General features: G+C 32.6%; 16 protein-coding genes and 3 long non-coding RNA genes across 24 annotated transcripts in view; 10 read left to right on the top strand and 9 right to left on the bottom strand.

The window, feature by feature from the left end:
* LOC11429256 (secretory carrier-associated membrane protein) overlaps window positions 1-2,185 on the top strand; it is a 5,485-nt gene extending 3,300 nt beyond the window's left edge. The window contains exons 8-12 of the mRNA XM_003593427.4: window positions 711-756; window positions 848-915; window positions 1,387-1,435; window positions 1,665-1,730; window positions 1,853-2,185. Coding sequence (XP_003593475.1) covers window positions 711-756; window positions 848-915; window positions 1,387-1,435; window positions 1,665-1,730; window positions 1,853-1,942 — 319 coding nt within the window. The 3' untranslated portion in view covers window positions 1,943-2,185. The remainder of the gene's footprint in view (window positions 1-710; window positions 757-847; window positions 916-1,386; window positions 1,436-1,664; window positions 1,731-1,852) is intronic.
* A 623-nt stretch (window positions 2,186-2,808) lies between these two features.
* On the top strand, window positions 2,809-4,861 carry LOC11434352 (NDR1/HIN1-like protein 13). Its single transcript, XM_003593426.4, has 2 exons — window positions 2,809-2,903; window positions 3,938-4,861. The coding sequence occupies exon 2, from the start codon at window positions 3,976-3,978 to the stop codon at window positions 4,771-4,773; it is 798 nt and encodes a 265-aa protein (XP_003593474.1). The 5' UTR covers window positions 2,809-2,903; window positions 3,938-3,975; the 3' UTR covers window positions 4,774-4,861.
* Window positions 4,862-20,451: 15,590 nt separating this feature from the next.
* On the bottom strand, window positions 20,452-21,162 carry LOC11434351 (keratin, type II cytoskeletal 1). The gene has a single exon (XM_003593424.4). It carries the CDS (start codon window positions 21,057-21,059, stop codon window positions 20,580-20,582), a length of 480 nt encoding a protein of 159 aa, XP_003593472.1. The 5' UTR covers window positions 21,060-21,162; the 3' UTR covers window positions 20,452-20,579.
* A 1,149-nt stretch (window positions 21,163-22,311) lies between these two features.
* On the bottom strand, window positions 22,312-27,246 carry LOC11424246 (PAP-specific phosphatase HAL2-like). The gene is made up of 3 exons (XM_003593423.4): window positions 26,379-27,246; window positions 23,755-24,442; window positions 22,312-22,917 (listed from the first exon to the last, which is right to left on the bottom strand). Exons 1-3 carry the CDS (start codon window positions 26,785-26,787, stop codon window positions 22,614-22,616), a joined length of 1,401 nt encoding a protein of 466 aa, XP_003593471.1. The 5' UTR covers window positions 26,788-27,246; the 3' UTR covers window positions 22,312-22,613.
* Window positions 27,247-32,238: 4,992 nt separating this feature from the next.
* LOC11423600 (lysine histidine transporter-like 8) lies at window positions 32,239-37,060 on the bottom strand. The gene is made up of 6 exons (XM_003593419.4): window positions 36,741-37,060; window positions 36,137-36,535; window positions 34,570-34,703; window positions 33,819-34,246; window positions 33,596-33,727; window positions 32,239-33,080 (listed from the first exon to the last, which is right to left on the bottom strand). Exons 2-6 carry the CDS (start codon window positions 36,517-36,519, stop codon window positions 32,595-32,597), a joined length of 1,563 nt encoding a protein of 520 aa, XP_003593467.1. The 5' UTR covers window positions 36,520-36,535; window positions 36,741-37,060; the 3' UTR covers window positions 32,239-32,594.
* A 5,111-nt stretch (window positions 37,061-42,171) lies between these two features.
* On the top strand, window positions 42,172-51,047 carry LOC11425151 (60S ribosomal protein L26-2). Its single transcript, XM_003593413.4, has 2 exons — window positions 42,172-42,209; window positions 50,416-51,047. Exon 2 carries the CDS (start codon window positions 50,425-50,427, stop codon window positions 50,863-50,865), a length of 441 nt encoding a protein of 146 aa, XP_003593461.1. The 5' UTR covers window positions 42,172-42,209; window positions 50,416-50,424; the 3' UTR covers window positions 50,866-51,047.
* LOC11419817 (endonuclease 1) lies at window positions 46,001-49,547 on the bottom strand. 2 transcript variants are annotated; one of them, XM_003593416.4, is made up of 9 exons: window positions 48,630-49,529; window positions 48,023-48,203; window positions 47,827-47,919; window positions 47,646-47,701; window positions 47,482-47,565; window positions 47,244-47,339; window positions 47,073-47,137; window positions 46,890-46,963; window positions 46,001-46,384 (listed from the first exon to the last, which is right to left on the bottom strand). In XM_003593416.4, exons 1-9 carry the CDS (start codon window positions 48,762-48,764, stop codon window positions 46,260-46,262), a joined length of 909 nt encoding a protein of 302 aa, XP_003593464.1. In that variant the 5' UTR covers window positions 48,765-49,529; the 3' UTR covers window positions 46,001-46,259. The 2 variants fall into 2 exon arrangements, with proteins under 2 accessions (XP_003593464.1, XP_024633128.1); XM_024777360.2 differs by lacking the exon at window positions 46,001-46,384 and having other exon boundaries at window positions 46,890-47,000; window positions 48,630-49,547.
* LOC120578111 (uncharacterized) lies at window positions 50,907-54,739 on the bottom strand. The gene is made up of 3 exons (XR_005644046.1): window positions 54,375-54,739; window positions 53,943-54,017; window positions 50,907-52,975 (listed from the first exon to the last, which is right to left on the bottom strand). It is a non-coding gene; the product is annotated as an uncharacterized lncRNA (long non-coding RNA).
* Window positions 54,740-55,142: 403 nt separating this feature from the next.
* LOC11424245 (quinone oxidoreductase PIG3) lies at window positions 55,143-59,870 on the top strand. The gene is made up of 6 exons (XM_003593411.4): window positions 55,143-55,460; window positions 57,654-57,833; window positions 58,038-58,119; window positions 58,262-58,369; window positions 58,511-58,669; window positions 59,510-59,870. The coding sequence occupies exons 1-6, from the start codon at window positions 55,170-55,172 to the stop codon at window positions 59,704-59,706; spliced, it is 1,017 nt and encodes a 338-aa protein (XP_003593459.2). The 5' UTR covers window positions 55,143-55,169; the 3' UTR covers window positions 59,707-59,870.
* Window positions 59,871-67,749: 7,879 nt separating this feature from the next.
* Window positions 67,750-72,548, top strand: LOC11446943 (quinone oxidoreductase PIG3). 3 transcript variants are annotated; one of them, XM_039830239.1, is made up of 7 exons: window positions 67,750-68,357; window positions 68,867-69,046; window positions 69,207-69,288; window positions 69,425-69,532; window positions 69,679-69,837; window positions 70,767-70,972; window positions 72,411-72,548. In XM_039830239.1, the coding sequence occupies exons 1-6, from the start codon at window positions 68,106-68,108 to the stop codon at window positions 70,961-70,963; spliced, it is 978 nt and encodes a 325-aa protein (XP_039686173.1). In that variant the 5' UTR covers window positions 67,750-68,105; the 3' UTR covers window positions 70,964-70,972; window positions 72,411-72,548. The 3 variants fall into 3 exon arrangements, with proteins under 3 accessions (XP_039686173.1, XP_024638292.1, XP_003606006.2); XM_024782524.2 differs by lacking the exon at window positions 72,411-72,548 and adding an exon at window positions 71,483-71,500; XM_003605958.4 differs by lacking the exon at window positions 72,411-72,548 and having other exon boundaries at window positions 67,752-68,357; window positions 70,767-71,284.
* On the top strand, window positions 72,323-73,251 carry LOC25492180 (pathogenesis-related protein 1). The gene has a single exon (XM_013600250.3). It carries the CDS (start codon window positions 72,338-72,340, stop codon window positions 72,896-72,898), a length of 561 nt encoding a protein of 186 aa, XP_013455704.2. The 5' UTR covers window positions 72,323-72,337; the 3' UTR covers window positions 72,899-73,251.
* A 2,509-nt stretch (window positions 73,252-75,760) lies between these two features.
* LOC11419815 (transmembrane protein 184A) lies at window positions 75,761-79,214 on the top strand. The gene is made up of 4 exons (XM_003593404.4): window positions 75,761-75,924; window positions 76,114-76,534; window positions 77,270-77,560; window positions 78,672-79,214. Exons 2-4 carry the CDS (start codon window positions 76,148-76,150, stop codon window positions 78,882-78,884), a joined length of 891 nt encoding a protein of 296 aa, XP_003593452.1. The 5' UTR covers window positions 75,761-75,924; window positions 76,114-76,147; the 3' UTR covers window positions 78,885-79,214.
* Window positions 79,215-80,989: 1,775 nt separating this feature from the next.
* On the top strand, window positions 80,990-82,478 carry LOC120578110 (uncharacterized). Its single transcript, XR_005644045.1, has 2 exons — window positions 80,990-81,821; window positions 82,134-82,478. It is a non-coding gene; the product is annotated as an uncharacterized lncRNA (long non-coding RNA).
* Window positions 82,479-83,269: 791 nt separating this feature from the next.
* On the top strand, window positions 83,270-85,669 carry LOC11424243 (G-type lectin S-receptor-like serine/threonine-protein kinase At4g27290). The gene is made up of 8 exons (XM_039830337.1): window positions 83,270-83,387; window positions 83,470-83,626; window positions 83,926-84,035; window positions 84,384-84,508; window positions 84,599-84,718; window positions 85,055-85,146; window positions 85,256-85,406; window positions 85,541-85,669. Exons 1-8 carry the CDS (start codon window positions 83,270-83,272, stop codon window positions 85,667-85,669), a joined length of 1,002 nt encoding a protein of 333 aa, XP_039686271.1.
* Window positions 85,670-98,988: 13,319 nt separating this feature from the next.
* Window positions 98,989-100,497, top strand: LOC11434841 (uncharacterized). Its single transcript, XM_003593401.4, has 2 exons — window positions 98,989-99,536; window positions 99,807-100,497. Exons 1-2 carry the CDS (start codon window positions 99,050-99,052, stop codon window positions 100,160-100,162), a joined length of 843 nt encoding a protein of 280 aa, XP_003593449.1. The 5' UTR covers window positions 98,989-99,049; the 3' UTR covers window positions 100,163-100,497.
* Window positions 100,498-103,546: 3,049 nt separating this feature from the next.
* LOC11434840 (pre-mRNA-splicing factor SYF1) lies at window positions 103,547-110,057 on the bottom strand. The gene is made up of 5 exons (XM_003593400.4): window positions 108,269-110,057; window positions 107,951-108,135; window positions 107,678-107,848; window positions 104,434-104,886; window positions 103,547-104,346 (listed from the first exon to the last, which is right to left on the bottom strand). Exons 1-5 carry the CDS (start codon window positions 109,797-109,799, stop codon window positions 103,909-103,911), a joined length of 2,778 nt encoding a protein of 925 aa, XP_003593448.1. The 5' UTR covers window positions 109,800-110,057; the 3' UTR covers window positions 103,547-103,908.
* Window positions 110,058-120,064: 10,007 nt separating this feature from the next.
* On the bottom strand, window positions 120,065-121,979 carry LOC11424242 (syntaxin-124). The gene has a single exon (XM_024776282.2). The coding sequence runs from the start codon at window positions 121,334-121,336 to the stop codon at window positions 120,422-120,424; it is 915 nt and encodes a 304-aa protein (XP_024632050.1). The 5' UTR covers window positions 121,337-121,979; the 3' UTR covers window positions 120,065-120,421.
* A 408-nt stretch (window positions 121,980-122,387) lies between these two features.
* Window positions 122,388-123,235, bottom strand: LOC120578109 (uncharacterized). The gene is made up of 2 exons (XR_005644044.1): window positions 122,859-123,235; window positions 122,388-122,755 (listed from the first exon to the last, which is right to left on the bottom strand). It is a non-coding gene; the product is annotated as an uncharacterized lncRNA (long non-coding RNA).
* A 305-nt stretch (window positions 123,236-123,540) lies between these two features.
* Window positions 123,541-133,491, bottom strand: LOC11434350 (B3 domain-containing protein Os07g0563300). 3 transcript variants are annotated; one of them, XM_039830237.1, is made up of 14 exons: window positions 133,188-133,491; window positions 131,513-131,594; window positions 131,294-131,392; window positions 130,151-130,487; window positions 129,702-130,041; window positions 129,477-129,573; window positions 128,239-128,413; window positions 127,338-127,417; window positions 126,750-126,794; window positions 126,399-126,662; window positions 125,722-125,771; window positions 125,163-125,276; window positions 124,815-124,885; window positions 123,541-124,685 (listed from the first exon to the last, which is right to left on the bottom strand). In XM_039830237.1, the coding sequence occupies exons 1-14, from the start codon at window positions 133,367-133,369 to the stop codon at window positions 123,916-123,918; spliced, it is 2,706 nt and encodes a 901-aa protein (XP_039686171.1). In that variant the 5' UTR covers window positions 133,370-133,491; the 3' UTR covers window positions 123,541-123,915. The 3 variants fall into 3 exon arrangements, with proteins under 3 accessions (XP_039686171.1, XP_039686172.1, XP_024632048.1); XM_039830238.1 differs by having other exon boundaries at window positions 130,160-130,487; window positions 133,188-133,490; XM_024776280.2 differs by having other exon boundaries at window positions 123,541-124,682; window positions 133,188-133,489.
* Window positions 133,492-142,650: the final 9,159 nt, after the last annotated feature.

Below are 142,650 nucleotides of genomic sequence, written 5' to 3'. Positions count from 1 at the left end.
GAAGACGACGTTGGTCATAGTTAGATATTCCTTAATATCTATAGTTAGGTACAGTACAGGATCAATAGTTAGTTAGATTAGAACACCTGGTTAAATAGAGAGATCGGAAGGATGAATGTTTTGCTTTTATATAATAGGAGTCGAAGGGAGCGGCATTTAGAATTATTAGCATTGAGAAAACTGAGCAGTGACCCAGTTGTTGGGATTTAGATAACTTTTGTGCCAAACCATTAAGAAGGATTTAAATTTAATTAGTCTTCGTTATTGGACAGTTTATGATAGCCAACTCCACCTAACGGAAAATGGCTTTTGTTGTCATTACTTTGAAAAATATAAGTTCATTGTTTTCTGATAGAATCTTTACCCTTCCATATAATTTTTTGGTTTCTCTTAAAATCAGTTTATGGTTATTCTTGAAATTTTGCATTTGTTGGCGCCATCTATAGTCACCATATCCCTTCATAAAAAAAAACTATCTAGTGACCTTGTTGAAATGCCAGGCTGATAAATAATACCTTCTGGCAGCATTAATGAGAAAAATAAGTTAATATAGATACATGTTACGTTATGGTCTAGCGGGTCACCCCCTCTGGTGTTCCCCTCCTTTGGGCTTGATCCTCGATGTAGCAAGATTGTGCATCCAGCCATTGACATGCTGATTTTTCTGATTTGATCTTGATCGTGGATTTGTTGCTTTGTTACTTTTGCAGGACTGACAGTGCTATTAAATTTGGATGGTTTTTTCTGTTTTACCTGGTAAATTGACAATTTTGCTTTATGCATATGTTAGCTTTGTTTTGCATATTGGGCAAAAAATAATTAGCCTCATTTCTTTTTCTGCTTACAGCTTCACCTTGGGTTCTGTATCTTAGCTGCTGTTGCCCCTCCTATAGTTTTCAAAGGAAAATCCCTGACGTAAGTTGACTTCATTTATACACAACTCATTTAACTAACCACTGTTGTTTATTCTTTATTGCTTATACATATGGCTTTATATGTATAACCTGGAGATTGAGAAATTTAATTTGTCTATACACAGACTTGGTTTTTAAAACAATGGTGCTATATGATCCATGTACTCAACCCTATTTGGTTCGGAAGTACATTTGTTGATGTTTCCTAGAATAGAAGTGAAAGAAGAATTTATGAAAAGAATTATAGAATTTGACATGAATCTGAACCTAGGATATGTAGATAATTAAGTACTTCACACAAAATATACCTGAGCTGAAGTATTACATGATTCTAGAATAACTAAGAAAGTCAGACTGATGCACATGTTGGTAAAAGTGGTAAAATCTAGGATATAATTTTCTATATTTTCAAGAGCCTCATGTTATTCTCATTTTTTGGTCTAATGCTTGTGATGTTTTCTCATTGATACAGGGGAATTCTGTCAGCCATAGATGTGATTGGTGACTATACTATTATTGGGGTAATTATGCCTGTCCTGAAGTGTTAACTATTCTTGTGCTCTGTTTCATTGCTATGTCTCGAACATTTCCAATTTGCTTAGGCGGTTTTATACTTGCTAAGCCAGTTTATAATTTTTCACACGAGCCACATTATAGTTCTAATGCAAATACTGCAAAACCTAAGCAATGAAAAGTTTTCTGCTCCCGAACAACTGATAAATGGTATATTTTTTGTCCATTTGCTTGTAGATTTTCTACTTCATTGGATTTGGATTGTTCTGTCTTGAAACATTGATCAGTGTCTGGGTTATCCAGGTTTGATTATAGTTTTCAATATTTTAACCTTTTCTTAAAACGGATGTGCATCTATCATATAGAATGCACACAACCAAAAAGTACCTGTAACCTGTTAACTTCTTTGCTCTTGTCGCATACAGCAAGTATATATGTACTTCCGTGGCGGTGGTAAGACTGCTGAGATGAAGAGGGAAGCTGCACTGGGAGCAATGGGGGCTGCTCTACGATGAAGCACCTTCTGAAGGCAATATGAATGTCTTGTATTTAAATGTGTTGTAAATTACTTGCCATAGAAATTGTGTTACAATATTTCACCGAGATTTTTTGTTTCTGTTTCTCTCTTCTTTAACATGCTACCTGTTATATGTGGTTTGTTAATGTATATTATAAACAGAAAATGTAGACATTAAAGTGATTGGTTAAAGTATGCTACATTTTATTGAGTTATATACATAGTTTTGTAATTTTGTTGACTAGTTCTGTCACCTTTTTTTTTGGACAAATAAGCTTACACACATGATGATAAAAGGATTTAATTATGTGAAATTTGAAACACTGAATGATAATTTTTTTTCGGTGATTAAACACCGAATCTTGCTCTCTCCATCCTTAATTATAAGATCATTTTAAAAAAATGTCCCACAAAATATAAGACCATCTATAAATTTTTAAATACATTTATTAATTTTTTTCTTTTAAGTATAACCTTCATTCCTTTTTTACTCTCCACCTTGATTCAATCACCAAGAGGAATGAGATTCACAATCAATATCAAAATTACTAGTATCAGTTTTTTTTACCTTTATCATTATTTCTGCAGTTAATTAATTCACCTGATTTTTCTCCCTTGCTACTTGTCAGATCCAAATGTTATATCCAAAACACTTTTAATTTTTTTTGACCAATTTGCTTTAACATTTATGCTTCCTTGCCTTTTTTAACTTTTGCTAGTTTGGAAAGATCCCATATTTCCTTAATTTAATTATTTGCACGATATTATGTTTACTTTATGTTTGAACAAAAATTAATGCTCATTATACAATTAATATCACGCGTTCTTATATGCTTATAAAAAAAATACAATTGTCCACTCTTCTCCATTATCCTCATCTCATACCCTCTTCATCCCTAGAAGAATCTTGGTGTTGCAGTAAAAGTTTATCTCCACTCTCTATTCATTCATTCATTCATGTAAGTTATTGTTCACTTTTGTAGTTTTGATTCATTTTTATCTTTCTTTAACATTTTCTATGATTTTCCATCGATTTCAATATTATTTAGAACATAAATTATTTATAACAAGTCAAGTGCTAAAACATATGATTTTTTTTTTGAGCAAGTGCTAAAACATATGATTAACAATAATGAATTGGGCAAAAGTTATGTGATTTTTTATGTTTTCTGTGTTATTCATTACTTAATATTCATGACTACTTGTGATTTCCTTGAAGTATGTTTCTAATATAAAAATATATTATAAATGAAGAAGAAGAATGTCATAAAGAAACACATAAGTTTTGTGCTAACAAAATTACCTAGTAATCATGTTGGAATAGTTTTTTTTTTTTTTTCCATATCTAGCTAGTTATAATAGCGTTGTTTTTTCTATCAATATAGAGAAAAATCCATCCTCAATATTGCCCATACGGTTTCATTTCAAAATTGAAATAATAATTGAACGCACAGAACATCCAAATACAAACCATGTTCTCAAATTATCAAAATGTATATGATTTCTTATGATTTGATGGTGTTTATTAGAGTTTACTTATTTGTAGTATTAATATATTTTCTTTTGATACAGTATTAATATATTAACTTTCCCAAATTTGTTAAAAATAAATATTAACTTTACCAAAATATATCAAAAAACAGACTCTATTAACGAAAATTAAGGGTCGTAATTTTTTTTAATTAATTTAAGGAGTGAGTGTAAGATACATTACACCTATAATTCTTTAACCAAAAGAATTAAGAGGCGCAATTCTTTAATGTATTTTTTCTATTAAGGATCGTTATTGAGCCCACATGCTACAAATAGTTCGAGAGAACTGAGTTTGATTCCCGTGTAAAACAAATTATGTTGTGTCCAAAAACAGACACACCTATACTTGTGTTGTGTCCAAAAAAAAAAAAAAACATGTAATTCTTTTGTCGTGCATTGTATGATTGTATCATCTATTCACGATTTTTCCTTACAACTTCATTTGCATTTGTATTTGCAGATAAATTTAGCTTCTTTGACTCTTCACTCACACACTCAATGGCTGACCCAACTCAACCCCACAACTCTCCACCAACCAAACAAGATGATGCCGTGGCTCCTAAGCAAATTCCAAAGCCGTTGAATTCTAAGCTTAATCCGCCGCAGAGAGCCCTAGTCATCAAAGCTCCCAAGAATCAAACCTTCAGTGTCTCTCCATCGGAGAAAGCTCGCCGCTACCAAGAATACACTCGCCTAAGACAACGCCCTAACCGGCGATGCCGTTGCTTTTGTTGGTTTATGGCATTAACCTTCCTCCTCATCGTGCTCCTCGGTATTGCTACTGGCACTCTCTACCTCATTCTCCGTCCCAAGGCGCTGAAATACTCTATCCAAGACATCAACATCAAAGGAATGAACACAACATGGCCATCGTCTGAGGCAACCATATTGCCGAAGTTTGACCTCACTGTTAGGGCTAGTAACCCAAACGACAAGATTGAAATCTTTTATGAGAAAGATAACTCTGCTGAAATATTTTATAACAACGTGAAGCTGTGTAAAGGCGTTTTGCCAGAGTTTTATCAACCATCAAATAATGTGACGGTATTAAAGACGGTGTTAGAAGGGATCAAGCTAGGAAGAGAGGATCAAAAAGCGTTGGTGGAGGTGCAGACTGAAGAACAAGAAGTGTTGTTGATCACTAAGCTAAGATCATACGTGAAAATAAAAGTAGGGTCTGTTAAAACGTGGAAGATGGCCATTAACGTTGATTGTGGTGTGACATTGGATGGACTAAGGGAGAATCCTGAGATTGTTTCTAGTAATTGTGATAAATTTAGAGTGAATATTTTGTAATGGAAATATGAAATGTAATCCATTAGAGATTTCATTTTTTTAGAATATTACATTTGCTTTTGTTTAAATCTATAATTTTAGTTAATTAGACTTTGAATTGTAGTTCATCAAAGGAGAAACATTTAGAGTAAATCATATGATTTGACGTGGTTATGACCGTTTCTGTGATTTTTGTTGGCTGTGTTAAAAAAGAGAATAACGGTAGACACTACCCGTAACATTTTATTGCGGCCACTTTCATAGTAAAGGACAGGTTTTTAGAACCTTGGGAAAATACAGAATAAATAAACAATGTACCAGCTTGTCTTATCTGATATGGATACTCCTTGGGAAAAAAACTTGAGTCAGACTGTGTAGCTCCTAGCTCCAAAGCTTGCTCCAGATTGAAAAGGAAACAAGTATTTCAATAAACAACACTAGGATAAATTTTCATAACAAGCAAGACAGGACAAGTGGAACTTGAACCATTGTAGAATTAAGACCAATAGGTGATATAAAAATAAATTGCAGGTCCATCATTAACTATAGCTTCAGATCCCATTTCTTCATCATCTTTCTCAAATAACAAGCTTGCAGCAGGAGCTTACCAAGGCTTTGGGAATCATGCTCCAAAGATGGAATGTTAAAGATGTGCAGCACAATCTATCCTTATAGTTTAGAAACAATGACCGAAACAAAATACTTATAGTAATGAGGTTGTTTTAACACAGCTGCAAAAGTGCTTATTTGAAAGATTGAATAAGTGATAGATATCTGTAAGGTAAACAATTTAGTAAGGAGTAATTCTACCAAGGGGTTAGAATATGTCGGATTGAGTTAGACTATGCTTGATCTAATTCATCAAAAAATTTACGAACTAAACCCGTCTTGTATTGTAGTCGCTCATAAACTTATATTTTAGGTCCGGAGTCAAACTTTTTGAAAGTATATATATATATAGGAGGACATATGTATTGAGAATGAGTAAGTTATATAAGAATGGTGAGAATACTTCTCAACCCTTAGATCAAAAATAAATGATTAAGATTAAAAAGACTCACATATATATAATATGAGAATGCTTATCAACCATTCGATCTAAAATAGATGGTTGAGATTAAAAATAGACACATGCACCTTACCCTATTATATCAATTCTAATAAACTCATTTCCCTTTTCATCTTCTTTCTCCCCCCACAGCCCTTGACTCTCTTCTTCTTCGTTCATATCCCTTTCTTCTTATAAACGCCATCAACATTATTTGGAATATCCACTAAACCGATTCCAGATTCTAGATTACATTTATTTGAGAATTCTAATATTTTATTTGTCTTGCCCCTTTTTTATATTTCTTCCTGTTGAATTGAAAGTGTATATGTTAGATATACTTGATGTGACCATTGAAGAAGAATGACGGAAACTTACTCTTTCCGAAGTTTATTCGATGAGGGCTTAATTACATTTTTAGTCCCTTAACTAATTATGTGGTTTCATTTTGGTCCCATAACTAATTAACGTTACAATCTAGTCCCTCAAGTCTTCTCCGTCCATCAATTAAGTCATTTCCGTCCATTTAAAATTACAAAACGTTAAGTTTTTGTGTTAGGTTGTGACATGGCTCTTTTAGATAGATTTGTAGAGAGAGAAAATCACTTCTTCATCTTTCTCTCTTCCTCCTACGTTCCTTTCCTTCTTCCTTCTTCCCAAACTCAAATTTCTTCTTCCTGAATTCAAATACTCTTCACTAAACAAACCCAAATCTTGAAATTACCTGAGATCCCAAAACTTTTTCAATCCACACATTTCAAACCCAGATTTCGAAACTCATCATACCCACTGTTTCCCAGAATTCGAAAACCAACTATATGCAGCAAAGTGGAAACTCGTCAGCTTCGTGTTATGGATCTATTCTCAGGAGAAGATCATTCAGAGACTGTAGATGTGGTGAAAAACAAGTGTTGAGAACTGTTAGTGATGTAACCAATCCGAATTTTGGAAATTTTTTTTGGGGATGTATCAATTATAAGAACCAATTTGATAAAGGTTGTAACTACTTTAATTGGTTTGATGTAAGGGATGATATCATTGATGCAAAAGATCACGAGATTGAGAAGCATAAGAAGAAAACTGTGAAGTTGAAGATTGCATTAGCTCTTTCACAAAAATGGTTGAAAATATCTATTGCATTTGGAATTGTAAGCTTTGGGATTATCCTAGTATTGTTAACAATATTGTTGTGTAACAAAAACAATCTTTTACGTCAATTGTATTTGAAGTAGTTTAAGGAGTTGTGTGATGTAACTGTGTTGATGAATTGTTATCTGAAACAATGTATGATTATATTCTAAGTTAATGTATGATTATCCTTTGAATCAATAAATGGTTTCATTCTCTAATTATTTGCATTTAATAAGCTTCTATGAAATGGATAAACAAGACACTTATAACATAAAATGAGTCTTACATTCATAGTTAAATAGAGACATATTGTCAAAATAAGGTAACCAGAACATGAAATTAGTCTTACATGAAAATAAGGTAACCATGACCTAAATAATCTTTAAAGTTATACATCCCAAAAAAGGTTACCATAATGAGTCTTAATATCAAAATACAAACAAGTCATACATGACCAAAATGACATTAACAGAAACTAAATTTAAACATAAACATAATTCAGGTGTTTTGTGGCTGAGTTGATGTTGATCCCTTCTTCTTTCCAAGTGATGTTTTTTTCTTCTTTGTTGTTGGTTGACTTAAGGAAGCCCTTTTTGGTGCCTTATCATTCTTGCTCTTCTGAGATGGTTTTAAAGTAGTGCCAGACCTCATAGAATGAGTACTTGCATTTCCAGTAGCTGCACTAGTAGTAGAATTTCCACCAATTGCATTTGCAGTAGTAGTAATAGTTGCAGCAGATTGTGCAGAAGCAGAAGCAGCTGCACCAGTAGTAGAATTTCCACCAATTGCATTTGCAGTAGTAGTAATAGTTGCAGCAGATTGTGCAGAAGCAGAAGCAGTTGCATTAGCACCAGTGTTGCCATCTGTAGCAGTTGCAGGTGGGGGTGGTGGTAGCTTGCAGGTAGATTTGTTGTGACCCTCTTCCTTGCACCTACTGCATTTGACTCCATTTTTAGACCTTTTCAATTGTTGTTCATCCCTCTTTTCATCTGCATCCTTTCTTCTTTTTTTCTTTGGCCTTCCAGCCTGCCTCTTGATTGGAGGTGGCTGAAGATCTGCATACTCAGTCCTTCTCCATAGAGCCTGCCCATTAGTTGGATATATGATAGACCTATAACAAGCTTCATAATTCTCCTTCCTAAAACAGTCTGGAACATATTGATCAATATCAATATTCTGGCTTTTCATGCTTGCTATAGCACGACAGCAAGGCAACCCAGTTATGAGCCATTTCCTGCAAGAACATTCTCTTCTCAACAGATTGACAACAAAAGTTTCTTCTCCATTCCCAGTCATTGAAAGATATCTGACCTCATAATCAAATTCACTACCACGCCTGTCAATAACATTATACATAATCAGAAAATAAAGGTGGAAAAATATGCAATTTGCATTCCTAGACATAATTGGCATAGATGAAATATAGTATGATTTTACCTCACAAGTAGATTGTTGGTGTAACTGGACTCTTTAGCAAGTATTTTTTTAATGTTAGGTAAAATGCTATCTTCATAATTAGCCCCTTTCTGTCTGTTTTTTTCCCACCTTTCCATCAAGTAAACTCTAAGTTCCTCAAGCATTGTAACCACAGGTTTCTCTCTTGGACCAACTATCACTGAATTGAATGCCTCAGTCATATTGTTTACTAATGTATCACACAATGGACCATTAGTAAATTTTGACTTGCTCCAAACTTTTGCTGGTGTTTGCATTAGATGGTTGTATGCTTCTTCTGATATAGCCTTTATCTCATTCATATGCTTCTCAAAAGCATTTTCATAGGTGGCTTTGGCTGCTTTCCACATAAGCTCCTTAAGTTTTTTTCCAGGATACTTCTTTCTAAAGTTGTTGTACAAGTGCCTTACACAAAACCTGTGTTCTACATCAGGTAATAAGTCTGCCATTGCAGGAAGCAAACCCTGCATATATATATGAGTGTTTTAAATTGAAAATATTAAATGATACTTTAAAATGTATAATGAAAAAAAAAAATATTAATAGATTTTGAAAGTATTAAATTATACCTTCTGTTGGTCACTTATGAATGTATAAGTATTGCATACTCTTGCACCTCCCAAGTCTGATATTAGTAAATCCAAAAACCAAGTCCAGCTTTCTTTGGTCTCACCCTCAACAACAGCATAAGCTATTGGCAACATCTGGTCATTAGGGTCTCTCCCAATGGCAGTGAGTAATTGTCCTCCATAATAACCTTTTAGGAAACACCCATCCAAACCTATAATCTTCCTACATTGCTCAAAACTATCTTTGCATGCTTTAAAACATATGTAAACCCTCTTAAAATGAGGAGAGAAAGATCTGTCAGTGTTCTGTTCCTCACCTTCAACACCTTGAAATGGCTGAGTTTGCACCCTCACAGTAGAGTTAGGATTTGAGCTCAAAATTTCATGACAGTAATCATACATTCTAGTGTATTGATCCCTGTATGACCCATCCACTACATCAATTGCATAGGACTTAGCTCTATATGCCTTTGTTTTGTTGATTACCAGGTTCCATTTCTGTTGTGTCTTTGTCATTATTTTGTTCAATTCAATGCCTGCATTCTCCCTCACTGTGTTGTTCAGCTTACCACCTAACCACTTAGAAGTCAACATCTTAACTTTAAATACCCTACCACAGTTGTGATCATCAATAATCTTCCTGAGTTGCCAAGTTTCTTCCCCATCTATCTTTGCACAGAATGCTTTCCATGGACAAAGTACTTTCTTGCAAACTACTCTCATCCTCTTCTTATCATTCTTTATAAATTTCAAGTCATAACCATTATGCACGGCATATGTTCTAATCCCATCTTGAAAAGCCTTTTTAGTCACAAAAAAAGTACCAACTTCCCATTTGTAGTCACACATTGAATCCAGTAACTTAAATGTTTGGAATTTGGTCTTACTTTGACCATTATCACCCTCAATATCACAATCGCTGTTCAGCTGGTCACTATTGTAATCCTCAGCATCACTTAACCCAAATAATGGTGCCTGACTAGACTCGCCATTATCATTATCAGCACCTGCAGCCTCTTCCACTACAACAATTTCAGTAACAATATTTTTCCTTGGTCTTCCTCTCTTCTTTTTGGGTTTACTTCCACTAGCAGCTTTTGAATTAGTGTTCGAGGAGGGTTCATCTATAGTAGGTTGAGTTATGGGACGTAGAGTTGAGGGGATGTCAGTTTGAAAAGTTTGTGAGCCGATGTCTGTTAACACAGTTTGTGAGTTGGTATTAAGGGAAGGTTGAGGTTCAGGTTCAGGTACTTGTGCAAAATCATCAAAGTAATCCTCTAGTGCAATTTCATCTTCTGAGTCAAAAGTGCTTCCCAAAGCACTATCCTCATCACTGTTATCTCTTAATTCAGCATCTACTCTCTCAGTATTAATTGCATCCACACCCTCCCCATCATTATTAATTGCAACAGGTGGGATAAAAGCATATGAGGGACCACATTCTTTTTCCACCACATTTTCCCCACTATCCTTATCTTCCACAGTGTCATTAATGGGCCCATTATCCACATCAACAATATCATTGCTTGGCCCAGCATCCACAACATCTGGCCCAACATTACCCCCTGCATTTGGCCCTTGAATAAAATTACATAATGTTGGATACTCCTCAACAACAGGTTCTTCCATAGTGTGTATCACATACAGATGGGCTTCACCCTCATCATAAGCAATGTTTTTAATCCTATTTGTACCTACATCATCTCTTAGCCTAACTATTTCATCCTCAAGCACAGGGTCATAATACCATAAAGACTCTAAGTTATTGTAGCCCATTTCTTTCAAATCCCCCAACACTCCAAAATAGGACCACACATTAGGGTCACAGAGCCAACTGTCCCGAAGCCCATAGTAACTTGAGTGTGTAAACCCATCAAATTCTCCATTATGATGTACCACAACTTCGAATTTTTCTTCCATTACATTCAAATCAGAGAATATTCAATACCTAATAAACAAATGTCACGCACACAATTCAACAAAGTGAAAAACGACAACAGAGGGAACAAAGGGACCACTGCAACTATACAATAATACAATATTCACATACAAATTGGACCAAAATCTTATCACTTTACAGTTGTTAAACCATCAAAGACTTTATAAAAGCATCAAACTTCAAACTTTTAAACACAAAAACCACCTAAAGATAGAAACCACAGAAACCCTTAAACAGCAGAATCGCAAACCATAAAACAACATAAACAAATCAGACAACAACATCAATACAAACCCTAACTCTACAATAGAAATAAGAAGAATACCTAACCTTAATCTCGTTCAATCAATCGCGCAACAATAACTTAGAGAGGATCGCAGAATCGCAGCAGAATCGACGGAATCGCAGCATCGCAACAGAGCCAAGAAGAAGAAGAAGAAGAAAACAGCAGAATCGCAGCTTTTTTCCTTCAGTCAATCTGATCGCATTATTGCAGGAAGGAAGAAGGAAAGGATCGAAGGAAGAAGAGAAAAGAAATTTTCAATTGGGGAAGAAGGAAGTAGGAAAGATTCGACGGAAGAAGAGAGAAAGATGAAGTGATTTTCTCTCTCTACAAATCTCTCTAAAATTACACTTATGCCATGTCACACCCTAATCCCCAATCCACAGTTGCCACGTCATCTGTCACATAAAAACTTAACGTTTTGTAATTTTAAATGGACGGAAAGGACTTAATTGATGGACGGAGAAGACTTGAGGGACTAGATTGTAACGTTAATTAGTTATGGGACCAAAATGAAACCACATAATTAGTTAAGGGACTAAAAATGTAATTAAGCCTTCGATGAGAAGTGTAGGTAGGGACTCATTTCATCATTCAATTTTGCATTACCCTTTGCATAAAAAAATTCTAGAGTTTTACGATGATAAAACCATCATCTTTTTTGTCTCGTCTTAGATTTGTAATTGTGTGTGAATTCCATATCCAATGAATGAGGATTGATTTATACTTGAGTTGTATTGTAGGATATCATTGAGGTTATAAATATGGTCATTAATTCTTTCGGCACTTACTTAAAGTACTATTTCCTAATAAATTACAAGTAGAAAAAAAATAAATACATCCTCCGGTCACAAATATAAGCAAAAATTCATGTTTTAGATTCATTCAATAAATGATGTATGTAGACTTTATTGTAGACAACATACATCATTTATTGAATGAATCTAAAATATGAACTTTTGTTTATATTTATGACCGGATGGTGTATCAAATTACCACCATTTTGTAATTATCATGATACTACCACTCTTTCTTTTATTGACTTTTATACTCCATCTGTCCCAGATTAACTGAGTTAAATGTTCATTTCACACATATTAAGAAAAATGTATAACTGAAGTAGAGAGAAAAATAATTTTAAGTGCTTTCATTAAGTATTGGTGCATTCTTCACTATCATAAATACAAAATGGAATATAGTATTGAATTGTGAGTGATGAAAATAATATTAATTAGAGTTATAAAGGAAAAATAATAATTAATATTGTATTGGAAAGTGAAATGACTCAGTTATTTTGAGATTTTTTTTTTTGCAATTGACTCAGTTATTATGGGACGGAGGGAGTATGTGTTTAGTCCTTGCAAATAAGGGTCATTTCAAATTTGGTCCTTGTATTCGCTAATCCTTGTTTTTTGCCACTATAAAATTTAATCATTTAAAATTTGGTCCCAGAGCCCAACTAATTACTGCCACATCACTGATTAGCTTATGTGGCAGTTCTGATTAGCTAATGTGGCAGTTCTGATTGGCTTATTTCATGTGAGCGGACCAAAGTATCCCTGATTAGCTAATGCCTGCATCCTGATCAATAAGAACATTAGCAGATTTAATATCTCTATGAATCACAAGTGGGTTTGATGAATGAAGAACATCAATAGCCTTAGCAGTTTGCAAAGTCAAACAAATTCTTCTACCCCAGTTTAAGATTTCTTAAAGAAGAATGATGAACATCAAAAAGTGTACCATTACACATAAAATCAACAACCAAAAGCCTATATTTCGCACTAGTAATCTCAAAAATCCAAAGTACTTTTGAAAAAAATGGGTAAAAATATGAATTTAGCTTCAGTAATCGTGTTTTGTTCAAGCCATAATCACTTTTATATGGAAGTTTCTTATATGATAATCGCGTTTTGTTTTAATGGAGTGAAATGAGAATATCCAAGATGGTGTTGGTGATGGTGGTAGCAGTAGTGCTGGTGGTTCGGAGGGAGGAATGAAGAGAGGAAGAGACAGCGGCGAAAGGAGGTGTCAGAGGAAGAAAATGGGTTCAGATCTGGAGGTTGGAGAAATATAAAAGGTGTGGAGAATGAGGGAGGAAGGCAGGGGTATTTTTGTCCATTTGCCACACCTTTTGCTGACTCACCCACCCAACTGGTCAATTAACATAGCCACATCATCAAATTACTGATGTGGCAGTGATTAAGTGGGGATAGGGACGGAACTCATGATACTGACGTGTCATTTATGTAGACTATCAAACTAATAAACCAATTAGATTAAACTCTATTTTAATATTTAAAATGACATATTTAGATTTATAAAATTTCAAAAGATTAACGTAGACTCATAAACTTTTAAATGTCAAAAAAGGTTAAAAAAATTATTATTTAATCCAAAGTATAAAATTTAATATAATAATAATAATAGTAAAAAATATTATTCATATTTTCTAAAGCAGGATGATTTGGTAGGTCATAATGATTTTTTTTTTTTTTATCTTTGGCCCTATTATCTGTACTATTTTAGCTAAATATAGACTTTTTAAAAGTGAAATGATATTTGTACAATTATTTAGTGACAATTTTCTTTGTCATACTTACATTATTATTTTATCCTCTCTCTTCTCTCTATTATTTTTTACCAATAAAAAAAAAAAAAAAAAGTTGCCATACAAATTATCATGCACAAATATCACAACACCTAAACTTTTTCAACTTAAACAAAAACACTTGATGCTTGAGCCTAACTAACTTACCCACACATCTAAATTTACAATTATGGCTCTCGCTTAAAACTTCTCTAATGGTCACTTTTTACATAACTCATTTTAGGATTCTTATAATACCACATCATAATAATAAAGCAATGCCAATTACACGTATTTTGGTTTCCGTGGTAAAATAATTAAGCCAAAGACTCTTTTAAATAGTTTTTCTTGAAAGAAAATAATTTATTTTGTGTGGTGAATTTTATAAAAATAACTATTAATGTGTAAAATATGATTTGTTAGATACCCGAAAAAAATATTTGTTTTCAACTATTTCCAAATAGAAAAGAAATGTGATCAAAAGAGGTCCAAAGCATGGGGATTGCTCTTTGGATAATGTTTCATGAACACCCTTTTCTGCATACACACTATGTACCACTCCCATGTGAGAGTGTGTGAATGTGAGTTTCTTGTGTATGTGGGGACCACATGGACACATGTCACAATTGTGTATGAGTGTATAAGTGGTACATGCCATCTAAGGTGGTCTATGTATCACTACTCTTGCTCTTTATACAACTAGCAATTGTTCCCAAACATCTAACATATACCCTCCGGTCACTATTATAAGCAAAAATCTACATTTTAGATCCATTCAATTAAATACGTATATTGTTTTTATTATAGATCACATACATTATTTAATAAATGAATCTAAAATATTGATTTTTGCTTATAATAGTGACCGGAGGGTGCACCATTCTGTATTTTTTTTTAAATTAATTTAACCGATTTAAAAGCGTTCAAATGATTTTTTTTTTTTTTTACGAAAATAAGCTTATAGCTTTTCTTTATTAAATAAAGTAGAGATACAAGATGGCATGTTAAGATAAAGCTGGAAACTAGCATGCCATGGTGCGTCCTTTGCTATACTATGAGAGACACCATTGGCTTGTCTTCGAATGAACTTCACATCCGAGTTCGATAAATCGGTGTCTAAAAAGTGTCTACAATCATTGATTATTGCTATGAAATCTGAGACACCATCACTACTACTGTAAATGCTATCTGTGGCCACTTTAGAATCTATTTCAAAATCCATATTCACCAAGTTAAGATCCCGTACCCAAAGTAATGCAGAGAGGAGACCCATGGCTTCACCTATATCCACATCAAGTAAGGGTGTGATCCATTATGTTTTTGCAGCAACGAACTGCCCCTTTTCATCGCGAATACAAATTCCAATGCCTACTCTATTGCGTGAGTTGGAAAAAGACGCATCCGCATTGCATTTGAATCTGCCTGCACTTGGCTTCGTCCAATGTGCTGCATGGTACTTGTGACCCCTGAATTTCGTACCTCCTGTGCATTACCCCAGCTGCTCAAAAAGAATTCGGCTCTTTCACAAATCTGCTGGATTGTTTCCGTAACATTATTCCACACTATTATTTCTATGCTTCAATATACTTTTGTTTCCCATCAAGCTTTTGCAAAATAGAAAAAACATTCGTGGAGCAGGAAGACCAATACTCTGCCAGCAGCCAACACTCTTTGTGCACTCAAAGAACAGGTGATTACTGTCTTCATCATGATCATTGCAGACTGCACACACAGGACAGTAGGACAGGTTACACCACGGCTATGTAACCGCAGTCGAGTTGGTAGGTAGACAGTTGCTTGCGGCAGATACGCCAAAGACAGTTTTTCACCTTCGGAGGGAGTTTGAATTTCCAAATTAAATGAGACTCCAATGACCTTGTACACAGTGTTGCATAATAGCAGCATCATTTGATCCAATGTGATTATTGTATTCACTTTAAAAACCCTTACTTAGTGCTCACTCTCCATTCATATTCCCTTTAGTCTGCTTACTTTCACTCACGCTTCTCCTCACCACTGTCAGGCAAACTTTCGTTTATGGTCTGTTATTCTTCCACAAAACATTTTCTTTTTGGGAATTCGATCTAGATTAGTGTTTATACTGAGTTACGGTGGTGTGTGTTTTCACAATTCGGTATCTTTCTTTGACAGTAAATAATATAAATGATGAAGTTATTCAACCAATTGATCCCTAATGTGCTTTTGTACTTTTGCTTTGCAGTCCAAATTCCTTTAGGCTTTGTTTGAGATTTTGGAGGGGAGAGGAGGGGAGGGTTTTGGAAAAAAAGAATGAGCAAGGGGAAGAAATAGAAGACATTGCGAGGAGATGGTTTTGGAGGTTAATTTTTTACTCATAATAAAAAATCCCCTTCATTTGGGGAACTCAAAAATTGTATTAGGGAGGATTTTGGGGGCTTATAGAGGGTTTATATGAATTTTTCAAATTCAATCTATGTTGTTATAATATTCTTAAAATTAAAAGTATATTAATCATAAGTATTAGTTTGTCAGGCTTTGCCAAAACTAGGCGATCGTTTCTTCAGTTAATCTGGTTTTTGACTACTTGGGTGATTTGGAGTGAGCGTAACAATCGTTTGTTTAAAAATGTTGTAACCGAGACTCCTAGATTGCTTGATAAAATTAAGTTGTTATCGTTAGTGTGGCGGAAAGCTAAAAATGCCACTTTTGTTTTTGGAACTCAGATGTGGTGGTCAAGTCATTTGGCTTGTTTGGGCATTGGCTAACCACCGGAGGGTGTTTTCCTCTTGATTTTGTTTCCTTGTATATTGGTAGTAGTCTTTTAAGCACACTTTGTGCTAAGAGATTGCTATTGTTTTTGGTAATATAATTTCATTTTGGCTTGTTTAAAAGAAAAAATCTTCTGTAAAAAATTATTCTTTCAAAAAATGTGAATTTTTTGTCCATTTTTTTATATATTTCCAACCCCAAAGTCTTAGCAGTTTCATGCATTTTTTTTTTCAGTTTAATTAATTAATTTATTTTATTTTGTTCGTATTGACTTATTTAGTTTTTCAATTTGGATTTGTGTCATTGCCGTTTCTCTTCAAACTTCAAATGTTTTATTGGTTTTTTTTTTTGTTGCTTTTCAATCGGAATATAAATTTCTTGTATGTTAAGTTGATTTTGTTTTATTCTTGCTTATTCAATTGGGTTAATTATGTTTAAGGTTCTTATAAATAAGCGAGCTTTTAACATTTGACCCTATTTAAATTTTATTAAATTTTTCATCCCCAACATTTTTTTTTGTTTGTAAGTTTGGTCCTTGCCGTCAAACTGTGTTGACTAGGTTAACAGAATGCTGACTTAGACATGTCACATGGACATTTCAAGTGACATGGCTGCCATGTGGTAAATGACATCATATCTTTTTGGTCCCTATAAAATTGGGATCTTTTAAGTTTAATCCTTACTTAATTTTAATAGTGTTTTTAGTCCATATAAAAAAATTATGCACTCAGTTTTAGTCCCTACTAAATCTAAATTTGTTTAACTATGCATAAAGTTTTAAAATTTTGAACAATTTTTTGCACAAGTGTTAAGAAAATTCTAAATTTTAGTAAATAAACCTTTTGTAATGTTCTAAACTTGTATCAAAAAATTCGTTAAAAATTTTAAGAGTTTAAGGATAGTTAAAAAATTTCCCATAATATTTCATCCTACAAATATTTCCGGTCATTCCTTGAATTTGCCGGAAAAAAACCAGATATGTGTCTTTCTCTTTGTTACTACTTCGCTCTCTTTAATCTTCTTCGCTCTCACTCTTTGTTTTCCAATCCGAACCTTGAAAATCGAATGGTTCCGCTTCTCTCTCAAAAAGGTTGTTGCTGATTTTTTCAATGGTGAAGATCATTGAGTTTTTGTGTGTTGAAGTTGACGTGTGATTAAGTTGTTGAAATTGATCTCTTAGATGAATTTGCAAGTGAAGGTTAGAAGAGCGTCGGTGACGTGAACGAGGTGGTGAAAGAGTAGGAGGAGAGAGTTTCAATTTTTCACCACCTCGTTCACGTCAGCGACGCTCTTCTAAAAACTCTTAAATTTTTCAATGATTTTTTTGACACAAGTTTAGAACATTACAAAAGGTTCGTTTACTAAATTTAGAATTTTTTAACATGAAATAAATTAAATATGAATTTTTTTAAAAGACAAAAGTTCAAAATAAAAGTAAAAAAAATCTAGACGCAGAAATAAAATTTTGAGATTATTTTTTGCAGATGAACTTTTCGTAATGTTCTTAACATTTGTGCAATAATTTGTTCAAAATCTTAAAAGTTTAAACATAATTAAACAAATTTAGATTTAGTAGAGACTAAAACAGAGTGCATAACTTTTTATATGAACTAAAAGCACTATTAAAATTAAGTAAGGACTAAACTTAAAAGATCTCAATTTTATAGGGACCAAAAACATATGCTGTCATTTACCACATGTCAGCCATGTCATGTCACTTGAAATGTCCATGTGGCATGTCTGAGTCAGCATTCTGTTAGCCTAATCAGCACAGTTTGACGGCAAGGACCAAACTTACAAACGGAACAAAACGTTGGGGATGAAAAATTTAATAAAATTTAAATAGGGATCAATGTTGAAAGCTTGCTTATTTGCCGGGACCTTAAACATAATTAACCCTATTCAATTTTGACATGTTGAGTTGAATCATTCACTCATAATCTAGGAGTGTACCTGCCACATTGCTTAACCTTAATTATCACAAAATGGACATGGTTTTAAATCTATCAAAATCCAAAGCAAGTAATTAAGCAGGGTTGAGTCTAACAGAATATGTTAGATTTTCAAAACAAATCATTGTTTGAATCTTAAATAGGAGATGAATCCACATATAATATTTAACACGTTTGAATATGATTATATCTTTATTAATTATTAATTATATCTTTAAGAATATAAAATTGTACCATAATACCCAAATTACCCTTGTATGTATCCATTTATATCTCAAAAACTCGTTGAATTTCACTTCTTTCACAAAAGATTCAATAAGCTAGATGGAAGATTAAAAATTCAATCATAAGTTGCTCCATTAGTATTTGCACAAACAAGTAATTTCTGCATTTTCATATTTTCATATGAATTTTTCTTTTGTTTATTATTTTCTTTGTCTAAACTCAGACGGTTTACGTGAATTAATTTAAGAGTAAATTATTAAATTAATTTTTGTCTTTGTAAATGATTCTTAAATTAGTTTATGACTCTATTAATATTTTAAAGGAGAAAACTTAGGTACAATTCCATAGCTGCTTTTCGTATGGTTCTTAACTAAATTCATTATGATTTTCTCAAATCCATAATTTTCTCAAAGTTTGTTATATCCAAAAAATATGTATTTTTAGTTAAGAACCATACGAAAAGCACCAAAAGAATTGTACCTAAGTTTTCTCCTATTTTAAAATAGTTCATATCTTTGTCAAAAGTTTCTCAATTAAGTCACTTGTCATTGTCATGTGAAAAAACAAAGAAACATGGGTCTAATTGAGAAACTTTTGACAAAACAGATACTATTTTGAAATTTTGTTATTGGTTATACTCATGTTTTTATTTTATTTTTTTTTTCTTCACTCACCGAGAGACTTAATTGAGATTTTTTTTCAAAGAATGGAATTATTTTGAAATATTAACTGTGTCAGGGATTAGTTTGAAAATTACTTACAAAGACAAAGACCAATTGGCAGTTTAACGTATGTTTTGTTCTATAACTTATAGACAACGTGAACTTTTTTTAGGTTCTTCTAAGATGACATTTAATCAAGAAAAAGGAATAATGGAAGGGACAAATCCGATTAATTAATCAAGAGAAATCTTCTTCTGTGCTCCTTTCTTCTCATCATTGAATTATGAATTATTTTATTTAATAATTATCAAATCAAGACCAATTGAACTTATTTTTCTTATGTTCATCGCTTTGGTGTCAATAACAACTGCAACTAATAGAAACACATAAGAAGCTTCATGTAGTTTCGTATCTCAAGGGCATTTCTTACCACAAATCCATAGTTTAGTTATTGGATTCTCTTCTTTTGTAACGCCACATCACCCTTCTTCTTCTCTTATATTTTTGTCACTCTGGTGTAACTGGATATTTAATGGGTGTTGCTAGAAATAAACTCTAGTTATTTGTGATAGCTTCATTTGTTAGGTGATACAAATAAATTCGTATCTCAAAAGTGTGGTAAACGTTTTAAATTTGTATGAAAAAACGTATTCCCTCCTTTTTTTTTTTTGGATAATATTTTCTCTTTTTTTAAGCAAAAGGGTGATCGGTTCATATCACATCTACTGACCTAAACTTTATTTTGTCACTGGTCGGTTCATATAAAAAATTTCCTACCGAAATTAATTGCATTTCCACCAAAGGCTAATTAATGCATTCAAAGGAAAGTTACCAGACTAACCACATCTTAAAATGCAACGCCGAGTAATCATATAAAACTATATAGTAGTATTTTTTTTGACAATATATAAAACTATCATATCATAGTCTATATTAAGCAAAAAATACACTCCACAATATAATCCTCTCAACCATCAAGAAGCATCCAACAATATAATGCTCCCCAGAGAAACTCAACTAGTCTATGTGGAAATCATGTACTATGTTTATTTTATCTAAAATATTGATCAAGACCATATATTATATAAGATGTTGCATACTCATACATAATAATATTAATACTAGTACCATAGTCCACTTCAGTAATAGACACAACAACTTTTTTTTTTTTTTTTAAACAACAACAACTGTTACCATATATTTATGACTAATGCATGCACTTCATTTAACAATAGGCACTGCACTTCTTTTTGCAATCAATGGTACAGCCACCACCACCGCCGCCACCGCCATAGCCCTTGCCAGAACGGCTGAAAGAGGAGAAACACTTAGCTGGACATGTCAACTTTTTCTGGTAACATGGACCTTTGTCTTTGCACACAACAGTAGGTCTTACTATACCATTTTTAGAGTGTCCTCCATTTGGACCTCCATACCCGGATCCATATCCACCTCCAACTCCATTACCAAACCCATTTCCAAATCCTGGAATGTTAAACCCTCCTCCAGGCCCAAAATAGCCACCTGGAATTCCACCAACACCTGGAATACTACCACCACCACCTCCTTGGTTGTTGTTTTTGTCCTTAGGGTGTTTGACTTGAGTAGAAGGAGAAGATCCAGATGAAACGGGTCGGGTTGCCAAAGAGGATGTAACTATGAGCAGTAGAGTAGTAAGCAAGAGAAAGGTGGTCATAGTTTTCATTTTTTTGATTAAGGGAAAATATACTTATGAGATAGATGTGAGAAGAAGGTGAAGATAGATGATATAGCTAGAAGGGATATGAATTAATATTTAAATATGTTAATGGAATGTAGATATATTCATTTATTAGGAGGGTGTGGAGGACAGATGGGGAGATTAATTATGATCTTTAAGTCGGTTGCCTGCCTCCATTTATTATACTACTATGCATAATCTTTTGAATCCAATGACAATTTTACTTGCATGCACAAGCACAACCCCACTAGTGTGTCAAATTAAAGACTCATGTGTTTTGTTACTTGTTAGTTACATATCAATTTGAATCAGGTCTTCTAAGAATAAGTGTGGTTTTTATTACTAATTAAAAAAAAAAAGTGAATATTTGAGTAAAAAAAGTGTAAGTTTGTTACCAATGAGGTTGATTCTAGGGGAAGAAACTAGACTGCAGTAAAATTGTTTCCGATGGAAGTAATCATCATATGATATATTGAAACAAAGTTCGAATTTCAACTAAGAAATTTTTTTACATTTAATATGTGATATCTTTTGAGTTCTTAAGATGTTTGTTATTAAAATGATGTGGTTACGTGAGACTCTTTTCAAGAATAGAGTGTTGAGTGCGCAGTTTATTTAAGAAGACAGTATTAGTTTTTTTTTTTTTTTTGAGCAAAGAAGACAGTATTAGTTGTACAAGCGTGAGGACCCACAATTTTTCCTTCTTCAAGTTAACTTCTAAACAGGTCAAACTTGTGGTGCCAAAAAATCAACAGGCTATTCAATGCAATAAATGAAGTTTCTGACTTCTCCAAACCGATGTGTGCACAGGTCAAATATCTTGTTGAACTTGCAGCATCAATGCTCATCTTACAAACATCTCAATGTGACATACACATTTGTTCTGTAACCCCCTGTCCCCCCTGCCTATTACTGTATTACATTTATTTACATGTGTGATATGACACATAACAACACATTTCTATTCTACCCGTATCCTATGAGGGATTATTAACATGAACATGATTGAATTGACCGTGAGTTTTTTAAATCACAATGTGTCGCTGTAATTTTAATAAAAGTTACACTTTAAAACCTCAACAGAATCATAATGTCACCAAAATTTCGCCAAATTCACTGTCAATCAGAACATGCATTTAATTTAATATAACATTATCAAATATATAAGTGCTTTGATGGAGCTGTTGAACTGGTCCTCATAAGCTTAGTTCAGTTGATAAGGACAATGCATAAAATATGCAAGGTCCGGGATTCAAATCCCGACCAAAAAAACTGGCAGTATACTTATTCAAAATGAATTGAATTTCCAAGCAGACTCATCTTATAACACATTCCTGTTCACTTGCTCACAACCAAAAAATGGAAGTTTCCTTTTTCCAATCCTGACTTCCCACATGTATCTGGAAGTATACTTCGAAACAAAATTATGTTACCAATATGTCAATGCATATAGTATTATGCAAAACCAAAACTTAGAGTTGAAAATTATTAACATTAATTGTTAAGTATATACATTTATATTTATGGTTAGAAGCAGCCTCAAAGGCTGGAACAGCCCCAGCTAGCATCAACAGCATCAATGATCTTTCCATGCAATGAGGCTCCAGAACAAGCAATTATACCGCGATCTAAGCCTTCTAAATATAATCCTTTTGAGAAGTCTAGGGGACACCCTCCAGCATCTGTTACCACTCCACCAGCTTCTTGTATGATAATAACACCTGCAGCATGATCCCATATTTTCTCCTTGTAACCTGCCCTTGCAAATTTCATGAATACCTCTGCATCTCCACGACCTATTGCTGCATATTTTACCATGCTGTATACTCTTAATGGTTGTTTCCTGCACACACCAGAAAAAACAACTATATTATAAACCTATAATATACTTGGGCTCCGTTTAGATAAGCAACTTAATTAAGCGCTTATAGCATAAGTGCTTGTCGTTTAAGAGTTTATGCATAATCTATTTCTAAAGTCAAATTGTGTTTTCACATAAGCTATCCTGGACATATCATGGCTTATTTCCATAAGCTATATCCCAAACACTCTCATAAATGCTTATTCTATTTCTAGTAAATAAACACAAATAAGTTATTCATATATATCCTCAGTGGCACATTTATGCTGTTTTTCCAATGATTTCAATTTTTCAATCTTTTTTACAGATGTTAATAGGAATCTAACTAGTTAAACCATACATTTAGGTGTGGAATATTTTCTGTCAAAAAAAAAAAAGGTGTGGAATATTAAACTACACATTACAGTTTCTGCTTTCAGTTTTATTTAACAACCTCTTTATCTCAAGAGTGCCAATTTAACAGGATTATTCGACCTTATTCATGAATTTTAAATTTTAGAATCTATCTGGTAGCAATTTATCAGGGATATTTAAGAAGAACAAGAACATCATAATAATCCCGTGCTAATATGATCGTGTAAATAAGAATATCATGTAACTACGAGTAGAATACCCTGTAATTATTTTTAGTAAACTTTCACAAACAAATTTAAGTCTATATGAAGAATCTACGTTGGGTAGTTGGAACACATGGTTCACCATATGCCTCTTGTTTTCTCTTTTTCAACATCAATGATCAAACAACAAAGATCAAGAGGTGAAAAGGGAGAGGCAGTGAGTAATTGATATCGAAATGAAATTGAAAAAAGATAAATGTACCTGAGACCAACACTGTGAGCAAGTCCTGCAGTAAAAGAATGGCTTGAATTGGCCTTCTCAACTGGTTCACAAAAAGTGGCCAAAGCTGGATTGTCAATGTTAGAGACAAAAATTTGTATTGCATGGTTTGGCCACACAAACATCTTATTCACATGTAGCAATGGTTGCATCCAAGCCTTTCCTGTACCCTTTTTAGCATATAGCACACAACCTTTGTTCCAACTTTCAGAAGTTGGAGGAGTCAACTTCGATACAATCCTATGATACCGGTGTTGATAACTTAACCATTCCTTCCGCATAGGGTAATTTGGACAGCCAAGAACACCAAGCACTACTTCTCCATCCTCTACGAGCGCTAGAGCTACAGCATATTGATCGCCACGAACAAACCCGAGTGTGCCATCAACAGGATCTAGTACCCAAAATCTTCCAGATGGACCACCGGTTGAGTTGCAGCGACTTATAATATCGAGAACTTCTGAATTTCCAAGTGGTGATTTTGGCTTCTGAACACCAAATCGAGGCGCTTCAGCTAGGCAATCATTCACAGTTTTAACCACAGAGTCTAATAGTTCAGATGCATTAGATTTGGAGAGAGTTTGAACATCTTCTTCAGCTACAATTGAGATATTTTCGCTTCCTAGACACTCAGATAATATCCAGCTCACAACTGCTTGGACACTCCAATCTATTCAAACAGCACAATGAAGTTTTATGTACAAAACTCAAAATAGCTTCAACCATCATACAACCATAGTATAGAAATATAAAACAGGACACAGCAAAAATTTAATCATAGATCTTTGCTCAAGTTAAAGTAACTTATATGTGGTCATAATTGGAACTTTACAATGAGAAAGGAGATTATGGTATGTAATAAATTAATTATGAAGATCATGATTCCAATTATGATTGCATCTTATTCAATTCAATGCTAATAGCAACACGTAAAGTTGGAAATGTAAAATGAACACTGGAAAGGTCTAAATAAATTGAAAAATCACCTCAACTTTTTCGTTAGATAATAATATTTTTCAATCTTTTGGAAAACTTGTATTCTTTCAAAAGCATAAATGTGCTTCCTAAGTCCTAAGTACAGCTATACATGAGATGCAATCAAGCAAGGTGTTACTAGGAAGAGGACCTTTTCCTACTGGAAGTTAAATTTTTAGGCTATTATGTCTAATAGGATACTTATCCTCCTCATTTATAATCATTCTTTTGTTTCAATAGAATTTCTTATTTTGTCAGCAAAACGGTGGACCTAGATTCCCTACTGTTAGGAAATCCTGCAGTCAGTGCAGTCGAGGTCATTAATTGAAATAAGACGCTTCAGTTTGAAACTCGATAAATAAATCAAACAAATTTTAAATCACTGATCCAAATCGGATGACTGTGCCGTCATTGGTTGACCGCAGGGAATGCATTTCCCGAAAAGGTGAAGAAGTGAGTTTCAGATATTGTGTTTCTTCTTTCCAAGAAGGGCATGAGAGATGTAAACAACTCAAGAGAAAGCCAATATATCTGTGAATCTGAATGATGCAGCCAGAATTGAGGCAAAATAATATTTCCAGGTAAAAGTTCAGTTCAGGTAAGACTCGTTTGCTTATGAAATAAGATACTGCTATCGAAATCACTGTATGAATATTGCAGAATGAAAACTAAGAGTGATTCTGATGGCGGCAATAGTGTTACAACATGGCAGAATTTGAACAAACAATTGTTGTTGGGCATTACACTATTTAGTACAAAGCGTTGTCAAATAGTGGCTATAGCGGCGCTATAATACTAAAGTGTTTTGAATAAACCGCTATTTTCCGCAATCTACGATGGACAACACTATTACAGATCAACCAAATTTTCCTTAAACTAATCCCATGCCCTTTGTTTCCTAAGTAGAAACCAGTAACCACGACCCAAAATAAAGAATACTACTGTGATTTTCTTCAGTTTCACACATTATTTGCTGCAATGAAGTATATCACTGTACTGCCATAGAGTTTCACCAACCATTTTTTCCTTTTCTAAGAAACGTGAAAGTTTGAAAATCCACCAACCCTCCAAACTTAATCCTCACTTTTCACACCAATGATTTTGTCTTGACTTATATCCAATTTAGGAAATAAATATTGGTTTGATTAAGTCCTTTTGTATGAAACAAAGTTTATATTCCTCTCTTGAACAAGCCACTATTCATAATTTGACCGCATATAAAAATGGAAACATAGACAAAGACTCCACTAGTTTGTGGTGTCTCCACTAAACAATTTTTTAAAGGCATCTTTGACTGGAGTTTGTATAATTGCTAAGCTCACTAAATAAACCTCTACTACAAAAATCTGCGTCCCAAGTAAGCAGCTCGGTTGGTAAGCTAAGGGACACCGGAAAAAGTATTCGTTCGAATACCGAAAACTATGGTAACAACTAATATACTAACATTTCTAGAATTTGATGCAAGATAGTATAATATCCAATTCCAATGCAGACATCCAAATAAACCCATGTGACAAAATCAGAAAAGATGTGTTTTTTTCATAGACAAACATAAACCCATGTGCAAACAATGAAATCAGAGCAAAAATAAAGAACTATATGAAATGACCCAGTTGAGTTAAAAGACTAACCAGCAACAGTAACAGGAGAATTATCATCCTTAGACTGAACCTGATGATTGGTTTTGGAAATCAAACTCTCCTGCACTCTCTGACAAAGTGAACAAGCCATTTGCACTGCTCTGACAGCAACATCCAATTCCTTGGAATATTCTTCATCATCTTCTTTTTCTGATTTGGAGAAAAAACTAAACTTTTTCTGATCCTCATCCTCCATGATAGGTGAAGCAGAAGAACAGGTTTGGTCGAATTTTGAAACAAAACCAATGTGGCGGGTCGTTGAGAGTGAGAAGGAACAAGAACCTCGTACAAGTGGTTGTGGTTGAACAACGTGGGAGAGTGTGAATGCATCATTGTTGTTGAATCTTGTTGTTTGTCCCAACAACATACGTGGTCGGATTATTGTGCTAGAGAAAGACATAATTGTGTGTAATGAATACACACACGCACGCACGCACACAACAATTTCTTTCTCTTTCACTCTTGTACTTTGATAACAATATTCAATGTTAATAGTTACTTTATGTTGAAAAATTGATATTGATATTAAAATTGAAAGGGAGAGAAAGAGAAACAAAGAACCAAAACTCAGTGGCAGCTGAGAAATGCTAAAAAATCAGACTTACTTACCTTACCCTAATATTTCATTGTTTATTATATATTTATTGTATATAAAAAAATTAGAGGGACAAAATCATGCCTCAATCAAAGATATAAAAGAATCAAACAATAGTACTCAAATGAGCTTTCAACAAAGAGGAATTGCAATTCGGTGTAATAATTCTTGGTCAACTTATTCACCATCCGATCAAACTCCATGTTATCATACTCTTTTCCCCTGAAAACCTACATACACAAAAATTGAAGACATAAAAGATTTTAGGACTCCAAAGCACTTACAAATTTACATTTATTTCCTCCGAAACCACTAGCAAGCTTGAGTTAGACTTTTACTTTTACGTTTTATCGGATTTTACTTAGGTGATATTGGTATTATTAATGCATTTTAGAAAAGAGAATGACGAATAAATGATTAAAATATATTATTTAGTCAAAAGAACTATTTAAGAGAGTTATGTCACCCAAATGTTATCCCATTATATCTTGTTATCACCATAGTCTATACAAATCCTTAGAGTTATCATTATTTATTTATTTATTAACCTATTGTGATAAAATGGCATTGAGGTCCACTCAATGAGATTTAGAGTCACTTTTTTCTTAAATTGTTTCGGGTATTGAGGTGGAGATGAACTTTTGTTTTAATTTGTAAAAAAAATAAAATACCTATAATATGGGGATATCAAATTTTTTCTGTCCGTAAGAGAGATGCTAAATTTTGGTGCATTCCTTTTTTTTTTTTTTTTTTTTTTCTTTTACTCTTTCATTCATTTGAACTATCTTATTTTTAATTTTTTTTTTTTGTCAAGTGGCTAGATTCACACACATTATATGTGGAAAATCCGGGTTCGAACACCGATCCCTGCACCAATTATCTCTGATAGCTACCAACTGAATTATACTTACCGGACAATCTCATTCTTCTTTATGCATTAAAAATAACTTTTTTCTTTAAAATAATTATGCTATAGTTTGTATTAAAAAGAATTCTGTCAAAATTAAAGAAACCAAGCACCATCTCACGGGGTAAAAGAAAATAGAGTTAAACAGTGTTTCATCCCCTTGCTATTTAAGCGAAGCGAATTGTGGTTTATATTCTGTAAATTTTCTTTTTTAATTACAAACTTGTAATTTAAAGATTTTTTTTTTATCTTTGTGATATTAAATTTCAAAATTTCATGTATTTATGCCCGATTCCTAAAAATAGGTATCCACGTCCGATGACATTTAGGCGAATTCTAATTTATCCCCTCTCATACATCATCTAATAGTTAAATTTTACGAAGATGTAAAAACAAATAATCTTTATATTACAAGATTGGAGTCTTAAAAAAAATATTACAGAAGATAAACAAAAATTCGCTGAAATGATATGAAGAAAACATCATCTAACCCAATAAAATTATCTAGAAAAGGAAAGAAACAAGGCAGAATTGTTTGTAGCAAAATAAAATAACAATTTAGTAGGTATTGTGTGCCAGTTAAATTTTATCGTTAGATTGAGTCCTAAAAACAACAAAAACTTATCTGAGTCAAAATAAAAAATCGTTGGGGAATATGCTCATGTCATCGTCTACTGAAGTTATTCTCCTACTGGAATATTTAATTATCTTTACCTACTCCTTTTTTTAATAGATGTTTTCTTTTATTTTTTTAATTCATTGTAAATATGATTCTTTGTTTGAGTGTCTAAATTTGATTCACCATGAGACCAATCATCCATCCACTTAGACATTCATTGTTTTCCTCTCCTAATCACGTCCTTATTTTTTCCATCTATTGTAAACGGATTTGAATGATCTCGTGTGTAAAAGAATATGAGAGCTGTCTTAATCATCTTACAATTAAAATGCATTAGACGGTTGCAACTTATAAAATTATAAGTGTGGTCTAATATATTTTAAAGAGTAAATAGGCAATTATTTCCCTGAAATTGTAAGTTTTCAATAATTATTTTTCTGAAATTAACAAAACTTTAATTACCCCTCTAAAATTGCACAACGTTAATCAATTTACCCCCTCCGTCAAATTCTTCTATTAGTCAACATGACGTTTTGCAAATACCCCCCTGAAGTTTTGCACTTATGTGCAAAATGCCCCATGAACTTAAAAATTTATATATTTTTTTCTTATCCTTAAAAGTGACTGCATTATCACTGAATTGTGGAGCATATTAGTTAAGTTTTAACGATATACAACCATATATGTTCCCTGAAACGACCAAACATTAACCATGTATTAGAGGCATTTATATTATTGTTTGTTTACAATAAAAAAGTATTAGGAACTCTACTGTCATTTTCAATACATGTATGTTTTTTCCTAAGAATATATGCCTGGTGGAAATAAGTATGACTTTCTGCATATACAAAAGGTTGTGCTTACTCTTCCTTATTTGCATCAAAACAACATTATACATAGAGACCTCAAAACTGTAAATCTTTTGATGGATGAGAAAGGGGTAAGTGACTATTAATTTGCCATTTCTTTTGATTTTACAGGTTCTTGTTCTTAGTTAATGCTTTCAAATCATACTATAACAATATAAATCACTCTAAAACTCTAGTTGTGTATATTATGAAGATTTACAGTGAATAACATGTGAACTTAAGCCAATGTGAATATCGTTCAAAAACTTATCAGATAGGTAGTGAAAGTTTTGCACTTATGCTCCACAATAATGTAGTCATTTTGAAGGATAAGAAGAAAAAAAATATAAATTTTCAAGTTCAGGGGGCATTTTGCACATAAGTGCAAAACTTCTTGGGGGTATTTGCAAAACATCATGTTGACTAACAGAAGAATTTGACGGAAGGGGTAAATTGATTGACGTTGTGCAATTTCAGGGGTTAATTGAAGTTTTGTTAATTTCAATGGGGTAATTGATGAAACTTACAATTTCAGAGGGGTAATTGCCTATTTACTCACATTTTAATAGTAAGAACATTAACATAACTCTCTTTTTTTCACACATGAGAGGATCTAAATTTCCCATGAACATTTTTCAGGTTATTAAGTCATATCAGGCTTTCGAAAATAAACCTATGATGTATAATAGATTAAACTTAAGGGTTAATTATGTTTTAGGTCCCTATAAATAGGTGCGTTTCCAACATTAGTCCCTACTTAAATTTTTGGTCCCCCAACGTTTTTTTCCGTTAGCAAAATAGGTCCTCGCTGTTAATTGTTGCTGATTGAGCAAACGGTGAAGCACGCATGGATGCCACATCTGACTTTTTTTTTTGTTAAATATGTTTTTAGTCCCTGTAAAATTGAGGCATTTTAAGTTTAGTCCTTACTTAATTTTAATAGTTGTTTTAGTACTTACATAAATACTATGCACTCGGTATTAGTCCCTGCTCAATTTAAATTAGTTCAATTTATGCTTAAATTCTTGTATACTGCCACTAGTTATGATAAACTACGCCTTCTTTATTTTGAAGAAATGGGCGGAATGACTATCCCAATGCCAAAAATATTCAAGATTTTCACTATCTTATCGATGACTTCTCTTGCATTGTCGGGCATGACGGATTTTTGTTCTGGACTGGCCAAAAGGACCTTTAGTCCATTTACTTAGGCCCAACACAATCCAAAGCCCAAACACCACGTTTGACAACATTACTTGCGACACACCCCCTTTCCCACAAGGGAGTGCACAGAGCGAGCGAGACCGGTTCAAACGAGCCACAACGTCTCTCTGCACGTTCCCGCAATAAACTCTCTGGCGGTTACACTTCCCACGATTTCATAACCATGAGAGTTAGGTGTGTCATTACAACGGCTCTACAATCCTCCACCTCTATAAATATGGGACTCATAGCAGTCCCCAAGGTAGAATCTAACTCTTCCTCTAAAACCTCACTCTCTGATCTCTACTTACCCGAGCGTCAGAGTGTTAGGTACACACCCTCCATCTGCTCAGAAAAAGCATTATGACGCATTCTACCACCACTAAAACCACCGCATTCAAAGTACTGGCAGTCACCTTTTGATTAGGTACGATCAGTTTTGTTGCCTAATTTATAGTTTTTTTTGGAATAATTACTAGTCAAAAATATCTTTTCATGATGAAAATAATATCATAACCAATATTGAGTGCATAGTATTTTTGTAAGGACTAAAATAACTATTAAAATTAAGTAAGAACTAAACTTAAAATGCCTCAATTTTATAGGGACTAAAAACATATTTAACCCAACAAAAAAAAGAGCGATGTGGCATCCACGTGTGCTTCACTGTTTGCTCAATCAGCAACAATTAACAGCGATGACCTATTTTGCTAACGGAAAAAAAACATTGGGATAAAAAATTTAATAAAATTTAAGTATGAACTAATGTTGGAAACACGCTTATTTATAGGGACCTAAAACATAATTAAACCTAAACTTAAACCTTAAATTTTTTAATAAATCAAGAGATGTGTTATTTTTATAACCATTTGAGTGACAACCACTAATTTACAAAGGAAAGTATATAGTGACACATAAACCAAAGTAATAAAGAGAGAAAGTACAAAAATAATATGAATATGAGAGATAAAGTTGTCACAAAATAATTATCAAAATATCATTTCTCATAAATCAAATATAGGATTTACAAAGTTTACATCGACTGAGTGTATTACCACCTTTGTTCACGAGTCTTTCCTTGCTACCGTGGACCCATTTCTATCTCCTTAGCCTTTCTTCAATATATTTTAATTAATTCACACGTGGCACCATAAAAACGACTTATTTTTCATTGGTAAAATAAATGGAAAAAGGTCAAAGAAAGAGTCCAAACAAACAAGTGGCATGCCGAATACTCTAGTTTAGTTATAGTACTGCTATAATTGACCAAGTCGTGGGGCAGTTTAGTAACATGGTTCCAATGTAAAAAATATCCAAACGTGTAAGCTAAATCTATATATAGTATCTAGAAACAGAAAACAAACAAACAAACAAACTCAGAGCAGCAGAAGAAAAGCAGAGCATCTTTCTGTTCAACAAGAGCAGAGGACAAAACATAGAGCAAAACAAAGAGAAGATGAATGGTGGTACAACTCCAGCTGCAATCATGAAAATCAACGGTGGAAGAAGGATCATCTGTGGCCGTCCGATTCCGAGGCGGGGTCAGGTGAAGCTTGGAATTGTGTTGGGATTAGCCAACTCAGTTGTTTGCATCTTCACCACATCATGTGCTGCACCTTCTCATCTCACACATTAAGCATAATGTAACTAGATTAGCAATAGCATAATTAGTTCTGTAGTCCAATCAAATTTCCTTGAGGAATTTTATCTTTCATTTCTCAAACTCATAGAGGTTACAAATTGATACATTTTTCTTCTAAAGTTCTTAACTCTCAACAAATATGAATACAAATATAACAAACAAACTTCCTAGCTATAGCACTAAAAAATAAGGCATGCAATTAGCATATTATAGTTCATCTAGCCATCATGTAGATTTGCATGACATAAATGACTATGAAGCACAAACACTGACACGTGGACATTAGTAATAATTTGAGAAAATAAGATAATTGAATGTAACCGCATGTGTCAATGTCGGACACTGGACACGCCTTCAATCCAAAGTGTCGATGTAGCACATAATACTTAAAACTTAATTGGGCTTGAAGAATTTCAACTTGAGTCCATCATTGACCATACTCCAAATACCTCCAATGGAAAAGGCCAAACTGAAAGCAACACCTAACCAACCAAGAATCCAATTGAAATACCAACTGAAGCTATATTTTGTTGGCTGTTTAATAAGAACCCACATGAAACAAGGATATGCAAAAGTGACTGGAAGAGTGAGTCCTCCTAACAAACCAGCAAGACTTGAGAGGAATGGAAGTGCCACTCCTATGAAGAATGAGACAAATCCAAAGAAAACTCTAAAACCTGACCGAACCCATATCGAGCAAGGACGGTTTGTTCGACTGGTGTAACCAGCTTCAAAACTGTCGAAAGCAGGCATTGAGTATATCTGAAAACTGCTCAAACAGCTAAATACTACAAGAAGGAATGCTAAGGCTAGAATTCCTCTTGAAATGTCATGACTGTGAAATGCATATAGAGCTGTCAGAATCCCTCCATTAGGCATCTGTTTCAAAATCATAATACAAAAATTAAGAATGCTGCAACACAATTATTTCATTTGATATATTACTTCAATAAAACCAACATCATATTAATACTAACTACAATTAAGAATACAATTGTTAACAATATGAATATGAAGGGCTGAATTGACTTATTTGAGTTTATCCGCTCACATAAACATTTGTAAGACTATTTGGGAGAACTTGTGGAAATAGCGTATAACATGTCCATAAGCTGATTTCAGCTATTTTTGTAAGTTCTCCATGATAAATTATGAAAACAGCTAATAGATTATATAAAAATAGTTTGACTTTATTTTATATTTTGCTATAAAAATAGCTTATACATAAGCAGTTATATGATAAACATTTATGTTTTAAGCGCTTAATAAAGCTGTTTATCCAAACAGGTCGAAGTTTTGTGAGAATTGAAACAAAAACAAATTTGTATCTTTATAAAGTATTCAATAGCTGTGCCTCCTCTCTATCATTCCAGTACAGTATTCAATTTACTTACTTGGTTCCCGTAGGCCCAAAAGCCTCCAATGGCCATAGGGAATAAGCACATTGCAATAAAGAAATAAGCAACCTTGGCTCCTTTCCACATTGGCACACGAGCCGGGTGCTTAAACGTTGACGGCATTGTGGCCTGCATGAAAACAAAGTGCATATCTTTAATACTGTAAAGAGATTTTGAATTAAGGCAGCACATGAACAATTTCTGGGAAGATCATTGATACCTGAATTTCTAGGACCAAATTGTGACCTCTAAAAGAAAATGCTACAATTCCAAGTGCATTCAATGCTAGAAATAATGAAGAAGAAGGTTTTGCCAGCGATAAGGGTTCATAAGAGATAGAGGGTGGCCTCTGTTGGCTCACAGAGAGCACCCAAACCATGGTGGAGTAAGTAATGGCCGTAACAGCTCCTATCAGTGACAGTCCTGCAATTGAATTGAGGTTTGGAAGCTGAGAAAGAACAATAGATAGAGAAGTGAAAACCAGGTACCACTCCACTGTGGTTAAAGGATTTGAGGTACATGTTGGACCACAAACTATTTGAAAGAACAGTTTCATGGTCTCCCCTCCAACAAGAATCAAAGCTGTTGCAGTTCCTGCTGATAAATAAACTGTTGGGAAAAGAGCTAGCCATACTCCTAATCTTTCCCCTGCAATACAAGGTAGAAATTATAAATGAAACATTACTACGCCACAAAGATAGCATGTGTTAGAATAATAACGCTGGTTCAAAAGTAAACAGATACGATAAACGCAAACAAAGAACACGAGATTTGACCGTGAAGTACAGCCAATTTTGTCTAGGTTTCTGAGTGACTAACATGTTCTTTGAGCCATATAGGAAACAGTTTTATATGATATATGTCACAAAGCAGTTTTGCATCGTTAATTAGGTAACTCTTTATGCAATGTGAATATGTGATACCAACTAGCTAGAAAAAGTAATTGATGGCATGCAAGTAAACAAACTTACCAAATGCTGCTTGTGCTAGCTCCACGTATCTGTTGTACCTTTTACCTGGAACTGCTTCATGCAGCTGAACCAAAATCCATAAGGTGTAAAGTTGCCAACAGTATGCCACGGTTAAGGAAATAATTCCCCAACTCCTGCAAAATATTTGGATACAACATTTCTTAGTAAGATGACAAGATTGAAATGTTTTTCGCACCACATCACACCATACTAACTTTTCTACTCAGTTCAATTGGACAAATTCTACATTCGATTGGATAAGCAGCTTAATTAAGTCCTTATAGCATAAATGCTTATCATAAAGCATATAGAGTTTATGAAAACAAATGGACATGTCATATAGTAAAAAAACTTGATGAACAACACAATGTAATAGTAGATAAACTCAAATAAATCAATTGAAATAAGCACATAGTAAAAAAAAAAAAAAAAAAGCTTGCATAAAAGGCGCTACTAGAACAATACTAGAAATTATGAGTAAAAGATATACTAGTAACCACTAAAGCAATTTGATGGCCAACACAATGGTCCCTTTACCAATATCAAAAAGAAAAAATATGGACAGAATTAAAAAAGTTGCTTAAAGCAAGGAGCTAAATTAGCTTTTTTGAAACTCAAAAGATAAAGGGACAAATTAACAAGCCTTCTCCCCATCTCTTTCCATTGAGGCAGGCTTGTTAATAGCTTGTCCCGCATTTCAAAATCCCTTCCTTTTATGTCAAATAAAGGACAGAACAACGTGATAGTTAACATTTTTTTCAATAGAATATGAAAGTAAAGTTTTTGCCAGAAATGAATTAAAGAGACATCTCAATCTCATACTTAATTCATATTTACTAATTATTACTGCATAATGTATGAATAGTGTCCACCGAAAGCACCACTAATGAAAAACACAAGATATTTCGTCCGTCCCAAATTAGTTGAGCCATTTTTTCTTTTCGCACGTATTAAAACAAATATATAAATGAAGGAGAGAGAAAAATGATTTTAAGTGATCTTGTTAAGTATTGCTGCATTCTCCACTATCATAAATGCAAAGTGGAATATATTAAATTGGAAGTTGTGAAAGTAGTATTAATTAGAGTTACAAAGGGAAAAAAGTAATTAATATTGTATTGAAAAGTGAAATGACTCAGTTATTTTGAGACACTTTTTTTTTTGCAAATGGCTCAGTTATTGTGGGACGGAGGGAGTATAATAAAATAAAGTAAAAGGGACATTTAAATTCTTGTTAAAGCTATTTTAATATTTTTTAACATTTTAATTAATATTGTTCACAGTCAATAAAGTTTCCAAATGATACTATATGTGATAAAGGCACTGTTTGTAAAAACAGCTTAATAAACCACTTATAGCATAAGTGCTTTATGTATAAGCTATTTTTATATCAGAAGATAAAATAAATTCAAATTGTTTGTATACAAACTATAGTACTATACTATAAGTTGTTTTCATAAATAAGCTGAAAACAACTTATGTAGATGTCTACGCAGTTTCCATAAACTAAAAACACATCAATTATTGTAGAAGGGTGCTGTAAAAGAAAATGTAAGACAATGATTACCAGCCAAGATAAGCGAAAGCAACAGGCAAAACAAGAGCCTGAAAACCAACACCAGCATTGAGGTTATGAAAAGTAGAGTAATGAGCATTTCCATTCCGAGACTCGGTAATTGGAAGCCATGCATCTTGAGGATTAAGCTTAGTAAGATGGCCAACATCTTCCAAATAACCCTTCATGTTTATAAGTACCCTTTTCATTGGTGTCCCTATAGGACTCAAAAACCTTGGTGATATAAAAGATGTTGGTGTCCATGCATTTGATGATTTAGCTTCCTTTGATCCTTGTCTTGGTGACCTTTGTCCTGATGGTGTCAGTATCTCTGGTGTTGACACTCTTGGTGTTGCTGGTATTGATATCAGCTCTGTCTCTGGTCTCTCCTCCATCACTAACTAAAATCACCTGATCCAAAAAAATATAATCAAATTTTTAGATTTCATTAGCGAAACTAAATGCATGATTGATATTAGAGTGGATACGTTAGACCGTGGTTTTGCAAAAACTACATAATATCTAACTTTTACAAAATCACGATGGTTCGTCGTGATTTTGAAACATGTCGTGATATATACAAATAAAAAAGACACTTGAAAATGAAAGCAAATACCTTGGAATATAGCAAGCAAAGTAACAAGGTTGGAATGAGAAGGAAAAAAATGAAGTTAGAACATAGTAAGAAGAAGATGTGAGCTAAGGTAAGACTGTATTTTTTGTTGTTGAAAATATTAAGGTAGCACTATACTAAGATGTTATGAATTATTAATGGTGTATTTAACATTGGAACTAGGTACTGATGCGGTTTCCTAGTGTTTGGTCGACAAGTGTGGGTATATAAAATGATTTGTGGGTACGAGAAACCATAATGATATGTATGACTTTGTTTACTTTCTTTGAGGTGGAAAAGAAAAAGTAAAAAATACTCTATTTGTGTGTCTATGTCTCTGTCTTACTCAGTTCATTGCTTTGAGCATTGCAGAGACATGTTGAGTGAGTGTGTGTTAGTACTTGTGGGTCTCTATGGTAACAAAAGTAGCCGAAAGGAATGCAATGCATGAAGAGGGATTGTGACCGTTGATGAATGTAGTGGTGGGCCATGTATGACATACTGAATGGTGGTGATTGAGTTGTGAGTGTAATTTGAGAGATGATTGTTGGGGTCATTAAGGGGAGTGGAGAGTGGACAATGATGAGACTTGTGATGATACATCAAAATGGAATAGAATAATTAATCAATAAATCTTCAAAATTGTTTAGATGCATGCCTAAAAAAAAATATTGATTGGGTTGGGTCCATTGATAATGATTCAGATTTTGATTTAGGACTATTTTTACCTCACAAATGCTTTCTATCTTCCAAAATCTTATTATTCTTTGGGATTTTTTTTTTTTGTGCTAATGAAACTTTTTTTGAAGCAATAAAAAGAAATTTGGTTATTAAAAACACAAAAAAAGAGACAGAAAAGAAAACAAAGATGAAGAAAAAGATATGGGAAACAAAGCGGCGTTTACGGTAGAAGAGGGCAATAGATCCCCTACCGTAGGAGATCGTATAAAAAAGTTTTTTTTTTTTTTTTTTTACAACTAAATTGACATGTGTTTGTTGGTGGTTGGCACAATAGATACTAGTGTTGTATTTTTATTTTTTTTTAGAAATGATGCATCCTCCGGTCACTATTATAAGCAAAAATCTACATTTTAGATTCATTCATTAAATGATGTATGCGGTTTATAATACAGACTACATACATCATTTAATAAATGTATCTAAAACGTTGATTTTTGCTTATAATAATAACCAGATGGTGTATTTGTACAACCACTTTATGATAGCTTTTTAATAAGCTTCTCTTTCATACTCACGTTATACTCTTATTCTCACTCTTTCTTTTTCTCTCTCCATTATTTTTACTAATGAAAAGAGAGAGAAAATAAGTTGTTTGTCTCAAATGGATGTATTTTTTTTTAGGGAGTTAGCTGCATGTTAGTTGTATTTAAGTAATGAGAAATAATATTTAAACAACTATTTTTTGATAATTATTGTGACAATTTTCTCTCTCATGTTTGCATTAATTTTTTATTTTCTCTCTCTATTGTTTTTGTGTCAATACCTCATTTTCTTTATAAAATTTTGGTTGTCTCAAAAGTTGTCATATAAATGGATGTTCAAATAACACAACTCTTAAATAATTCTAGAGTCAATTTTGTGATTTCCTTCTTAAATAAAATAATATTTTTCCACCTAGAGTATATAGACAATATTTTCCAACTCGTTCAACAATAAGACATTAATATAATGACTTTATATAATGAGTGGTAGTTGAAAATATATTAACTTTTTTACTGTAGATTGAATATGAGTTTTTTTTTTTTTAATGATTGAATATTATTAGGTTTTTTAACAAGCAATGACAGGGTAATCTCCTTAGCACAAAGTGTATAAAGGAAACCACATATAATTACAAGCTGTCAATCCAGGAATACACAAAAAGGTTAATCGATACCCAAGCACCTAAACGGGTTTAACCACGAGCCATAAACAAAATTCACTTTATTAACTTTAAGCCACAATAACAATAAATACTTTACTTTTTCTAAATGGTATTTTCTAAATTTGTAAACAATACTTTTTCTAATAACAATAAGTATACCATTGTGTTCGTTCCACACAATCCAAATATTATTAGTTGAATGGTCAATAGAGAGGAAGGTTGAATAAGTTTTTAGTCCCAATAAATATACCGAATATTGTTTTTAGTCCTTAGAAGAAGAAAAAAATTGACATGTTGGGTCATATAATTTTTCCAACAATATCAAAAACACCCTTTATTAAATGTGATTCCAAAATCAATTGAATTTTTTAAATCATTCTATATGTTTAAAAAATAGAATTCTAGTGAATCACATTACCTGAAATTTCAGGCATTCAAAAGCTTCATCCTATATTCAATGATTGATAACTATTTTTATTTTTTTTAAAAAAAAAAATTCATTTTACAAAAAAAAAAAAAAAACAAGTCTCCTACGGTAGGAGACCTAAGGAGGTCACCTACCGTAGCCTTGGCCGGAAACAAAATCACAACCCATACTAAACAAATTTAATTTAATGGTAAGAACTTGGCTCTCTAATCTCAATATGTTGAATTTGATTCATTATTTTGAACTTACATACCACTTGAACGGGGATAATTTGACATTCTCTGTCACCTGCTCAACCTCCATTGTTTTTTTGGAGAAGGTAAGATAATTTCGATACTTCCAAAAGAACCACACGACATATTGCTACATCGAGGTCAAACTTATCTTGGTCTTAACTCTATCTCCTAGAGATCCAAAAATAAGAAAAATGACCATATAAGTAAAAGCACAAGTGACGAAAATGTGACTCCCCAATTCAACTCACTTCCCAAATAAGACATAACCTGCGTCATTAGGGTCAGAAATGATCCTTCATCTAAATGGGTTATGACGGGTAAGAATCTTATCTAAAAACGGTTGTCAAGAGAAGACAATAACCTTAGATGAGTCTCAACTCCTCAAAACATTTGGTCATAATATGGATCTCATCCTCATGTTGTTTTCCCTCCAAGATAGGAGCCGCCGAAAGGAACGAATATGCCAAAACTAACAGAGTAAATTTCGCCCAAGTCAAACTTCCAAGACCGGAAGTCACTATCTTGAGAACACCTACAACCAATCCAGGGCCACCATAAGAATTTCAAACCTATCATGTCCCCAAACAAAGCTCTCTCCAATAAAAGATCCCAAAGCAAATCACACCCTCATTCCCACACCACGTACTCATATCAGCAACCATGAAATATTTTTTATTTAAGACATGGTAAAGTTATCGAAAGCTTTCCCTTAAAGGGACAACATAAACCCAAGGATCGTTCAAAAATTAAGTGGTACGGCCATTACAGGCTACCCTATATACTCCTCTATGAATTGGTCAATCGTGGAATCGGCCTTATACCCAAGTAACGAAATCTCACTCCACCAAGACGACATTGATCTGAAATCTCTAACCATAACGAGTTTTAACTATCCTCGTACGTAGCAGTAAAATTATCCCTCCACATCTTTGGAAAATTTATATTAAATGACTTGAAAGCTTAAAAACTTATTATTTTTTCAATACAAAATTTATATTTTAATTCTTTTTTTAGATCTTTAACTTGTATCCGTAGGACAATTATTAGTTAGTATGACCCATAAATAAATATATATTCAAAAGTAATTGTAAATATATAAAATACTACATATGATATGAAACTGTATCTGACAATTTTAGACGTTGCGAGAGATAATTGGTCTTTATTTATATTAATATATGCTTGTCAACTTAACATCAGTTCCACATTAGCATTATTGGAAAACTTCAAATTGTTTTAAATCAAGTTTTCGGGTTCAACACTTGGCTGTGGAAATGTATTAAATTTGTATACAATTACTATTGTTTTTACAATTTTATCCTTAAGAGAAAGAGTTAATTTATGTTTTCAATATAATATTTATTGTTGATTGAAGAAAAAGATGCAAAATAATTAAGGATATGTTGGTAAAGAAATAATTAATTTACTTAGAAATATCAAAGAGGTCTTATAAAAAGGGACAAATTATTTTTTCAAAAGGGTCTTATAATTAGGGACGGAGGTAGTAGTACTTTGTTTATTTATTTTGTTGAGGGATTTTTTTTTAGTGTTATTTTGTTGAGCATTCGTTACTCTCGTTATTATAAAAAGGATCCTGCTAACCATTGCTCTGATGGTTTACATTGGAAACAACAATGGTTAAGGTAACCAAAATTAGTACTTTTACATTAGAAACAATAATTTATAAACTTTTTACAAGTTGATTTGACTATTTTTTATCATTTTCCAACACAAAATTTCTACTCCCTCCGTTTCAAAATATAATCAAAATTCATTTTTTAGGTTCATTGATTTAATGATGTATGTGGTCCATATTATGAACCACATACATCATTAAATGAATGAACCTAAAAAGTGAATTTTGCTTATATTTTGAAACGGATGAAATATTTTTATTCCTTTATCCAATACCCCAAAGGCAATGGTTAGCATTTCCCTTATAGAAAAGGCGCATGTGCATTTATTTTTTTTTGGTCAAGGCTCATGTGCATTTTTTAAAAGGAAAAATAAATTATATTTTGATTATACTTGACGACTTCATTGAACTAAATTATAAGTTATTTTACTTTGTAATTTTACGGAGTAAATTAATTTTCGCTAAGCAAATTTAAGTTTTCTTCGTCAAAAAGAAAGTCAAAGTTTGTTGAAGTTGCCTTACTTCGTTAAGTAAATTTTATCTCGATAAACAAATTTGTTTGATAAAATCTAACGGTGTGTTTGGATTGAGGGTTTAGGAAGGAAAGGGAGGGGAAGACTCACTTTTATTTTTTAAATTACAAACTATGTAAAATGTTTTTCTAAAATAAATTTCGTGTTTTTGAAGTATTATATGATTATTTATCATGTTGTTAATTCAATTTTCTAAGAATCATTTTATAACGTTCGTAATTTAAAAAAGACTTTCTGACTTGCATTCACTCAGTGAATTGATTCTCTTTATGCAAGTCTGTGTCATCAATTATTCGAACAACACTTAGGCGACATTGTGGTGTCAATGTCATGTGACATTGGTCAACTACAATGTTGACAAGTGATTTTCTTCTCTCTTTTACAAGATTATTATTCTTTTAAAATAAAGGGTGACACGTGACACACTATTATTTTATTGAAATTTGGTTATTAAAAACAAAAACAAAAAAGAGACAGAAAATAAAACAAAGATGAAAAAAAAGCTATGGGAAACAACAAATCCAAATCCAACACCACAACAACTAGACATAACAACAATTTTCTAAAGATATCAATGAACTAATATCCTCACCTTATACTAGTCATCCAATTGTAAAATTTAAGCTTTCAACTCTTCAATCTTAAGATCCACAGATCTCCACAAATAACCTTTCTCCTTCTACTACTTGACCCATTACTGCAATTTCTTAGATTTGGTTGGGGTCGAATAAAGAGGAATTTATAGAGGGAGAGAGGTCGAGTGGAGTTAGAAGGGTGTATGTGTATACATCTTCATCAAAATCTCTCTGGTTATGACTTGGTGAGGCTTGTGGTGATTTTTGTTTTGTGTTCTCCGAGGACTAGAACTCACCGGTGGTGAGAGACTCATCGAATGAGACTGCTCATGCGAGCCAAAAGAAGAAGAGGAACAGGAAATTGAGCTTGATTTGTTGCTTCTGTCAACGACAACGACGACGATGACAGTAGCAGAGAGTCCTATAGGGAGGAGTTTGTTAGAAGAGTGAGTAGTTGGTTAGCAGGAAATGAAGCAAAGGTGAGTAGTGCGCAGGTGATGGTGGAGAGTAGTTTTGGATTTAAAAAAAATTGTGGTGATTAGATATAAAGATTTTGGTTGATTTGGTTTAGGGAGATTGATAAATTGTGTTGTTTTGATTGAAAGGGATATTTTTTAATGGAAAAATTGGTTATTGATTGAGTTATGAAATTATTATGTTTATAGATTTGATGAAGATGTGATGAATTATTTTTTTTCTTCTGGATTGATGTGTTGATGATGATAAAGATCATGAAGAAGATGATGGAAGGAGAAGGGACCAAAACAGGTAACGGAGATAAAAATAAAGTAGTCAAATAATTTTTTATTTATTTTTTAGTTAAGGGACCAAAGCGATACCAAATAAATAGTTAATGGACCAAAAACGCATTTAAGCCATTTTGAAAATAATAAGTTTGCGACAAATAATTGGTTTTTATTTATATTAATTTATGCTCATAAATCAAACATCAGATCCACAGTAGCGCAATTATCAAACTTCTAATTGTTGGAACTAAGTTTTCGGGTTTGACTCCCGGCTGTGGAAATTTTTATTCAATGTTTTAATTTTAGTCAATAAATGTTACTTTTTGGTTATTAAAAAAAAGGTCTCATTTCCCTCACAAAAAAAAAAAGAAAGAAGAAGAAGGCTCATATGCATGTTTTTAAAATGAATTTTTTTAATTATACTTCACGACTTCATTGAACTAAATTAAAAGTATTTTCTATTTGTAAAATTTGCTTGATTCCTCTTGCTTGGTTTTGGGTTTGTTTTCCAATTTCTTTTAGAGTGTGTTTGGATGAGGTAATTGAGAAATTTTAAAGAATTTAGAATTCTAGGAAATTTAAATGATTCAATTAAATTACTTTTATTTCTAAATACTTTTGTTTGGATGGAGTAATAAAAAAAATTAATTGTCATTATTTTTGGGCAACTTTTATAAATTTTAATTTTTTTGGGCCAAATTTGAAAATTGAAATTAGGGGTCAAAATGTAAATTTCAAAAAATTGAGGGACCAATTTGCAATTTTTTGAAATTTATTGGGGTCAATTTGAAATTTTTGGAAAATTTGATGACCAAAATGCAAAATATGAAAAATAACAACAATGAAGAAATTTCTTAGCTTTTAGGTGTCATTTGAAATTCTCTAAATTTAACTTGAACAAAATACTTCATAAATTTCTATCATTTTGAAAATGCTTGAAATTATTATCCAAACAATGGAATTTACCCCAAAGTATTTGAATTTCCTCAAAACAATACATTCCCTCAAAACATTCCTCCATCCAAATACACTCTTAGAGAAATTCTTTGGTTACCTAAAGTTTATTGGATACCAATACTTTGTAGAAAACAAATCAAAATTTAGATTCACTTTAAAATAATTAAATTAATGTGATATAAAAATTTGTAAAAAAAATGTTAAAATTTATGAACAGAATGTTCACAATCTTTTTTAATGATCAATGTTCACAATTTTTTTTAATGATTATTTAAACCAAAATTTGAACGCATGTACTTTCAAATGATGAATTTTTGTTCTTAAAAAAAATTGAAAGAATTTTTTTATGAATGAGGATGGAATTATATTATTTTTTTACCAAATGAGGGAAGTAGGAACCGTCAAACCTTGTAAATGTGAAGGTAGGGCCGTAAAGAGTAGTGATATTTGAACAATTATTTGATACAACTTTTGTGACAACTTCTTTTTTCTCTCTTTTCATTGGTCAAAAACAATGGAGAGAAAAAAAGGAAGAGAGATAATAAAAGAATAATGTGAGTATGAGAGAGAAAATTGTCAAAAAGTTATCACAAAATAGTTGTACAAATATCATTTCTCGGCCCTAAAAAACATGAGAATAAGAAGAAAAACAATTTTGTCGGATATTACAGACCCCCTACCACCACGTGTCTGCCTGCATTTGTTGATTCCCGTTGACCATTTGACCATACTTGCATCTTGTGTTATGATTTCATTTAAAATTATTCCTTCAAGCATGAAACCAATATCATCATTTTGTGTGTTTTCTCGATTTATATCTTTGTGATTTAGATGTGTAACCATCTTCAACACTGATGTCTTTGAGGTAGATTTATTATCTAAATTACCTTATCCATACATTAAAAAATTGGATTAGGACTTATTTTAAAAAATGAATAATATTATGATTTGAATTATTAGCATCAACAAAAACTAAATGCACTATTTTGGTTGTAACACTTACATTACTTAAATAAGACATATACTCGGACTCAAAATAATCATGACTATCGGATACTACTTCAAACTCTATAAAATTAATTGATTTTTATTTTAAATGGGATGCCCTTTCTTTTGCAAGAGAAGAGGAAATGATCTCATAGCGTGGTTTCACGGCGACAGTTGCAGAGGTAAACTCACATTACAAGAGCAAATGAGAGGAAGTCTCTCATATTCAAGCTCAATTTAAAAAACAACAACCTCTCATTCAGTCATGATTTACTTATGCAATTTTTATGCGACATCAATGTCAACAAGGACCCTTGCAAAATGGTTGAAATCTTCATCTCTCGTAGCCGTATCTAAAGGAATTACCCTTTCCAAATTTCAGCGACAATTCGACTAATTGAATCCAACATTGAACATTGATTTATCTTTGTTTGCTCGGACTGAAGTCTAGAGTGCACCGGAACAAACACAAGATATCATAGAGGCAATCGTCACACCAAATGGGATTTGTTACATAATGCAGCGTGTAATAGAAGAGAGTTAAAGAAACTTTTTTATTTGTGTTGATCAATGGTACTCTGGCCTGTGGCTCAGCTCATCCTGTCTCTCTTCTTTAAGTTGCTTGTATATCAAGCTAACCACACTTGTTGGTTATGTTTGTTTAGTTAGTTACAACTAACTTACTCCTTTGTGTTGGCCATAATTTTGAATAAAGAATCAAGTTGAAAAGTCAGAACAGTCAAATTGAATAGAGTGAAAAACAAGAGAGGAAAATTTCTTATAGTGATCATTCATATGTTTTAATCTTTGCTCAATTAAATTGCAATCTGAAATTATCATCTGTTCATCATACATCTGGTGACTTAATCACAACAATTTGACAATACAGCTCGGTCTTAGATTTCATATTTAGTGCTAGAACATAGTACATTCCATAGTTTGTCAGTGTTGCATTACCTAAATGGGTCTCTTGTCAAAGTCTTTTCTCCACCAGGACTTGTTCCTTTCATATAAAGGGCTTTAGTTCATGAACTACTTGTGAGTTACAATGGCTGTTCTAATTTCTAGTTGGCTCACACTTGCACATTACTTGTGAGAAGCAACCATTCATATATTGTTGTTTTTTTTTTATTTTTTTTTTATTAAAGCCATTCTTATATTGTGATAACAAATGTGCACACTATATACCTGTCATGTTAATCATGTCTTTCATGAGAGAACAAAACATCTCAATTTGATTCAGTTGATTAATTTCATGCATAAATTGTTTGAGTCATACTATAATTACGGACACCAAAGTCATAACTGATGATAAAATATTTATACATATGTTGAGTAGGCTTTTTGCATGTGTTTCCAAGCTTAACAGTGAGAAAGTACTAACAATTTTTTGCTTTTGATCAACCAATATTTGGTGAGAGAGCAACAAAAAATCAAGCAGGCATTAACAATTAAGAAGAAATGGAGTTAGACCCTATGATCAATGGTTATTGACAAATTCAAACAACTAATTTTCTGGTCACTGTGTTGATGAGTTTGCTTAAGTAGCTGCTACAAATCCTTCTTCAGAGTCTCCAAACACTTGGTTCAAAATCATGGCTAATCGAATTCCACCTTGAGCAATTCGCTTCATGACATATGGCATCCTTGAGTCAAAGTATTTTTCTGCAAAAACCACATGCGCAACAAAATCCTTTAACATGCAATGAATGATGAATATGCCAAATTGATGCTAATATATATGCAAGTATTGTGAACCTCACACAAATTAGTCATGGAGGTTGTATTTCACAAATTTTCTGTTTAGCTTAAGGACCAAAATTATTTGTTGTGTCCTTTAAAGCAAATGTTTTAGAAATAGTAGCCAATTAAACCGGTTGAACAGGGAACTGACTGGTTTCTCCGTTGGTTTGATCTCGGTTAGACAATTACATTGCAGTATGATTGAACCGTTTCAACCACGGTTGGTTCAATATATTTTCATTTTTATCCATTTTAATACTTATTTATTTATTTGTCATCTGGTACACCCGTAGTTGAATTGATTAAAACAATTGAATCATGGTCCATATGTCTCGTCGGTTCGATCTTCTACCAGGTTTTTAAAACCTTGCTTTAAAGAAACGCCTATCAGTAAGTGGTTGAATTTATAGTTTGTGACTTGAGTTACCTGATAGAGTCATTCCAGATTTAACTCCTTCATAACCCCATTTGCACGCTATTTGTATGCTCTCTTTAGCCCAACTACATGATTAGTTCAAAACAAGAAGCAAAAAGAAATCTAAACATTAATTAACATTTGGAGGCAAAAAGAGATTGCTGAAATTGAAAGTGGAAGAGAAAAGGTGCTCACTTATTTACACAACTAGAGATATCCTTGCAATGTTCCCAAGAAGCAACATCATCTGACCAGATTCCCTGCATACAAGAAATAATAAGTTGATTTTATTTGGAGCCAATAAAAAATCCATGTGTTCATTCAATCTAGGAAGAGTGACAGAAAAATTTAAATAATGTTACTTACATTGGTATAGTTTTTCTCAATGTCTTGGAGGAGGAGTGTCACATCTTTGTCATAGTAATCTGCTAATGCTGTGAGAATAATTTCTCTGTCCCACACCTTATAAGCATAAACAAGAAAAACAAAAATGTCACATGAAGAAATTATATCTGACTCAATTTCCTTCAGCATGAAGAATCTAAAATTCGCTTAACGAAGTTGTTTTGTAAATCTGTATGCTAGTAACATATTTTTTGCTTACATGATGCAGATTAGATTTGTGCCGATACCAGCGTAGATCAATCGTGTTTCCACCTTTGTCTGAGGTGAATCCAACGTGCATCGGCTGATATGAAATGAAAGATATCTATGATAAGACAAAGGGAGTAATATGATAAAAGAAATTTTAAAAATCTTTAGACAAACCTGGTGAATATCTCCCATGAAGTGTGACAAGAACAATAATGCCTCGGTCATATTATCTGCAATATCTCCAGTTAATAGTATTTTTTTTTTTTAACAAAATCTCCAGTAATTAATATCATGAAGTAAAATAAGTCTAAAAATTTCTGAAAGGGAAAAAAAATGACAGACATGAGTTCCTTACATCTACGATCAGATGTTCCCTCTTTGTAATGAGAAAGTTGAGAAGTGAAATTTTTGATAGCTCCTGCAACACACATGTCCTCAAGGCAGTCCCCTATGTTTGTTAACAGCAACAAAATGTTGCATTAAAAATAAATATTTTTGAGATTTAATATGAGCACATGACAAAAATAACTACATATACAAATAGTGCTTACTTGAATATTGAAAACCACATTTTTCATCTGGTGTGTCAATGAAATGTAGTGGACTTGTCCATCTATATTTGTACCAGTGCCTAATTTGATCAGGCCATACACATAAGGCTGATAAGTTACCATTGACATGGGGAGGTAACAAATGATGAACTGCTTCTGATGCCTCAGGCTTTAAAAGTGCCTATCAATCATATAGAAATCATCAATTACTTTATCATAATTATGATTCCAATAATACCCTTCAAGAATAACAGTTATTTGAATTAGCCCTTATACTTATTCATAACCAGCATGACAATCATTTGATACATTAGCTATGTATATGTTTGGTTCACATTTGTATTTCTTAGAATTGTCAATTGTTTTTAGGTTACTGAAACGTGATTTGACTATAAATAGTTATGTTTCGCTTTGGATTTTAGAATTGATTTTAGGTTAGTGATACGTGATTTGACCATAAATAGTTATGTTTCGCTTTTGATTTTAGAATTGATTTTAGGTTAGTGATACGTGTCTAAACCTTTCAATCTAGCCATATCTATCTAATGTTTATCGCATAACCAGACACACTATGTTTGTTAGCTGAGGGCTAGGGTTTGAACTTTACCTGTGCAATTAGACATGTCATCTCATGACCCTCTTTGCTCCATCCAATGACACCAGGTACTATGCTGAAAGTAGAACACAAAAACAACACAAATCCAAATGGAAGAGACAACATCAAACCTTTCAATCTCGCCATATCTAATATTTTTCAATCACACTATATGTTTTAATTTTGTTTCCTTGTGAAGGGTACGTAACATTTATAGAGGCAATTATAACAAAAATTAGGTTGAAAGAACACGTTAAGGGGCATTGTTGAATGTTGAGTACAAGATTGAAATACCAATGTGTTTAAGTTAACTTCAAAGTTTAGTTGACCTTAACTAACATTAAGATGGCATATTCTGGTATATACAAGGTAGCAATCAGCAAAGACATGATAATGATATAATGAAGTCATGTGAAACACTGTTGTCAATTAGTTGTTGAGTAAAAGGAAACAAAATTTGAGTTCTTTGCTTATGGTACACTGTTACCTATACATGCAAATGCAACTTGCAAGCAACATGTTTGTGGTCTCCAGGTCACGATTTCCACGACTAGGTGATGCAATTGTAGTTGAAAAAATGGCTGGTATTAGGAGCATTAGTTTTTGCTTCTTAGACCACACTTGCTTAAATTGGGCAACACATAAAAGAAATGAGCACAGGTTATGCTAGGAAGAATTGTCACATGATATAGAAAGTTTATTTATTTTTATCAAATTATAAATTAAAGGTTAGTTTCAGCTGAGATAAGTCAATTAGGTTGCTCACTCTTTAACTAAGATGTCTCGATCTTTTACTTGCCAGTCTCTCACTTTTTTTTTTATTTGTCCACCTTGTATTGAGATTCTCTATTTTTTCGGTCACGCCCATGTATTGAGACTTTAATCACAAATGAAATGCACAAATTTGTTTCATTTCAATATCATTTGATTAATTAATTTAATTTATATATCTCTGCTCAAAAAAATAAAAATAAAAATAATTATATATCTAAAAAAGTATGTATAATTTACTACATAATCATGTGCTTTATGGGGGTTTTGATAGCTCAACGATTGGAACAAAGGGTTAAGCAGTTAGAAGCCCAAGATTTAAGTTCTACAAAGGAGAAAAAAATTAAATCTAGACCACCAAATCTTGATCGAGGCTACAAGCTTGCTCACTCCATAGTGATCGACCGCACTCATTCTTGTAACTTTATATTTTTTTTTTTAAAAACATTCATGTTACTTGATGTTCATATTTATCTTCACCTCTAAAGTCAATTTTATAATGAGAATTGCTGTTGACACATTACCTTTGGCTGAGAAACACTAGTAATTTACCCAAATGCCCTTCGGTAGTTAACTGCCGAATTATGAAACCGGCTACAGTTAACTGCTGAGGAAAACTTCGGCAGTTAACTACAGCCGTATTTCTAAAACTTCGGCAGTTAACTGCCGAGGAACATTTGAGTAATTTACTCGTGTGGCACAACCAAACTAAATGTGGGAACAACAATTCTCTTTTATAATTGCTAGTTACTACCGTAAAAAGTCGTTTTTACAATATTATTTTCACCATATAGATAAATTTGAGAGTGACAATATATATTTTTCTAAAACAAAACAATTGTTGTGGGTATAGACTTAACAATTTTCTTACCCTTATACCCTCAAAACCCAGTATAGTTTAAGCCCAATAGAAACCCAAGAAGCCCATAAACCAAAACCCTAATTACCCAAACCCGAATACAATAAATACAAGCAAAAAATCAACACAGAAACCCTAGCCAACACTAGCAGCAGCTGAATCTGTGAGAGAGCGAAAATGAAGTTCAACCCAAGAGTCTCCAGCAGCCGTAGAAAGAGCCGTAAGGCTCATTTCACGGCGCCATCAAGCGTCCGCCGTGTCTTAATGAGCGCACCACTCTCCGCCGATCTCCGATCCAAGTACAACGTCCGTTCAATGCCTGTTCGCAAAGACGACGAAGTTCAGGTTGTTCGTGGAACATTCAAAGGCCGTGAAGGTAAGGTTACTCAGGTTTACCGTCGCAAGTGGGTGATTCACATTGAACGCATCACAAGGGAGAAGGTGAATGGATCCACCGTTAATGTTGGTGTTAATCCTTCAAAGGTTGTTATCACTAAGCTCAGATTGGATAAGGATCGTAAGTCGCTTCTTGATCGTAAGGCTAAGGGTCGTGCTGCTGCTGATAAGGAGAAGGGTACTAAGTTTGCTCCTGAGGATATTATGCAGACCGTTGATTAGGGTTCTTCAATCTTAATTTCTGTTTTTTTTTTTTTATTATTATTCTGGTTTTGGAAAACTAGTATATCGAAATTCTGTTTAATTTTGTCCTGTTTTAATGTTAAGCAAACTTTTTGATATATCTATTAGATTTTATTATGTTGTTTCTGATGAATGAATTCATAATGCCTAGCATATATATATATAATTCTGTGCAATTTTGTTTTTGGATGTTCTATGTACTTAGTTAAATTGTGGATGCGAATTTGTGGATAATTTCGTTTATGCTATTTAGATGCTGGTGTTCAATATAATTAAGTAGATTTGTATCATCTTATTGTCTGCTCAATGCCATAGGTAATGAAATTATCAATCAATTTAATGGTTATCATCCCTGGCATGTATATATCCTTTTTATATGATTATGTTTATTGCATAAAGTAATAGTTTTTGTTCACACAAGTTGGAACTATAGGTGGCAATTGTAGTTGCAATCTTTTCATGTTTTTCTTATGATTCTGGTTTGCATTATACTCAACTAGGTTGTTTGATAGGGTCTTTGTAACACAGACAGATTAGGGAGCGACTTGTTTTCTTTCATCTTTTGTTTATCACTGTAGGATTGTGATGGTGACGTACCAATCATTTCTGTTTATTGATTTTTCTTTCTGCTCTGGCTGAGATTTACAAATTTACAGTTATCCCTGGCTGATTTAGTTGATGAGAATTTAACACCTGAGAAAAGGCACTAAATTATGCTAAAACATTGTGCTGATAGCTTATTTATAGTAGTATAATTGTACTCATAATTATATCCTTTTAGGGGATCATGATTAGCCAATAAAGTTTAATCGGTTTGTTTGTAAGCAATGTTGAATTCTTTCGTCTGCCTACATGATGTTTTCTTTGAACACATTTATCACTATGTTTAATCTTACGTTTGTACCCCTCAAAAGTCACTATTTGACCATAAATTATCATGTGTGACATCCAATATTAGTATCCGTTTGTGTCACTTCTGAAATAAACAAAATACATACAAGCAATTTTTTTAGATCTAGCTATAAAAGCAATTTCTTTGAACACATTTATCACTTGCGTTGAATTCCCTTTCATCCAAAATATTTTAAGAGATTAATTTGGACAATAGAAGGTTAACACCCTTCTAAGATAATAAATGAAAAATGTAGGATTGCAAAATAAATCCACTACTCTCACACAACACAATTAGGAGGTAAAAAATAAACTAACTATCTATGTAACCAAGTACTACCTAATATACTAACTAACTTCCCTAAAAAAACAAATACTAACCAACTATTATAATTTTTTTAACCAACTAACTAACTATTATACTTCTAATATCCTTCAAAGCTCAATCTAATATAAACCTCTTAATATTGGTTTAAAGGTAGACATTTGTCATTTTTAGTAAAAAATAAATTTTACGATAATAAAAAATGAAAAAAAAAGTTATTAAAATTTACTAAAAAAGCAAGGTTGACATTTGCAGTCCACACTAAAAGCCATCATACTTTAAATTTGTTTATGATTTTTTTTTTTTGACAGATTAAATTTGTTTATGAATAAAAGTATGAAAACTTAGATTTCAAATATGAATGTAAAGGCAAAATAAATCCAAATTATAAATTTCTGAGTTAAAATAATTGTTACCTGATACTATATCGACATTATGTACAAAACACTACTCAAGAGCTAATGTTAATAAATATAGAACTAATAGAACTAAAACTTATTATAATAGAGTAAGTTTGAGCTTTCCATAGGCATCTGTTGCTCACAAACACACAACCCCTTGTGAGGAGATGATAAATAAAAAGGAGAGTAAATTGAAATTTAAACAAAGGAAGAAACTCTTCAACTATCAAGTCAATTTCAAGTTTCAGTTAATAATCTCTATTAAACAATAGCCAAAAACCATTTAAATTTGAGATATGTAGCCATTGTTTGCTCAGAGAGAATGCAGTTAAATAGCTACTATAAATCTGAGGTAAGTAACCTTTAATTCTCAAACCAAATGAAAGTTCCTCTTGCATAAGATGTAGCTGTTCCAATTAAAGTTTGTGCACATGTATGTTAACTCCAATAGCAGTTTCCTCATTCTCCACCCCTAAATGAATAAAGCAGAACACCAAAAATTGGACATCCTTGTAAGTAACAAACCAGCTGCCTTACAAACCAGAAGCAAATTAGCAAAAAATACATATGACAGGGGGGGCACAAAAAGCAGCTCTCAAAAACTCAGCAACAAATAGTTTTTGACACACATTAGTTAATTTATATTAAATAATGAGACTAATGAAAAATAAAAGCCAACATCGACCATGAAACCTGAAAAGGATGAAGCAAACATATTCCAAAACATTTCAATTAACACCATTTATCTCAACTCCTCACACACCAAATCAAAATTTAACTCAATTAACACAATTAAACCTTTGAACCATTTCCAAGTATATCAACTATATGTTTAACAATGCGGGCAGACTTATGCCTAACTAACAAAGCATAAAAGGAAAGCAATTCAGTGTAAGTGTGTGAAGCATTTAAAGAGAAACTATAAAAAAAATACATTTAAGAGTGAAGACTACATTGAAGAAAGAGATATAAGTTAATGTTATTGAAAAAAGTTTCAAACAACAAAATTCAAAGAACCCCGTAACAGGAAAAGAAAAAGACTCAAAATAAAGACCTGGATTTAAGAGAACAACAATCTTATGTCAAGTATTTAAGAGAACAACTACTTTTAAACCCTTTTTGATTCAGTAATAAAAGAATATTCAAGAGAACAACAATCTTATGTCATTGACATTTATCCCTGTAAGAATAATTGCAACGGTATTTCTAATTTCTCATTTTCACATATAGTCAGCTTTTCATAAATCTAAGTCCAATTATTATAGGAAAAAAAATAAGTATAATGACATACTTATAACATGGTAGAAGCCCTAGTTCAGAATAATAAAAACTAAAACAATGAAATCAAACATAAAGCCATGTAAGCCATGTCACTATTTAGTTTCAGAGATGTAAAAACAAAAAAACAGTAAATAAAATAGACATCAAACATAACATACATATAGGTTAAAAAGCTGGTCATTTTGAAGCTTCATTATATGTATGAGATGTCGATCCTCTAAATCCAAGCAAACCTGCAAATCAAATCAATAACCAATCAAATAAGTAGCCAATATGAAATTGTAACCATCACATTTCTCAAGAATGAAACCCCTACTCACAAACATCAACGAATCCTTACAAACCCAGAATTGTTTCTTCAAAACATTCAAAATTTTGACAAAATCAAATAAAAACTTAAACTAAAGATAGCCGTTGGTTTAGATACTGTTAAGGTCAGAGGCCTTTTTCTCTGATTCTACCTGCACCTTCACACTAAAACTTCAATGGCGCAACACAACACAATAACCAGGAAGAACAAAAACAAAATACTAAAAACCCTAAAATTAGAAATGGTGAAAGGAAGAAGAAATCAAACCAATAACAATTACCATAAGAGAAAGTAGTGATAAATGTTCAATCTATAGGTGACACCGTCAAAGAGGCGTTCAATTTCTCTTGAGAGTGAATCATGCACAGAAAAATGGAGAAGTGAGAGGATGAGGGGCGATTGTTGCAAAGAGGAGAGGGTGGAAAGGGTGTGGCTGATTTCGTGGAGGTGAAGAAGGGATTCACTGTGAGAGAGAGATAGAGAGCCGAGAGGTGAAGAGAGAATTTGGGGGAATGGATGGAGTGATGTTGGTTCCCGAGTAAGTGATGAGAGAGAGGGAGAAATCTTGACATAAGGCATCGCTTTAGGAAGATGAAAAGAGTTTGAATCATAGTGTAAAAGCAAATTTTCTGATTGATTTATCTAGGTACATGAAAGGTCATGAAAGCAACGGCTGAGATTTAATGTGTGATTGGCAGATGAGATTAACATTAAATGCGTGTTAGGGAGGGAAAATGAGGGATGATTAGGGCAACACTGCCAGCTCATCAAGTCTGGCTTTAATAGTAAAGGATTTGTAGGGAATGGTCATCATATTATCTTGTAGGAAACACACTAGTTTTTCTACTGATAACCAAAAACATGTAATAATTGAGATTAAAAATTAGCCGTAACTTTTCACCTTATTTATTCAGTGGTCTCATAACAAAATGAGATAGTTTTTCTTCTCATTTTTAAAAACTTTTACAAGACATTCTTTAAAAAAAAAAAAAAAAAAAAAAACTTTTACCTTTGGATTATTAAATTACTATAATAATCGATTAACCTTAAATTAATTCAACCACACCTACCTTTGATGAGTGTGAGAGAGGAGAAGGAAATCAAAGCAACAAAAATGAAGGCAATTGTAATAACAAAACCAGGTGAACCTGAAGTTCTACAACTTCAAGAGGTTCAAGACCCTCAAATCAAAGACGATGAAGTCCTCATCAAAGTTCACGCCACTGCCCTTAACAGAGCTGATACCCTTCAGAGGAAAGGCGCTTATCCTCCCCCTCAAGGTGCTAGCCCTTATCCAGGTCTTGAATGTTCCGGAATTATTGAATTCGTTGGCAAAAACGTCTCCAAGTGGAAAATTGGTGATCAGGTACCTATATAGCTTTTCCATTATTCTAAGTTTTTTGAACAAATCCATTATTCCAAGTTTAAAATCCATTATTTTAATATTTTTGAAGTGGGTTTTTCTTTATTTTGAAAATTGAATTGTGGTTCTATAATTTTAACATGAATTTTGCAGTTTTATAATAGGTAGAATATCACGTACCTTTGATTTGAATTAGCTACTCAACTTGATTATAAAAATTTAGGAAAATTACAATCTTTATCATGAGAATAAGACTATGATTTGTATAAACAAATTAATTAAGTGCTTATAGCATAACTGCTTATTATACAAGTGTTTGTAGAAGCTATTTTTTATAACAAAAGATAAAATAAACTGATTTGGACAACCGAAGTATTTTGATAAGTTATCCTAGAGAGGTTATGCAAAATAGTTTATAGACATGTTATAAAAACAACCGAAGTATTTTTATAACATGTCTACAAACTTACATAAGGCCTGTTTGTACTAACTTATCCGAGCTTACACGTAAACACCACCTATTGAAACTGTTTGGAAGAGTTTATAAAAACAACTTATAACATGTCTATAAACTATTTTAAGCTGTTTTTAGTTTATAGACATATTATAAGTTGTTTTTATAAACTCTTCCAAACGGTTTCAATAGGTGGTGTTTACGTGTAAGCTCATATAAGTTAATACAAACAGGCCTTATGTAAGTTTGTTGTCCAGTGATTATAAATGTATACAACTATGATTTTGATAACCAACTTAGGTACCGTTTGGCCAGACTTTTTTTCGGTCTAAAAGCTACTTTAAAACAAAGTTAAAATAAAGCTCTTTAAGGAAAAAGCTAAAACTGTTTGGTTTCTTTATTTTTTTTAGTTCTAAATTTATTTTTAAGTTAAAAGTTGTTTGGCAAAATATTGCACAAAACTTTGAATTTATTATTTTTTTTGGTGGTGTCCGGGATTCGAACCCGCGACCTTGCATATATTTATACATTGTCTATATCAACTGAGTTAAGTTAGAGAATAATTTGTTTTTTCTTTTCCAATTATACTGTATAACAAATTTTGTTATAAGAATATCATATTTTTGGTGTCATTTAAAAAGATAAGAATTTATATTATATGATATTATATTTGTTACATTGTTGGTGTCATTGAAAAAGATATGTTTAGTTTTTTTAATAAGAAAAAGATATGCATAGTTTGTTACGATATAAATGTGTAAAATATATATAAGTATAATTTTTTTAGGCATCTATACTAGTCCTTTTAATTAAAATCAAAATTTTATAAAAATAATAATTGTACGCATTACGCAACACTGAAAAAATTATACGCATTAGCGTAACAAAAAAAAACAAACATACAGACATAAAATATTAATCTAAACGCTAATGTGTGTGTATATTTGTGAGGTTGAAGAAAGGGAATAAAAATATTTGGTGTCATTCAATCACAACATGAATAAAAATATTTGTGAGGTTGTGATAATTAAACGATATTAAAATTAAATATATAAGTGATAAAAAGATAATAAAATTCCTTCAAAAATAGATAATAAAATTAAATTGATCCTCTTTTATAAAAAATTATATGGACCGGTTCAAAAAAAAATTAAATGGAAGAAAAAACAAATTGAAATATAATATTAAAAAATAAAAGATAAAGTTGCATGCGTTAGTTGAAGAAAAGTGCTTGTGAAATAAATTACATAGTAGTTTTTTGAAGTAGCATTCAACAACTTTTGGCTAAAGCTCATTCCATTCAATTTTATGTATTCTTAAAAAGTACTTTTTTTCGAAGGTACTTTATTGATATTAGCTTCTCCTTAAAAATGTAGAAAAGCTGGAAAAAAGCTGGGCCAAACGGTACCTTAATTTAGTGCTTGTAGCTTAAACACCTATCATATGAGTGCTTATCGAGTTATCTATTAGTCAATTGTTTTCATATATGTAATAAGCTGTTTTTATAAGCTATCTTGGAGAGCTTCTGGAAATAAGCTAAAAACAACTTACAGACAGACATGTCATGAGTTGTTTTCATTTGCACAAAAAAATGCTATTTTCGACGTAAGCTCTTCCAAATAGTTTGACAAGTGTTTGTGTTGGTAGATAAGCTCAAATAAGTCAATCCAAACAGCCCTTATGTGAGTGTTTGTCATGTGCTCATGAATGGATATTATGATATGAGGTGTGTGGCTTCACAGGTATGTGCTCTTCTAGCTGGAGGTGGATATGCTGAAAAAGTTGCTGTTGCTGAGGGACAAGTTCTTCCGGTTCCACCCGGGATTTCTCTGAAGGATGCAGCTAGTTTTCCTGAGGTTGCATGTACTGTGTGGTCAACTATTTTTATGACAAGCCGGCTATCTAAGGGCGAAACCTTGTTGGTAAGTCCTATGATTGTAATCAGTTCATCTTTTCAGGAGAAAAATATACAATAATCTGCTCTTTCCAAGCATGGAAATTGGGTATTTTGTCATTGATTCTTGCCATGCTTTTGATCTCACTGTATAGTTTTCTTCCTGGGTTATTTTATTATTTGGTAGTAAGTGTTGCCTATTAGTTGATGTATTAACTTTATTAATTCTCAGATTCATGGAGGTTCAAGTGGAATCGGAACATTCGCAATTCAGATAGCTAAGTACCTAGGATCAAGAGTATTTGTTACTGCAGGTTCCGTACCACTTTTCATGTTATTAAACTTCTAGTCAGTTTCTGTCTGTTTAGACGTGAAACTGGTACTATTTCCAGTTTCTCGTATAATCAAATTCCAAGCGATGTTTGCAGAAAATTTATTCTAGATATTGCTTAGCAGGAAGTGAAGAGAAGCTAGCTTTTTGCAAGAGTATTGGAGCTGATGTTGGTATCAATTACAAAACAGAGGACTTTGTAGCAAGGGTAAAGGAAGAAACTGGTGGACAAGGTATTGCCTATATGAAGCATGATGTGAATTTCAAGCATTCCACAAACATTATATGATATATAGCGTACCGCTTTGTATCTTTGTTTTTTAATTGGTTGCTTAGAGATGCATCGGGTAATGTTATCATTGACGTGGTGGCAGGTGTCGATGTTATTCTTGATTGTATGGGAGCATCCTACTATCAAAGAAATCTTGCTAGCTTAAATTTTGATGGAAGGCTTTTTATTATCGGCTTTCAAGGAGGTGTTTCTACAGAGCTAGATCTACGTGCTTTATTTGGCAAGCGTCTCACTGTACAAGGTATTGCAAATTTTGGATTATACCCTTTTCTAATAGATACTCACTCCTCCTCAAGTTTAGTTTTCTGCATGTAACTATTTCCCTGTACGCGTGAAAACATGGCTTTACGTCTTATATATTAGAAGATGAAGAAATAAAAGTAAATAGCCAGTTACTGACATTAGTAATTAAACAATACAACATAGTTTATGAAATTTCACTTAAGGTTGGGTGAAGAGTAAAATGAAACAACTTAAAATAGTCGACCAACTTACAGGTTTTATTTTGCATATTCGTGACCTTTCTTGACTTTTGCGTTGGAGCTTCTTCTGGTTCTTTGTGCACACTTTTATATCACTTTTAATCATGCAATGTATTGATTATGGCTATATAGGGTTTGCTTGTGTACCCATTTTTGTCAACTTCAGCAGACATTTCGCAACATTGCCTATCATGCAAAGAAACTAAATTCTTGTGTCTGGCCCTGTTACTGGAGTGTGCTATCATGTGAAAGCATACACTAACCACTGAGTAAAGTGGGTCACTTATAACAATCCAATTCTTAAGAGTATACATATTTTTGCTTTTATACTGTATCTGCCAAAGAGTAGACACGTCCTTTCTTAAATATTAGTAATTAGTTGTTACTTGTTAGTAATGTTAGTGGGGTGACTTGAACCCACATTTCATCCGCAAATCACCTTATCGCTTCTGCTTTTGAATTTCTTCTTAAAAATAAGTTTTGTATGAGGATACATTAGAGGGCCAGCTTTTCCACAATTCAAATGGGAAGTTCTTTTATTAGTGTGGTTATGGTATATACCTATCATTCTTTAATATTCAATTGTGGGGTATGTTCAGCGGCTGGCTTGCGAAGTAGAAGTCCTGAAAATAAAGCTGTGATCGTTGCTGAAGTGGAGAAGAATGTTTGGCCTGCAATTGCAGAAGGTAAGGTTAAGCCTGTGGTCTACAAATCTTTCCCCCTTTCTGAAGCTGCGGAGGCTCACCGGCTTATGGAAAGCAGTCAGCATATTGGAAAGATATTGCTTGTGGCATGAAAACATTGTAAATACTGATCGATGTACTCGACATGACACACTTTTGGATGATTTGAGTTTAGACCTTCTGTGTTCTAACCTCTGTGTTGAATAAAGTTGTAGTTTACAATTACATCTAAATGCGTTATTAATTGTGTACTAGTAGGGATCATATTTTAATTTCATTCTTCTGCTTTGGTTTATCTTGGTTGTTTATATATCTTTCACTACTTGAATGCTTTGGTAGCAAAATGAGCGAGAGGAAATGAAACTGGGAAGTAGAATTTCGCATACTGTTTAGACATATGGTACAATTGGGAAGAATAAAAATGGCATTTTCTTAGTAGTTTGGGAATGATTGATTGAAAAAACCAAGGATCATAAAAAAACTAAAATGATAGGTGTGCTTCTACACGAACCAAATTGTAACAAAATCTATTCTTCAAATGTGCACATAGTCACAGATAAAGCTAAAAGGAAGTTGATTAAAATCTTCATCACTTACTCCAAATGACATTTGTGACCGATTAACTTGTCACGTCTAAGAACCGAAAATCACAGAAGTTAATTACCAGTTAACCTTTGAGATTCAAGCTGAAGTTATTGAAGGAGGAGCTAGAAGCCTGCAAAGTGGAAACGACCACCAAGATAGGGATGTTCATAGTTGTGTTCATGGTTTGGTGTTGTTCATAAAAAAACATTTTAGTAAAAAAGTACTTGTAGGACTAACACCAAAAACCGATATAATTGTAGGGATTGAAGATCATATTTAAACCTATACTTAAAAACAATTTTGGTCCACCTATTTTTCTTTTTTGTAAAAAATATATATGAAGTTTTGGTCTTTATTACCAAAAAAAATATATATGAAGTTTTGGTCTCATTTTTAAAATCCGTTTTCTTGGTTCCCCTAATTTATTTTTTTGGCATGCTGACATTTGAAACTATATTTTTGAATTTGCAAGGACTGATCACATAATAACGATGGATGATTAATGAAGTGAAACTATATTTAGGAAAAGACCTCTCGTAAGTAAAATCTGATAAAAAATAGTTATATTTAGGAATGTTGTCCTAAACAATTTGTCTTTAATGGTACTTATTAACCATTTGAGCTCAATTGTTTGGTTTGAGAATAAGAGAGGGAGGAAGTTTGCATGTATGGAGTACTTACTGTGAGGGAGAGGGAGGAAGTTCTTCACTTGTTTATTTAATTAATTAATCTGAAACTCAATTCAAATCAGTGAGAGTGAGAGGAAGATGCATGCATCTTGGTTCAATGTTGAGAAATACTAGTATGTTATGTTTGGTTGATACTAGAATTTTTTATTATTATTTGAATTGAATTTTCTGATATGATATATCCAAGAGTAAATAGTCAATTTCCCCTCTGAAATTGTAAGTTTCATCAATTATCCCCTTGAAATTTTACAACGTTAGTCAATTTATCCCCTCCGTCAAATTTTTCTGTTAGCGAACATGACGTTTTGCAAATACCCCCCCTGAAGTTTTGCACTTATGTGCAAAATGCCTCCCAAACTTAAAAATTTATATTATTTTTTTCTTAAAAACAAACAATTAATAGTTAAATATTAAAACTAACTATTAATTTTGGAATTTGGGAAAACTACATGCATATATACATCAAAATAGGCTCTAAAATGGGAGAAAATATGTATTTTTTAAAGTGACAATAATGGGATGATTTGTGGATTAATATTGGGGGTTGTGTAGTTTAAATGGTTTGAGCAAATTGTTGAAAGAGTTGGAGGAGTTAAAAGACTAAGATGGTGAAGGAGAAAATATAAATTTAAATCTGATTATTAATTTGTTTATAAACCTCTAAAAATAATAATTTGTCTATTAGAAATAACCATTATTGTCACTTTAAAAATACATATTTTTCCCTATTTTGATGTATATATGTATGTAGTTTTTCCAAACTCCAAAATTAATAGTTAGCTTAAATATTTAACTATTAAGTTTTGGGGGCATTTTGCACATAAGTGCAAAACTTCAGGGGGGTATTTGCAAAACGTCATGTTCACTAACATAAAAATTTGACGGAGGGGTAAATTGACTAACGTTGTGAAATTTCAGGGGGGTAATTGAAGTTTTGTTAATTTAAGAGGGGTAATTGATGAAACTTAAAATTTCAGGGGGAAATTGACTATTTACTCTATACCCAGAGAGAAAACATCAATTAATTAAGGAAAATGTTAACTAGTGCCCCACCCTGGTTAAAGACTTTAAATGGTAACTTTTCATTAAAGTTGTAATCAGTGCATTGGAAATTGAAAAACTTTGATATTTTAAATGAATAATTACTTAATTTATCATGCTTAAAGAGTGCCCCGGGGGTACTCGTTAATGACACCCATTAATTAATAATAGAATGCCAAATTATTGTGTTTGTAGAGTTAAATGGCCTCATGATATAATTATAACCTCAAAGGTAGAGGCCTCACAACTTTTCTGATCAATGATCACAAAGGCAAAATATGAAAATAGAGTGGACTAAAGTCACCGATTATGTATATGTCATTCATATAATCAATTTTCACCCATATTCCTAATCAAGGAAGGGAAAAGGAAAAATATTTACAAGTGCGAAAAATGCCTATTGTTATAAATGTCACTACCAAATGTAAGTCTCTCGCAGCTGCAGGTTTATAGACCATTGAAGCTAGAAGTAACATGCAAAAAAACATCTTCTGTGCAAGGAATTGTGAGGCCACCCATTGGATGATCGTATCCGAATTCTTCCTCTGCCCGACTCAGCAAGTATTGAAATGAAGTTTGGTTCAAGTATGACGTAGGGATCACAAACCGCTTCATTTCCTCTCCAACGTACACCGCAAGATATCCCTTTGGCACATTTGCTACTTTCAATGACGTTTGGCTGCTGCTAAATGTCACCCTTCTTATAGCTGCAGGTAAACGGAAGCCCATTCTAAATTAAATGCGTCAAAGAACAAGCTAAAGCTCTCGATTAAGAAAAAAAATATTTATCTTTTGATTATCGAGTATGTGAATGACTTGTGATGGTTGTGAAAGAATGTAGTGTATTTATAGTCTTCAAGAGTTTCTTCAAATCCATTTCTTTGATAAATTATTGTTAAATGATGGGCTCCACGATATCAAGGATCAGCAAGTTCAATAATGGTGCATATCTACCCCACCCAAAGAATGAAAAGCCATCAGATTACCCTTAAAAGTCAAATGAGATGGCTAGGTTAAACTTAATGTTTGATTTATAGACATGCATTAAACATTTCACATGTTCTCTTCATATTATTAACACGGCTCAATGCCGACACATAGCTAGCTACCAATCCAATAATTCTGCTGTAGTGTGAATTCTAAGGTAGATAATGGATAGTTGGCTCATAAATGTTAGGAAGCAACGTGGAACCTTTATCAAAGGCTTGGTCAGCAGTCAGAAGATAGTAGTACATGTTTGAACCCACAGGTAGCAGAAATGCTGTACTGTGAAAATTGAATTTTTCAATTTCAGTCTTTTGAAGATAGTAGTCCATGTGATTATGGTCTCCTCTAACTTCTTCAAACATTACAAGAAGAATCCAACTTAATAATTAATTGTTAAGAACTAAGACGTTTTATCATGTCATAAATTCATTTCATCATCTTAATTTAACTTCTACTGACTTGTTTACAAAATTCTCTCATGTGTCTATCAAGTTGAAAATCATTACAGGTTAAAGAAAGGTTTTTCTGTAAAGACTTGTTTGTTTCGAGTTTTGTTGTATGTAATAGACAGTGTCCATTAAATCAGTGTATAACTTGTGTTTGTGCAATGCAAGTATTTCAGGTGACACAAAAAACAAAAGATAAATTCACAAGAATATAGTTTTGTACGGTTCTCATTTCTGATTTCCACTCAAGAGGAAACATCAAAATAAACAAAAGAAATTTGTGATATGCACAAAAGTTCTCTCAACTAGTTAATCCTACTGTGTAATGTTTTCGTTCATATGACTTTTTTGCAGTGTGGATTTAATTCTAGGCCGTTCAACTGTTCAAGCAGAAAGTTGTATGTAAAAATAGCCATTTGGGGCTTCCTCTTGTTTGCTAGATGATTGACTTGCACTAAATGATGATCGTCTAATACCAGGTAAGCGAAAACCCATTCTTGTTTGTTTAATTTGAGATTAAATTTCTGATAATGGAAGATGATGACATGAATACGGTAGTTGATCATATGTATTCAAAAGATTTATTGTTACCTTAAAGCTTGAGCTTGTTGCATGAATTATATGAGAGCTTCGTTAGTACTTCTGTGTATCAGGATAGGGGTTGAGACCCTCTCCATTTAACGGACACTTCCATTTGAAGAGAGATACACATAATGAATATAATATAATTCTAAAAATAATATTATTATGTTCAATGAGTCTATCCCTCTCCAAATAGAAGTGTCCATTAAATACAGGACTTGTATCCTGATCATTGGCTTGGTACAATTGTTTATACGTTTTGCATGGAAAATAATCGCAATTCATAAGGAGTATTTGGTAGGAAATGTGGATCTAATCTATTAGGTTTCCATCACAAAGATGAGTGGTTGACACCTTACCTCTAATTAATTTGTATCTCCTTATAAGAAATGTACTTGTCGAAAAAGTACGGTAAAGAGAATTAGGGTTTTCTCAGTATATTAGGGTTTTAGACTGATTATTGGATACCTGAGAGTGTTCTCAAGGGTGGTATTTATAGCCTTCTATGGGCTTGGGTTTCGGTTGCTTAGTCTCCAAGTAATAGGGGTATTTATGTATTTAGGGGCGGTTTCTAGAAGATTCTAGAGATTATTGAGGCGGCGCCGTGGGTAATGCGCGCCCGGGGCCCTAGGGCTTCTTTTAAGGGTGTTAAGGCCTTCTTGAGGGGTCTAAAAGCCCTTTTGGAGGTCTTTCAGGTCCTTAGGAATACTATGACGGTCCAAGAAACATCAGATGCCAATCTTGAATATCAACCAAAACAAAGCTTTGGGTTTCTATCCTCCATTTCAATCTCTAATAAAAATTGCAGTTCACATGTTTCAGGGGATTAAATTCATGACAAAACAGAATCTGCACAGAACATATATTAATTAAAACAAATATAATCTTGGAATAACAGTTGTTGCTAGACTTTATTCAAAAGACTGCAATTATTTAAAACAAAACATATAGGACTTTTGAAATTCAAATATTCAAAATAGCATATTTTTGCTATTTGTAGTTGTGAGTCGAAAGATAAACTACTCTCTTTTGGATTGCTGTCCAATTGCTATCTTCTTTTCACCATACTAATGACCAGTCCCTCGTTATTGGTTCCCTGTTGCCTCCTAACATTTATGATTTGTAGCCAACTTACCATTATCTGCCTTAGAATGCACATTGACAATAGAATTTTTGGTAGCTAGCTATGCATTGGCATTGAACTGTGTTAACAATATGAAGAGATAATGTGACATGTTAGTGCATGTCTACGAAAAATGAGTATCCATAAAGCATGCATTAAGTTAACTTGGCCATCTCATTCGACTTCCAACTGCGTAATATGCTGGCCTTTCATTCACAAGGTGGGGTATATATGCACTCTTATTGAACTTGTTCGTTGATCCATTAAGTTTTATGAGTAGTGGAGGCTTCTAGGAACTGGGAGTCAATGGTTGCCACGAATTTTGCGCTTTCTGACAACAGAGAGATTCAGTTAAGTCATTGCAACGACATGGTTCTTAGCTTATGTGTTCTGCCTAGATGAAGATAGATTCAGTTAATAGAAGCATAAGGCATATAACAGTTTGTGAACTTAGATTCAAATAAGCTATAAGTGTTTTGATAATTATCCTAGAGAGGTTATGCAAATAAGCTAAAAAATAGTTTATAGACATGTTATAAGTTGTTTTTATAAACTCTTCCAGATAGTCTCAATAGGTGGTGTTTACGTGTAAGCTCAGATAAGTTAGTACAAACAGGCCTTATGTAAGTTTGTTGTCCAGTGATTATAAATGTGTACGATTATAACCAACTTAATTTAGTGCTTGTAGCTTAAACACCTATCATATCATATGAGTGCTTATCGAGTTATCTATAAGTCAATTGTTTTCATATAAGCTGTTTTCATAAGCCATCTTGGAGAGCTTCTAGAAATAAGATAAAAACAACTTATTGACATGTCTTGAGTTGTTTTCATTTGCACATAAAAATGCTATTTTCGATGTAAGCTCTTCCAAATAGTTCGACAAGTGTTTGTGTTGGTAGATAAGCTCAAATAAATCAATCCAAACAGTCCTTACGTGAGTGTTTGTCATATGCTTATGAATGGAATGGATACTATGATATGAGGTGTGCGGCTTCGCAGGTATGTGCTCTTCTAGATGGAGGTGGATATGCTGAAAAAGTTGCTGTTGCTGAGGGACAAGTTCTTCTGGTTCCACCCGGGATTTCTCTGAAGGATGCAGCTAGTTTTCCTGAGGTTGCATGTAACGTGTGGTCAACTATTTTTATGACAAGCCGGCTATCTAAGGGCGAAACCTTGTTGGTAAGTCGTATGACTGTAATCAGTTCATCACGGGTTATTAGGTATTTCCAAGCATGGTTATTAGGTATTTTGTCATTGATTCTTGCCATGCTTTTGATCTCACTGTATAGTTTTCTTCCTGGGTTATTTTATTATAGTTTTCTAGTATAAATTTTCTGCAAACATCGCTTGGAGTTTGAATATACGAGAAACTAGAAATAGTTCCAGTTTCACATCTAAACATACAGAAACTGACTAGAAGTTCAATAACATATGCTAGTGGAGGCTTCTAGGAACTGGGTCAAGGGTTGCCAGTTGCCACTAATTTCGCGCTTTCTGACAACAGAGAGATTCAGTTAAGTCATTGCAACGGCATGGTTGCCAGCGTGTTCTGCCTAGACGAAGATGGATTCAATAACATATAGTTTTGATTTTGATGCTTGAGTAAGCCAATGACTTTTGATGGTTGTGAAAGAAGGTACTGTATTTATAGTCTTCATGACCAGGAGATAGTAGTAGTAGTAGTGCAGGTTTGAATTCTAAAACAAGCAGTAGTCCATCATGCATACTGGACTAACAAGCAAGAGACCGTGGCCATGTTTGGATGATTTTCTAGCTTATAAGAACTTTCCGACTTAGAGTTTCTTAAAAATAAGTTTTGTATGAGGATACAATAGAGAACCAGCTTTTCCACTATTAAAATGAGAAGTTTACTTTAAGTGGTTTTATGGTATATACCTATCGTTCTTTAATATTTTATGGTGGATTATTTGCAGAGGCTGACTTGCATAGTAGAAGTCCGGAATGTGTCTTGGGTCAAAAGTAAAACCAAAACCTAGTGATGGATAAAGCTAAGAAGGAAATTAATTACTAGAATTTCTTATGGTCCACTTTTCGTGCACCTTAAGGTTCTATAATTTTACCTTTATAATCTAAAGTGTGTTTACATTGTTTCGGATTATAGAATCCGAATGCATGTTGTTTTCCTTTCTAAAGCTCTTAATTTGAATTTTAAGTTTAAAATACATTTTAACTCAAGGTAAACAATATGCATTCTAATAAAATTTATGACCTTTATAATAATAAATTAAGAGCTTTAACTAAAAGTTATGTTTTCTCTTTTAAAAAAAATTCTATTTTTTTAACAAATTTGTTTGATGGTAAATTTCTAATAAAATTCTTTTCTATTTTTTGCACAATTATTTTTTTGAATAAATGTAATATAAATTCTAATGACTGGATTATTTTCAAAATGAAACAATTCTTACAAAAAAAAAAAGAAGATATATATATATATATATATATATATATATATATAAACCATATATAATCAAGTCAAATAATTAGTTAAGATATATTTTATAAACAACATCTTAAATAGCCTTTGTAATTTGAACGAAACCTGAAAATAGTCCCGTGAAAAATGTAAACACAGATTTAGCCCTTTGTTTTCAGACTTCCCTTGAATAATAATTATATATAATTTACAAACCCAATTGCATGATATTGTTTATGCTTTTTGTGGTCCCTTCTGCTTGATTATTCATTATTGGTTGAAGAAAGTGATGAGTTGGGTGACGTCACATCCGACAATTGCTTTATATCTAGTCCTTCTCTCATGCTGAAAATGATGATGATATAAGTATATGTTCTGTTCTCTTTATATACAGTTTAGGGACTATTTTGTTGTTTTTCATCAATAAATTTTCCGAACCGGGACAATGTCACGAACTTGGTTGTTGACTTGTGAAACAAACAAGTTTATAGTAATTAATCATCACTGAATGTTCAAAGATTCAAGCTTTCATCTATTGACTCGTTAAACAAACATCTTTCTTGTTTTATACAAACAAGAGAAGGAAAGTGGTTGAACAATTCCAAAGTAAAAGCAAAAGAAAATGAAGGCTATTGTAATAACAACACCAGGTGGACCTGAAGTTCTACAACTTCAAGAGGTTCAAGACCCTCAACCTAAAGACAATGAAGTACTCATCAGAGTCCATGCCACTGCCCTTAACAGTGCCGACACCGTTCAGAGGAAAGGCTTTTACCCTATCCCTCAAGGTGCAAGCCCCTATCCAGGTCTTGAATGTTCCGGAACTATTGTATGCGTTGGTATAAACGTTTCCAAGTGGAAAATTGGTGATCAGGTATATAGCTTTTTCATTCATTCTTTTTTTTTTCTTTTTCCCAATTGTGTTTTCTTTATATTCAATAATTGAATTTGTGGGTCTCTAAAAAATTTTAAGCTTTTCCAGTTCTATAATAACTAGAACATCATATATATAGTATATACCTTTGACTTGAATTAGCTTGATTATTAAACATGAATAATTACAATCTCTAAAATATCACTCTTTATTTCTAGAATAAGGTTCTGTTTGGATAAACAACTTGATTAAGTGATGATAAGTGCTTTGGTATGGGCTATTTTTATATTAAAAGATAAAATATGTTAAACTGTTTTCATAAGCTATCTTGAAGAGTTTATGAAAATAAGCTAAAAACGGCTTATATACATATTATAAGCTGTTTTCATAAGCTCTCCCGAACGGTCTCAGAAGTGCTTATGTCAGTTGATAACTTAAAAAGCCAATCCAAACAACCCTATGCGAGTGTGTTTCCTTGTGATTATGAATGGAGGTGTGTGGTTTCACAGGTATGTGCTCTTCTAGCTGGAGGTGGTTATGCTGAGAAAGTAGCAGTTCCTGAGGGACAAGTTCTTCCGGTTCCACCTGGGATTTCTCTGAAGGATGCAGCTAGTTTTACTGAGGTTGCATGTACTGTGTGGTCGACTATTTTTATGACGAGCCGGCTATCTAAGGGGGAAACCTTATTGGTAAGTCGTATGATTGTAATCAACTGACAACTTTTCTGGAAAATACATAACATGCTCTTGACATGGTTTTGATCTCTGTTTAACTATCTTCCTGGTCTATTTTATTATTTGGTAGTAAGTGTAGCCTAATAGTTGATGTATTAACGTCATTAATTCTCAGGTTCATGGAGGTTCAAGTGGAATTGGAACATTTGCAATTCAGATAGCTAAGTACCAAGGATCAAAAGTATTTGTTACTGCAGGTTCAGTACCACTTTTCATGTTATTCAAGTCAGTTTTCGTATGTTTCGATGTGAAACTGATGCTATTTCAAGTATCTCACATCTTGAAATTCCAAGCGATGTTTGCAGATATTTTATTCCAGATATTTCTTAGCAGGTAGTGAGGAGAAGCTAGCTTTTTGCAAGAGTATTGGAGCTGATGTTGGTATCAATTACAAAACAGAGGACTTTGTGGCAAGGGTAAAGGAAGAAACTGGCGGACAAGGTATTACTATTACCTATATGAAGCATGATGTGAATTCCAAGCATTCCTCAACATTATATGATCTATATTGTACCAATTGATATCTTGTTTTTTAGTTGGTTGCATAGAGATGTGTTAGGTAATATTTATCATTGATGTGGTGGCAGGTGTTGATGTTATTCTTGATTGTATGGGAGCATCCTACTATCAAAGAAATCTTGCTAGCTTAAATTTTGATGGAAGGCTTTTTATTATCGGATTTCAAGGAGGTGTTTCTACAGAGGTAGATCTACGTGCGTTATTTGGCAAGCGTCTCACTGTACAAGGTATTGCAGATTTTGGATCATACCCTTTTGTATATTAGATACTCACTCAGTCACTCCTCTTCAAGTTTAGTTTTCTGCATGTAAGTATTTGCGGCTACAAGTACAAACGCGGCTGGACGTCTTATATATTAGAAGATGATGAAATAAAAGTAAATAGCCGGTCTCTTACATCAGTAATTTAATTAATACAACATAGTTTATGAAATTTCACCAAGGTTGGGTGGGGAGAGGAATGAAACAGCTTAAATAAAATAGTCGACTGACTTCTTACAAATTTTGTTTTGTATACTCGTGATATATCTTTCTCCATTTTGCATTGAAGCTTCTTCTGGTTCTTTGTGCACATTTTAATATCACTTATAGCTCCATGAAAAAAAAATCCTACAATAATGAATCTCGCAATGTATTGATGATGACTATATAAGGCAGCTTGAGTAACAATTTTTGTCCGCCTTAGTATATATTTTACAACATTGGCTGCTACACAGAAATAAAATTCTTGTAGTAGGCCTTGTTCCTGCAGTGTGCTGTCAAGTGAAAACAATACATTAACTACCGATTAAAGTTGGTCATATTAGAATATAGTGTATAAGCTCACTACAGTCCACAATAGCTTACAACCTATCGAATGACAACTTTCACAAACTGTTATACTCGGCGTAACTAACTAGAGATCTCTAACTAATTGCGTCAAATCAGTTAGAGGGATCAAGAGTTCTTTGACCATTATAAATACCAATCACCTTTGTGGACCTTCTGTAGACACATCATTTTTAGGCATCTGCTTTTGAATTTCTTCTTTATAGTAAGTTTTGTATGAGGATATGTTAGAGAACTAGCTTTTGCACAATTCAAATGGGAAGTTCTTTTATTAGTGGTTATGGTTTATACCTACCATTCTTAAATATTTAATTGTGGGTTATGTTCAGCGGCTGGCTTGCGAAGTAGAAGTCCTGAAAATAAAGCTGTGATCGTTGCTGAAGTGGAGAAGAATGTTTGGCCTGCAATTGCAGAAGGAAAGGTTAAGCCTGTGGTATACAAATCATTCCCTCTTTCTGAAGCTGCGGAAGCTCACCGGCTTATGGAAAGCAGTCAGCATATTGGAAAGATATTGCTCGTGGCTTGAAAAACCATGGTAAATACTTGATCAATGTTTGCGACACAACATACTTTTGAATAATTTGAGTTTGGACTTGTGTGTGTTCTAACCTTAAATAAATTTGTGGTTTACAATTACATCTAAATACGTTATTAATTCTGTACTAGGGATCATATTTTAACTTCTTTCTTCTCTTCAAACTCTCACTAGCTACTTGAAACTTTAATGTTCTGGTAGAAAATTGAGTGAGAGGAAATGGAAGAATGAAAATGGGAAGTAGAATTTCACATATTGTTTAGATATATCATATATGTTTAAACTAGGACGAATAAAAATGTCATTTTCTTAGTTGTTTGGGAAAAAAGCTAGGATCATAAATAAACAAAAGTTGCATGGCAAGTGCTTCTACGTGAACTAAATTGCAACAAAATTTAGGCTTCAATGTGTAGCTTGTTTGGAACAGAAGGAAAACCAAAACATGCCCGAATCATTTAAAATTCAAATCATCTGAAAATTTTAACTCACTCGGTTTTTTTTTTCATCCAGATCTCTAAGTCTAAGAGGGAGGGTATGTAATGAAAGAATGGAGATATGCTAATCAGAATCAATTTGTAATATTTACGGCTGTTATATAATTCTAATTTATTACAAGATCAAATATGATCATGCTTGATATGGAAACACCTGATAGTGTTTGATTTTTGAAGGGGAAAAAAATCGTTCTTTAAAGTTAAAGTTTTATTTGGAATATCATATGTTTGGGGTATAGGTATAGTGGGGGGTATAAAGTAAATAAAATTCCTCTAAAACAAATAATGGCTTAAAAAAGATAAACTCAAACACAACAACTTCGGCTGAAAAATTCTTAAAAAAAATAAAAAACTTCGGCCGAAAAATGTTAGATAAGATTTTCTTTTATTACAATTTTTAGAGCATTCGTCAACTAAACTCAAGTAGTCCATCAAAAAATGTTATAAACTCACAAGAAAATTGTCAAAGTCAAATATTTGAATTTATAGTCAATAGTTTACATCTAAATTCAAATACATAGTAACAAATAAAGACACTTTTTTGTTTCTTTAGGAGACATTTTCTTTTTATTGAATAGTCATAACAAGATCATTTGACTCAATAGACCATATCAATGAACAAGAAAAAAACAACAATTTCTTAATCAATCAACACTAAAAGTCAAAGTCAATGTCAATGTGCCCTGCGTGAGGATTACGTTACAAGTGAGGAAAATTGGCATTTGTCTTTCTTACATAATTAATAATACTAACCCTTTTCTCATATGGAAGTTTTTATGTAATAAAATCCCAATAAAAATACACTACAAGAGCTAGCCCTGACAATTTTCATCACACACCTACCATACCATTTATATTTAGCCATATATACATGGTAGTAACAGAAATGAGTTCATTTTCTCTATTGTGTATCTTGGCCTTATTACTCGTTATTGGTCATGTAGCAAATGCCCAAAACTCACGAGCAGACTATGTGAACGCCCACAACGACGCAAGACGTCAGGTTGGTGTTGGAGATATTGTTTGGGACAATACTGTTGCTAGTTTTGCCCAAGACTATGCTAATCAACGCAAGGGTGATTGTCAACTGATCCACTCCGGTGGTGGTGGCCGCTACGGGGAAAATCTGGCGTGGAGCTCTGGCGACATGAGTGGCTCAGATGCAGTGAAGTTGTGGGTGAATGAGAAAGCTGACTATAATTATAATAGTAACACATGTGCTTCTGGTAAAGTGTGTGGCCATTATACTCAGGTTGTTTGGAGAAACTCACAACGTGTTGGATGTGCCAAAGTGAGATGTGATAATAATAGAGGAACATTCATTACATGCAATTACGACCCACCAGGCAACTATGTTGGTGAAAAGCCATATTTGTTAGAACAACCACTCACTTGTAGTGGTAATACACGGATTATACTATCACTCACATGAGAGGATTGGAGAATGAAATAGTTTTAGGACTTAGAGAAATGGATTCAATGGTCTATCATATTTTATTGAATGAGAAGGTATATTGAAATACACACTGACCAATACATTTGAGTCTTAGGTCGTTCTGTTTCAAGGATCTGAAGAAATCCTTCAGCAAAAGCCTCAAGGCAAGAGGATATGCATCTTTGATTTTTTCTTTTCCTTCTTATTTTGTTGTTTCATGAACTGGTCAATGATTCCTTTTTCTTTTTCTTCTATTTTGAGTGAGATGGATGCTAAGATCAAATCTATCTCAGTATCTCTCTCCTAAACGGTTAACAACAAAAAAATTGATTAAATGTGGTTTTGATTTTGAATCGTTAACTCGACTTCTCTAAAACAATTTATTCTAGAAAGAGATCATCACTTGGTAATATTTCTTTAAGCTGTTTTGACACTTATTGTTGGTGTAATCCTATGAAACATAAATACTATAAAATAGAGACATATCCGTATAAAAAAAAAAAAAATAGAGGTTATCTGTATCATATATTAATAGTCCACATATACTCTCGTATACACACCACATAATTATCACAATTTTTTTTTTTTTTTTAATTCTAGTGATATTTTATCTAATATTTATAAGTTAAGAGCTTCACATACACATATCCTAAAAAAATTAAGTGTATAAAATTCGTGAGACAAGATTCTAAAAATTCAGTGGATATATACATCATTCAATTTAAAACGTCACAAGATTTCTTTATTAAGGGATGAACCGAACTTAAAATTCATATTTTTATAGATGATGAAAATGATATAGAAGAAACTTAACCAATCAACATTAGACAAAACTTATTTGCGGTTCTTTTAATGATGTTTTTATTATTGAAGGGTTTAATAATGCTTTTGTTGATACCCTATAGAGATGAAAACTCTATACTTGATCCCAAGTATTATTATTATTTTTTAAAATTGTGAACATTAAAATTATATATAAATGAAAAATGATCAATACATATTTTACACGAATATAATTAAGTTTTATTTATAAAAAGGTTGTTAACATATTTTAACAGTATCATGTCGTAAATTTTAAAAGCATTCATATATTGCATCCAACTCAAACTGATAATGTGTTGGCACAATAAATTTTGGCCTGACATTATTCAACAAAGACATGCTTTCTATTTTATTTTATTTTGAAGAAAAAACATGCTTTCTATTATTGAGCTATGTTTGATAGAAGACAAAATCATTTATGATATACAATGCAACAGTTAACCAAACGCAAACGCACACCTACCTTTTGGTATGATTTTTGTTAAATGAACTTGGAATTTTATTTTGAAAGTTAGTTTAAAGACTCCTTGTCCAAACACATATGTACATCTAATAATTCATGAACTTAAGTAATGTTATACTTCAAATAAACAATCAACTTTAATATTCACCCTCGCATTTAATGTGTGCTGGATTTCAATTTACATATATAATTTTAATCCGGCTCTTATACTATATTAAATGAGTTCAGACACCCTCATCTTTTGAGCCACAAGTCCGTCCATATCGTTTCTTACTATGCTAGCTATATATGTTAATGCGTGATTTTACGAAAAACGTGTTTTTTAACAAATTTGTGTACGTAAGGGGATGAGTACAATCAACTTCTTCTATGTTTGTTCAAGAATTAAATTCAAGTTGGTGAACTTATTGATAAAAAGATCATTGAAATGAGAGAGAGGGGTTCTGGAGAGGGTCAATTCAGAGATGATTGGCTGAAATTTTTCTAGTTGGAAGAAACTTATTTTAAGCAACTATAAATAATTCAATATATTTTTATTAGTTTGCTATACACTTTCAAAATAAGTATTGTTTAAGATTTAATACTTAAGTCTCTTCTCTCATTCTCTCATTTAGATCAATTATGTACATCTTCACTAATTTCTCACATGTATCCTAAATTTATATTATAAGCATGTATATGCGAGTATCTTTAAAACATCATTTTTTAACTAGATATGCTCCACACGCAATTGTAGATATTAATTTCTCGAGTCGGGTAGAACCTCTATGTATGGATAACAAAACTCTCTCCGAAGAAACTTAATCAAGGTGGATTCGATTCCATGACCTCCAGTTAAGTTAGAAGAGATCTATTATCATCTCATTCAAATGTTCTTTAACATCCTTGAAACATCTAACATGATTTTTATAAAATATTTAAAAAAAATAAAGAAATAATTTTGATACTTCTTGGATGCCTGTCCACGAATTAAAGTATCAATATCTAATGCGAGGCATCGTAATATGATATTATATTATCTGATACATCTCTAATTATAGAATATATGAGCTTCATGAGAATATAATACTTACCTTATGAGAATCATTTGAGCATAGTATTTAGACATATATGCATAAAAATATAAACCATTTAATTTTTATTTTCTTTTTATCTTTTTAAGAAGTTTTCTTTTTACTTTATGTCAAATATGTTTGTGTGGTCAAACAATGTGATTAAAAAGATTGTGACCATATAAAACTTTGTAGTAAATTACTCAAAAAACCTACTATCTCCGTTCTTAATTATAAGACCCTTTAGAGAATTTTTTTTGTCCCTTTTTATAAGATTTTTTTTCTGTTTTCAACTACATTAATTATTTCTTTACATACATGCCCATATTTATTATATATCTTTTTCTTTAATCAGCAATAAATAGAATGTTGAAAACATAAGTCAACCCTCTTTCTTAAAAGATAAAATTGTAAAAACAATAGTAATTACAAACATATTTAATATAAATATCCACTATCTTAATTCCGTTATTTTTTCAAAATAATTAGGGACGGAGGTTGTATATAGTAAAATATAATGATTGATTGTTAGATCTGATTGGTACAACACGTGAGTTATTATAACTTAGATTATTGTTAGAGTTGAACACCAACATTGACCATTTCACTCTTTGGCAGTGCCATTGAAACAAAACAACGTTGTGAGTCAAACAAGTTTGCTTCACCTCACCGGCGATTACATTAAGGTTTGTTTCATTCAATCCAATCATCTTTGCTTTTTAGTTACTATCATCAGTTTTTCCGAATCCTTATTTCTCACGAACTATGTTATTGTGTTTTGAAACAAAACAAAAATGTTTTTTGTATTGGTAAACGAAATTATAGTGACCCAATAAGCTCAAACGAATTAATCATCATTCAATTTTCTTTTTCAGGTTCAAAGATTCAATCTTGAGTTATTGTGTTGTGATGGATCTAACTCAACTCAATCCTGCACAGATTACTGTGTATGGATCTGCATTTTGTGTCATGCTTTCTATGCATTTCACTTTGCAATTATTGTCTCAGCATCTTTTCTATTGGAAGAATCCAAAAGAACAAAAAGCTATTATCATTATCATTCTCATGGCTCCTATTTATGCTATTGTTTCCTTTGTTGGTCTCTTGGATATTAGAGGAAGCAAAGAGTTTTTCACTCTTTTGGAGTCTATTAAAGAATGTTATGAAGCTTTTGTTATTGCAAAGTTTTTGTCTTTGATGTATAGTTACTTGAAAATTTCCATTACTAAAAATATTGTGCCTGATGAAATTAAAGGAAGGGAAATTCATCACTCTTTTCCTATGACACTTTTTCAGGTATGCTTTGCTTTTTTTGTACTGATAATTTTGGGGGGAATGAATCTTCGTGGAATTTTTCGTATCTTTGATGTTCAGTTTGTACAAACAAGTGAATAATCAACAATTTAGACTCTATTTGGACAATCATCTTAATTAAGTGTTTATATTATAAGCACTTATCATATTAGTGCTTATACTATAAGCTATTTTTGTAACAAACGATAAAGTCAAACTGTTTTCATATAAACTTGTGAGTTGTTTTCATAAGCTATGCTAGAGAGTTTATGGAAATAAACTGAAAACAGCTTGTGGATATGTTATAAGCTCTCCCAAACAGTTTCTTAAGTGTTTATGTTCGTAAATAAACTCAAATAAGTCGATCCAAACAGACCCTTAGTTCATAAAATTGTGTCGGACAATTTGGCCTCTTAATTATTGAAATCTCCAAAGAGTCATTGAAATTGAATGATCAAGTTAGTTCTTTTGGGTTGGTCGATTAAGACCATGATGTTGTCCTGGATGAACTAATGTTAATGAGTATTTCAATTTTACGGATTATTTTTGGAACTTGTTGATTTCAAGGACTGAGGGACCAAATTGTTTGATGCCTATGTTTTCAAGGACCGAGGGACCAAATTGTTTGACGCCTATGATTCCACAGACTTAATTGAGTATTCGATCATTAGTTGTTAACATATAAATGTTATTGAGACAATGGTATATTCACACTAATGTAAATTGACTCTTTTGCAGCCTCACTCTGTTCGGTTGAACCACCATAATCTGAAGCTTTTAAAATACTGGACATGGCAGTTTGTTGTCATCCGTCCAGTGTGCTCCATTTTGATGATTACACTACAGCTAGTTGGGTTCTATCCAAATTGGTTGAGCTGGATAATTACCATCATTCTCAATATTTCTGTGTCCTTGGCATTGTATTCTCTGGTGATATTTTACCATGTCTTTGCAAAGGAACTGGAACCACACAAACCTCTAGCGAAATTTCTTTGCATCAAAGGAATCGTTTTCTTCTGCTTTTGGCAGGTAAATTTATTATCATTTATATACGTATAGGACAAGCTGAATACAGTGACAACATATAGAAAAGTTAGAAGAAAAAATCTTCACATATTACTTTCTGTTAGAAGAAGATAAGATTTCAATTTTGAATAACCAAATTTTGAACAATCAGAAGATACAATATCGGCCACTGTGGAGTTTTTTCTTTACATATTTACTGAAGTTTATGAGGGAGAATTTAAGAGAAATAATAGGTTTAGAATGAATCTGAAAATGTGAAAAATGCTATTATCTCAGTTTGAAAACTCAGGTTTATATAGTACAAAAAGTTGGTTGGATTGCCTAACTAACTCGCAACTGCACTGCTAACCGATAAAAACAACTATAGAATTTAAGTGGACAAACAGTAAAGCGAATGCAGAAACTACTGATATATACAGAATCAATCCAATTAATTAGCCTGTCAATTGATTCTTAACTTCGTTTTCTTTAACGTTTTTGTGATTCTGGCCCATAATCTGCATGGTCTAAGAATCTTTTTCTTTTGAGACTAATGGTGATACAATCTGGAGACTGCTGAAGTTGTCTGCTAGTAATGTCAAGCCAAAAATTTTAACTGTTTTTAGTGTAACTGTTATCTGAGTGTTACGAAAGATTTTGTTAGGAATAGAATGTCTTGTGTCTCAAATTTTTGATAGAAAAAGCAATCAGGTTCAAAAGAGTAAAGAAACAATAATAAGCAGGCCAACTTTGTCTATGTCTCCGACGACATAGGTCCCTTGTATTATCAGTAAAAGATTATGGATTACGATGTACAACTTGTATTTAAATACTGCAGTCCAAATTGGGGTTTGCCAGTAACTATGAGCCATACTCAACAATTTTAAACCCTAAATAGTTATGAATTTAAATGTTGGTAATCTACTAGTTACATTCTATTAAGATTTTTCTGATGGTAGGGTCTTTACATTTTCAGATATGGCAGTTGTTGCTAATCCTATAATAGGTTCTTAACTTTGTGTTTCAAATTGTTTGATTCATTCATTTGTGTCTGTCTTATTACATTTTTTTTCCCTGAACTATGTTGTTAGATTATTATTGTTAATATGTGATCGCTTTGTTTGGCTCTATTCAGGGGTTGGTGCTGGACGGTTTAGTAGCAGTTGGCGTGATTCAATCTCGTCATTTGAAGTTAGATGTAGAACATATTGAGGAAGCAATGCAGAACATTTTGGTTTGTATAGAGATGGTGGTATTTTCCGTTCTTCAACAGTATGCTTATCACGCTTCACCATACAGTGGGGAAGTTGAAAAAATGCTTAAACAAAACAACAAGAAAAATGAATGATATGGTCAAAGATAAAAGGCTCAAGCTACAGAGATGTATTTAAAGAGTTATTCATTGTGCCACCAGAAACATAAAAACATTCGATGTTGTATGTTCTTTTGATAAAGAATATTATTATTATTATTATTATCATTTGTATAATTGTAATGTAGTAGGCTGTCCATCATCCTTTACCGCCATAAACTCACCTTATTGGTGACTGTAATTTTCCAGCTCTACCTACAGAAACTTGGCTTTTATTTGATCACTTGATGTCTACTATCTAGTCTGTATCATTTTGCTTAGAATGATAATTGTTTGTGATTTTTGTTAGATGTGTTTATGGTTGAATCAAGTGAATAATCTATCAATAGATGAATAAAAGTGCTTTTTACTCCAACTTGGGGTTATGTTGTGTTTGGAGTTTTTGTATTTCATGCTTGTATGGATCTAATGTTGATATAAAATTAGCAATGGTAACCTCGGCAATTTTCCAACTCAGGACAATTTGTAATTCTCGTAGTTATGTTATTGCATATGTCTGTGTTGATTTTGTCTGCCGTGTATGTTTGTTTGTACTAGTACTACTAAGGTTTTATCACTTCTAAACAAGAAATTGGTGGTACTATTAACAAACTCAATATAAATGGTTAGGGGTGGACAAAAATAACTAAAAATTTATCCATAGTAATCACAACATTCTACCAACAATTTTGAAAAATGAATGAGATATATTCATAGTTAAAGTTTTTCTTTCACCTTCACAGGGAGTGATATAGTCAAAGACGAGTACTGATGTGGTCGTCATTCTTTATATATTAGAAAATATGTTCATCTTTTTCAAAAAAAAAAAAAAAACATGTTTATTATTTTCAATGACACCAATAATATAGAAAATATTATATCTTTCTTTTTATCTTTTTTACTATCATTAACAAGAGAATATTATTATAAGAAAATTAGGTATAATTGAAAAAATAAAAAATACATGTCTTCTTTTAAAAAAAAAAATACTTGTACGTCTACATATATAATTACCTAGATGAACAATCCATATTAGTCTATATAAAATACGAATAATAATTTTTAATTTGATTAAAATTATAAATATAAATATTTTCAAAAATATTTTTTAAAAAATAAAATTATAAGAATAGATATTCTACATTGTTATGATGTACTCCCTCCGTATTTTTTTATAAGCAAAATTGATCATTTCACACTTTTTAAGGAATGTGATTATTGTTATTTAATTTAAACTAAAATACCAAATTTGCCCCCATGACACTTCTTGTTGTCCAACCTACTCATGTTCTTTCATTAAATAAAGTGCCTAGTTTTACATTTTTCATGTTATTTCATTAAAGAATGGCGTTGCAGAATGCAACAGATAATTCAATTGCTTTACACTCTTCCACTTCCCAAACCTTTCCATTTCGGCGCAAATTTTTTCAGACCTACTAACTCCCTCCATGTCAAAATATAAGCAAAATTCAACTATCTTGGCTGTAACAAAATACTCCTATAATAGAATTTGACTTTATTCCTCATATTCAAATACTCCCTCCGGTCCTATTTATAAGAGAATTTTGGGTCAACAAAAGTTGATGTATCTAGTTAAAAATTCAGTCCAAATACATTCACTTTTGTTGACCTAAATTTCTCTTATAAATAGGACCGGAGGTAGTATAGTATACTAAATATGCCCTTCCTTTAATTCTCCAATTTGCATACGTGAGTTTTTCACACACTACAATTTTCCACACATGTATTAATTGAAGCTGCTTCTTGAAATATGAAGCACCTCTTTGATTACTCTCTCTTCCTCTATAATTTCACGAAGCAATTAATTCCACAAGCCCCCAAATGCATTCTTATAAAAAAGTTGTTTTAGTGTTTCTATTCTTCTGCATAATTTTTAAAAAAATGGCTATAGAAGGAACACCTAAGAAAATGGCTATAGAAGGACCATCATTTAGTTTGGGAATCGAATCAGATTCTGAGGATCTATTAAATCGCATTGTTGAAGACTCACTAGAGATCAAAGACTGCTACGTTTGTGTAGAGGTATATCACGTATTTTTTCGATATTGTGGTAGAAAAATTAATAAGGAGTTGTTCAACGGTTGTCTTCTTCATATCAAGTATCAATAGATGTTATTTATTCGATTTGGAGGCAAACATGTTTTTTTTTTTTTTCTTTCTTTTTCTTTTTCAGTATTGGTAGCGAATGAAATTAGAATGACCCAATCATTACTGAATTTTCTTCAAGCTTGAGTTGTTTGTGTTCACAATGAAAAAGAGGAGAAGTAAAACAATGGCAGAAGCAGTAAAATATTTATATTTACCGGATGAAATCTGGGAATGTGTCTTCAAATTCCTTGACGAAGGCGATGACTATGATCTTAATTGTTGCTTGAAGTCTATCTCCCTCGTCTCTAAACAGTTCTTCTTCATCACCAACCGTCTCCGTTTCTCTCTCACTATATTTTTTCCAACAATCCCTTTCCTCTGTCACCTTTTTCATAGATTCAAAAACCTTAGACTAACCAATTTCCTCAAGAATGTCAGGAGCATATTTTTGATGAGTAATAGCCACACCTATCTTAGACTAAGCAACTTCAACCTGCAAAAAAATTTTGGTGGCCCCAAATCTTGAGTCTGAAAGTGTAGAGACAAATGTTGTTTTAGCTTTAGGATGCCTATTTAATAAACACTAACCTAGGAAGTTGTATATTCTAGGAATATTAATCTAGGAGGTTGTACAATTAAATGATTATAGAAAGATTTTCTTTATTCTAACAAATTTCAACCTTGAGAACAAGGTTGTTTGTAACGGGGGGTGGTAATATTATGATTCAAAATTTCAAAGTCAACAAATAACCAATTTTGAAGCAGCAGGCCATCTGGCAGCAGAGTCAGACAAAAGGCTCATCATCCGGATGTTTAGGAATTAAGGTGGGAAGTTTGTTTGTTGAATATCCCCCCTGTACTTCTCTCTCTGACAGAACCTTCTATTCCTTCCTATATGTGTATATGTTCTTCACTTGTCTAAAATGGATTTTTTTTCTTCTTCTTCCAGATATGGCATTATTCCTATACTGGCTTCATAACTTTGTTCTTCAAATAGCCTGATTCATTCATTTGTGTCTTACTTACATTTTTTCCTTGACCATCCTTTTAGATTATTATTATTATTATTATGTGATAACATAACATTGGCCAGAGCGATTTTGTGGATAATAATGAACTTTCTTTTGCCTCGTACAGGGAATGGTGCCGGACGCTTTAGTCATATTGAAGTTAGATGTGGAGCATATTGAAGAAGCAATGCAGAATATGTTGATTTGTTTAAGAGATGGTGGTCTTTTCTGATCACGGGATAGTGGGGAAGTTGAAATAATGCTTAAACAAAACCAGAAAATTGAATCATATGGTCAAATATAAGTTATTTATATTGGCACTAGATACATGAAATGATTTTATGCTATGTGGGTGCGTTCCTTGATAAAGAATATTATGTGTATAATTGTATTGTAGTAGGCTGTCTGCCATAAACTCACCTTGCTGACTGTAATTTTCTATCTCTACTAATGAAACATGGTTTTTATTTAAGAGTGGTGCTATTCAGTGCAACCGATTTTTCACGAAAAACTCAGGAACAACTAATGTAATGGATTTGGCAATAAAATTGTGTGTTTTGCTAAAATCACAGTACTATTGCTAAATTTACCGGATAGCACGTTGCGTTCGAAAAGAAAAAAAAAAAGATTACAGGGTATACCCATTACCCACATGGTGTAAAGTAGTCATCTTTACAACAGAACTTCCTATTCCACCACTCAACACTTCTGCTCTATACTACTCCGTCATTAATTTATTCTGATGATTCCAGAAAAATGAAAATTTAAAAACTCTGCAAAACCAGTTTCTACGTTTAACAAAAACTTCTTATCCTGGTAATTCTTTCTGGGTGTATTTGATTCAAAAAACTAAGGCTCAATCCAATGTCTTATTGTTTTGGGGATATTTGCAATGCAGTGTAACTAGTTTTTTTCAAATTGATAAAGTTTTCAAATGTCACATCCTAATAGACTGCTCTCAACAATTAAAATTAGTGAATTTTATAATAACATGACTTATTGACTTGTTAGTTGTTTATACCATCAGAAACCTTTTATTTGTTTGAAACTCATATACCTCTCTCTTTATAATAGACATGGTATTAGGATGTAAAAACTGCAATTGCAACGTTGTTCTTCCAATCAAAACTGTTTATCAAATTTTATGAAGAGGAGAGTGGTAATTGTTATTTTTGTTTGTTTGTTTGTGTTTGTCAATCAATCCTTCATAAAATATCAGATCAGTTCAAGAGGCACTTGGTGGCTGATGGGGATATTTGTAACATGATATGGTCTACAAATTCATCAGGATCAATTCAAGAGCCACTTGCAAAAATGTTAGATTCTGGAAACTTGGTCTTGAAGGATGGAGAGATTAACATGATTCTTCTAATTGCACATGGCAAAGCTTTGATTGATTATCCAACAGACACAATGTTACCGGGGTTGGGATAAAACCTCAGGTCTTAAATTTGATCATATAGAGTTTCCAGAGTTGGTGATTCGCCAAGGGATTTGGAATGGCGTCGCTTTTAATTCCGATGATTGGACATCTTTTACAGGAATGGCCCTTAGGCCACAACTTTCAGTAACCAAGAATGAGGTAGTGAATTGGGATGAACCTGGAGATAGATTGTCAAGGTTTATGATTAGGGATGATGGATTGTTGGAAAGATATATATGGGACAGCAGTATCGTTAAGTGGACTAAAATGTACGAGGCAAGAAAAGATTTATGTGATAATTATGGAGCATGTGGGATAAATGGTGTTTGTAATATTGATGATGTGCATGTTTATTGTGATTGTTTGAAAGGCTTCAAACCTCGATCACAAGACGGATAGGATTTGTTTAATCGCTCTTGAAGAATGTGCACGGAGAGCTTGAAATATTGTTCTTGCACTCAATGCACTGCACATGCAAACTTTTTCATAAATGAAGGGCCTCATGGCTGCTTGATTTGGTTGGGAACTTGGTTGACATTAGGTTGTTTATAAGTGAAAATAGTTTACAACTTGATCTTTATGTAAGGTTAGCTGCCTCAGAAATAGGTATGCACTTAAATATGACATGTTTTGTGAACTTAAATTCTGTTTTTGTCTTAGAATGAAAGAGAGAGAAACATACACTTCAGAAATTTGTGCTCCCTTTGAGGTCTCTTTCGATCATAATGTCATGCAATTCAACTTTTATTTTATTATTATTGGTAATATGAAGTTGATTTTTTTCATCCATAAGCATTTTCACATCTTTGGTTGATCTATCTAGATGTATACTCTTGAGAAGAAAATTAAAAATGAAAGTAATACTAGTTATAGCTAGTCCGAGAGACAACATATCGTGATTTAAATTTCTATTCTAAGCTCAAGCCATGTGAAAATTGTTTTTTCTGGTAGCAGGACATAGAAACAAGAATGAAGAACAAGCGTCGCCTCTTTTTGATATAGATACCATTTTAGCTGCTACAGACAGTTTTTCTATTGAGAACAAGATTGGTCAAGGGGGTTTTGGTCCAGTATACAAGGTACTATAATTCCTCTTATTCTTTTCCATTTAGGAGTGAACACCTATTTTTAATTCCTCTATCAACTTGACTATTTCCACTAAAATTCAGGGTATATTGGCTCAAGGGAAAGAAATAGGTGTGAAAAGGCTATCAAAAACTTCAAAACAAGGAGTCACAGAGTTCATGAATGAAGTTGGATTGGTAGCCAAGCTACAACGCCGCAATCTTGTGAGTGTTTTGGGAAGGTGCACTTATGGAAATGAAAGAATGTTAGTCTATGAATACATGCCTAATGGTAGTTTGAACCACTTCATTTTTGGTAAGACCACCAATACAAAACTTGTAATACTTTGAGCTTTTTCTTCATTCAGATAACATGTACTGTAATGGCTAAGTGAGCTATCACTGTCCTTCTTTAGATCCTGTACAAGGGAAAATTTTACAGTGGAGAAAACGATATGATATTATTACGGGAGTTGCTCGAGGACTGCTTTATCTTCATCAAGATTCAAAGCTCACAATCGTTCATAGGGATCTGAAAACTAGTAATATTTTACTTGACAGCGAATTGAATCCCAAGATTCTGATTTTGGTGTGTCACATATCTTGGAAGGAGATAGTTCAGCTGTAACAACGAATAAAATTGTCGGAACAATGTAAGTTACATGACATGATGGACCATTGTGATTTATTTAAGATACTATAAAATTTTATAGGATGGTGGATCGTTCAACGGGAATCTTGTTGTTTGTTGATAATGTGCAGTGGTTATATGTCTCCTGAATATGCGGTAAACGGACTACTGTCCCTCAAGTCAGATGTATTTAGTTTTGGAGTTATAGTGTTAGAGATGTTGAGTGGCATCAGAAATAATCACTTCAAGAATCAAGATCATCCCCATAACCTTTTGGGACAGGTAACCATAACCATCTCACATGCAACGCAATGTAACATTAACTTTACATTAAAAACAAATTCATGGTTTAACCATCTTTTTTAGTTTTTACTATTTTTAACCTTTTTTAAACTATGCATGTATATTGGACAGAGGGGAGAGCATTGGAATTCATGGATGCTAGCATCCCATCTGAATTACTAAGGTGCCTACAAGTTGGCCTTCTGTGTGTTCAAAAGCTCCCTGAAGACAGACCCGATATGTCTTCTGTGGTCTCACACTAGTTTATGATATGTTCTCACATCATTTATTAAGTTCATTTCAACACTTGTTAAAAATTCATTAAATAAGGTATCAATATAAGATTGGATCTGTACAAAATGAATGTTAACCGTCTCAAAATTTGCAACTGCCACCAAACCCTTTACAGAAACATTTTTCCATGTTTCTGGGACTATACAAATATGTTGGATGATGTTACGCTTCTTTCCCTACCTATAATCTAGCAATGTGACTGTGACTTGGTTCACACTCCATCCTTCATCTTTGCTTTCTTAAAGAGGAATCAGTCTCCTAAGGCCTAAGGATCCTTTGACCTTCCAAGGGAAAACCCTGGACTTCTAAGTTCTGGCATTAGTGCAGTTTCACTGCCTTCCAAGATAACTTATGAAAATAGCTTATACTTATTCATAAGCTGTAATCAACATATTTTCATAAGCTCTCCATGATAGCTTATGAAAACAGCTTATATACTAAGCAAAAAAAAATAAAAGAGCTTAATCATACGCGCTTCTGCTATAAGCTGCAAAATAAATTGTTTATGCAAACAAGGCTTTATGATACAAAATGTTAAAACAAGTTGCTGAATAAAATGGAATCAAGGCTTTACACCACACATGAAACAGGGAAATGCAATCTTAAAAAAAAAAAAAAAGTTTATGTAGTGACTCAATTGTATGGTATAGACGGAATTATTTATTATGTTCTTATCTTTTTTTCAATTGTTTTTAATTTTGGAATGTGAATTCTTATTGAAAACACAATTGTGTTGATGTAATCCATGCACTCGCAGTGGGTTAAAATCACTAAGAAAGAAAAGAAAGGCACGGATCGCACAATGATATTTCGAGAGCCAAAAATATATTTAAACAACAAAATGTATGGTATCACTGGATATACATTAGCAATAATATATAGTATTACTAATGCCTTGTTAGTTCTCTGAAACCGTGTAACAAAACTTAACAAAACTGAAATACAGAGGCTAATAGTCCTCACTCCTCTCCTGATTAATAGTCTTTATGCCAGTGTCTCTCCCAAATTTCTATAGCCCAGTCAGCAATGTTTGTGTTGTGATTCCTTGCTAAGTCTCTTATCTTTTGTAAACCATCGCAAATTTTCAATCATTTTAGCATATATGTCCACCCCTATATCGAAACTTTTTGTTTTTCCGTCAAACAAGAAATGTTCCAATCCACGTAGACAAACTTCTACTAATATTGGATCATTGTTGCTCAAGTGGGCACATAGTGCCTCAATGCACTCTTTACACGGTAATACCTATAGAAAGTCCATCATTAACTCATAAATTTAGATCATAGGCAAAATTTTAAGTGATGAAATATGTATTTAATTATATAAAAAATAAACAGATTATGGTCTAACCCTTAGATTTAACCCGCATAACCCACGTTCGAAACAATTCGACCCACATGGATCAAAATATAGATGAACCAAAAAAATTTGATCTTAAGCCCGTGCAGTGCAGGATGCAGGTTAAATGAGTTAAGCTCGTGTGGGACGTAAAAAGGTTCTTTATTTGTGTGTAAAAAAGAAAAAAGAAAGGAAATTTTTTTCATTAAAGTTTTTTTAAGAAGCCAAATAAAAAATAAAAAAAAAAAACAAAGTGCATACCAAGTTAAGCACAAATTTGCCTAACAAGGAATCAAAGTAACATTCTCATAATACGACGGAATCATAAAATAAATATCGAAAGAGTTATGCGTATATACATCTTAACAAGCCACCACCATGAATTTTCAACTTTTTTTTGGTAGATAGACGAAATGATAAAGCCATTAAAAACTCACACACATAAGTGGAGGTACCGGGGTTCGAACCCCGATCATGGCATCCGGCCTAACAATTTCGACATTTTGCTAGTTGAGCTAGGACTTATGGATGAATTTTCACCCTTTCTACCATATGATCAGAAATAATTATTGTTATTGATGTTGCTCGTTTATTTTCAAAGTGATAGCTAACATGATTTACAATTTGTCTGTAAAATAATAAGATGTCACCAAAAAAATTGCGATTATTTTTTTAAAAAAAAAAATTGCTATTTGATAGATAATAGATAAATAAAAACAACGGTTAAAATTTACAATCAATTTGTAATTCTAACATATATAATATTTATTCTCACATGACATGTATGACTCATAGTCATACTTAATATATGAAAAATGAGAAAGATATGCATTGTATTATTCAGAAGAAGTATTGGTGGTTTGTGCTTTGGTGTTGTTGTTTGTGATTGAAATGTATGACATCAAAGTCATGTTCAATTCAAGAGAATGAATTTTGTATGATTTATCTAATATTGAAAATTGATTTTTAATTTAAAATTAATGATATATTAATTGTGTTTTTATCTTTTCTTTAGTTGATTCAAACAAGTTATGAATCAGTTCGCACAAAATAAAAAATGTAATGGTTGGCTTACTTACGTTGTTTACATTTAGTTGCTTATTGGGACTGAGGTTTGGTCTATGTTAAAAAAAAAAAAAAATTTGTTTGTGGTGTTATCGTATGTTGTTTATTGTGACGTTTCTTATATTTATTTTTTTGCTACGCATTAAAATGTCTTCCATATTTTGACTGGTTGTACATGTTGTCCTACTAGTGTTATATACATTAATGAAATTCCTTTTTTTTTTTACATGTTAGGTTTATATCCCCTCAATTTTTTTTTCTTTTTACATAAATGAACTCATAGATCATAAAAATAAAATAAAAATCATTTTAATATTTCTTTTGTAACTTAACCTTTTCATCTTCACTCTGACACTCTATGTTTTTTTTTTAAGCTCCGCCACTATACACATAAAACAATTTTCATAATATGATTAAGGAAGACACTAGTATTTTAGTTGGTTCAAGGCACCAAAAACCTTAGAGCCAAGTCCGACTCTACATAATGATAAATTTGTTTGTTGTGGATTAACTCTTCAGCAAAGACATAATGGTATGAGCGCACCATTTTTAAAACTAGTATACCTTCCCATTGTGAAATCACAGACAATATTACATAATGCCCTTAGTGCCTACTCGATACAACAGACATTGAAAATGTGTAAACAAGCAACACACACACTGTACAAGCCAACTCTTCATATTTGAAAACAACATCAACATCTTAAGTTAATTCAGTAATAGGCATTAAAACTTCTACAAGTACATATCAACAAGGATATACTTTCAATCATATTAAAGTTACATACTAACCTAAGGTACATATACTTGCAATCAAAATTTTCAAGTTGCAGCAAATTTTGGAGATCCTTCTATGTATTGTAATAGTAGTCTATGTAAAGGATGAGCTAAAAATTTGATTTATGGATTGAGGTTTTCGTTATTTTAGTTTCTTAAGTTTTCGGGGCTTCAAAATTCATAATTAATTCGTCTTTCATTTAAAAACTCTAAAATATTTATGTGCTAGAGGTTCTTATGATGTTCTAAACATGTCTGTGAAATAGGATAACTAAATTGAACCTATGAATGTATGCTTAGTTGGAACAATATTGTGATTTTGCATATTTTGGTCAAAAATTCAAAATAAATCAAGGTGTCGTAGAAAAATTATGAAACTTTTCAGATATCCTTTCTGTATATATTGTATAGAGATCTCTTAAAAAAAATTAGCTCAAAATTCAACTTCTAATCGAGGTTTCCATTATTTTATTTTTTGTGTTTTTAGGGCTTTAAGCATTTATAATTAACTTGTCTCTAGAAAGTTATAATGTTTCGTGGGAGGTCTTATTTTAACATCTTAAATATAGTTGCAAAATATAATGAAAAATTTCTATCTTTCGGTCATCTTTCTAGACTTTATGTCCATATGAAAGAAGAAAAAATTCTTCATTCAATTTCAACCAACACTTGTTCAAAAAAAAAAAATTCAACCCAACAATTAATAATATTTTATGCAAGACAAAAACTAAGGCAAAAATATATATGCCACGTCATAAAAAATACATGTTGCAAGATTCTCTGTCATGTCAACGTCTTATGTATGACTAGACTTTTTTTTTTTTTTGACAAGATGTATGACTAGGTACTGTTGTAGGGCTAAAATATGAAGAATTTAAAATTACATAAATAAATTTTTTATTTTATTTTACATGAGCTAGCTATTTTTAGATTTCGTGTATATTTTAAGGATTTTTTAAACAATTAACCTTAAATAAATTGAAAATAAATTTTGCTAATTTTTTTTATCTGTTAAAGGACTACATTGTCTACACATACTAAAATAGACACATACGAAAAAGAGAAAAATGTGGTGACTCGGATTCTAACTCGAAATTCCACATAAAATATCATCTGAGCCAAACCACCCACTAAGATGTTACAACAAGGATAAGATTTATTTAAGTAAAATCATATAACAGTTCGAGACTAAAAAATATGGTTTTTTGTTTCTATATTCTCGTACTAATTTTACCAGCACAATGTTTTTATTTGAAAAAATATATATAATATACAATTTGGTTTACGTTTTTTTTTATGATAGTTTAAGGATATTAAATTTAGGATGCTTTCATTTTATTTGATGCATACACTAAACAAATATAAAGATGTGTAAGGAGAATTTAATCGCTAATGGAAAAGATATGAGATCATTATTTAGAAACTTAGAGCATGTTTGGTGTACATGATAGGAAGATAAGATATGATAAAACGTTTCAATTCGCCGTTTGGTGCATCAATAGGAAAGGATAATTTAAACTCATTTATAATCATATCTTATTCTTATTTGAGTAAATTACACTCCCCTCCCCTCAAAGATGCTTGAATTAAATTCTTCTTCCCTCTTATGTTAAAATATACACTTCCCTCTCTTGAAAAGTAAAATTTATACTCCCCTCCCCTATAAGATGCTTGAATTACATCCCCCTCCCTTAATAATTAAATATGGACTACACTTTAATCTATTTTAACATAAATAACTATTTTTATGATATATTTTAATTTTGAAATACCATTTAAAAAATATAAATTCGTTTATTTATAATCTAAATGTTAAAGACAATTAAATTTAAATTTTTTGTTATTAATTTTATAATTTAGAGTATAAAATTCACTTTTAAATAACCATACTTAATCGACTTTAGTAATTTTATTAAATATTTTAATTTTATTTTGGGTTTTTCATATTTTATAATAGGTTTTAAAACTATATGTTAATGAAATTTTGAATAAAAAATAGAGAAAGATATGTATTCAAAATTTGATTATATTAAAAAGAACCCGCAGTGCTATTGTTTTTTGAAGTGTGTTAGATTATGTATTTTTGCTAGATTTTAAAAATAAAAAAAAAAATTAGTGAGGGACTAAAGCGTAGATTTTAACTTAAGAGATGAGGGGAATGTAATTCAAGCTTCTCTCAAGGGAGGGTAATGTAATATTTTCTAATATGTTTTGAATAAGATGGAAGGGGAGTGTATATTTTAACATAAGAGGTGAGGAGAGTGTAATTCAAGCATCTTTGAGGGAAGGGAAGTGTAATTTACTCTTCTTATTTTTATCCTTAATTTTTGGTAGGTTAGCAACATGATAGCTTAAAGTTAACAAACGCGGATCCTCTATTTCTTAGAAGACCCTGCTTCGACTCCCTCTAATCTACGATTTTCATGTTTCGTGTGATTGATTTTCTCCAATTGATTTGCTTTCCAATGTTATGTTTTGTGCAATTGATTTTTTGCACATCAACTATGATTTTCTTAGTAATTTTCTTCATAAAATAACAATCGACATCAACTCCAACTGTTTTCTTTCCAATCTTGTTCACAATTGATTTAATTATGTGTGTAAAATTTAAGTTATGCAGCGTTGTTTATTTTATCAATGTCAATAAAGTGTGCACCAAACAAACAAATGATAGAATAAAATAATGCTATCTTTTTTCTTATCATGTATGTACCAAACATATGATAGGATAAGTCTTTATCATATTACTATCATAGCCTATCTTTATCTTTTTTTTTTTTTTTTGAAGAAGTTAAAATGGAATATATTACTGAACGCCTGAATATTTCAGCACAAGAAGTGCTAAAAACCCAGCTGAATAATATCAAATACAATCAAAGAAATCTGGGGAACAAAAACAGGAAAAAGCAAAAAAAAGAGCTACCCTGTTACATAATAATTCTCAAGCAAGGTAAAGGATTTAACCACCAAGAATGGTAGGAGAAAACAAAACTAGGACGATTAGCTTTCAGCCACCAGTAAGATTGAAGCTTAACTTTATCTAGCAATTGATTAATCGAATGTGTCTATCATATCATGTGGATCAAACGGGCTCCTATATTCAACCATTAAACAAAGTAATGTTTTTTTTTGAAAGGTTAAACAAAGTAACGTTCTTGACAAAAAAAAAAAAAAAACAAAGTAATGTTTTTTGTTCAACACACAAACTAATGTTTAGCCGCACTTAGAATTTAATGAAAAGAAGTAAGATTATCCCCTCAACTTACAAAAACAAAAAAAACAAGTAAGATTAATACAATTAATTAATGCAATTCATACGTCACAAACATGTGAACGTAAGGATCTTATCCATAGAAGTGTATGCACTTGGGACGTAAAATTGATTTTTGAACGTTTGACATGTTTAGTTGGTTTTTGGCGGAAGTTGATTTTAACTTGAAGTTAAAATTTAAGGTTAAATATATTTTTGGTTCCTATAAAATTGGGATCTTTTAAGTTTAATTCTTATTTAATTTTAATAGTTCTTTTAGTTCCTAATTTTTTCTTCCGCACTAAGTATTAGTCTCTCCTCAATTCAAATTTGTTTAATTTATGCTTAAACTCTTGAATTATTGAACAATTTTTTGCAGACGTGTTAAAAACATTACTAAAAGCTACTCTGCAAAAAATTGTGGCAAAATTTGATTTCTACGTCCAAATTTTGTTAATTTTATCTTTAACTTTTGTCGTTTTAAAAAATTCATATTTAATTAGTTTTATGTTAAAATATTCTGAATTTTAGTAAATGAACCTTTCATATTGTTCTAAACTTGTCTCAAAAAATTCGTTAAAAAATTTATGAGTTTAAGGATAATTAAACAAACTTTGTTGTAACAGGAACTAAAATTAGAAGTAATTTTTTTTATAGACTAAAAACATATTTAACCCTAAAATTTAAAACTTTTGATCTAATTGATTTTTAAACTTAAAAGTATCGTAAACAACTCACTTTTGTTTAAATTTATCCAAAGATAAATTATTACATTCTATTCATTTTTAGTCGATTAAATTTACATAATCAATTCAATCAAAATCAATTTTTTTTATCGTTATTTTAAAAGAAAAATGGTAAAACTGATTCATTTGTCATAAGATTAATGCAACTAATGCAATTCATACGTCACAAACATATCAATAAGAGGATAGTAGTGTATGCACTTAGGAGGTACAATTGATTGTAGATGTGTAGGACTGGATTTTGACATGTTTGGTTGTTCTTGAGTAGAATTTGATTCTAACTTAGAAGTAAAATTTAGAGCTTTTGATTTTTGGACATAAAATTAGTGTTCAAACTCACTTTTGTTTAAATTTATCCAAACATAAATTATTGCATTCAACTCATATTTAATAAAAAAAAATTATAAAATCATTTCAATCAAAATCAAATTTTTCCATCGCATAACGAATCACACATAAAAGAAAATAACATCCATGTATGTTCGTAACCATAAACCTTTTTCGAACTTTCTCTATGCATGATAATTCCAACTCACCTAAATATAAATAAATTTGTCAAAAGTATGGTAAGAAGGAAGAATATTAAATCTCTCAAAAAAAAGGAAGAATATTAAAGATATTGAAGTAAAAATGTAGGTGTTAACTTAATTGATTATTTAGTGCGCATGCCTCTACGTGCGAGGCAGATTAGTCGTCCATCTTTAGTTGATCGAAAATCGATGCGAAAACAAAAATAAAACTTAATTGGTTATTTAACCTAATGGTACATGGTAACGTTGGCTGAGCACCCACATTCCATCCCCATGCCATGCTAGTGCTACTAAGCCTGACATTTGTGCTTCACCTCAGCAATGGGCGGTGCATACAACAAATCTAACGGTTTACAGAGTAACTATCTTTCTTTGACTTCAAAACGTGTTCAACCATAACGGTTAATACCGTTAAACTTCCTTATCCTTTTATTCCCCAATTTCTCTTAATCAATAATAAATAAATTTCTTCAATTACCAAATCAAAGACTTTACACTATATAATTATCTATTTAATAATCAAACACTTTAGTGAAAGTTCTTGCTTGCTATAATATTCTGGATATGACTATGAATTTATGATGTATACATAAAGTTTTTTTTTATCTGAACGACAACGTTACTAACTACCATTAATTTACCAGCCAGATAATAGAGTTAAGTAACAAAATGCATGGGGTCTACAGTAGACTTTATTATCCATATACTTCCAGATTTGACTATTAACTTCATGAAAGTATGACTTCTTATCTTTATCCTTTATGTATGGTTGTGTGGTCGAATAATATTACTTATTTGTGGACGTTCAATAATTCCTATATCTGTTTCATTTTGTGAATTGTAGAATTCAAAGAAAAAATTACGAACATAGAAGTGGCACTCTTGTATCATCTGTTACTTTTTAATTGTTACATTTGACTTTTTACACAAACCAAGACAACAAATACTTTTATTACTTTTAATACAACAATTTATCTTTTTCCTATAATATTCTTAATCATTTAATACTTCATTTCATGTATTTCTCTCTACAATAAATATATTAGGGTAATATAGGTAAAGCCACATTTAATGATACATTAAACTTTGAAAATGATAGTTAATTAAAAACAAAATTTTATGCAAAAGTGACAATTATAAAGGGACGTAAGGAGTATATCATAATCTAATGGTGTGAATTAAAGTTAATTAGATTAGAACTTAGAAAAGTCAAGCATTCAAAGGATACGATTAATTGAAAGTGAGTTGGTTAATTGGCGACACATAACAGTTGGAATTTCACCTATTTTCCACCAAATACTTGTAATATCTTCTTTGTCTTATCTAAAGAAAAATTTGTATCACTCCGATCACAAATATAAACAATAAAAAAGTTAAATAAAATTGACATAATAGTTAAAAATTTGAACAAAATATATAAGTTTTTGTTTGACTTTTTCTTTTATTCTTATATTTGAGACCAGAGTATACAGTAACAAACAAAATTTAAATAAACAAAACAACCCGTAAATTCATGGTAATTAGTTTATTAAAATACTTTTATAAAGAAGCAAGATATTAATCCTTTTCTTTCTATTGTTTTAACAAAGGTTATTATTCATTAGGTTAACAGTAATATTAATTAGGTTTATAAACTATTGACATTATGTTACAAGTTTAGCCTTCAGGATTTGGGGTACATTGATAACAAAATAATTAATATAGTTGGAATTTTAAAAGAAGTCTTATAAAAAGAACAAAGATATTTTTTTGAAAAAGTCTTATATTTAAAAACAAATTTATAATACTAAATATCTCTGATATTCTTTTTGAAAATTCGACACATGAAAATTACAAAAAATATGAGTATCACATATTTTTTTAATATTAAAGTGTATTGCAATTTCAAATATGAAAATGAAATCAAATTTATAATATTATAATATTTGGAATATCAAAGATCTTATTATTGAAAGTTTCCTATTCTTTGCCAGGAGAGCTAGCTAATTTCCTCCATTCACACTTCAATTTTTGTCTCGACTTTTTCATGCAATTGCAAGTCGATTTCGTCCTCTAGATCAACAAGACAAGACAAAGTTATAGATAAAATTAATAAAACTATTTATAGTAGCTTTTTGTTTTTTATTGAACCGACAATTTTATCTCTTAGCTAGAAAGACCAGATGGTATAGTTAAGATATGTGTCTTTACAAGTGGGTATCCAAACGGATCTTCTTGTGGTGTTTATACTTCATCCAGAAAACTCCTAAAATTACGGTTTGAAAAGTCCAAATATAAAGAACTTGTATTTTATTTCTGGCCTCTCATCATCAACCAGTTAAAACGTCCTTTTCTGATAGATAGATATTACTCACATATGTAAAGTATTATATTTATCTTCTTTGCTAAGATTTGGTAATTTCATGCACTTTACTAGTGGTATATAGTATATATATACTTTTCTTTCTCGTATCTAGACTAAAAAGTCCGTGCTTGGATTCTTTTTAATTTCTTTTAGGTGATGTTGTTATAAAGATCGATGGTCCACATGTCACCCAAGATTAAGATAGTTATATAAGAATATGATATTGAGTGCCATGTACATAACAAACATGTATTAATGGCTACAGTTTAATATATCCACGTGTCTAAGCCCTTGTTGCCTCACCAAAAGTCAATGTTATTCCTTCTGCTCATCTTCATTTTGCATTCAATTTACAAGAGTAATGATAATTTTTGTGACAATCTTATTTTTCTCTCTTTTTATTGATTAAAAATAATAGATAAAAATAAAAAAGAAAACGAAGGAAATTCGTTTAAAAGTTATCACAAAATAGTTGTACGAATATCATTTCTCAATTATAATGTCATCCATGTCCGATTTTGTTAGGTCAGAAATGTTTAAGGCTTTACGCCATAAATGAAAGAGGGAACGAAATGCAATCTTCAAAAAAATTATATATGTAGGGAATCGATAGCATTGTATTCACGGAATTGATTATTTATTATGTTCTTAAATCTTTCTTTGATATGTCATAGATATCTTCTTTTATATAATAATGTTCGAATTCTTAATTATAGATAGATATAAGAACAAATATCTGAACTTCACAACCGTGTTGATGTAATGCATGCAATTGCAAAGTTGACCCCTGCTAATTTTTTAAACCTTTGTAAACAATTAAAAAGTTTTTTCTTAATGAATTTAATAGATATACACTAAAACTTTGGAAGGGGGACTTTGAAAAAGAGAGAAATGAGCAAATGGAAGAAATAGAACACTTTAAGATGAATGCCGTTAAAATAATGAAGACTCTAGGATGAGAGGGTTTTGAGGGTTCATTTTTTTCATAATATAAAAATCTCATCATTTGAGATAACTAAAAAATTGCATTGGAAGAGGTTTTGAAGGGTTTATATGAATTATTTAAATTCAATCTATATTGTTATAATATTCTTAAAATTAAAAACATATTAGTCAGTATAGCATTTAATCTATCATTCTTTAAAGAAAAATACTCTTTTAAAAAATGTGAAAGATTTTTTATTTCTCTCAAACTCCTAGGCTTTGTTTGGGAGTTTGGAGGGGAGAGGAGGAGAGGGTTTTGAAAAAAAGGAAGGAGCAAGTGGAAAAAATAGAAGACATTGGGAGGAGAGGGCTTTGAAGGTTAATTTTTTACGATCATAATAAAAAATCCCCCTCATTTGGGGGAACTCAAAAATTGTATTGGGGGAGGTTTTTGGGAGTTATGGAGGGTTTATATCAATTTTTCAAATTCAATCTATGTTGTTATAATATTCTTAAAATTAAAAGTATATTAATCATAAGTATTAGTTTATCATTTTCTAAAAAATTGTTCTTTCAAAAAATGTGAATTTTTTTGTCCATTTTTCTATATATTTTCAAACCGCCAAAGCCCTTCCTTTCCTTCCCCTTCAAGCTCCCAAACAAAGCCCTAAGCAAAACCTAAAGGATAAGAAATAGTGAAGGATTTTGTACAGGTTATCAACTATTATTTCTACACTTTGGGGCTACATGTGGCAGTGCCCAGTACAAGTCCTCCTAGGAAGGAAATTTCTCTCAATAAGATGACGATAGATGTATAATGAGGATGATGTAAATTTAGAGAAAAAAATTGGAGGGGGCTATCAAATGATAAAGAAAAATATATGTGGGCCAAAATCACTAAAAAAGAAGGTCAAAATAACACAATCACAGTAGCAAAAAGGTTACAAATTCAATTAAATCAAAACAATTTGATCCCTCTAACTAATAACTAATAAAAGCACCTCTATTAAGGGTTTCATCATTGAGATTTAAACACCATGCAACAGTTCCACAATTGTTGTTTCTATCTTGTCAAAAAAAAAAAAAAAACAATTGTTGTTTCTATTAGTTGCATGAAAAATCGCAGAGGACCTAATTTAAGCTACCGTTTCAAACGGATATATAATTTATTAAAATAAAATAAAAAAACTAAAAAAAATATTAATTAAGCTAACGTACCATGTGAGTTGCTTAAATATGCACCATTAAAGTGAAAATACTGTGGATTATGAAAATGTGATGTAGCACAATAAAGTCTAGATAAACTATTCAAAGTAAGTTTCCTTAGATCATGTCTGATGAAGATGCTCTAAAAAGCTTAGAAAATCTAATAAAGTATGATCCAAGAAAAAGAAAATAATTTTGAGAGAAAGTATCATTATAAATTTTTTATCCGTGTATTTAACTGTATTATATTTTACTCCCTCCGTCTCGTAATAGATGACATATTTTACAATGTACACTATTGACCTAACATATTTTGATCACATTTTTTTACTAATATACAAAGATAAATAATACTTCATTCGGTCCTATATACAAGAAACAAATGATTTTTTAGATTCATTGAATAATTTATGTATTTGGTGTATATTCTAGACCGGATACATCAATTATATTCAATGTATCTAAAAAGTCATTTGTTTCTTATATAAAGGATCAGAGGGAGTCCTCGTAAGCATAACTCAGTTGGCTGGGACAATGCATTGTTATATGCAGGGGCCGGGGTTCGAACCCCGGACACCCCACTTATTCACCTTATAAGGTGAATTCTAGGCACTAGGCTACCTGGGAAAAAAAAAGGACCGAAAGGAATATCATATAAGATGTTGTTGGATTCATCTCGATAAATATTTTTAAATATTAAAGATAAGGGTCGTGAGTGTCTAGGAAACTAAAAAAGAAAATTTTAAAATCAAAGTAACACTTTTTATACTTTTAAGGAGTTGACAACACAAATTCCAATGTAATAATTTCTACGTTTGATTCCTTAATCACTGCCCCGTTAACATTTTTCAAAAGATAAAAGATGTGTATTGCTCCATGTGATAGTCTGATAGAGTTAATTGTGTGACTCAAGAGGGAGTAAATTTAAAAAATTCCACATATTTAGAGGTGAGTGGTGACCAACCATATATTTTTGCAGTGACCAGCTCAGCATGTAGTAGAGAGAAGAAGTGGGTCCCACACGCAATCCAATGGCTGACATTGAATGAAGACTGAGACTCTTGTCTTGTCCCTACACTCCCTCTCTATAAATTTTGTTTCCAACCATCATCATTCATCAGTGTGCTATACAATTACTCTCCTCTTCAAACTCAAAACACAACACAATTATGCTTTCTCTCAAACTTCTTCTTATTTCCTCTGCCGTTATTTTCACGGCTTTAGGATTAAAATCTTCTCTTCCATCAGCCACCACTAACCTCACTCTCCTATGGAACTTCTTCCTCATGTGTTTCACTCCTCCATACCTCTTCATCACTGTCAACACCATCATCATCTCCATCGTTGCTTCCTCCAGATTTCACCACTCTCACACTCAACCCAACCATCCAATTGTGGACCCCACTCCTCCTCCTCCTGTTTTTGTCGTCGACACCATCCTTGTTAACAATTCACCACCTGATCCCAAAACAGAAGAAGAAGATATTAAACAAATAGACCTCGGAATTTTGCAACCACCGCCAAAAGAAGAAGAAGAAGAGACCAAACAAATTGACGTTGGAATTTTTCCACTGAAGAGGATGGACTCGCCGGTTGATAAACCTCTCCTTTCTACTAGGTTCACTCACCGGAAACCTCTTAAATTCGGTCCAGAAGGTATCATTTTTTTCACTTATTAATTTTGACAACAAACACCAATTCATTTCTTATAAAATAAAATAAAAACAATTTATCCCCTTGAAAAAAATGTCTTATAATTGTGGTTGATGAAAATTAAACTCGTTTTAAAATAGGGATAATGGTAAACTATAGTTTTAATTTTTTGAAAAGAAAAAAAATTGACTATAGTTAAATAATTTATCTATGAATTATAAAAGAATGTTGTCGTTTTGTTAACTGCATGGTGTTTTCTTTGTTCTTATATAGGTGGGAAGTCGTTGAAGGTGGTGAAACAAAAACGGCACGAGACGTTAGAAAACACGTGGAAGACAATAACGGAGGGTCGGTCAATTCCGTTAAGTAGACACATGAAGAAGTGTGACACGTGGCAAAACCGTTATGATGATGACCCACATCAACAAGAAGATTCTTCCACCGTCAGTGTAAACGATTTCAACTTCAACAACAAGACATGGAAGCTGAGAAAAGAACCATCGTTGAGTCAAGACGAGTTGAATAAACGCGTTGAAGCTTTCATACGTAAGTTCAACCAGCAAATGAGGTTGCAAAGACAAGAATCCTTAAACCATTACATGCATATGATTAACCATGATGCTAGTTAAGTTAATCATGCATAGTTTAGGTACATATATATTTACAACAGAAACAAAATTGTGTAAAAAAATTAACAGTATAGTGTGCTGGATAGTATATTTACATCATATTAGGCATTTTTTATTATTTTTTTGTTGTGCTTGTAAGTTAAGGTTGGATTATTGTCTTTTACCAAAAATAAGATGGGACTGTTGTCATAGCTATATGTTTTTTTTTTTTCCTATGGTGCACGTGTGATAAACGTGGACCAAGTTCCTGCATGTATTTTGAGAAACTTAGGATCATCGTGTTAGTCTCTAATTAACTGAATCAATGGAAGAATGTGATGATTCTATTTTATTCATGTACTAATGACTTGAGTGTATATTCATGATTGCACTAACTGTTGTATGATTATATGCCTAACAAGTGCTTCTAATTCCATTTCACGTTCGAAAAATTAAAAGACATAATGATTAGCTAAATGGAGAGTGAATTTACTCACACATGTAAAGGAGAGCATTTATGTATAGATTGATGATTAACCACTTAAATTAAAAGTTAACCAAATATTTTAGAGGGTTGTGTTAACTTACACATAAAGTAGAGAGCCTTTATGTATAAATCGATGATTAACCACTTGAATTAAAAATTAACCAAATATTTTAAAGTGTTGTGTTAACTTGTATCATAATGATACATGTTAAGGAAACAAAAACAAAAAATTAGAAATTTTATATTAAAATAATAACATTTTGCTTTTAAAAAGTTAAAAATATGACTTTTAAAAAGAACTTAAAAAAATGTATTTTCTATACATTTTTTTAAGTTCTTTAACATGTGCTTAAAGACCATATTTAAAATATGATCAAAATATCAGCATGCTTAAATGCCATACATTTTTTTTTTCAAAAAAAAAAGTAGAGTTATGATACATAAACACAAAAATCTGACATGTGGTCATATGGACCCCGCACAAGTATACTTTCTCTTTCTTCTTCTCTTCTCTCTTCCTAATACATGAGGTGTACCAAGGTGTATGCAATTAAAAGGTGTCTATGTAACATTTTCCAAAAAAGTATTGTATTTATGAGTTTTTTTTTTTATATATATAAAAAGAATTTCAATTACCGAATCAAATGGGGCAAAACATATCTCTTACTACATCATTTAACAAAATTAGCACCCGTAAATGACAAGCAATATTAGAAGTCACTCCTTTAAAGGAAGAAGACCGACTCACCGAATATGATAGAGAGTTAAACTTTGACTTTGCCATATTTCAAAACACTTCATAGTTTTAATTAGAAAATTTTATTTCAAATTATAAAGTTGACAAATTAATTTGTAAAATTATTTGATCAAAAAATGGTATAGTAAAAGAAATTAAGTTTACTGTACAACAAATTTCCAGATGCTACAAATTAAATAGCTAATATGCCTAAACCTTAACAAAAACTAGTGATGGTATTAGTTATAAACAAGTCGTAAAAGTAGTCATAACATGAAGTGACTGCAAGTGTCTACGAACATTTTTTAAGTTAAATCATAGTTGGTCTTTAAAAAAAATTAAAAAAAAAAGACCTATTTTGAGAATGATAAAATCTTATATGTTTTTTCGGGTTCTGATTTATGATATTTTAGTGTGAGAATATATGTATTGTGTTTTGTATGATCACTAAAATGGATGTTCAGGTCACTGATACAGAGATAAGGCAAGCAGTTTTCCAATGAACCCGTGGAAGGCGCTAAGTCTGGATGGCTTTTCCGGCGGGTTTTCTATCAAAATTTGTGGAACATAGTTGGAAGAAATGTGTCTGACTTCATTCGAAAATCTGGAATACACCGGAGGATATTGCAAAGATTAATTCGACATACATTTATTTTATTCCGAAGGTTAGTTCTCTGGAATTTGTGAACCAATTCCAACCTATCTCTCTTTGCAACACTCTACAAGATAGTGAGTAAGGTCATTGTAAATAGATTGAAAGAGAATGAAGGAGTATTTATGAAAACATAGTAGTGGCTCAAGAAATGGATTTGGCCAAGGCTTATGATATGTTGAGATGCTCTTTATTAATTTGACCCTTCAAGAGATGAGTATGCCAATGAAACTGAAAAAAGTGATTATGCATTCAGACATATTTAACTGCATGTAGATTTCAGTCGGGGTGGTTGCACACTCTTTGAAAAATAAAATGGTTGGAAGTGTGGGAGGTTAGTAAGTTTTGCAATTGAAACAGATTGGGAGGTTAGAATTATCACTCCTATTGTGAAGCAAACAAATGTACATATGCTCTGGCAAATTTGGGATGTGATTAGGTGTTGACACATTTAAATTTTGCTAGCCAAAGACCTACCAAGAACATAGATAGCCATGTTTTAATGTACACAAGGATGAGAATTAAGAATTGTAACAAAAGAAAAAATTAGTACGTCAGTTGAAAGATGCCTAATTCCCCATAATGGCATGATGGTGGAATGTCGAGGTAAAAACAACTGAATATTACCCAAACATGTATTACCAAACCATTTTCAATGAACTTTTGTCCAACCAAATAAATTATGCAATATATGTGAAATTCATACGTTGGGAATAGAAAAAAAAAAAAAAAAAAGGTCTTTATAAAAGCATTTGTTCTCTAAACGTATGAGTCAAACCAAATAAATCAAATGCTCCAGCTCCACAACCCCCAACTTTTTCCTCGACATGGATAGAAGCCAGCTATTAATCAACAAGTTGTACCATTGATCCGTAGCTAAGGCTCTGTAAACCATATAAGCATAAGGGGGCACAGGTTTTTTTGGTCAAGGGGGAAACAGAGTTATAAATAGCATCAATGATGTTCAAATTATATACAAATGAAAAGTAACGGAGACAAAATGAAAACTGAAATTGGAGTGGTAAACATTTTGGTTAACAACAATTTCTAGTGTCCAACACCTTCAGTGTCTCTTTTGAACATTATCTCCCACAACATTTGACAATCCATATCTACCTAGTTCTGAAAGAAAGAAACCAACTCTGAAACAGATCCACTCATTAGTAAACACTTAATTTGACAATTCTATAAAATAACTAACACAGTTTAGTAAAGGCTCAGCCACCACGGTTTAGTAATAATAAAAGAAAATACGCATCTGTCTAACTTATGATCATGATCAACTTTAGTTGTAGAACAAGAAGCAGGCACACAATTGACTATGTCAACAAATCCGTGTGTGTGCGCACTTTTTTGAGACGCGGGTACATTCACAGAAGGAATCAAAAGAAGGTTAGCGTAGTTAGAAAAGATATTTCATCAACTGAAATAAAATAATAAGAAGCGCTAAAGACTTGTTCAAGTAATAAAATTGTGCACCTTCTCAGACAATAAAAATACGATTTTCACAAATTTGATAATGAAGAAAAATAAACAACAGAGAGGACAAGTTTTATTCTCTAGTACCTTGACTTGTTTCAGCAGAATTTTAATTTAATAACTGCCAAATCCAACATATCTTCTGTGCTTGATAGCTGACAGCATCAACAATAAGAATACTCTTGCTATAACTTAATAAGCACAAACATTTTGCAGCAGCTTTGTAGCTCGAGGCTGAATATAAATATGATAGAAAGGAATAGGCGTACAACTTACGAGCTACAATTTACTGTAAGATGTACAGGTTAAATTACAATTAAATCACTCTGGTTAGATTGACAGTACACAACAGAAATCATCAAAATCAATTTCATGCTATCAAAACTTTTAACTGGAATACTCTAACCCAACATTTAATTTCGTTTCAGCTTCTTAATTCTCTCAAGGGCACCAAGCCGACTTTCATTATCCTTCTCTTTTGCACCATCATCTACTTCATTATTTTCAATCTCATCTCTTTTTCTAACCAAACCGCCAAAAACAGCAGAAGGGACATCTTTTTGTGCAATCTCAATATCATCGTCATCAGAGTCATTTTCTTCTGGTAACTCAATTTCTTCATGGTTCGCATTAGTTTTTATCCCTCCATCGGACTGTGATTCCACTCCAGCACTTACAAACCCAACTTTTCTCTCTTTTGTCACTGCTTTGTCAACTGCTGGGGCTAATTGCCTTTCCAAAGCAGCCATTTCATCCTCAGGGATCCCAGCCTCCTTTAACTTGTCTTTGGCCTCCTCAAGATTCACAGTTTGGTCCTTCTGCATCAGATACTCGGGCAGTATAAAATGTGTCTGTAAAATAATAAAACTAAGATTAGAATAAATGCAAATGAATCAATGATAAGGCTCAGGAAGTGAAAATTGAAACATTATAGTAACCTGGCTATAGCTTGCAGAGACACTCCTTTTAATTCGAAGCATTTCTCTAAAAGTGTCCTCATTTCCATGTTGAACCTCAAATTCATGCCAATCATTCCAAAAGTCTGGATCAGACCGCGGATCAGCAAACTTGGAGGCAAATACATATACTCCACGGGCACGTTCAATTTCTCCCAAGCTTCTTTCCAGTTCAGCATACTTCAAACACATAGTTTTGACATCCTTATCTGGAAGACCAGATTCAATTGCCTGCTCATAGATCTCGCGTGTCTTGGGTACCCCAAATATCTCAGCAGCACGAGCAATGTATATTTCATACATGCTTAACTTTTCATTGTTTGGAACAGCTTTCGTTGCTTGATCGTAAACCTTCATAGCTCGCTTTGCTAGTCCATAGTCCTCTTCCAGCTTAGCATATTGCAGATAGAGAGGTTTCACTTGATCAGCTGGGGCCTGTTTTGGCAAGCATTTTCCAAAAAGCAAATAGTGTTAGCATTATAATACGTTATCAACAATAAAATTCAAGTGTTACAAGATACAAACAAACACATTATCAAACAGTTGAATGTCATCACATACTACAATGAACCAAGGAAAATACTAGTTATGATCTTTGACAAACTAGATGCTTATTGATTACATTAAAAGTTCAGTACAGTACAATCGCTTGACTAAGTCACTTTAGTTCACAAATAGCAAATATAGTCATACTACAACAACGACCAAGGCTTATCCCACTAAGTGGGGTCGCTACATGGATAAAATTATGCCATAATGTTGTATCATAATCTATATTGGGATCCAACTCAAGGCCTTGCCATTTTCAACTGCTCCATCATCAGAACTTGATAGCTCATAAACTAACAATCGTTGCTTTTCATCAGAACCTCCCATTTGATGTCTCAAATTTTCATTGTAAAACCTCAATGGATGGTGAGTTCTCATATGGTTTCCAAAAAAAATCAATTTCTAAATCCTGCATATATCTTTGTGCTGCTGGTCTAAGGCATTATATTGATTTAATTATTTTTGTTGACTAAGATCATGTTAAGGTATTATTAAAGGCAGTGAATTGTATTATGTAGAATTCATTGAATTGGTTTGAGAGTTAAGGGGTCTCGTTGTTCATTTCATTGTCTGTGGCATAGACATTAGACTAAGTATTGTGATGTGCTCAATTTGTGTATCAGTACAATAGATAATACATCTCCTATGTCAATTCTAATGTCCCATTTGATAGAAGTTCATGTAATATTTTTCTTATAACTTTTATATCTTAAGGATTACTAGTATTATTGAGAACAAGTGATAAAAAGGTTATATACATGATTCAAATTTGGTATTTTACTCCCTTGTGATTCAAATATCATTAACTTCCTGCAACCAAAACAATTTTTGACATTTTCCCTAATAGCATTATTTTGATCAAATACAGCAGACCAACCATGACATTAGCCACTATAAACAACTAAAATACAGATTAGAGCACCAAATGATAGGATCTAATATGCACACATAGGCCCACTTAGAGGGAGAGTTAGTTACATGAGAGAGAGAGAGAGAGAGAGAGAGTGGAGTTGGTTATATAAAGGAATGAGAATTGAGAGTGAGGGATATCTTTGATCATTTTGTTCAGTTAGAAACCTTAGGGTTTAGGCAGAGAGAGAAATGTCTCTTATCTGAGGAGCTTTTGCTATGGGGTTACAGGGGTTTTCTTCTGTAATACATCTATTTTCAATTCAATACAGTTTATTTCTGTGTGAAATCGGGTCTCTATAACCAAATAATCAGATTTCTACTTTTAACCCAGACCAACTAATAAACAAATGTGTTAAACATAAATCATTCTGCTCCTAAATTCTTTTTAATCAACAGATCAAATGAAAGTCTAGATTAAGCTCATCATATCTCAAAATCAATATTTTATGTGACTTCATTCTTGCTATGATCCCCGTGATAGCCTCAATTACGGAACAACAGGCTACCATATACGTAGTGACTATATATTGGAGTTGTGTTCTGATTTCGTCCAACAGTTTTACAATTTGAGAAATGAAAACTACGTTAAATTACTCATGATGAAATCTGGAAATAGTTATGCTTATCGTGAGCTAGAAGTCTCAAGTGTCGATATACACCAGATTTCCATTAATATATTCACCTCATGATTATTTTCTTCATTTCAGTATATATTCTTTATCACAGTAAGCAGGTTTTCTCACCATACTTCTTCTATCTATATATACATATGCGCGTGTATGTAAAAAATTAGCAAAATATGCGCTAGTCATGCCAAAACTAAGTATAAATAACACAAGGATAGAAAGTAATAACATATATCATAACTCATCAAAACTAGTACTACTTTCCCCTGCATTTGTTATAACCAAAATATAGGGTATAAAAACAGCATCTCTGTAAGGGTTTTGATCAAGATAATTTAATAACAAAATCGAGTTTTAAGAAGCAGATGATGGTGGTTGTTGATTATTCCTTAGGACTTGTAATGATCTATGCCCACTTGGCATATGTCTAGTTTTAGATTTGGTGATTTTATATCATTTAATGTGGGTAGTGAAGATGAAATCAAGAGTCAATTTCCTATAACAGAATTGAGAATCTATAAATGAATGTAAAATGGCGAAGTCTGTCAAAATGGAATTTACTTTAACAGAATGCAAAGGCCAAGGAAAATGAGCTTGTGATGCAAAATGATGACTCATCAAGATTAGAGCTCGCCTCAGTTGTGATGTGTATCACAAGAATTCAAGCTCTAACATAAGAAATCGGATGTGAGATTGAAATTACAAAGAATAGTTGAAGGAAAAATGATAGCATCCATATTCACTGTCTAAATGCTGCTTAACACGTTTAAAATATTATGTTGAATTGTATGAACCGGAGAGTAAAGAAGACACTGTATCAGCATTAACTTACATCAACTTCTCTATGTAATCCACATCAATTCATTCAATCTAATCCGATGCTTTATGTTAAAATAACTAATGTTTTCAGGTTCATCAACTTTAGTAGTGCACACTACAACCATAAAATATTAGAATTACAATGAAAAGCAGAAAATTGACGATGGGTCATATAGAAAATATCACAGGAATAAGATTTGTTAAATTTGACACACTTCAAACATTATCCAGCTCTAAGATCATCAATGTAAAATTTAAAAAGAAACAGCAACTTCATGAACGCTTAAAGATGAGCAACAGAAGAAAATAAAAGCACGTACCGTTTCAACCGCGTTCTCAAACAGCTCTCTTGCTCTCTCCAATTTTGTCCTTCCATATCTCTTCACAAATTTAGACAGATATGTGACCCAAATATCTTTAACATGTGGGTACTTGAATATCTTGACTCCCCTTTCATAAACCTTAAAAGCATCTTCGAAGTATTTGTGTTCCTGCATAAATCAAAATCATTTAACCAATATGTCAATGAGCCAAAACCATCAGAGTAAAATCCAAAAGAGATATTGTACTTAAAAAATTGTGTTGCTCCGTACCTCCAGAAAGTATGCATAATTGATTATTATTTGTGGTGTGGCTATTCGTAAATCCAAAATCCGTTCATAAACTTCCCGAGTAGACTCCAAACTACCTAGACTTTCCTCCAAATCAACAAAAAAGGTCCACAATCTCAAAGATTTATGCAGCTTCATCTGAACTGGTTGATTCCCATCAGCAGCCACTAAAAGTAAAGCAGAAAATAAATTCAACAGTTAGTTAACTCCATTCAACAAACACACCCAAAAAAAAAAAAAAAACTAAAAAATAGAGCATATTGTGAAAAATAAAATGGGAACATGTTGAACTAAGATTACCTTTTCGTTTGACCTCAACTGATGGCTCTGCTGTAGCCCGCCTCATTAGGTCAAGTGCTCCTTTGAAATTCTCATGTTTCAACTCTATTTCAGCCCACTCACACCAAACACTAGCCAGATTGTCCACAGTTTTGTAGTTCACCTGCACTGCCTTGTCAAAAATAACACGAGCATTGGCAAGATCATTGTGCTCCTCGTAAAGCTTTGCAAAAGCCACCCATAACGTATGAGGTCTTCCCACTGCTTTCATGGGATCAACAGTCCTCACAGCCTCGGTGTAAGTGAGAATCTGCTTAGTCGGATTACCCTCAAAAAGCTTCACCCTCCGGTGCCACTGTTCAACATTATGTGGGTTTTGACGCAAAAGCACACTATTAGCCAATTCAGGCCTCCTCTCCATTAGGTAGTCAAACCGGGCCAATCTCAAGTCAATGTCATTCTTGTCATTCAGCCAAAACCCAGATAAAACATTCTTCTTAAATTCCTTCACAAATTCCTTCTTGTCAACATCCACATCGAATTTGAAACGAACATCTACATCCTCATCCTCATCTTCCTTCTCCTTCATCCCATCTTCATTTTCTTCATCTTCTTCGTCACTCATATCCATATCCTCCATCTTATAAGCAAGCATACTCTCTTCAAATTGCAAGTACGAATCAAATATAACACTAAAATCCCTCACAGTAATAACAGTCGACATACCCTCCTCAAACACATCTCTAGCCTTCTCATGCAAACCCCTCCTAATATAATACTCAGCAAGCGAAGTCCATAACCGACCAACCTCATCCGAAAACTTCCTAATCCCACCCCTAATAATGGCATCCACATTCAACCCCGACACCTCATTCGCATGCCTAGTCAGCAAATCACACAACTCCAACCAAAGCCTATGTTTCGTCTTCCCCTTAATCGAATAAAATTTATCATCATTCAAAACAGATGCCAATCTCTCAGCAGACTCTTGCCAAAGACTCGAATTAATCAAAAACTCAATAAAATCCTCAATATGATTCGGATCATACTGCAAATACCTACGATAAACCCTAAGCGAGGTTTCAATGGGAATACCCTTTTGACTAACGAAAAACAAATAATACTCCCAAATTCTATCATGCTGTGTCACAGGAAGAGCACATAAAGCTCTATCAAAAGTTCTTCGCGTTCTGGTAACAAGCTTCTGTTGAGTGAGGGTTTGAAGATACATAATCCAAACCCTAGGCATTTTATGCATAGTAACAAGAGCACGTTCAAACGTGTTATTGAGCGTTTCAAATTGGGAATGTGTGATTGGGAGGCTTCGAACGATTTCGAGTCGTTCACGAAGGTAAGCGTGCCAGAGCTTATAGCTTCCAGGAAGTGCTTTTAAAGCGCGTTCGTAGATGATAAAGCGCTTTTTGAAAGGTGAATCGGAACGTGCGATAAGGTAACGCCACCATAGTTTGAGACTGAATGGGTTACGGAGAAGTTCTTCTTCGTAGACGAGATCGTCTTCTGATGGGTAGAGATCGGATGAAATTGCCGCCATAGATGAATGAATTAATAGATTTCAGGAAAAGCTAAAACCCTGGAATTGGTTAGGATTTGATAATTGGGGATTTTGAGACTTAAGCGCACAGTACCACTTTTCCTTCCTGATTCTGCTTCGTCTTCAATTTCATCTTCTATATTTCGATTTCGCTTTCGATTTGGACTCACACCCGTTCGATTTCTCTTGCGTTTAATGGTCTTCGCGTTTTGCCTACCGTTCGATTCGTTTCAGACCGTCTGTTTTGCGAGCAAAATCCAGATTTGGGGATTTTTAGGGTTTTTGTTATAATTTTTTTTGGCTTAATTACATTTTGGTCCTCGTGTTTTGGCTTACTCACGAAATTGGTTCTGCCCTTTTAAAACAAACAAAACGGTCCTTCAATTATTATTTTTGTTGCATTTTTCGTCCTACCTCCTATTTTCAAACTCCAGAAATGCAGAGAAATGACAGTTTTAAGCGGGTTTAGACCTACCCATATGCTCAACCATGAAATCAACAAAGAATAAAACATTTGGGCACAAGGAATCTATTCTATTCAGCACACTAACCAAAAAAACCTAATTTGAAACATATCTTAGAAATTGGGGTTTTTTTGTTAGTGTGTTGAATAAAGTGGATTCTTTGTACCCGCATGCTTTATTCCTTATTTATTTCATGGTTGAGCATAGGGGGTAGGTCTAAAACTGTCATTTCTTTGCGTTTTTTGAGAATAAAATGGGGGTAGGACGAAAAATGCAACAAAAATGATACTTGAAGGACCGTTTTGTTCTGTTTTAAAAGAGCAGGACCAGTTTCGTGAGTAGGCCAAAACACGAGGACCAAAAATGTAATCAAACCTAATTTTTTTTTTATGGATTAAAAAATGTGATTTGTTTTTATATGGCCTACAAAAGAAACTACATATATTTATATGAACCAAAAACTTAATTAATTATTAATTTAAAAACAATTTTAAAACTTTTTCCAATTTATTCTTTCCAACATTATGATGTGATAACAAGGAATCGTGTTCCCATAGCATCAACTAAACAAGGTGCTACAACCGAGAGATTCATCAAGTGGAACAATAATAATCTCTTTAGCCTCATCCTTAATGTTGATGGTAGTTGTATTTGCTCTCCAGTTAGGGTTGCTTACATTGAAGTTTTATGTAATGATGCAAGTTTCTACTTATTAGGTTACATTCATGGTTCTTCCCACATCTTCTAACATCTTGTTTGCTGAATTATATGCTATTTACAAGGGTCTTCTCCTTGCTAAATACTTAAATTTTATTGACCTCGTTTGTCACTTTGATTCACTGCATTGTGTCAATCTCATTCAAGGTCCTCCATGAAGTTCCATGTCTATGCGGTTTTGATTCAAGAGATAAAGAAGTTCATAGCGCAGATAAATGTCACTGTTTGTCACACTTTTCGTGAGGGGGAATCAATGTGCAGATTTCATGGCCAAGTTAGGAGCCTCTTCGAACAACGAATTTTTACTTCATGCTTTTTGATTAGCCTTGTAACAACAAAAAAAGCCTAAACAAGAACCTGATCAAGAAGACTGACAAGTAGGAATAATTATGAGCTTATGAAAAAACAAAGCATTCAATTTAACGAGTCGATCAAGAGTTTCATTCACGCAAGGGATGAGCAAACACAACAGTCTTTCAATCTATCGATATTAATAATTAAATGTTTTTTTAAAATATAAAATAACAAATAAATATTTGTATCATCCCCTAGAAATTTTTTCATGATTTTGATTTTATTTATAATAATGTTATATTGTTTATGTCATTCAAAAAGACAAAAAAAAAATCATTTTATTTGTTATGTTGTTGTAGTCATTTGAAAAAAGTACAGTTTCATGCTATAACTGTAATTTTAATAAAAATAATTTTAATTAAAACTAAAATTTCATAAAAACTACCATTTCGTAATGCATACACACATTAATGCAATAAAAAGATATGGACACGGTTGCCCATCCAAATGCTACTAAACATAATTGAATTGAGATCTGAAAAGAAGTTATGTTTCAACAATCAATTTACTTTTAACTTTTGGGACTTGTTAATGAGTTTATCTAGGACGCTCTTTTAAAAAATTTGAATTTAAATTTTAAAAAAATATATCTGAATTTAAAAATTATTTCTTAAAAAATTCAAATACTTCATTTTCTAATGAACCGAGTACACAATTCTTCACCAAAAAAAAAAAGAACTGAGTACACAATTTTTTTAATATTATATTATGCGATCCAAAATTAATTTACATTTAACTTTTTGGAATTTTTATTAAAAAAGATATTTGAATATGTCTTTAATGATATGATAGTAGAAAGTAAAAATATTTTTATTTCCCAAAAATTTTTAAGATTGAAAAATAAAAAGAAATAATAAAATATTTTTGTATTACTTTATATTTTTGAAAATAAATTGATCGAAATTTGCGACTCGATCGGGGTTTACACAAAAAAACATAATCGGGAGTTACAATGCGATTGATTGAGCAATTTGATGAACATATTGAGCAACCATCCTCGCTTGATCTAGATTGAACAATTTGAATTGAAGTCTCATCCGGTCGTTGAACTCAAGTCTTCTATCATTCCATCAAATATCCAACGAAATTAAACACATAATAATCAAATAACGTGGTAAGGTGATCGGGGTGAACATATATTAATATTAGTCCACCTCTCAAAAAAAGGAAAAACTTATATTATACCAGAAAATAAGAAACTATAATTTGCTTTGTCTTTGAATTGCTTGATTTTATAATCAAGTGTTAAAGTGGTAAGGTGATCACTAATTTTTTAAGATAACAATTTTTTATCGGATTTTATTTGTCTTATAGTGTAACTACGAATAATCAAGACTCCTTCTCCTACAAAACTAAAGGGTCAACGCATAAAATGAGAGTTTGATTTTAACATTGTAATATTTTAATTACTCTTTTTTCAAAAATAAAAATTCAAACTATACTATTTTTCAAATTATACACTAAAGTTTCATTTATTTGTCGCACAAACTCGGCTGTCTTCATCTCTAGGATGAGACTTCCCTTGGAAAAAAATCTCTAAGATGAGACTTCTGAACTTTCTCTAGCATGTATGATTTTAAATTTCCAACCATTACCCTCACCCATTTCTTCCTCTTCTTCCTTTTTTTTTTGTCTCTCAATTCCTTTCATATTTTTCTTCCTGTATTTCTCTTCCTCTTATTTTTAAACTCAAACTCATTTTTACATGGTCATTTTTTGTGATCCATTTTTCATAATTTTTAAACGTTCCTTTCTTTTCAACGTGGGAGGGGTATACGTGAACATAGTTCACGTGCAACCTTGTAAAATAAGTTTACTTACGTTTTGTTTGGGAGTTTGGAGGGGGAGGAGAAGACTTAGGAGGGTTGAAAATATAGGAAAAATGGTTAAATCTTTCACCTTTTTTTTAGAGTAATTTTTAGAGAATGATAAATTAATGTTTATGATTAATATATTTTTAATTTTAAGAATATTATCAATACATAGATATAATTTGAAGAATTCATGTAAACACCACAAAAAAAAAAAAAAAAACCAAAACCTTTCTCCAATACAATTTTTTAATTCCTTAAATGAAAAGAATTTTGTATTATGAAAAAAAAGTGAACCCCCAAAATCTTCCCCTCTTAACGCCATTTATTTCTTAAAATCACTACCATTTACATACATGTGCAGGTTTCATCCTTCTTGTTGTGAATTCGGTGAGAGATCACACAAATAACAAACTTGATGTGTGGAGCAAGTGATAATCAAGCAACCAAAACAAAGTGTATGGAACAATTATAAACACAAGCCAAAAGCAGAAAACAACGAGAGAAAAAGGAAGAGAGAACACAAAAGAATTTGTTGACCCAGTTCGGTCCAAATTGACCTAGTCTGGGGGAGAGAGCAGCCATCTGTTTCATTATAACGATGATAATGATGAGTAACTTTATAAAGAGATATTAATGGGTTACAAGAATAAGTCTCCCGCCTAATTCTACCTAAAACCTCAATCTCTTCCGGTAACCAAGAGACTCAATCCTAATAGTGTTTCCTAAGGTGAATCAACCCTCAAACCGTAGTGTTTGTTGCCAAGAGACAAACTCTATACAAACTCTAGTTTTGTTGTTGCCTTTATAAACCCTTGTTTCAGCCTCCTATATCTCAAGGTTTACTCTGATACAAAGTCTATATTTATAGTAAGAGAATCCTCAATAAAACTCCAACAAATCTAGGCCCGAAAATACGTTTCTGTTTTATTTCCTGCTATCAAAATCGGCCACAGAACTCCATAAATCGACCATCGAACTCCATAAATCGGCCACCGATTTTTGCCGAACCAACGAACAAAAAACCAGAGTGCAAAATCGCCACCGAGCCCTGAAAATCGGCCACGGATTTCCTGCTTCCAGAATTCCAATTTCTTCAATTTTGAGGCACTTTCACAACATTTTTCATCACATTTTTCAATAACTAATTAATAATACACTAACACGTAACAAACAATGGCAACTTCCTAGATTGATCACATAATCATTCACTCGCAAATATTTTAGGAGAACCTCTAATATATAGATAAACACTCTTTACACAAAAAATATATATCTACTAAAAATAATAAGGGTTAAATATGTTTTAATCTCTATAAATATACCAACTTTTCGTTTTGATTCCTCTAAAATTTTCCTTCAACTTTTAGTCCCTATAAAATTTTCAATCTTTACTTTTGGTCTCTCGTTTAAAGTAAACTCACATGTAGAATTCATATTTTTAAATAAAATTTTGCAGAAAAATGTATAATATTAAGGATCTCTTCCAAAAAAAAATTAGAATTTTTTTACCAAAACATGAATTAAATATGAATTTTTTATATTTTTGGCGGTAAAAAAATCATATTTAATTCATGTTTTGTTAAAAAATTCTAATTTTTTTTGGGAGTGATTTTTAAAATATTCCATACATTTCTGCACAATTTCATTAAAAAATACAAAAATTTACTTAAAAATTGGGACCAAAAGTAGTGATTGAAAATTTTATAAGGACTAAAAGTTGAAAGAAAATTTTAGCGATACTAAAACGAAAAGATGATATATTTATATGGACAAAAACACATTTAACCCAAATAATAAAATACATGTATTATATGCAGGGGTCAGGGTTCGAACCCAAACACCGCACTTATTCACCTTATAAGATGAATTCTAGCCACTAGGCTACCTTACCAAACATAAAAAATAAAATAAAAAAAATACATGTATACTTGTGTATAACAATGTTCCATATACTTGAATTTGCAGAATGCATGAGTGGAAAGCCCAAAATAGTCAATGGAAGATCCTTAAACCTCTCATTAATTTTTTTCTCATGGTAGGCTGGAAGAATTTATATCTTCCCTATGGTTCCTAGAAGAAACGTTTGCATGATCATTATTGATGAGTGGAAATGTTTTATAGTAGGAAATGGAGAGATCTCAACTCATATATGATGTTTTTTAGTTTCCGTAAATCTATTTCACGGCCGCTTTTTTTTTTTATATTCAGGCATTTTTGTATGAGGTTGTGTAGTTAACAACTTAACTTAATTGGTAAAGACAATGTATAATATATATAAGGTCTAGAGTTCGAACAAAAAAAACTTTTTAGAATGTGCGCGATGTAACACCCACACTTCTATTGACTAGTCATTTTTCAGCATTGGTTTTAGGCTTTCGCATATCAAGTAAAGTTATGCATCGAGTGATTATATTGTTTGGTGTAACCAACATTTCAAATATCATATTTTAGTGGAGCGGAAATTAATTGATCTCATGTGCATGAAGTACCATTTCCTCCACAATATAATTCTACTAAATCTACCTCCAATTTCATGAATTGTGCATGAAATACAATCATAGTATTCCTATTACACATCATTTTATTGGATTCTTAAACTTTTTTGGTGGTGTTTGAAATTCAAACCATAAATCTTACATATATTATGTCTTATCTCTCTCAACTGACTTAAGCTCACGAGGTGGATTTCTTAACATTTAAGAAGAAAAATGTATTATCTTTTTCTCCATATCTTTTATCTTCTTCTTTTTTCCTCTCATTTTTTCCCTACATATTTCTTCACACTTTTCTACTTTCTCTCTTTTATTTTAATTTGAAATCAAGTCACATCTAACCCACACATGCGCATACACAACAAAATAAGTAAGTAAATTGAAGAACTAATATAAAAATATTAACGCAATATTTTAATGTCAATGACTAACGAAATACAAAATCAAAGACTATTTTATAATTTCAATATATTGAAAGATTATTATAACTATTCTTTATACATTCAAGGACCAAAATAAAATATTAATTCTAAATTGAATTAAAGAGTGACATTAGTCAAATAAAAATGCATTTGACTGTTTAAAATAGTAATAGTACGTAAATTGGTTTAACTTATTTTGAGAAGAGGGTGTGGGAATGACAGCATATAATAATAAAGAATAAAGAAAAACAAAAGAAGAGAAGGTGGTAGCTTTTTCAACTGCTACACGTCGATGCCGTAAGCAGCAATAATAATTTTCATGACGGCCACACGCAACCCCTTTCATCTCTCTCTCTCTCTCTCTCTCTCTCTCTCTGTGTAATGTAATGTTAATGTAATTGAACCACGCCACTCAACTCACATCATATCCATTGATTCAAATCCATCTTTCTCTTCTCTCTCTTCTTTCATTTCATTCCATTCCATCTAACATATCTAACTACTACTATTCTTCTTCTTCTTCTTATTATTATTTGTATTATTTTCATGACTTCCTCATCATTCTTTTATTTGTTACCATGTTGAAAAAAGAAACAAAACTTAATTAGATTTTAGAGAAACCCTAGAATGGGAAATCCATGTTATGTTCACTACATGCTGCTTTATGTGACAAAAAGTTTGAATCTACACACGTTTTCTTCTTCTTGGTCATTATGTAATGTAACTAACCACTCTTCATGTCCTTCAATGCCTTTATATTTATTTAATCATGTTATGTTAGATCCATTTTCTTTGTCTCAATGAATCATGTGAGTGATCTTTGTTCATCATACATGATGATAAGGATCCTTTCATGTGCGTGTCCCGTACTCTTCTCCAATCCTCACTCATAGTACTACTATATGTAATGTAACTGTAATAATATTATTATTATTATTATCATTCATTGAGTATCACACATGGAGGTTAAGATTTGCAAAGACAAGCACCAAAGAGAAATGGTGGATAACTTTGCTCAAGTACTCTATGCCATTTTGAAGAGAAAACCAAAATGGTGGAATGGATTGCAAGGTTGGCCAAGATGGGTACTAGGTACATGATTGAGTGAGGGTATGTTTGTAAATACATTTGTTTCTGTTTTTGGTAGTTTCTTTCTTTCTTCTGTCTTTTTTTTTTTCTCTTTAAATTTATTTTTTATGTTGGTTTATATATTGTTCTTCTTTTGGAGATGAATTGGTTTATTTGGTGAAAGTTTGCATATTTTTAAGGTAGAATATTACAAATTAGTAGTATTATTGAGATCATTAATGCTTTTAGTTTGTAGCAAGGGAAAAAGTTTTGAGATATCTGGGTTTGTTTCTTTAGTTGTTTGGTTTAGTTTCTATGTACTTTTTTGGCATGGGTGAAAATTTTACTTAAACTAGAGTTTTTACTTGTTTGTCTTTTTCTTTCCTTAATTTACTCAATAGGTTTCATCATTCCCAACCTGTGACATGGAAATATCAATGATCGAATTTATCATCATGAATTTAGTGTGGAAATTACCAAAGCCTCTAAATCATTAGTTATACAATGATTGGCTTGATATTATTAGATTACTATGTTTCACAAAAAAAAATCACTAGCTCTACAGCTTAGGCTTTAGGATGTTCCAATGCGACACAATTTTAAAGAGCAAACACTCATTTTAGTTCTTTTGGTGACACTGAAATTGTAAAAGTTATTGAGCATATGCTGCATTCTAGTTTCCCATGTCCCAAATTGACATGAATGAAGCTAGATAGGATAATTCAATTCTACGTTAAAAAAAAAAAAAACCTAGTTTGGTATATTTTCAGCGAGTGTGACATTTATAAAATTACAGTGACCCATTCTCTTAAAGTGTTACAATGGTTTCTCAAAGAAGAGAAATCATTTAAATCTTTTTAAATTTTTCATTTAACGTCATTTATTTTTTATCAATCACACTAAGCTGTCATTATTTTTGGCACAGGCAATAGTTTTCCATGGAATACATTCATAATTAGTGTCACTCTACGCACAAAAATATCATGAAACAGAATCCTATAAAATCATACCTCACATTTGTCGTATTTTCTTCAAAATGAAAAACAATTTAACAATTTTCGTATTAGACCATCTGATTGCAAAGTTTTTTTAAGAGGCCAAAAACAAAATTGATCAAAACCTTTATAATAAGTACAAGAAGTGTGTCTAGAAGGATACAAAATGTATATACAAAACAAAACAAGCTAGAGAACTAGGGTAACAAGAAAAATAAATCCTTACAACATGTTAAGACTGAAAACAGGTCACCGTGTTAGACTACAAAAAATGATTATATCACATGTAGTTCAGTTTAATTTAAATGACTTATTAAAAAAATTAGCTAATAATTTTATTGATTTTTGAATATCCAGATTGGAATTTGTAATTTTTCCTTCAACACAAAAAAGAAACATTATAAAGACATTGTAAAGTAATGTAATTATATTGCTTAAAATACACTAAAAACTAACCTTATGAAATGACCGTATGAAAATTAACAGGTAATACAATATACCTATAACATTGGATCTTTTTTTTTGTCACACCATTTTAGAGGGAAGACATGGTTTCATTCCACGATCATTTCATGTCATACCACAAAAAATCAATCCTCTTTGTTCCCATAGGGAACTGCAGATTTTCATTGCCACTAAATTTAAAATGCTGATTATATAATCCATTGGCTGAAATATTTTGAGAAACATCAAAACTTTAGAAACATAATTCATATAAGCACTAAATTGTGGATTATAATAAGTTTTTCAACAAGTCAATAATTTTTTCTTAGTTAATAAAAACAGAATTTTACTTTCAAGTACATTTCAAACAATTTGTTGTTGATAAATAAATTCTTGGGTTGTAGTTTGATCCTAAAATTGGCTCAACAAATATGTTGGCATGAGAGCCTCCGAAAAGTGTAGTCAAACTCAAGGTAGATGGTAGATCTTTGTGTAATCCGAGTAACTTAGGATTTGGTGGTCTTATTCGTAACTCTAATGGTGAGTGGCATGGAGAGTTTCGTGTCTGTTGTGGTACAACAACCAATGGTAATGCAAAACTTTCTGCCATAGCCTTCGGTTTACAATATGTCTATTGTCTGGGACGAGAGCCACATACATCTTGCGTTGGATTCTCAGACAATTTTAGATCTTATCGTTGAAGGCACCTCAAATATGACTCTTTCATTCCCTTGGTGAAGCATATTAAGAGGTTTCATGATCTGGAATGACATTTGAATTTCTTCAATACTTTATGAAGATAAATTTTGTGCGGATTGGTTGGCTAAACATTGAGCGGCTGCCTTTTAAGGCATGGTGGTGTTTAGCATTTGTCCCCTGCCTCTATATCAAACTCTCTTGGTAGATGCTATGAGAGTGACTACCACATGGTTTTAGTTTTTCTGTTGCATTTCTTTTTCTTTTGTTAAAAAAGGTAAAATGTAATTTCAAACTAACATATCATTAAAATTTTAATAATAAAGTAAAAATATTTCTTCAAACGATTTGTAGTCCATGTAGACATGGAGATAGCCCTCTTATTAGTTGTAGAATGGTCAAGTGGATGAAATGTGAAGTAAATTAGGTTCAATTGCGTAAACATTTACGAATAAAAATGACTAACTTGAAAAGAAAAAGAAAATTAAAGTAAAAAAATAAATTAAGATAAAGAATCAGAAATGCAATTTTGCTATCGTATACATACCTTATGATATACTCAAATTTGTATAATTTTTTGTTTATAACTATGTTATAGATACAAATTCTTTGACACTTATTCAACATCGTGTCATTAAAAATGTGTCGTAAGTATACCGTGTTTATCATAGATGATGGATTTGTCAGCATTTTATGATTGTCTTAGAGTTAGATTATCATTTTTAAGATCATACATATCAATATTCGTCTACCGTTGTAAGTAAACAGGCTTGAGGAATAAAAAGAGAAAATTGAAGGGGGAAAAAAAGCTGATCAAGATTACAGAAATCTTGTGTCAACTTTCTATTACAATGTTGTCATGTTTGAACTTGTTCTCACTATTATTACAATTCCATGGAGATCCAAAAACAAAAAAAATAATCAGAAAAACATGGTTCTGTGACTTCTTTGTTTACCTGCATGAATAGTTCACTTGAATATATGTATGGCAACATGAAATGCCTTGAAGAAAAAGGCACCAACAAACAAATTCCCATTTTCTGCTGCTAGCTCATGCAGCATGTTCCTTGACATTTCAGAATGCATAAAATCTAATACTCTCTAAGATTCTTTGTTTAATAACGATGATGATGATGACGACTTTGACCTTTTAATTCTACAGAAACAAGTGAGGTAGAATTGACATCAACAATGGAAACAGGAGCACGATGACGAGGACGATAGCAAGAAGTATGACATAACAAGTCCATTTCCTTGAATCCTTTTGATGCTCTCTTGCCTCATGAAGTTGTTCAGTACCTCTTCTAACAAAAGAACTAGCATGTGCAACATGACTCTCTATGTTATTCAATTGTTGTCCTTGTGACTCAACAAGTGCTGCCATGTCCAAAAATACTTGATGCAACTCAATCAAGTTTTTCTCTATTTCCTTAACAGCATCATGTCTTTCTTGAATCTCAGATATTGTGTCCATAATCTGACCCCTACCTTGTTCTTGAATTGCTCTTTGCATAAAAGTTTCACTTTCTCCACTTGATATCAAATTCTCAATAGTATCTTCATCAGCTTTCTCACCAGTTATTGTAAAATACCTTCTTTCAATTGTTTCCTTGTACTCTTGTTGCATTCTTGCTCTTAACCCTTGAAAATCATCCATCATATCTTTGAGTTTTTTTCCCAATCCACTAACCACTGAAGTTCTTGTTCTATCTGCTGATGAACCTGGACCACACCCTGGAATGTTTCTATTCGCGGCATTCGAACGTTCTAATGCTTCAAGCTTACCCTTAATGATTTTGACTCTTTTGAGAACCTGTTCAACATCTTTATCCATCCTTGCTCTAAGATCTTTCATTGTTTTAGCATTGTGGACAATTTTGCTTTCTTCATTTGCCTCTTGTAATTTTCTATAAAGCTTTTCGACAAGCCTCATGTCTTCTTTCACATTCTCAACATCCTCAAAGAATTTATCAAGGTTGATACTCTCTTTTCCTGCTTCTACATCATCAATTTGGGCTTGCTCCTTCAAGTCACTGTATTTTTTGAAGGAGCTTGAGAATAAGTCATTCATTTTTGCAAATTTTTTAATGAATAATGACCAACACTTTTTTTTTTCTTTTTTTTTTTTCTGTCTTTTTGATTGATTTCTTTTGTATATGGTGAATTCTGTAGTAACAGAAACCTTACAAGAGAATAATATATGGTTTGATCAATGTAACACAATTCTATGTGTTATGATGTTCCTTAATGTGTCCTCATCCAACTTTGAATTATGATAATTTTTTACTAATGGAGAGGAAACAAGAAGGTGACAAAAGGAAACAAAAACCAATTGTCACCAGCAAAAGGGTATGAAGCAAAAAAAGTTGTTTTTCTACTTAGGGTAGAGGTTCATGATTAATGTGAAATGGGGACCAGACAAATAAACTAGACAGTACTAATCAAAGAAGGGTGTTTAGATGTTGGATATACCAAAGGTTACTCCTATATGAACATGTGTCAATGCTGCTTTTTCTTGTACTCTATAAATGACTTGGTCATATTTCTTTCCCTGTCCTCACAGCCAACTTGGTCTTTTTTAAGCTTATTAAAATTTGTATAAATAGGAATATTAAAATTATCTATCAAAATTCATTTATAGTATTAAATTCTCTATGATAATTTCACAAGTTTAATTGCCAGCTTGCTGATTGTATTTTCTATTTGTATCGGATTAAAGTACTCTTTATTTATTATAAAGAATTAGACTACCTTTTGTATTTACATTGAATAAATTTTTGCATATATGAAAGCAACCAATAAAATTGTATTATATTTTATCATCATGTTAATAAAACAAAAGTCGGAGTTACAATCCACATGTCTTAGCTCAATTGATGAAATTATCGAAATTGTTAGATTTGATAACGTGATCGAGGTTCAGATTCTGGATACTCCACTTATTATATCCAGAGTTTTAACTAATATATAAATACAAATGCTAGCATGCAAGTTGTTGTTCGATTTATCTCAATAAATATTTTCAAAATTTAATAATTCTTTAATCATATATAAATTAAATAAATATATTGATGGTCAAAGTTGTGTATTGACATTTGTATAGTGGTTGACTATACCATGTATGTTGTTTTAGTTATTATACCATTGATGCTCAGATAAATATGTTTGTTACAGGGGGAGGTGTGTCCATCTTAGCCCTATTTATTATATGTATGAAAAAAGCAGCCTTTCCTCTCTAAAATAAAATAAAATTTGTCAACCATTTACTAATACATAAACCACAATTACAAACTGGTGTAACCTATACCAAGAGACGACATAAACCACCAATAATAAAATCAAAAGAGAAACCTGATATATGCGTCTTTAGCCACCACCAAGAATGAAGCTTAATACTATCGAGAAGTTGATCCTTAGAAGACACGTTGTCGCTGAAAATTTTCGAGTTCCGCTCCTTCCATATGGCCCAAAGAAAGGCCTACCACACCACCTGAAAACAAAAATGAATGTCCTTCCTAAAAACATGCGCGCCAAAAAGTTATTGTACGACATCCAATATCTGAGGGAACAACGATAGTTACGCCAAATGTTACCAAAGAAGTCACACTTCAAAAACAGATGATTGATTGCGTCCTCTTTTCCGCACCCGCCCAAGCACAAAACCAAATCAGATGAAATTACTCCTCTTCGAATTAAGTTGTTTTACCTTCCTCTGAGTAGAAAGAAGAAATTGTTAACTTAAACTGATACGGTAAATTTGAGTTAGTTTTTGTTTAAAATTGATTTTTGAGTTAGATTGATTTCACATCATAATGCAATAAAAACGGTTTTCACAAAAAAATAAAAATTGAATCACGTCTACCATCTACACACTATATATTCCGACTCGTCAAGTTGTTTTGTATTATTTGTGTTGAAAAAACATTTTTTTAAGAGAAATGATATTTGAACATCCATTTTGTGACAACTTTCTCTCTCATACTTACATTATTTTTTACTTTATCTCTATTTCATTTTTGTGCAAATACCTACTTTTTCTTTAAAAATTATGGTTGTCCCATAAGTTGTCAACCAAATGGTTGTTCAAATAACACTCCTCTTTTTTTAAAAGCAACGGTGTTGGTAAATGTTGGCTGTGAAGATCGAACTTTCGATCTTCTTAATAATCCTAACTAAACAACTAATTAAAGCTTGTTTGGTGTTCAAGCTAATCAACTTTTGCTTGCCAAAATAAAGGCAAAATTCTGCTTCCAATAAAGAGAAACAGCCAACAGAACGAAAATTAAGTAGAAACATTTCAAGGGTTAAAAATCAATTGGGAGAACAAATTATGCATAGTTACATTTTCAATGTTGTTGATGATCAGGTGGTACGGTGAGCTCTCAAAAAGAAACTAAATAGCTTCAACCCACTACCTCATTCAGCTCCATTCCATGATTTCCCTACATAAATCACTATGATATCCACTTATGTTACCAGAAAATAGTGGTTTTTTTCACCCATTCCCCTTTTTCCTACCCCTCTTTTATGTACAAACATGAATAGTAAGACGCCGAAGTGGATACGAACTACGGAAAATCTTTCCCCACTTCAACAAGCTTTGCAAGAACATGTCATATTACCGGCTTACCGCTAGCGCCAATATGAATTTCACACGTTCATAGACAAAGACTGGGCATGTTCCTTATCAGCATTATGACTACTGCTACCATGAATAACACCGTTGCTAAGCTTCACTTCCCTAACAACATCTCCTACCTGCTGTGACTGACTACCTGATGAATCTCCAGTACCAGAGTTCAACAAAGTCTGCTGCTGCTTGAGATACATCTCAGCAGCAGCATCGTGAAGCAGCTTCATCACACCACCAGAATCTGAACCAGGCGACAATTCTTCTTCTCGCTCTGGCTGGATATTGAGATCAATTTGGCCTTTAAACGGAGACACGGATGATTTTATCCGGTGAGGATCATCATCAGAACCATCATTGCCCTCCTTGTTCATAGTTGGGCTGCTATCACCCGTATTACTATTATGCAAGGAATCATCGTCAAGCAAAATTTCAGATGAAGGCAGTTGCTGGAAATTCTGTTGCTGCTGCTTTTTACGTGTTGTTTCTGCTTCTTTTTCCGACTGTTTCTTCTCACGCCGTAACATAAGGGTACGGAAACGACGCTTCACCGTTAGACAGACATTACATGTGCATGTCTGCTTATGCTTGGGGCCCTTTCCACTAGGCGGCTGGATGCAAACAATGCAAGAGCAGCCGGGTCTATGTCGTGGATGTTTAGTGGTGGCCTGGGAAGATGGGAGAGCCTCCCCTTCCCCCAGGATTGCTAGATTTGCAAGTGTATCAAGTCCCTCCAAAGCTTCAGCATGATCAGGATCCTGCTTAGTGGCCTTCATTTTTTTGGAAACTGCTACCAAACAAATGCAATTAACAATAGTTTCCATACCCTTGTTTAGCAATTTATTATATTATATATTACATAGTCCATGACAAGGAATCTGAGACATTTGTTCAAGTGAAGGAATAAAACAATTCAAACCTGAATTACAAGGGGGTAACAAATTCTCAAGTTGTTCTGTTGTAAGCTCTTGTGCAGCTGAACAAGAAGATCTGAGGATTTGCAAATAAAAATAAAACACTAGTGTATTAATTGCATATTTATTTAGGTTCATGATGTGCTCTGTGCAAATAAGCATGGAATAAGTTGAGAGGAAGACTGGAAAAGTGCAATAAATTACAATGTATCCTGAGTGACATAATGCATGGTAATATGGTATGGTACATTGTCAATTTTTCAAACACAACTTCCATTTCTTATATTTTCTCCCAACCAATCTGTTTTGCATGTGGAAGGATGCATTAACAAGTGAATGGATCACTCTAGTACCTTTCTGGATCCCATGAATTATCTGAACATGTCCATTTTGCTGGAAGAAGTGCACATGCTGGCAATTTGCGCCACTTCAGACAATCTTCACATCGAGCCCACTGAATCCTTTCACTGCAAAATAAAAATAAAGTACATTGCTAGCAATTAATTTACATAGCTAATTATAAAAAACAGATCCCCAAGTCTAAATCAGAACTTAATTAAATTATATATGTATGTGTGCGTATAAATCATGTCTTTCTTAGAAACTACCGGATAAACATGCACAACAACAATAATATATATAACATTCCTTCATAAACACTCAAAATTCAATGCCAGTATCCATCCAGGTGAGAGCAACAACACAATCAAATAAAAAAGATCATGGTCATTATTATAATCATTTAATGATGATAATAATAATAATAATAACAACAACAACAATCAACAGGCATGTTACACATACAAAACATAATACCACACCATCTAAAAATAAAACAAAAGATCAGATGTGCAAAATTTAAAATTGACCGATACAATTTGATCAAAACCTAATTAAGGATGAGTTATTTACCCCATATTATCACTAGTGAAAATAGATGGCTTCCCAAGCACCGGAGCATCCTGTAAAAGCATTCTCAGCATAAAGGTTTCCACAATGCATAGCAATTCTCATAAAAATTTCAATCAAATAAAATACCAAGAAAGATTACAACACAGACCACAATAATTTCAATCCAATATAAGACAAGCCAAGCGACTCCAACAAAAAAGTATCTATGTTCACAGACAGGCTACAGGATGGCGAGGATAAGAATTGTTTAGGAATATGAATATCTATAATACACAATCCTCAACTAAAACAAGTTGAAGATCATTTGTGGAAATTGAATGCACAAAGCAACTCTCCTTCATCACTTTCATTCCCTGTTTGCTATGCCTGTGACTTAGGAACTTTACAATTCTGTTTACAAGTCTTATAATAACATGGACGATTGACTACATTTCAACTAAGAAAGCAAAATGGAAGAACTATATCACCTGCATCATGGACAAGTTCTAATTATCATTTGGCTAGTTTTATATAAACAAAGGATTCAAAGAATTACTATCCAAAGATGTAAGTGTATTAGTTTATATTATTGGTATACTTAAAGAAAGCACATTTAGGTTTAGATTGACACATCACTAAAAGTTAAATTACATTAGCATGTCAAAACCATTTCTGAAACAAAGCAAGAGAAATGGTACCTCATATTCCTCAAACTCAAAGCCTTCAATCACCACAATGCTTGGGACATGATTAGGAGGGGGACGGAGCAGGCCTTGAGCTTCTTGCCATGTAATCTTCAGCTCTATTATATCCTCATTTTCAATTTTTAGACGTTTACTTTTTGAACCCAATATGTTGTTCTTTCTCTTTCTAGAGATTAAAGATTTGCTCCCCAGTGCTTCTTTTGCTATGTATCCTGACTTATCGACATTTGACCAGGAACTAGGATCAGCCAATTCAACCTAAGCATCAGATGAAAAATGCAACCAAGTATGAGACTTAATGACAAAATATAGCAATTACAATGCAGTTAGTTATTTGATACCAACTTCGGGAGCAGAAAATCCGTTTCCAGTCTTGTTAGCTTCATTATCCTGCAAAAAGAAAAATATGTGAACAGACATACTTTCTTAGTGGACATTAAAATTTCACCAAAATTTATACAAATAGATATAGGATGTATTAGATTAAATAAATAAAATATGCAACAAAAATAAGAAAAGTTTTAAAAAATTCATGAACTGTCCTTTATTAGTAATTAGGAAATATCCACAACTATAAGATTAGCCGTATTAACCTGAGCTGAATCCAGACAGCATATAAAAATTGAAATCAGAAATTACAAAAGGGCCTAACAGTCACACCATATCCAAAAAAATCTATATCAAAGCAAATTATGATTCAGTACATATTTCTAACCAATTTAATTCATAAACTATCCACATATATTCCAGTTAAAGTTAGTTTCATCCAACTATACAATCTACACTCAACCTTATGATTTAGTACACATTTCTAACCAATTTCATGCATAAAACTATCAAAACAAGTTCCAGCTAAAGTTAGTTCCATTCAACCATACAATGTACACTCAAATTATGTACACAGCCCAGGCAATTATACAATGCAGACATTACCTGATCGGATGGCAACGGATTTGTAGCCTTTCTAAATCCCATAACCAACCTCCCTTCTGGCTCCAACCGGCTAAATGTTACTGCAAAAATCAGTTCGGGTCAGCCACAATACAAGATAATCAACTCACAACTAATCAACCACAAGGTTGTGGTACAACACATGATACAATGGGAGGGGAGAAGACATAAAAGCACCCAAAACAAAAGGATTCAACAAGGATTATTTGAGGCAATATTTCAGAGCATAATGACCTAGAGGCCCTGTAACAAACATCAATATATGCCTAGTATTAGAATTTGGGTTGGGCCTAACTCAACCTTACAAAACTGGCTTGTAAGGTGAGGGCTGCAACGAAGGCAGCCTAAATGCCACAATTAGGCGGCTAGGGGCTGACCGCAATGAAGGTGGAATTTCCAACACCTAGTGTTATCAGACAAGTTATCACTGAAGAAAGTTTAGAAAACAAAAAACTTATGGATGGAAAACAATAGAATCAAGTTCAGATTTTGAACAAATCTTAAGTATGTAGGGAGATACCAAGAATATTTTAAGATTATCATAGAATATGTTGATTATTTTGTTTCCTTACAAAGGGCATGTTTGCTGTCCTTTTTTAAAGACACAAGAAATACAGGTATAACAAATGAACAAATATGCTTCTAGAGCAGGTAAACAAATTATTAGCATATTGCACACCAATAACATATTCAGAGCTATTGTTTGCCCATCTTTATTTCATTTTCTTAATTCCAACCCTATACCTATAATTCTAAACGAGGGCCAGAAGGAAGGTTGGTGCAAATCTGACCCATTAAGCTTAAGTTTTACTTAGAAGGAAGGAAACAAGAAGAATGCTCTAAATCATCAAATGCATAAATTTCCTTCATGCCATTGTCTTACCTGTGTCACCTGCTTGCAACTGCATGGACTGTATGCATGGAGTTACACCCTCCAAAACATACATTCTGCTGTTGTTATTCGGCCAGAAGCGGAACTGAAATATCCATTCTTTTCCTTTTGCATCGAGGATTTTAAGAGGCAACCCTTCAGGCTGAGAAATTGGTGGGAAGTAGGTCTGTCTCATGGAACAAAATATAATATTATTATAGCATAACTTTTTATTAAATATTCATGAAAAAGTAAGATGGCTGTGCCATTCAAATTTCAAAACATTAAAAGACTGTTGCTAAAGCCTAGAAGTAATCCCACAAATCCACAGAGCAATCTAAAATAATATGAGTGTGTAAAGATTGCATCACACTATATTTCAAGGAAACAGTCATATTATCAGTATAGTTCATAAGATAGAGTTTTAACATGCTTCTGAAGAAAAACACTTTCCATTTTCTTAAAGCACATGAGCTTTGGTTTCCGATACTTCTGAATTTTGTTGCATAATTTTTTTTTGGGGGGGAACAGAAACAGAAAACAACACACACGTCCTTCCATGCACAAGAATACAATGATAAAGTAATTAGCTCAACAAAGACTTCCAAGACCTCTATATATCAGTATAAGGAACCCCCAAAAACAGATTAACTGAGATGATAAATAACCTACGAAGACTTTTTTATCATAAATCATACGGTAACAATCACCACTAAGCTTTATCTCACTAGGTGGAGTTGGCTAAATGGATTAAACGATGCAGCAATCCTCTACCATACATTAAGCTAAAGATAGACCATTTAGGTGGGAATTGGCTAATACATATATTCTCATGTTGATGTTTTCTTGATTTCTACTCTCTGCTGCTCCAGGGAAGACAATCTTCCTGATTTTATTAATGCAGTTTTACCCTTCCTGGTTTCTACAATCTATTGAAAAACTTTCTAGAGAAATACTAATGATAGAAGAATAATATTGTCATGGCACAAGAACTTGCCAAAAAAACTAACACGTCATTGTACAGTATACACTAATTTACATGTCAAACAAGGAGCTTATCAGTGTACAAAAGTTACAGGGCAAAAAGCAAGAGATTTATGACATGCAGGCCAGGCATTACCAAAGGCAGACAATCAATTGTTGATCACAGTAAATTCATTTTTCTATGGGCTTGAAGCATTCACACAACACATACTCAATCCAAAAATACTTTCAAATTAATAGCTAGCAGAGAGGATCTCAAGACCAACCTCAGCACATTTTTTGGGTAGTACCAAGCGCCCAATTCGCCCAGCATCACTGGCACTCAAAGTTTTTTGGAACAGGGGGGTAATTACAGAATTAGAACTAGGGTGAAGTTAAGATATTGTACATTCTGATATGGATTTATACATAATTGAAAAATAAAGTACATTAAAATATATGTAAACCAATGTAATTACTTAATATTAATAAGTATGTAATTTGAAGGATACTCGACAGATATTTGTTGTAGCTCCAATTCAGTACACCTGGGCCAATAACGTGGCAACAACTGACTTCTTCCTCGGGCATCTGCTCGAGGTCGCCCATTGCGAACCTGAGCTTCACCTGATGAGTCAAGAGGTAAATGCATAGTGCCGCCAAACTGCTTGCCTAGATGAGGTGGAGTTTGTTGTGGATGAATTCCAGTTACCCCAATTTGACCATTTCTTTCATTTGGGGATGAATAAGGTACAGATAAACCAAACGGTTGAGAAGATGAATCTTCCTTTAGAGTATGAGGCTGTTGGCACATATTTAAACACGGACCTGACTTGTCCTCATTCCTCATTCCTGCAATACAACAAAGAATCCGGTTATGTAGCCATCTCCATGTTATAAAAAGATTCATCTACCTCCTAAACCTGTAACTGAAAAAGTAAACAGTTGAGAAGGTCAAAACCTGTATTACCGTTCATAAGCACCATTTCACTTGAACCGAGTTTGACATTCCAATTAGCTGATATTCCAGCCAAATCCTCATTTTTCTTTTCCAATGATGAGGGGGGCAGCCTTTCATTGCCATATATTTTGTCAAAGTTATTTGATAAATCAACTAGAGAGTGCACAGCTGGAGGCTGGTCAGATGAAGAAGCTGAATTGAACAGACTGGGTGCTTGCTTCCAGGGTACAGGTCCTGATCCAGCTAACTGACTCCAACTTTTGCCAGACATGTCTCTATATCTCTCCGATAAACGATTTGTAAGAGATAAAGATTGTGGCCACGGCAGGTTAGATGGCTGAGATACAGATAATAGATAAAGAGAAAAGTCACTATGCCAAAAGTGTTGCATCCAAATAGGTCCTAATAATAAGATATTATTCAAGCATCATGGTACAACCAGAAATTACAAACATTTGCTTGTCATGGAGTTTATGATTTAAAGACATGTGCTAAAAATGACAAAGGGGCATACAAAAGAGCAACTAACAGGGAAAAGATAATTTTAGACCTTTATCGGTATAACAAATGCAAACCCAGACTGGATTGATATTTAAAAAGTTAAACATCAACAAACAAAAACAGGAGAGGCACCATAAACAAACTGGCTAGAAATGGAGCCAAAATGGAAAGAGAAGGACAAATTCAATGCAAGACGGTGTCAAAACAAAATCTCTACATATTAGACAAGTCTAACCTTAACTTAATTGAAAGAGCAGGGAAAGAAAACTAAAATAATAATCTGAAGCCGTAACAATAGCAATTTTCAGTATAATTAATTCTAATAAGAAAATTATTTATTATTGCCAAAAGAAAAGAAGAATTCCAGCCTCAACATAGTTCAGTTTCTTAGCATATTTCTTTGAATAACTGGTTCTATTCAGATTAACTGTCAAGGAAACTTTTATTTTGCATGACAATGAACTTCCCCTTATTCTCCGTTAACAATGAAATAGAAACCTTTTGAGTTCATTTCACTCGAAATGGAGGAAATGGGAGAAGCATATAACCCACAAGACATTCATGATATTCAATGCATGATGACTCAAGCCCAAACAGGATAGGGAGAGGAATACATGTCCTCACAACGATAGAGAAACCTACCAGAATAACATTTTTGCGGGCACATGTAAAGCATTCAATTCCTCCTGGATCCAACAAAACAAAGGTGCTACTTGAAACAATACACCCACAGTGAATTCGCTGCAAAAAATTATTAGTCATTAGTTAAAATTAAAAAACTCTAACTTAGCTTAGGGAGCCTATTTAAAACTATTTGTATCTAACATGGTAACATCAACAAGCACTTTAAAGATAAATCACCTTTCTACAAGTCTCACAATTTCTCCAACCAGAAGTGTTTGCATGAAAAATGTCACAGAATCTCCCTTCTTCAAAAGCAGAACTAAGTATCACAGAAACAATCAATTTTTACTGAAGGAATAGAACAGTGAACACAAATGGTTAATTGAACAATACGGTCAATCTCTATTATTGAAACCTAAAAAAAGAATCTTATGGCACTGAGAAAAAAACTTTTCTTTATCAGATATCGCATAAGGTCCTTAAGGAGTCCATTCAGTTTGTACGCAACCAACTACAGGTTAACAAAATACAGAAAACCTAGGGAACCAGTTTGGCATGAGATGAGCGGCAGAAATTGATATGAGATGTGTATTTGGAATGCATTTCTTTCATGTTAACAAACCATACACAACTGGTCTGAGATGAATATCGAAAATGATAGATCAGAGCCAACATAACCAGAAGGTATGAGGTCTGGAAAGTGTGCTATATTGGAAATTCTGCCTTAGTTGTGGTCCACCCCTAGTTCCCTAATTGTAGCATTTGGGCTTTCCTTCATCGCAGCCTCCAACACCTTCATTGTGTTGGGTGTGAGGGGATGGGTTTAGTCCCACAATGCCTAGAGATATAACCTAATTAGTGGTTACAAAGTCCTCATTTTACAAGTCAGTTTTGTATGATTGAGTTAGACCAACCCAAATTATAATAAGGTATCAAAGCCTATCCTAGATCCATTGTCGGGCTTTCCACACCGTCCATGTTCAGGACATGAGGTTGGTGCTGGAAATTCTGCCTTCATTGCCTATCCGTCTTACTGTGACATTTGTGTTTCCTACATTGCAGCCTCCAACACGTTCATTGTGTTTGGCGTGAGATGGGTGAGTCTCGTCCCACATTGCCTAAATAGTGCTTATAAAGCTCGGGCAGTAACAATGGGGGTTAGGGAATAGGCGGGCAGCAAGAATAGTCAGAAACCAAGGTGGGACCTTTCCTATTGTTAGTTTCATTTCATCATTGAATAAGAAGAACCTTTCATATCAAGTTCCCTTTTTTTTGTCTCTTTACCAATCATTCACATACATCTCAACTGTTTTTTTTTTCTTTTCTTCAGCAAGAAGGCACGTTGCACATGCCATTACGTACACAACTATGCCTAGTATTTCTTACACTCAAACAAATACATTAACCACAACTTCTTTTTTCATTTGATAGACAAATGTTAGTGAGTAGTTGTTACAGTAGTATTTTCTCCTTCACCGGAATTCAAACCCACCCGGGTCTTTAAATCGAGCCGAGTCAGTTGAACTACCTAACCCCCCTCTGGCTCAACTACTAATACAAAACTTTTGTACTGGTCGACATATTGACAAGAAACATGTTTGTCTCTTTTTCGTTCACAATTCACAGCACACACCACCTATTGAATAATGCAGAAGCATGTAATAATAAACTCAAACAAAACAAAAATATTTAAGACAAGAAAGTAAAGCAATAAACTTTATCCAAATTTGCAGGAAAAATAAAAATACACAACCATGAAAGCAAACGCCACGTGTAAATTAGTCCAAAATGAAAATTCCGAAAAAACAAAAAACAAAACATTTATTTATAAAATAAAATAAAAGAATATATAATATAATAATATTAAAAAAAAAAAAAAATTATGAAAAGAAGTAACTAAACTAAAACTAACCCGCATCGATCACAGAGTTGAGCTAGGTCACCAGTGCGAAGTCTCCAACCTTTCTTAGTAGACCTGAAGTCTTTACAGTCAGAATTGAAGCAACGTTTTAAGGTTGAAGAAGAAATAGACGAAGATGAAGAAGATGGAACAGAAGAAGAAGCCATGGTAACTGCTACTTGATCTGTAATCATACGCAACAACAACGTCGAAGAGAGATTTCTAGAGAGAGAGTGTGTGAGTGTGTGTTTTTTTGTTGAAGTGAGAGAAAGGGGTTATTAAAGAAGAGAGAGAAAGAGAGAGTAGTTGTTGGTTGAAGTGTAACTATACATTCGGCGTCGTCGTTTCTCTTTCTAACCTTTTTCTTTCCACCAAATATTATACTATTATTATAGAAAATTTATTTATTTTATTTGGATCTGGTTAACAAGTCTCCTGAGGGCATTGTTTAAAGAACCCACAAAAAGAAATTATATCTTAAAAATACAAGTCAAACATTTGTTAAAGTTGTATAATTTTCAATGCAAAAAATTGCTACTTTTATATGCTTAAACAATTCCCTTAGGATACTTGTTAATATTTTTCTTTTTATTTTACCTTTTTTTATTCTTCATTTATTATTTCTGTCTTAAAAATATATTACTACTTTTTTTTTTAAATAATATATACATATATATACTTTTTTTTTTGAACAAGCATATATATATATATATATTATATACACACACTAGTACTATCTTCTTCAAAAAAAAAATATACCAGTACTATCCTAATGTTTATTATTGATGTCTCGTGTGTGCAAAAACAAACAAAATTTTATAATACTCCACGCCACCAATTGCTCCTTTCATTTCGTTTGTTGCATTTGTTTGTTCCCTTCCTTCTTAGGAGTACTATTATTTAGTGCAATATTTATTTAATTTATGTAATTATTAGAAGATATTGTGACCGTTTCATTACAAAAACGAACATTAAACTGGCACTATTTTGAAAGATAAGTATCTTATCCATCGCTTGAATTAATTTTCCTTAAGAAAATGACACATAATATGCGCATGATTGGGTATGTGAAGGAGAGACTAGAGAGCATTAATATTTGACCGTCAATTAATGAAGCTGGAATTTGTACCCAACTTGAACGTGCACATCAAATGTTAGCTTGTGTTTTCTTACAACCAGATACCAGGATGAGTTCATAGATGATAAACTAGTTAATACTATAATAGAAAAATTAGCGGATTGAATTAGTATAATTTTAGTACAATTCAGAGTTGATAGCCGATAAATCACTAAATTAAATTTGTATTTCTTTTGAAAAGAGAAGTTTATAACTCATTATTGTTTTAACTAAAATTCTTTTTTACCCTTTATAAATAAATTTTAAACTACCAACTTCTAAATATTTTAAGGAAAATGTTAACCATTTTTTTTTTTAAGAACCTAAATTAGCCCACATAAACTGGCACCAGAGATAATCGAACCTGAGATCTCAAGGAGGAGCACACTCCTAGATCTCAAGTCAATACCACTAGGCCAACCCAAGTGAGTTTTAAACATTAATTTTATCAAACACAATTATTTCATCTACTATCAACTATATCTTATAAACTAATTTTCTTTTAAAGAATATCTTATAAACTATATGTGATCAGTTAGTCCTTTTTTTTTTTTTTTTTGAGTAACAGTTAGTTCATTTCTTATCAAATATAAGTTTTTTTTTGTGAAGAAAAATATAAGTTCACATGTTATCGAATTGTTTATTTGATATAGTGGCTAAAAAATTGTGTTCTTTTTATTAGTTTTTAAATTTGGTACGTGTACACGCGTACATGCAAGAATGGACAGAAATACATCCAATTCATGATCAGTTCACACTTCACATGAGGCAATTTCGAATGATATATATATAATGTTCCCCAAAAAAGCATAATACCATTAAAACTCTAATCCTAATTCCTACATGATGCACTTTGTTTTCAGATATGATTTTTTACACACACATTAACTCTCTTTCACGTTACGTTCATACATGGCTGACCCCCTGGGTGGGTTAATCAAAGCCAAAACTTTTTGGCCCACCAACAAAAATATGTTAACTACTCAATATATATTCACACTTACTTAGATTTTAATAAAGTAAACTTATTTTAATACTTGTCTGAGTTTGGATTAACTATACTTTGACCAAAATGTTTTCACATAAGGCTATGAAATTTTGTAAGAGAAAACTCGACATGTAGTTTGAGGGGCCAAATTAAGGTATGGAACAAACATAAAAGAGGCATGTAGGTAAATAAATGAATTTGAATAGTCGTAGTAGTATTTATGCACGTGAAATGTATGTAAGTGGGGTGCGTAGAGTAGAGGACAATTTATTACGCGGGCCAATTATATTGCATGGCTAAGCAATCACGTAAACTCTCCCAGCAAGGCTAACATGAAAACAGTTACAAAGGAACTTCCTGATTTTTTTCGTATATACTTTATTTGTAAGAAGTTTTTTTTTTTCAACAATAAAAAATGGAATTATATTAATCACCAAAAGCAACTCTTCTGGCACAAGGTGTGCCAAAAGAACTACTCTACAAATTTAGAGTCATACAAACAACCAAAACAAACCATTACGTGATGCCCAAGCATTGTAAGGGACTTGAACACCACATATCTGAACCAAACCTAAAAACAACCTTATTGGCTTTCAACCAGGCTAAAGACATATATTTAACTTTATCTAACAACTTGGGAATAGAAGTTACAACATTATTGAAAAGTCTGTTGTTACGTTCGTTCCATAAAACTCAAACGCACAATAGCCAAATAAGCTGAAGAAAATCTCTAACAACTTTACCTCCACCTGTCAAGTTCACAAACTGAAGAAAATGATCAAGAAGAACATTAGTATCAACACCAAGAATTCCCAGCCAATTGCGCATCAGAGGCCATAAAGATGAAAACGCATCACAAGATAGAAACAAACGTTGCGCTGTTTCACTCATGCCACAATCTGAAACACACAAAGAAGCTTCTGAATCAAGCACCCGTCTTTGAACCAAATTAGCTTTAGTAGGCAATCTATCACGAAGCAACCTCCAAGCAAATAAAGAAACCTTCAACGGCACCTAACTATGCCAGATCAAAGATGATGCAGGATCCCTAAGAGGAACGTCTCTAGAGGTCAGCATGTGATATGAACCAAGAACAGAGTAACCCACCAAAGGGTCTGGCAACCACACCCACCTGTCGGAAACAAAATCTTGCAAAGAAACATCAGTCAATAAGGCCCTACACTCCTCTAACTCCTCCTCCTCCCAGGCCCACAACCTCCTCCTCCACTTCCACGCCTCCCCACCCCGCTCAACACCAAGAGAGAACAAGTCAGCCAAAAAGGTTCATTCATATGTCTAAGATTTTAAAATTATACTTTAAGAAATTATGCTCTTTTGTCAAAAAAAAAATATTGCTCTTTTTTAGAGTTATGATACATAAACACCCTTGTTGAGGCAAAATCCCTAATTAATTTTAAAGATAATAAACCAATATGATTAAAGAATTAATGGACTTTGATTAATTCCTTGGTATTTAACTTGTGCTCTTGAGTGTTTTACTAAGACAGGAACAAGGTTTGAATCATACCAAGAATCAAGAAATCAAAGGACATTTGAATTCATGATCTAACACTGAGGTCAGAAAGTTAGATCAGAATGTTGCTCGAAGATCAGGTTGTTCAGAAGCAACCAGTTCAGAAGCAACCTAGTTCAGAAGGTTGTTCAGAAGCAACCAGTTCAGAAGCAACCAGTTCAGAAGCAACCTAGTTCAGAAGGTTGTTCAGAAGCAACCTAGTTCAGAAGGTTGTTCTTATACAAGCCAAGAATCTCAAGAACTGTGATCAAGGTCATGCAAGGCACATGTGACATGAATATATGTCCAGGAAAGTACATTTGCATGGATCAATCAAGCAATAAAGGCATATACAAAGAGTTATGTCAAAGAAGGCATTCAATGTTCATTTAAGACTATGAACATTGATGTACTAGGAATATTTCACAAAGGAATATCATCCTAGATGTTATTATCACTGCTCTTCATTATTGTTTCACTATTAGGATTTGATTACATCAAATGATAGTCTTACAAATCATCCTAAGTGAAACAGATGGAACATTCTGATGATCAGAATGTTCAAGCTCAGCTCATGCTTACTTTATGAACAGTATAGTAGGTGAAAAGCAAAAAGCAAAAGCAAAGCAAATCTGTCATCTTCAACAAGAGATAGACACGTCTGAGAGTTGGTACTAAACAAGGACAACACAATCTCTCAAAGCATGGGCATGAAGATGCAGAATCCCACTAAATCCTCCTGCACCGGTTCCAAGACAAAATCTGGGAAAGGAACATTCTGATGTATGAAGAAAAGTCCATACATTGGTTATTGTCCAGAAATTCATATGAAAAGCATATGCATAGCCCAGAACTTCATGTGTTCATTCATACATGATGAACCCAGATGAAGAACATGATGAACCCAGATGAAGATCATCATGAACACAACAACATTCTGATGTTCATCAGAGATCAGAATGTTTGCCCAGAATTTCAAGTTAAAGCTTGTGGGACCCAGGACACATGGCATAACACCATTGGACATCCTACAACGGCTATATGAGCCCAAAGACTCTATAAATAGAGATCAAGGCATTAGCAAAACTTGCACCATTGCAAAGCATACAAGAAAACAACTCTGATTTTGTTTGAAGCTTTTGCAAACTGAAATTGATCAATCTCTAAGTCTTTTATCAACTTAGTGCAAATCAATACTCTTGTTATCTGTAAGATAACCTTTTCTTCTTCCTCCACTGTTTGTTTCACAAACACCCAACTTCCATACAAATTGTAACAAAGTCTCATCTAGCTTTTAGAGGTCCTAAAGTGTTAGGTTGAGCAAAGGTTGTAAAAGTCTAAGTGGTTAACTTAGCAAGAAGGTGCAAGCCTGCTGAGGCTTAGAGAATACAGGATTGTAATTGTTCAGGTGAACAAGATTGTAAGGTGCAGGACTTGAGAGGTTATCTCAAGCATCTTAGTGGAAACTCTCACAGGATTGTGGGGAGTGGACTAGCCCACATTGGGTGAACCACTATAACTCTTTGTGTGTTCTTTCTTTCTTCTCTATACTCTTTTATCTACAGTATACACAACACACACTTACACTTATACTTTATTAAACAATTCTGTTTATGAACTTCAGAACATTCTGAAGTCAGAAAGTTAACATAATTCCAAGTAAACAACTTGAGAATCATTTTTAAGTTTCAGGATAATTTTTAAAGGGTCACAATTCAAACCCCCCCTTCCTTGTGACTATTTTATCTACTTCAATTGGTATCAGAGCTAGGCTCTAAGGGTTTGAACACTTAAACAAGTGTTAGAGAAAAGATTCAGGAAGTATGTCTAAAGTCAAGTACATAGCTGAAGGAGGATCTTCAAATAGACCACCACTCTTTGATGGATCAAACTACTACTTCTGGAAAGGCAAGATGGAACTCTTTCTCAGATCTCAAGACAATGATATGTGGGCAGTCATCACAGATGGAGACTTTGTTCCAACAACCAAAGAAGGAGCTGTCAAAGCAAAAAGTGCATGGTCAACAGATGAAAAAGCTCAGGTATTACTAAACTCTAAAGCTAGACTCTTTCTATCATGTGCACTAACCATGGAAGAAAGTGAAAGAGTTGATGAATGTACAAATGCTAAAGAAGTATGGGATACTCTGAAAATACATCATGAGGGTACATCTCATGTCAAAGAAACTAGAATTGACATTGGAGTCAGAAAATTTGAAGTCTTTGAAATGAGTGAAAATGAAACCATTGATGAGATGTATGCAAGATTTACTACAATAGTAAATGAAATGAGATCTCTTGGAAAGGCATATTCCACTCATGATAGAATTAGAAAAATTCTGAGATGTCTTCCAAGTGTGTGGAGACCTATGGTCACTGCAATCACTCAGGCCAAAGATTTAAAATCTATGAACCTGGAAGATCTCATTGGTTCACTAAGAGCTCATGAAGTTGTACTTCAAGGAGACAAACCAGTGAAGAAGGTAAAAACACTTGCCTTAAAAGCATCTCAGCAAACCCCATCAGTTGCTGATGAAGATGTGCAAGAACCACAAGAATTAGAAGAAGTTCATGAAGAAGAAGCTGAAGATGAACTTGCACTAATCTCTAAAAGAATTCAAAGGATGATGCTGAGAAGAAATCAGATCAGAAAGAAGTTTCCAAAGACCAACATCAGCATCAAAACTGAAGCTGACAAAAGTCAAGTCACTTGCTATGGATGCAACAAAACTGGACATTTCAAAAATGAATGTCCTGACATCAAAAAGGTTCAAAGAAAACCTCCCTTCAAGAAGAAAGCAATGATCACATGGGATGACATGGAAGAATCAGATTCTCAAGAAGATGCAGATACAGACATGGGACTGATGGCTCAGTCAGATGATGAGGAAGAGGTAATTATCTATAAAACTGATTCTCTATATAAAGATCTTGAAAATAAAATTGATAGTCTCTTATATGATTCAAACTTCTTAACTAATAGATGTCACTCTTTAATCAAAGAACTTTCTGAGATAAAAGAAGAAAAAGAAATACTTCAAAACAAGTATGATGAGTCTAGAAAGACCATAAAAATTCTGCAAGATTCTCATTTTGACATGTCAGAAAAACAAAGAGAGATAAACAGAAAACAAAAAGGCATTATGTCTGTACCTTCTGAAGTACAAAAGGAAAACATACTTTTGAAGAAGGAAGTTGAAACATTGAAAAAGGATCTGACAGGGTTTATAAAATCTATAGAAACTTTTCAAAACATAGTAGGATCTCAAAATAAGAGTACTAAGAAATCTGGCTTAGGCTTTAAGGATCCAAGCAAAATTATTGGAAGTTTTGTACCTAAAGCTAAAATAAGAGTTAAATGTTGTTTCTGTGATAAGTATGGACATAATGAATCAGTATGTCATGTTAAGAAAAAATTTATCAAACAAAATAATTTAAATCTTAGTTCAGAACGTTCTAATCTCAATAGATCAGAAAGTTCACAAAAGGCTGAAAAGGCTAAGAAGACATGTTTCTACTGTAACAAATCTGATCATAAAAGACAGAATGTTACTTTCAGAAAAGATCTCTTAGAAGAACTGACCCTCAAGGACCCAACATTACATGGGTACCTAAAAATTTTATCTTGTCAAATGTAGGTCCTGCCTCAGGGTGCAAGAACAAAACCATGGTACCTGGATAGTGGTTGTTCTAGGCACATGACAGGTGACAGGAATTGTTTTCTAACTTTTGAAAAGAAGGATGGAGGACTAGTGACATTTGGAAACAATGACAAAGGTAAAATCAGAGGTAAAGGTACTATAGGTAATCTTAACTCTGCTAAAATAGAAAATGTTCAGTATGTGGAAGGTTTAAAACATAATCTACTTAGCATAAGTCAATTATGTGATAGTGGATTTGAAGTTATCTTTAAACCTAACATATGTGAAGTCAGACAAGCCTCCTCTAACAAATTATTTTTCTCTGGTTCAAGAAGAAAGAACTTATATGTTTTAAAACTAAATGATATGCCTGCTGAATCTTGTTTTATGTCTCTTGAAAAAGACAAATGGATCTGGCACAAAAGGGCTGGTCATATAAGCATGAAAACCATTGCTAAACTTTCTCAACTTGATCTAGTTAGAGGTTTGCCTAAGATTAGCTTTGAAAAGGACAAAATCTGTGAAGCATGTGTTAAAGGTAAACAAGTAAAAAGTAGTTTTAAAACTATTGAGTTTATTTCAACTCAGAAACCTTTAGAGCTTCTTCATATAGATCTGTTTGGTCCTGTTCAAACTGCAAGTCTAACTGGCAAAAGATATGGATTTGTTATTGTTGATGATTTCTCCAGATTTACATGGGTGCTATTTTTAAAACATAAAGATGAATCTTTTGAAGCATTTCAAAACTTTTGCAAAAGAGTTCAAAATGAAAAAGGTTATAATATCATCACAGTTAGGAGTGATCATGGAGGAGAATTTGAAAATGCATCCTTCAAAACATTCTTTGATGAAAATGGTATTAAACATAACTTTTCTTGTGCAAGAACTCCACAACAAAATGGAGTTGTTGAAAGAAAAAATAGAACCTTGCAAGAAATGGCAAGAACAATGTTAAATGAATCAAATGTTGAAAATTACTTTTGGGCAGAAGCCATTAACACTTCTTGTTACATTTTGAATAGAGTTTCTATAAGAAAGGTTCTTAACAAAACCCCATATGAACTCTGGAAAAATATTAAACCTAGCATATCTTACTTTCATATTTTTGGCTGCTATTGTTACATACTGAACAATAAAGAAAAATTGGGTAAGTTTGATCCTAAATCAGATAAAGCTATCTTTTTAGGATACTCTACAACTTCTAAAGGTTATAGAGTGTACAATCTAAAAACCCAGACAGTTGAAATTAGTATGCATATCATATTTGATGAATATGATGAACATTCTAAACCTAAAGAAAATGAAGACACTGAAGCACCAACACTTCAGAATGTTCCAGTTCAAAATACTGAGAACACAGTAGAGAAAGAAGATGATCAGAATGTTCAGGATCAATCTCTTCAAAGTCCACCTAGAAGCTGGAGAATGGTAGGGGATCATCCTACTGATCAAATCATTGGAAGCACAACTGATGGTGTAAGAACCAGATAGTCCTTTCAAGATAACAACATGGCAATGATCTCTCAAATGGAACCCAAGTCAATAAATGAAGCCATTATTGATGACTCTTGGATTGAGGCCATGAAGGAAGAACTTTCTCAGTTTGAAAGAAACAAAGTTTGGAACTTGGTTCCAAATAATCAAGATAAAACCATCATTGGAACAAGATGGGTTTTTAGAAACAAGCTTGATGAAGAAGGTAAGGTTGTCAGAAACAAAGCAAGGTTAGTTGCTCAAGGTTACAACCAACAAGAAGGTATTGACTATGATGAGACCTTTGCACCAGTTGCAAGGTTAGAAGCCATCAGAATTCTTCTTGCTTATGCTGCACATAAAAGCATTAAACTTTTTCAAATGGATGTGAAAAGTGCATTTTTAAATGGTTTTCTAAATGAAGAAGTTTATGTAAGTCAACCACCTGGATTCATAAACAAAGAAAAACCAAATCATGTTTTCAAATTAACAAAAGCTCTTTATGGTCTTAAACAAGCTCCTAGAGCTTGGTATGACAGACTTAGCATATTTTTAATTGAAAATGGTTTTTCAAGAGGAAAAATTGATACCACACTTTTTAGAAAAACACATAATACTGACTTGCTTATTGTTCAAGTATATGTGGATGACATTATTTTTGGTGCTACTAAAATAAAAATGTGTGAAGAATTTTCCAACCTTATGCAAAGTGAATTTGAGATGAGCATGATGGGTGAACTTGG

Source organism: Medicago truncatula, chromosome 2 (assembly GCF_003473485.1).
Source record: "Medicago truncatula cultivar Jemalong A17 chromosome 2, MtrunA17r5.0-ANR, whole genome shotgun sequence".
Classification (NCBI taxonomy): Eukaryota; Viridiplantae; Streptophyta; class Magnoliopsida; order Fabales; family Fabaceae; genus Medicago; species Medicago truncatula.
Note: the sequence above shows the minus strand (reverse complement) of the source record. Positions and strands in the feature narration are given on the sequence as shown.

Excerpts from the sequence above, each read along its gene's own strand:
- LOC11434841 (XM_003593401.4), top strand. The coding sequence starts at position 99,050 with ATGCTTTCTCTCAAACTTCTTCTTATTTCCTCTGCCGTTATTTTCACG. Across the intron at positions 99,537-99,806 it reads TCTTAAATTCGGTCCAGAAG|GTGGGAAGTCGTTGAAGGTG; the intron begins GTATCATTTTTT and ends GTTCTTATATAG.
- LOC11434351 (XM_003593424.4), bottom strand. The coding sequence starts at position 21,059 with ATGAAAACTATGACCACCTTTCTCTTGCTTACTACTCTACTGCTCATA.
- LOC11423600 (XM_003593419.4), bottom strand. The coding sequence starts at position 36,519 with ATGGAGGAGAGACCAGAGACAGAGCTGATATCAATACCAGCAACACCA. Across the intron at positions 33,728-33,818 it reads ATTTGGTCCTAGAAATTCAG|GCCACAATGCCGTCAACGTT; the intron begins GTATCAATGATC and ends GTTTTCATGCAG. Across the intron at positions 33,081-33,595 it reads TTTGGGCCTACGGGAACCAA|ATGCCTAATGGAGGGATTCT; the intron begins GTAAGTAAATTG and ends ATTTTGAAACAG.
- LOC11434840 (XM_003593400.4), bottom strand. The coding sequence starts at position 109,799 with ATGGCGGCAATTTCATCCGATCTCTACCCATCAGAAGACGATCTCGTC. Across the intron at positions 108,136-108,268 it reads AGTTGAGGTCAAACGAAAAG|TGGCTGCTGATGGGAATCAA; the intron begins GTAATCTTAGTT and ends CTTTACTTTTAG. Across the intron at positions 104,347-104,433 it reads TCTCTGCAAGCTATAGCCAG|ACACATTTTATACTGCCCGA; the intron begins GTTACTATAATG and ends ATTATTTTACAG.
- LOC11424245 (XM_003593411.4), top strand. The coding sequence starts at position 55,170 with ATGAGTGTGAGAGAGGAGAAGGAAATCAAAGCAACAAAAATGAAGGCA. Across the intron at positions 58,120-58,261 it reads AAGAGTATTTGTTACTGCAG|GAAGTGAAGAGAAGCTAGCT; the intron begins GTTCCGTACCAC and ends ATTGCTTAGCAG. Across the intron at positions 58,670-59,509 it reads CAAGCGTCTCACTGTACAAG|CGGCTGGCTTGCGAAGTAGA; the intron begins GTATTGCAAATT and ends GGGTATGTTCAG.
- LOC25492180 (XM_013600250.3), top strand. The coding sequence starts at position 72,338 with ATGGTAGTAACAGAAATGAGTTCATTTTCTCTATTGTGTATCTTGGCC.
- LOC11419815 (XM_003593404.4), top strand. The coding sequence starts at position 76,148 with ATGGATCTAACTCAACTCAATCCTGCACAGATTACTGTGTATGGATCT. Across the intron at positions 76,535-77,269 it reads TTCCTATGACACTTTTTCAG|CCTCACTCTGTTCGGTTGAA; the intron begins GTATGCTTTGCT and ends ACTCTTTTGCAG. Across the intron at positions 77,561-78,671 it reads TTTTCTTCTGCTTTTGGCAG|GGGTTGGTGCTGGACGGTTT; the intron begins GTAAATTTATTA and ends GGCTCTATTCAG.
- LOC11419817 (XM_003593416.4), bottom strand. The coding sequence starts at position 48,764 with ATGGCGAGATTGAAAGGTTTGATGTTGTCTCTTCCATTTGGATTTGTG. Across the intron at positions 48,204-48,629 it reads TGACATGTCTAATTGCACAG|GCACTTTTAAAGCCTGAGGC; the intron begins GTAAAGTTCAAA and ends TATGATTGATAG. Across the intron at positions 46,964-47,072 it reads ATCTCTAGTTGTGTAAATAA|TTGGGCTAAAGAGAGCATAC; the intron begins GTGAGCACCTTT and ends CTAATCATGTAG.
- LOC11424242 (XM_024776282.2), bottom strand. The coding sequence starts at position 121,336 with ATGAATGACTTATTCTCAAGCTCCTTCAAAAAATACAGTGACTTGAAG.
- LOC11434352 (XM_003593426.4), top strand. The coding sequence starts at position 3,976 with ATGGCTGACCCAACTCAACCCCACAACTCTCCACCAACCAAACAAGAT.
- LOC11446943 (XM_039830239.1), top strand. The coding sequence starts at position 68,106 with ATGAAGGCTATTGTAATAACAACACCAGGTGGACCTGAAGTTCTACAA. Across the intron at positions 69,289-69,424 it reads AAAAGTATTTGTTACTGCAG|GTAGTGAGGAGAAGCTAGCT; the intron begins GTTCAGTACCAC and ends ATTTCTTAGCAG. Across the intron at positions 69,533-69,678 it reads GGAAGAAACTGGCGGACAAG|GTGTTGATGTTATTCTTGAT; the intron begins GTATTACTATTA and ends ATGTGGTGGCAG.
- LOC11424243 (XM_039830337.1), top strand. The coding sequence starts at position 83,270 with ATGATATGGTCTACAAATTCATCAGGATCAATTCAAGAGCCACTTGCA. Across the intron at positions 83,627-83,925 it reads CCTGGAGATAGATTGTCAAG|GGCCTCATGGCTGCTTGATT; the intron begins GTTTATGATTAG and ends TCATAAATGAAG. Across the intron at positions 84,036-84,383 it reads GTTAGCTGCCTCAGAAATAG|GACATAGAAACAAGAATGAA; the intron begins GTATGCACTTAA and ends TTCTGGTAGCAG.
- LOC11434350 (XM_039830237.1), bottom strand. The coding sequence starts at position 133,369 with ATGATTACAGATCAAGTAGCAGTTACCATGGCTTCTTCTTCTGTTCCA. Across the intron at positions 131,595-133,187 it reads CAACTCTGTGATCGATGCGG|TTCTGCTTTTGAAGAAGGGA; the intron begins GTTAGTTTTAGT and ends TGTGATACTTAG. Across the intron at positions 128,414-129,476 it reads TACCCAAAAAATGTGCTGAG|ACCTACTTCCCACCAATTTC; the intron begins GTTGGTCTTGAG and ends TCCATGAGACAG.
- LOC11424246 (XM_003593423.4), bottom strand. The coding sequence starts at position 26,787 with ATGTCTTTCTCTAGCACAATAATCCGACCACGTATGTTGTTGGGACAA. Across the intron at positions 24,443-26,378 it reads TTCTCCTGTTACTGTTGCTG|ATTGGAGTGTCCAAGCAGTT; the intron begins GTTAGTCTTTTA and ends CTGTTTGAATAG. Across the intron at positions 22,918-23,754 it reads GCTCACAGTGTTGGTCTCAG|GAAACAACCATTAAGAGTAT; the intron begins GTACATTTATCT and ends TGGTGTGTGCAG.
- LOC11425151 (XM_003593413.4), top strand. The coding sequence starts at position 50,425 with ATGAAGTTCAACCCAAGAGTCTCCAGCAGCCGTAGAAAGAGCCGTAAG.